This window comes from Coregonus lavaretus (assembly GCF_964263955.1).
Source record: "Coregonus lavaretus genome assembly, chromosome: 25".
Taxonomy (NCBI): domain Eukaryota; kingdom Metazoa; phylum Chordata; class Actinopteri; order Salmoniformes; family Salmonidae; genus Coregonus; species Coregonus lavaretus.
In genome coordinates, this window is record NC_140012.1 from 25,192,596 (window position 1) to 25,336,774 (window position 144,179).

A 144,179-nucleotide genomic window follows, 5' to 3' on the forward strand; every position below is an offset into this window, starting at 1 on the left:
CAGTGTAGATGAAGAGGAGGATTTTAAAGCTGTGGGACAATTGAGACATGGATTGTGTATGTGGGCCATTCATAGGGTGAATGGGCAAGACAAAATATTTAAGTGCCTTTGAACGGAGTATGGTAGTAGGTGCCAGGCGCACAGGTTTGAGTGTGTCAAGAACTGCCACTCTGCTGGGTTTTTCACACTCAACCATTTCCTGTGTGTATCACGAATAGTCCACCACCCAAAGGACATCCAGCCAACTTAACAGAACTGTGGAAAGTATTGGAGTCAACATGGGCCAGCATCCAAGTAGAGGCTGTTCTGAGGGCAAAAGGTTGTGCAACTCAATATTAGGAAGGTGTTCCTAATGTTTTGTACACTAAGTGTATGAGACTTTTGCAACGAACTGTCAAAATGAAGACCAGACTTGATGTGTTTCACTATAATTAAGCCTAAAACATCTGGTTTTCAATGAAAAAAAGTTACTCTTTAAGGAAGTATAAGAACATAAACATAAACTTATGGCTTGAAATGTTCGATTTAATTTGATGTCATAACAGCATGTCAGCAACTTTATGTCTTTTGTCTCTAGACAGGGCATAATGTATAACCATAGCTGATCACCATTTATTTATGCCATACATGTATCAATGAGCTCACTATTCATTATCCTGTACCACTTCCATCTTATTTGGAAGATATCCATAGGCTTACTGCTGTCACTCATCTCTCTCAGTGATGTTTGCATAAAGCAAACAGAGGGTCGTCATGAATAAACAAGTTTCCAGATTTCCAAACATATCCGTTCTTATTTTTGTCCATAATCCTCCTAGTATGATTTGTCTGACTTTACAGTGAAAGCCTGCATTATGGTTAATCTGGTTCTCTGGCACTGTCCCCCTGTCTGATCAGACTCAGAGAGATGTATTGACACTGCATGGCCTAAGAGGAGAGCAGCAGTAGGAACAGACCTGCCTGCTTGTCTGTCTGTTTGTCTGTCTGTCTCGGTCTGTGCAAGAATTCTCTCATGGCGATGGAGAATATTGACTTGCCGTAGGAGGAGTAGAATAACAGTCATCCTCCATAACTCCTATATCAAATCAAATCAAATGTTATTTGCCACATGCGCCGAATACAACAGGTGTAGACCTTACAGTGAAATGCTTACTTACAAGCCAGTTACCAACAATGCAGTTTTATATAGACAGAATGAAATCTCATATTATCAGGGCAAATACTTGCTGCTTCATATTAAGTTTTTATCTATAGCCTGTATTGTATAGTGCAGTACACATGAGATTTGGAATCCATTTTATGTAGAATGGTCAACCCCACAATAGAAAATCCACGTACCACTGCACCTGGTAAACTAGTTCATAATTATCTTGTTTGTTCTATACTACCAGTGTGCACCAGCATAACGTTGCTCTTTGCATGCACCACTGACTGGATGTAGTCCTTCTTGCTCTTTACATCACATGCTGAGTTGGCACATCAAATGTCCATCATTGTGTGTCATGCAGTTGACAGGATCAGAAGCATTATATTAGCCAAGCCATGGTTGAGCCTTTGTAGGTTAATGCTGCCTGATAGATAACGCATAGGCAATTCATAACCATGGACGCTTCCCAAATGGCACCCTATTCCCTATATATATGGCAGTCCTACAGTGCCTTCACAAAGTATTAACACCCCTTGACTTTTTCCATATTTTGTTGTGTTAGAGCCTGAATTTAAAATGGATTACGTAGAGATTTTTTTTGTCACTGGCCTGCACGCAATACCCCATAATGTCAAAGTGGAATTATATTTAGACATTTTTACAAATTAATTACAAATCAAAAGCTGAAATGTCTTGAGTCAATAAGTATTCAAAATCAAATCCATTTTATTTATCACATACAAATGTATCGAACACATACAACTGGTGTAGACTTTACAGTGAAATGCTTGCTTACAAACCTTTTCCAACAATGCATAGTTTATAAAATAATAATAAATACAAAAATAGTAACTAACACGAGAACTAAAATAAAATACTAAAGAATGGAGCTACAGTACATACAGGGAGTACCAGTACCAGATCACTGTGCAGAGGTATGAGGTACTTGAGTTAGATATGTACATGAAGGCAGGGTAAAGTGACTAGGCATCCGGATAGATAATAATAAGACTTAAATAAAGAACAGAGTAGCAGCAGCAAATGATGAGTGTAAAATTGTGTATGTATGAGTGTTTGTGTTGTGTCGGTATGCGTGTGTGTGTTTTGTGTGTGTGTGCGTATGTAGTATTTGTGAACGTGTGAGTGAGTGTGTATATGGTGTGTATATATAGTCTAGTGAGTGTGCATAGGGTTAGTGCAAGATAGAGTCAGTGCAGATCGTTTGGGTACCATTAATTAGTTAAATAGTCTTATGGCTTGGGGGTAGAAGCTGTCTCGGAGCCTGGTGGTCCGAGATCCGATGCGCCGGTACCGTTTGCAGGATGGTAGCAGAGTAAACAGTCTGTGGCTTGGATGGCTGGAGTCCTTGGAAATTTTTCAGGACCTTCCTCTGACACTGGCTGATATAGAGGTCCTGGATGGTAGGGAGCTCGGCCCCAGTGATGTACTGGGCTACCCGCACCATCCTTTGTAGCGCTTTGCAGTCAAGGGCGGTGCAATTGCCATACCAAGCGGTGATGCAGCCAGTCAAGATGCTCTTGATGGTGCAGCTGTAGAACTTGAGGGACCATGCCAAATCTTTTCAGCCTCCTGAGGGGGAAGAGGCGTTGCCATGCCCTCTTTACGACTGTGCGGGTATGTATGGACCATGTTAAGCTCCTCAACAGCTCTGTCGATGTGGATGGGTGCGTGCTCTCCCCTCTTTCTCCTATAGTACACGATCAGCTCCTCGGTCTTACTGACGTTGAGGGAGAGTTTGTTGTCCTGGCACCACACTGCTAAGTCTCTGACCTCCTCCCTGTAGGCTGACCCATCGCCGTCTGTGATCAGGCATACCACCGTCATGTCGTCAGCAAAGTTGACGATGGTGTTGGAGTCGTGCGTGGCCAAGCAGTTGTGGGTGAACAGGGAGTACAGGAGAGGACTAAGTACACACCCCTGAGGGGCCCCCATGTTGAGGGTCAGCGTGGCAGAGGTGTTGTTGCCTACCCTCATCACCTGGGGGCGGCCCGTCAGGAAGTCCAGGATCCAGTTGCAGAAGGAGGGGTTCAGTCCCAGGGTCCCTAGCGTGGTGATGACCATGAAGGGGACTATGGTGTTGAATGCTGAGCTGTGGTATATAAACAGCATTCTCACATAGTTATTTCCCCTCTTGTCTAGGTGGGAGAGGGCAGTGTGAAGTGCAATTGAGATTGCGTCATCTGTAGATCTGTTGGGGCGGTATACGAATTAGTGTGGGTCTAGGGTGTCTGGGATGATGGTGTTGATGTGTGTCATGACCAGCCTTTCGAAGCACTTCATAATCCCTTTGTTATGGCAAGCCTAAATAAGTTCAGGAGTAAAAATGTGCTTAACAAGTCACATAATAAGTTGCATGGACTCACTCTGTGTGCAATAATAGTGTTTAACATGATTTTTGAATGACTACCTCATCTCTGTACGCCACACATACAATTATCTGTAAGGTCCCTCAGTCGAGCAGTGAATTTCAAACACAAATTCAACCACAAAGACCAGGGAGGTTTTCCAATGCCTCACAAAGAAGGGCACCTATTGGTAGATGGGTAAACAATAAAATACATAGAATATCCCTTTGAGCATGGTGACGTTGTTAATTACACTTTGGAGGGTGTATCGATATACACCCAGTCACTACAAAGATACAGGCGTCCTTCCTAACTCAGTTGCCGGAGAGGAAGGAAACCGCTCAGGGATTTCACCATGAGGCCAATGGTGACTTTAAAACAGTTACAGATAGGAGAAAACTGAGGATGGATCAAGAACATTGTAGTTACTCCACACTACTAACCTAATTGACAGAGTGAAAAGAAGGAAGCCTGTACAGAATAAAAAATATTCCAAAACATGAATCCTGTTTGCAATAAGGCAATAAAACTGTAAAAGTAAAACTGCAAAACATGTGGCAAAGAAATGAACTTTTTGTCCTGAATATAAAACGTTATGTTTGGGGCAAATCCAACACAACACATCACTGAGTACCACTCTTCATATTTTGAAGCATAGTGGTGGCTGCATCATGTTATGGGTATGCTTGTCATCGGCAAGAGTTTTTTTGTATAAAAAGAAACGGAATAGAGCTAAGCACAAGAAAAATCCTAGAGGAAAAGCTGGTTCAGTCTGCTTTCCACCAGACACTGGGAGACAAATTCACCTTTCAGCAGGACAATAACTTAAAACATTCAGAAAGTATTCAGACCCCTCAACTTTTTCCAAATGTTGTTACTTTACAGCCTTATTCTAAAATGGATAAATAAATAAAATTCTCATCAATCTACATACAGTACCCCATAATGACAAAGCGAAAACAGGTTTGTAGAAAGTTTTACATAAGTATTGAGACCCTTTGCTATGAGATTCGAAATTGAGCTCAGGTGCATCCTGTTTCCATTGATCATCCTTGAGATGTTTCTGCAACTTGATTGGAAATTATTTGGAAAGGCACACACCTGTCTATATAAGGTTCCTCAAATGACAGTGCACGTCAAAAAAAAATATAATCATAATAATAATTTTTGCACTCACTAACTGTAAGTCGCTCTGGATAAGAGCATCTGCTAAATGACTAAAATGTAAAATGTAATGTCAGAGCAAAAACCAAGCCACGAGTTTGAAGGAATCGTCCGTAGAGCTCTGAGACAGGATTGTGTCGAGGCACAGATCTGGGGAAGGGTACCAACACATTTCTGTAGCATTGAAGGTCCCCAAGAACACAGTGGCCTCCATCATTCTTAAATGGAAGAAGTTTAGAACCACCAAGACTCTTCCTAGAGCTGGCCGCCCGACCAAACTGAGAAATCGGGGGAGAAGGGCCTTGGTCAGGGAGGTGACCAAGAACCCGATGGTCATGCTGACAGAGCTCCAGAGTTCCTCTGTGGAGTTGGGAGAACCTTTCAGAATGACAACCATCTCTGCAGCACTCCACCAATCAGGCCTTTATGGTAGAGTGGGAAGCCACTTCTCAGTAGAAGGCACATGACAGCCCGCTTGGAGTTTGCCAAAAGGCACCTAAAGTCTCTCAGACCATGAGAAACAAGATTCTCTGGTCTGATGAAACCAAGATTGAACTCTTTGGCATGAATGCCAAGTATCACGTCTGGAGGAAACCTGGCACCATCCCTACGGTGAAGCATGGTGGTGGCAGAATCATGCTGTGGGCATGTTTTTCTGTGGCAGAGAGTGGGAGACTAGTCAGGATCGAGGGAAAGATGAACGGAGCAAAGTACAGAGAGATCCTTGATGATAACCTGCTCCAGAGCCCTCAGGACCTCATTCTGGGGCAAAGGTTCACCTTCCAACAGGACAACGACCCTAAGCAGGAGTGGGACAAGTCTCTGAATGTCCTTGAGTGGCCCAGCCAGAGCCCGGACTTGAACCCGATCGAACATCTCTGGAGAGACCTGAAAATACTTGTGCAGCGACGCTCCCCATCCAACCTGACAGAGCTTGAGAGGATCTGCAGAGAACAATGGGAGAAACTCCCCAAATACAGGTGTGCCAAGCATGTAGCGTCATACCCAAGAAGACTCGAAGCAGTAATCGCTGCCAAAGGTGCTTTAACAAAGTACTAAGTGTCTGAATACTTATGTAAATGTGATATTTCGCTAAACTTTATAAAAACCTGTTTTTGCTTTGTCATTATGGGGTATTGTGTGGAGATTGATGATTTCATCAATTTTAGAATAAGGCTGTAACGTAACAAAATGTGGAAAAAGTCAAGGGGTCTGAATACTTTCCGAATGCACTGTATACTCTGGAATTACTTCCCAAGACGACAATTAATGTTCCTGAGTAGCCTAGTTACAGTTTTGTCTTAACATCGGCTTGAAAATCTATGGCAAGACTTGAAAATGGCTGTCTAGCAATGATCAACAACCAACGTGACAGAGCTTGAATTTTTTTTAAACGAATAATGTGCAAATATTGTTCAATCTAGGTGTGTGCAAATCTCTTAGAGACTTACCCAAAAAGACTCACAGCTGTAATCACTGCCAAAGGTGATTCTAACATGTATTGACTCATGTGGTTGAATAATTTTCTAATCAAGATATATTAGTGTTTTATTTTAATTTTATTACAAAAGTTTGAATTTTTCTTCCACTTTGACATTAGAGTATTTTGTGTAGATTGTTGACAAAAAATGACATTGATAATTTTTTATCCCACTTTGTAACACAACAAAATGTGGAAAAGGGGCGAAGGGGTGTGAATACTTTCTGAAGGCACTGTATGGGCCCTGGTCAAAACTAGTGCACTCTAAAGGAAATAGGATTCCATGTGACAGTACAGCGCTGCCACTGGTTTAGGCCATGGATTACTACAGATTGAGGAAAGGGCTTTATTCTCAGAATATGTGGTAACACTTTATTTGGATAGTCCATCTGTAGATGCTCTACAGACTATCAGTAACATTTCAACTAACTATCTACTAACCCTAGCCCTAGCCCTAACCCTAGCCCTAGCCCTAGCCCTAACCCTACACTTAACCCTTATCCTAACCCTAAACTTAACCCTTAACGTAATCCTAGCCATAACCCTAAACTTAACCCTTACCCTAACCCTTATTCTAAACCTAACCCTAACTGTAACCTTAGCAAGCAGTTGCTTATCAACAGATAGTTTGTTGATAGTATGACCGTCTGCAGAGCGCGTGTGTGTGTGTTTGTGTGTGTGCACTCATGCACCTGTGTATATTTCTACTATTCATGTAAATGCACTGGGCACCCATTTACCCTGCAGCATTTGCCTTCTATCCCCCTATCCCCAGGCTGGGAGGCATGTCTGATGCTGTCTATGACTCTGTGACTCTAATAGCTGATAGCTCTCCAGTCCATTTTGGCTGAAGGGATTACAGAGAATCTGCCGCAAGCTGCTGTAGAATTTGTGCCATAGCTACATAATGCAGTTACATAACCAACCACAGATGGTGGAGTTTAACTCACAGAGCAATTGACCCAGTCAGCATCTGGAATTGTATCCTATTCCCTATATATACACATTACATGACCAAAAGTATGTGGACACCTGCTCGTCGAACATCTCATTCCAAAATCATGGCCATTAATATGGAGTTGGTCCCCCCTTTGCTGCTATAACAGCCGCCACTCTTCTGGAAAGGCTTTCCACTAGATGTTGGAACATTGCCGCGGGGACTTGCTTCCATTCAGCCACAAGAGCATTAGTGAGGTCGGGCACTGATGTTTGGCGATTAGGCCTTGCTCCCAGTCGTCATTCCAATTCATCCCAAAAGTGTTCAATGGGGTTGAGGTTAGGGCTCTGTGCAGGCCAGTTAAGTTCTTCCACACCGATCTCGATAAACAATTTCTGTATGGACCTCGCTTTGTGCACGGGCCTTCCCCAAACTGTTGCCACAAAGTTGGAAGCACAGAATCCTCTAGAATGTCATTGTAGACTTTAGCGTTAAGATGTATCTTCACTGGAACTAAGGGGCCTAGCCCTAACCATGAAAAACAGCCCCAAACCATTATTCTTCCTCCACCAAACCTTACAGTTGACACTATGAATTCGGGCAGGTAGCGTTCTCCTGGCATCCGCAAACCCAGATTCGTCAAACCCTGTCCGCCAGCCTAAAGCCACTTCTCAGTAAAAGGCACATGACAACCCACTTGTATTTTGCCAAAAGGCACCTAAAGGACTCTCAGACCATGAGAAACAAGATTCTCTGGTCTGATGAAACCAAGATTGAACTATTTGGCCTGAATGCCAAGCGTCACGTCTGGAGGAAACCTGGCACCATCCCTACGGTGAAGCATGGTGGTAGCAGCATCATGCTGTGGGGATGTTTTTCAGTGGCAGGGACTAGGAGACTAGTCAGGATTGAGGGAATGATGAACGGAGCAAAGTACAGAGAGATCCTTGATGAAAACCTGCTCCAGAGCGCTCAGGACCTCAGACTGGGGCTAAAGTTCACCTTCCATCAGGACAACGACCCTAAGCACACAGCCAAGACAATGCAGGAGTGGCTTCGAGACAAGTCTCTGAATGTCCTTGAGTGGCCCAACCAGAGCACGTACTTGAACTCGATCGAACATCTCTAGAGAGATCTGAAAATAGCTGTGCAGCGACGCTCCCCATCCAACTTGACACATCTTGAGAAGATCTGCAGAGAAGAATGGGAGAAACTCCCCAAATACAGGTGTGCCAAGCTTGTAGCGTCATACCCAAAAAGAATCAAGGCTGTAATAGCTGCCAAAGGTGCTTCAACAAAGTATTGAGTAAAGGGTCTGAATACTTACTTAAATGTGATATTTCCGGGGGGGGGGGGGGGGGGGGGGTTATATAAATTTGCAAAGATTCTAAAATCCTGTTTTTGCTTTGTCATTATGGGGTATTGTGTGTAGATTGATGAGGGAAAAAAACTTTACAAAATGTGGAAAAAGTCAAGGGGTCTGAATACTTTCCGAATGCACTTTAGTGTATCTCATAAGGTCCTTATCATCATCTTCCTCCTGTCCACTGATCTACAAATGCTATTTTCTTGGACTGACTTGGACTACTAGCTGCCTTTAATGGCTATATATAATGTTATAGCCAGGCCTACTGCCAATCCTGCCATTCAGCTCTTTAGTACCATGGTGTAGAATAGATGTTAACATACAGGCTGTCAAAATGGCTGCCCGGAGGAGGTGATTGAAAGCATCGCTGACTACCGTTACCATTCATCTTAGTATTACGTAAGCTGCTCTTTAAGCTGCTGAAGCAGCCATCAGATCATGTTGGCGGGCTGCTCTGGGCTGCTCTGGGTTCTGACGGCAGGGCTAAGAGTAAGACCAACTGATGTCTCTTAGAAGGATAAGTATGAGAGACACATTCAGTACATATTTTTTTCTCTGAGGGTGAAATCTGAAGTGCCTTGATTGAGGTTTAGAGTGAGCTTCGGAGAATCTAAAATTCCCTTGGTTGCATGGCAACAATGCAGAAGAGTGTGTATAATATACCGCCAATCATACGCTTGGTCAGAGCTGAAGTGCATAGAAGCTTACTGTATGATGTGATAGGTCAATACCTCTACAAGCAGTGTTTACATAAAGCTTATATGAAAAACTAGTATTTTCCCTGTAAGTTCATATACATGAAATTATTATTATATTAGTATAGCCTTGTGAATGAGTGTAATCTAACATTTTAATCAGTACTTCTTCCACCCCAAATCTGCATGGTATTTGGAGCAACAGGCCCCCAAAGTACAGTATTGGATTTAAGCCCAGTGCTCTGCCCTACTTTAAAGTACATTTAGGGAGGAAACTCTCTTATCTATTTCTGTATAGGCCCTACTTTCCAAGCACACACACACACACAAATGTGAAGCGACAGCAGGGGGAGACGGAGAGGTTGTTATCGGGGGCCTAATTCAGATGCAGGCAGACGTCAACACAGACATTTTAAATTAAGTCATTTCCCCTTGCTTGTCAAGCTACATTCATACCTCTTTGCATAAATACTGAAAGGAATGCTAATGATGAAAATGAGGCATAAACATATGAAAGGAAGCTCTCTCTCTTTCTCTTCTCCCTTTCTCCTGGGACTTAATCATGAACAGTAGCTGACTGGGTTATTCTTTCTTTTGTTGACTCCTAGGTGCCTCGGGTCTACAATGTAAAGATAAGAAATGGCAGAGATAGGAGAAAATATGGCAAGAGGAAGAGAAGGAGGAGGTGGTGGAGTGGGAGGTCTAAGGCCACCCCATGACCCCCAGAGCCCGGCCCGCTTTCCCTCTCCTGCTCCCCCAGTCGGGGCCCACCATGGCGAGCTCAGGAGGGGCATCGTGATCCAGCTAACAGGCACAGAGGGTGAGTGGGACAGTCTGGATGACAACGAGCTCATCTTCCCCCTGGAACACAACTATGACGACCAGACCCCCTACATCTCCCTCTCCAAGGAGAGACAGAACTCCATGGAAGAGGAGAACCAACACTGCCTGCACTCCCCAGCCTTCCACGTACCCCTCTCCCCCTCCTCCCCTGGGTCCCTGGGGGACTGCTCCAACTCAGCCCCCAGCTTCCTCTCCCCCAGCCCAGCCACCCCCACCCACCGGCCCCTGGCTAGCCTGGTCAAGTCCCTGTCCACAGAGCTGGAGCTCCCTCATGGCTCATCCCTCAGACCCAGGCCCTTCCTCAGCCTAGTCAAGTCCATCTCTACTGAGATCTCCCGCACAGAGCCAGAGGTGTCCCAGTCCAAGTCTGATTCCCGCCTCAACCTGCACCTGCAGTGGAAGAACCTGACTCAGCCTAAGGGAAGGAGTGACGGAGACTCCCGTACCGCCCCACCCTCGCCCATCGCTCTATCCCCGTCCGAGGGCACCAAGGCGGGCTTCTTCAAGATGGAGCTGGAGGACACAAAGCGGAAGTTCTCAGAGGCCATGCAGGAGCCAATGTTCAGTAAACCTATCAGTATGTTCAGTAAGATCATGGGGGATGAGAAGGAGAATGCAGCAGCAGGCAGCCCCAAGCACCAGAGAGCTACAGGGACTCACTCAGCTGGCTCCCCCAGCTCCAGAGGGGTCTATGTGGGGAGGATGGACAGCATGGAGGTGGGCGTCACAGAGTCTCCGCTGCGGAGTGCCAAGAGAGCGGACGGTGACTCTCCGCCGGTGTTTGACTGGCCGTGCGTCAGACACCCAAAGAAGGGTCTGCCCACTAGAACATGTTCTGTCCACGATCACCACGGTAACAAACTCAACGACAATTCCGAGGAACTGGAGATCTGCACCTACGATGACGTCATGCAGGTCGTGGCCGTCGAGCGTCATCATCACAGGCATCCGCAGAGATTGCCTGGTTCTCTGATCTCCTCAGGACCCCATCGTGTGGTCAGTCAGCCCACCTCTCCACCACCTCCACCACGCATGGGGTTGTTCTGTGTGGCTGTGTTGTCCTATGTCTACTTCATCCTCCCCCTGAGCCCCTACATGTCAGGCCTGGCTCTGGGCATGGCCTTTGGCTTCCTGCTGGGGCTGCTGCTCATCAGGCTGGGCTCAACCAAACACAACGCTCAGCCACATCCACACAGAGATATTCAGGCCCTGACTGAGGTTGTTCAGCAGGCTGATGCCCTCGGCACCGAACCAGACGTCCTCAAGGTAAGTTCATGTTCAATAGTGAAAACTCTTTCCGAAAAAATGTAAGGTACAATACAGTTGCAAATGAAACACGTCACAACATAAGAACCTGAAGGTGAATTCCTTTTTGTACAGTTCATTTCTCTCAGCACAAAAGACCAGCTAGGTCTGAATGGGGACTTATAACACTGGAGTCAGAAAATGGCCTTGGTCTTTACAGATCTCGACACCCACACAACAATTGGCTGAATAGAAAACCATATTTGAAATTGCACACCTCCATACTGTGGCATGGACTTCCTAGAACTTTTCTTCCTAAAACAAGTCAGCACCTCCATTCCCCCTCTCGCCCTCTCTGAGCCTGAATACTTTCTAATGTGGTGCCTGTGCGATAGCTAAAAGTGCCTGGAATGCAATTAACGTTGCCCAATAAAAGGTTCCTACAAACTAAAAAAGATACAGAGCCTCATTAGTGTTGTCTCCCTTGGCTGAGAACAGCATAGCAGAGCACAGCAGAGCAGAACCTTGCCAGGTGCAGGGTATAGCTCCCGAGGCAATTAGCTGAGCAAGTGAGGCTGGGGCTGTGTAATTGGTCAGGTTCAGTGGCAGGCAAAACAGTCTTATCAGTGGTAAAGTGTAGTGCCACAGGGGGAAACAGAGGTTATGTTAGTGAGGAGGGATAATTCCCTTGTTGGTTAATTGTTGGGTTTGTTTTTAAGGTGGATGTCAGACTGAGCTTTGGGGTGAAGAGGTAGTCGTGGGCATCAGTGTGAGAGAGCTTTGGGGTGAAGAGGTAGTCGTGGGCATCAGTGTGAGAGAGCTTTGGGGTGAAGAGGTAGTCGTGGGCATCAGTGTGAGAGAGCTTTGGGGTGAAGAGGTAGTCGTGGGCATCAGTGTGAGAGAGCTTTGGGGTGAAGAGGTAGTCGTGGGCATCAGTGTGAGAGAGCTTTGGGGTGAAGAGGTAGTCGTGGGCATCAGTGTGAGAGAGCTTTGGGGTGAAGAGGTAGTCGTGGGCATCAGTGTGAGAGAGCTTTGGGGTGAAGAGGTAGTCGTGGGCATCAGTGTGAGAGAGCTTTGGGGTGAAGAGGTAGTCGTGGGCATCAGTGTGAGAGAGCTTTGGGGTGAAGAGGTAGTCGTGGGCATCAGTGTGAGAGAGCTTTGGGGTGAAGAGGTAGTCGTGGGCATCAGTGTGAGAGAGCTTTGGGGTGAAGAGTTAGTCGTGGGCATCAGTGTGAGAGAGCTTTGAGGCTTTCCCTCTCTAACACTAATACCATTTAAATGACCTATGCTCCCCAAAGTGTCAAGTCTAACATTGATATTTTGCTTTGTAGCTTTCTCTATGTGTCATGGTGAATGTTCATTATTTGACTAACTGCATTGACGTGTTTTGAAGGACAAGCTATTATCAACAGATGAAGTAGCTCGTTACACAACAGCTTGTCTTAGTCATTGAAGCATGCTCAGTGTATTCCCATGTGTCATTCAAGTATTCTCTTACGGTCTCACTATATAACTCAGTGTATTCCCATTTGTTTCAGGGCTGGCTGAACGAGATGTTTGAGTACGACCCAGAGACCTACCACCCGTCCCTGACCCACTCTGTGTTCGCCACCCTGGAGGGGCACTGCCTCCGCCTGGACTACCCCAGGAACAACATCAGCCGCAGGACCACCTACGATGAAAGGCCTCCCGAGGCTGTGGTTGTCAGCTCACGCTGCTTCCAGCTACAACACAGCAAGGTCTGCTTGGTCTGTCAACTTACACTCGCTGTTCAAAGCTTAAAGGTCATTTGGGGAAATATGATGCAAGGTTTTATATTGTATTCATTGACTTCATAAAACCTTGAGATGTTTTTTACATTTATTTTATATGTGTGCTGCATACAATAATCGCATCAGTAGTGGTCATCTGTAGCTCAGTTGGTATAGCATGGCGCTTGCAACGGTTTTTGAGATGGTCTGAAAGCATGAATAATGATAATAACCGGATGTATTAATGTTGTGTTATATAACGGGTTTCTAATAAGTCTTGTTGTAATACCAGGTGTTCCTGCTGCCCTCTGCGCTAGCCCGTAAGAGGCTGTGGAACCTGAAGTACCCTATCTGCATTGAACTGACAGAGGGAGAGGGAGTCATGGATGAGGAGAGGGGTACAGAGGAGACCCCAAGAGAGGAGCAGGGGGGAGACCCCCAACTCCAAACACGACCCACCTCCACCTCCAAACCAGCAGCCAACCTCACTACAACCCTATACCTCTTCGGACGGACAGGAAGAGAGAAGGAGGAGTGGTTTCATCACTTCCTGTCCGCGTCCATGGTAATGGAGAAGGAGAAGGAGAGGCAAAGGCCTGGCAGATGTGTGTCCAGATCAGGTAGGACAAGCTGTTTTTGTTTGTTTTTGTTGTTTTGTATGGTTGTCTTTTTTTCATCATTTAATTGACTTCGCGCTAGTCTTTTGTGTTTTTTGCATAATGACAAATCTTAACACAGTACATATATTGGCCATGAAATATAATGCATTAGCAATACATGTGGAAAGGGAAGGATAAATCAAGTAAATGTTACTCTGGTGGATTATATGCTCCAGTTCCATGTATTCCAGGATGGTTCATTTCAAGATTACAGATGCGTGAACATGCAGGAGAATATAGTACTGTCGTGATGCTCTGAAAGCACTTAACCACACATGTTTCTGCCCCTGCTCTGGTCTGTCCTGGTAGTAAACTGAACAGTGTTGCCCTCCATCATAGACAGTCCACTAAGGCCCCTGAAGCAAAATCTATCGCTGAGAATATTACACATTTCCTTACAGATGCACTCTCATGTAACTCTTAAAATAAATGATCACCACAACGTAAAATCTGTGAACCAACAACTGTCATCTCTGTATCTAGATGTGCCGGTGGTGCGAGGGGTGAGCCCCTCAAGACGGTCCCAGGACAGCAGAGGTTCCAGCAGGATGGGGAGCACTGAAGAGGACCTCCCATTACCCCCTTCTGTCCCCTCCATCCAACCATCCAGGGTGGGCTCTCCGCTGCTGGACTACCCCACCTACATGGCTCGTTTCCTGCCCTCAGAGCAGCCCAGCCCCCTGCCCAGCCCACCCCTCAACAGCACAGAGACAAGCCCCACCAACAAAGTGAGGGTGAGTTCCCCTGACCACCTTAATGAAACATCTAGAAACAGATAGATGATATAATTAAATAGTGTGTTAATCTGTAGTGGTGTATCTATTTCCCTATAGTGCACCTGTGATTTCCCAGAGTTCCCGGTGGAGGGCCAGACTGACTGGGTCAATGCACTGATTGGTCGAATCTTCTGGGACTTCCTGCGTGAGAAATACTGGGCGGACATTGTCTCCAGAAAGATCCAGAAAAAGCTGAGCAAAATCAGAGTGAGTATGTGAGCTCTCACAGTGTAAATTCCCCTCTTCAGGAGTAAGGGGAGCTTGTACAATGTTTCTATTTGGTCATTTGCTAGTAGTATATAGCCAACATAACCACAAAACCCACTGGAAACAAGCAAAACAGAGGAGCGAAATGCCATTTCTTTGTTTGTTTGTGTGTGTGTCTGTGCAGCTGCCTTACTTCATGAATGAGCTGACTCTGACTGAACTGGACATGGGCTCCTGTCTGCCCAAAATCACCAGTGCATCCAGACCTGTGGTCAACAGCAGAGGCGAGTGTCAACTACAAAGCTCACTCTTCCTTTTTACTCTCCCTGATGTTTCTGCGATGATGACTAGGGCCTGGTGTTTAGGAATAACTCCTGACCCTAATGATGACACAGTGAATCGGCCCACTCTGCATACAGTACATTAACCTCTACTCAGAGCATCAATTAGTGAAAGACAATGACAGCGTGTCATCCTCGGTCTAATCTAGATTCTGGAAGGGTACTTAGGAGCAAATTAAATGAAGGTCCGCAAATTACAGCAAATTACAACAGATTATAATTCCCAAAAAGAATGATGGTGACAAATGTGGACTGTGCGGGGGGAGCTCTGTATAAATCTGTAAATGGGATGATGTGTGATTAGAGAGGCATGGATGTGACGCGGGTCGTGGTGCCTGGCGCAAATTGTGGTGTGGGCAGAGAGACAGGAGGAAAGGGCACACAGACTAACCCTCTCTGGAGGTACTAAGCTAACACATGGAATTGTTTTAAGATGATCATTTAGCTATTTGATTTGGAATAAAAAATAAATATATGATAAAATATTTTATTTGGCCTTTACTACTATAGCCAATAGAAACACATTGAATTAATAAATGGCAAAAAATATAGTCAAAAACAATTAGCATAAGGAGTAAGGTTTTGAAGTATCTGTCCTATATCTAGCAGATATAAGAAAGCTCAGGAAATAATGTATTTTTTTGGGAAACATATTTAACACCTTATTTTTAGGGGCACAAAACTACCTCCATACTTCCATATGTTTGTATGGGTTACCTTCAGACGAGTCCCGTGACACTTGTGGGGTTCGTAGAGCAAAACAGAGAAATCCATCGTATTCGTGAGAGTCTGCCCTTTCCATAGAGTGGTCATAACGTTCGGACGCTACAGACATTTCCGTGAGAAGACCGATTTTCGGGATGTCTCATGGTCTGACAAACACCGCTGTAGCTCGGCCACCTTCCACCGCAGATGGGGCAGGCCGACATAGGCGGATGCGGTGGATTGAGACGTGATATCTCTAGCTTAATCTGACGGATTTTGATGGGGATTTTTTTATTATGTTACTTAGATTGACGCACGGGTGTGTCAATAGACTCTTAAGGACAAGCCAGCAAATCCTGCCCAAGCACTATAAGTGCACCCGTGTGTATGGGTTCACAGATACACACACAGACACACATAGACACACATAGACACACACAGACCACCACCAAACCAATATGCTGTATTGCGTGTCCCCAGCAGGAGGGAACAGCTCCCTGGCTCCCTGAGATTACAACAGATTACTGTAATAATATCGACTCATCTGATGCTCAGTACTCTTATCATAATCAGATGACATGAGCAATGGACCGTCTCCTCCCTCTCAATCACCTGATCATTCTCTTCATCTCTGTTCTGGTGTGTGTGTGTGTGTGTGTGTGTGTGTGTGTGCATGCGTGAGTGTGTGTGTATGTGTGAGTGTGTGTGTGTGCGTGCATGAGTGTGTGTGTGTGTGTGTGTGTGCATGAGTGTGTGTGTGTGCGTGCATGTGTACATGTGTATGTGGTGTGTTTGTGTTCTCCAGGCTTGTGGCTGGAGCTGGAGGTGGTGTACACCGGGGCCCTGCAGATGACCCTGGAGACTAAGATCAACCTGTCCAAACTGGGCAAGGAGGGCAAGGAGGGAAGCCTGGACACAGACAGCCTCACTGATACTGGCAGCCTAGGGTCAGTCACATTACAGTTACTACTGCACTATCATCTAAAATAAAATATATTATTTACTGTACAACATGCATTTTACGTTGTACAACTAACATTATTATTTGTAAATTGAACTGCAAAATTACTAGCCTGGGTACCAGTCTGTTTGTGCTATCATTCCACTCCTTGTCATGTTTGGAATATGACACAGAGTACAAGAAGTTGAATGTTAGCACAAAACAGGTCTGGATTTCAGGCTACAATATAACCACTGCCTTGCAGCATCTATGCTGACATCCTGGTAATGATGATCTGCTATGCTCTGTCTGCCCCCACTGTGAGCTAAATAATGAACTGATAATGAAGACACCAACCTACAATATCCCTCCTGATCTGTCAAACTCCACTAATAGTGAACCTCTGAACAAAGCCTGCACACGACAGAGCTCTCTGTACATGATGTTGATTAGTTGGTCTGTTTCCAGATTAAAATGGATTCTTACAGTAGATCCTTGTTCCATCATAAAAAGATAATCATATTTGAGCTTGTCTTTACAGTATGGTTGACTCTGCTGGATATGGTTTGATTTAGGTGTCACATAAACTGTCTATTAGGGTTGTGGACCAAGCTAGGGTTGTGGCTGAGAATAGGATTGAACTAAAATGTGGATTAAGGTTAGTCTCAGTGAGAGCTGAAATCATTTTTCACATTTCAGTAATTTAGCAGACACGCTTATCCAGAGCGACTTACAGTAGTGAGTGCATACATTTTCACACTAGTCCCACATGGGAATTGAACCCACAACCCTGACATTACAAATACCATGCTATACCAACTGAGCTACACGAGACACTCAGGAAACCTGTGTTGTTGTGTTTTGTGTCCAGGTCCAGACCCATCCTCAGTGTTTTGGCTGACAGTGATGAAGAGTCCTCCAGCGCCGGCTCTTCGGACGAGGAGGAAGTACTGCTCTCAGAGCACCAAGGCATTGTGGGAGAAAAGGGGACTCCACCCGGTGCTGAAGGGTAATTGATGTCCCTTTCTCTTACACAACAAATATAATCGGCCATGTAGAATGATACGGCCAGGAGTTTTTCCTGACTGTGACCTGACAGTGACCTTGTGCTGTATTTGACTCTAAGGGCTTGATTCAATCCGTAGCGCTCACTTTCCGTGTTGTAGCTCGATTTAGATTTAAAGGCAATGTTCCCACGTTAGTGGAGACTGCATTCACGGTAAATGCTGCATATGTCGGCTCAATCGGAAATTATCTTTACATTTCAAGCGTGCTATAACGGTGAACTTCGAGCCCTAATACCATTTTCTATAGTCACAACCAGAGTTGTGGACTCGAGTCACATGACTTGGACTCAAATCTGACTCCAGTCACAAATTTGATGAATTGAGTCTCGACTTGATAGAAAATAAAATAATTTGACTTGACCTCAATTTCCTGGGTTATGTCGGAGTTCCGCGTGTCTGCGTTCCACGCTTTGGAGTCAGAACGTTGAATAAGATAAATTGATTGTTCCGTGTATGCATGGTGTTGAAATATAATTAACAATCATTAATCTTGATTAAGAGGAATGTAATATTGTAACAATGTATGTGGAAATCGTCTTTTACATTGTAGAACCAGTTTATCGGTTGTATTGCCAATTGGGTAATTGTATGGTCCTGGGGGCCAAGTGCTTATATTATGTAGGCCTACCTGTTTGAGCTCCTGTTAGACAGATTTGGTTTCTCAAGTGGAGGCTGTGCAGTCTTACCCTCTACCTGTGCCCGTTCAGATAGGACAGGTTAAGCCTGATACAAAGGCTATTTCTTTTGGGCTACTGCCCGTGTATATTTGGTAAATGTACTTGTATATTTTGTATGTTATGGCGCTATCACCATTGGATCACCAAGACCTGTAAATAAATCTACACTCTGAGCACATAAACTTGCCTTGCCTTCTGCTGATTTCATGCCCTTATGACTGCTACAAATAATGAAAAGGCTGTCTGGTAGCCTCAATATTTTTTGGGGGAGCTGCTAAGGCTGGATTCAATCCGGATCGTCGAAGTATCGCAGAAGTATGTTAAGTGTTAATCACACTATAAAGTGGATCTTCAATGCTATGGATTGAATAGAGCCCTTAGTTTTAGATCATAGCAGTGCTGTTTTCATTTGTGACCAGTGTGACATTTACCTCTGAAAGCATAAGGCCTCTCTCCTCCTCTTCTCCCCTCTGCAGGATTGCTGCTGGTGGCGGTAGGACAGGCAGGCGGATTTTGAGATTTGTCGACAAAATTGCTAAGTCTAAGTACTTCCAGAAGGCAACAGAGAATGAGTACATCAAAAAGAAGATTGAGGAGATGTCCAACACGCCCTTGCTCCTGGCAGTGGAGGTTCAGGAGCTTTCTGGAACACTGGCTGTCAACATCCCTCCTCCCCCTACTGATAGAATATGGTACGGCCCACACTTATGATCCCTCCTCCCCTTACTGATAGAATATGGTACGGCCCACACTTATGATCCCTCCTCCCCTTACTGATATAATATGGTACGTCAACACTCAATATCCCTCCTCCCCCTACTGATAGAATATGGTACGGCCCACACTCAATATCCCTCCTCCCCCTACTGATAGAATATGGTATGGCCCACACTCAATATCCCTCCTCCCCCTACTGATAGAATATGGTACGGCCCACACTCAATATGCCTCCTCCCCCTACTGATAGAATATGGTATTGCCCACATTTATGATCCCTCCTCCACCTACTGATAGAATATGGTATGGACCACACTCAACATCCTCTCCTCCCCGTACTGATAGAATATGGTACGGACCACACTCAATATCCCTCCCCCCTACTGATAGAATATGGTATGGCCCACTCTCACTTAGAGTTACTCAATGACAGAGATCATGAACTCAATTTCTTTCTTGAGCAGAAGGTTGGGGGGCCGGAACATAATTACAGATAATTTATAGACTGCAAATTGACCGGAAGAAGCCCAAACAGATATAATATTTGACTATAACATAATAATTTCAAACCTTGCTTACCTTTGTATACGATCACGTGTCTCTTTATTATGCGTGTGAATACTTGGGAACAGATTTCCAAAATTGTAATCACTTGGAGCTGACTTGCTGCTGTTTTTACAGCTCCCCGCATGTGCCATCAAACTCCTGCAGCCCGTCTAGTTTTCAACCTTCCCATGTTCTCTCATGTCACTCCACTCCTCCGCACACTCCACTGGCTTCCATTCGAAGCTCTCATCCACTACAAGACCATGGTGCTTACCTAAAAAAATTAAATAATTGCTAGCTCTGACTCACAGCTCTGACTCTACTGATAGCTACGTTATTGAGGAAAAGTGTACTTTCTATGCCTGTGATATGTGGTTGTCCCATCTAGCTATCTTAAGACGAATGCACTGTAAGTCACTCTGGATAAGAGCGTCTGCTAAATTACTAAAATGTTTTTTTAAAATGTTTTATGTCCAACAATGATATATATATATATATATATATATATATTATTTATTATTATTTTTTATAATAATAATTTTGCTCAGAAAACTTAGGGGGGTTGGGGGGGGGGGGCAAATAAAACCAACCGTGGGGCCAAATTCGGCCCCCGACCCGCCAGTTGGGTTACCCTGCTCTATGGCCTTGTCATGAAACAACCCCTAGCCCCTAGTCCAAATTCACTCCGATTTACTTTATCTCTTCATTTATGTACTTGCGTCTTAAGCATGAAAGAGCATTACTTTTCTTTTTGTGCCAAGTTGAGCAAAGGGCCAGCCAAATGATAGCAACCGATGATAAGACCACAGGTTAGGTCAACATGGTAGTTGCCTTCAGTTACTGTCTCTCTGTATTTATTGATGATCCTGTATTTGTGCATGTTTGGGTGTATTCCAGGTACAGTTTCTGTGTGCCTCCCAAGCTGGACCTGCGTGTCAGACCCAAGCTGGGGGAGAGGGAGGTCACCTTCTGTCACGTGACCGAGTGGATCGAGAAGAAGCTGCAGGATGAGTTTGAGGTTAGACTTCTCTTTCCTCTCCTCCTCCTCCTCTTTTCCTCTCTCTCCCTCTCTTTCCTTGTCTACCCTTGTATCTCTCACCTCTCTCCTTCCCTTGTCTTTTCTCATCCATCTCTTCCTATTTTACTCTCCCTTGCCTCCCCTTCCCTCAAAATCCCAAGTAAGACAACCTATCCCCAATAAAACAATTAACCTAACTTCTCTCCATTCCAGAAAGTATTTGTGCTGCCCAACATGGACGATATCTACCTGCCTCTGATGCATTCTGGGATGGACAGTCCTCCAGCTGGGCTACTGGAGGAGGGTCCGGCCCAGTCATCACACTCACAACACTCCTCCATGGAGTCCATCGGGAGGATTTCCCAGGACAATACTGCTGCAGACTTGGACTAGTGCCTCCCTGTGGCCCAATGACACTAAGACACCCCTGAAATTCTCAAAGCACTACAAGTACATCGAACAAAAATATAAACGCAACATGTAAAGTGTTGGTCCCATGTTTCATGAGCCAATGGCTGTGCCCCTGCCCAGTCATGTGAAATCCATAGATTAGGGCCTAATGAATTTATTTAAATTTACTGATTTCCTTATATGAACTGTAACTCAGCAAAATCTTAGAAATTGTTGCATGTTGTGTTTATATTTTTGTTCAGTATAGATGTGCCACCAAATGTAGTGGGATACTGTATATTACAGAACTTCAACCGACTTTAAGTGATACCTTTGGTCAATGTTTACATGTGAGAAACAGTAACGAGCTTGTTGCTTTGATTTTTTACAGTTCAATGTCCTTTTGAGCAGACAGTCCATATTTAATACTTGAAAGATGAAAACGATCATTGAATAAAACCAAGACATGAAGAAGTGTTTTTATGTCATGTTTTTAATCATTCAAGATTTGGATTTGCCAAAATACAATAATCAACCTAATAGAAACATTATGAAAATAAAACAATCCATAAGAATACATCTGCAGTCTGTACAAAATACACCAAAATGAAATTAAAAGTTTCATTAAAATCCAAACCTCTTTACTTTTCACATTTCCGCATAAACAGTCTTTCATATTAAAACCATTATGTAATATAAAACGTAATTAATCATTTGTCAAATAAAAAATAAAACCCTGTTTCCATTTTAGGAGCTGCTGCTACTGATGCTTGTGTTACTCTCCCCTGTAGTCTCCCCCTCCCCCTCTCCTTCCCCCTCTCCCTGTCCCTCCTCCCCCTCTCCCATGACCTCTAGGCTTTCACAGATGAGTGCCACCTGCCTCCTGACTTGTGTCATTGTGGTCTGCATTCTCCTCATCTTCCTTCTGAGGGCGCTAGCGATGGCTCTGTGGTTCTGCCTCTGGGACTCCACCTGCTGCTTCAGCTGCCTGGGGTAACCATAATCATCATCAAACAGGATTCATCCATTTACACCAAGATAATTTGTATATTGTAAAGGGGACATTCTAGCCTGGAAACCAAACGGAATATCATTCCTTTCCTTTTCAGTGATATTCAGTTTGAATTGACAGGAAAACTCACCTCATCTACTACAAAAGAAGGAAAGTGAGGAAAGCTTCTAAATGTAAGATACAAACGCCATGTTCATTCTGTCTCACCTCATCCACCCACTCCCAGTGTTTTAACACCCACCCACCTGAAGCAGTTGTGTTGGGGCTGGGTGGCCTGTGTGAGCAGAGTACCACAGCCCATAGTGCAGAGCTGGCTCCAATGCTGGCAGTGCTGTGAGTGGACCTCCAGGGCTGACCGGTGCACCAAGGAACCACAGCCCTGGTGGGGGCATGGGACCCTCTGGAACTGACAGGAGGAACTATGGAGGAACTCCTCAGACAGAGGGAAGGTGGCCGAGCAGCCATCGTTGTTACACTACATGGGAGAGTGAGAAGGGGAAAGCAGAGAGGAGAGAGGAGAGGAAGTGGAAGACTGGGAAAGTGGAAGTCAAAGATTGTGGTCAGTTGTTTAAATTATTTAGGGAGAGTTCGAAATGTACTGGGGGGGCTGGTCTAGCTCAAGGTGTCATTATTTTTTTTATCCCCAACGTAAAACATATTTTCACATGACCCTCCCCTTGTACTATAAAAAAATGTGCACATGTTTACGACTGTAGTCACCCTGTGTTTATAAACGTAGATATCGACTTTACCATTTCAGCATGCTTTTGTGGCACAGTCGATGCCACGCAGGGCTACGGGCCAGAAGGTTGAGGGTTCGCTGACCAGAGCGGTCGAGCTCAGTCTCTCTGCCTGTTTCATTTTCTGTGCCAATGCACCATACAGACAAGAAACAAAGCATACCGACTTCGGGCGCTTCAATAACAATAACGCAATATTTGCGTTTTCAACACCACAGCAAATAGACTATGTCAATCTGGACAAACAGAAAAGACATCCCTCCCTACCTTGTAGGCCTACCCAATATCAGAGGCTTGGTTTAACAATCTCTGAATGTCATTAAACGTTTTGGTGTTTTGTATCAGATGTCTCTTTCCATTCATCAAATGGCATCGCAGTGCTAGCTGTGCCACTAGAGATCCTGGTTTGAGTCCAGGCTCTGTCGCAGCCGGCCGCAACCGGGAGACCCATGGGCGGCGCACAATTGGTCCAGCGTCATCCAAGGTAGGGGAGGGTTTGGCCGGCAGGGATGTTGGTTCGTTTCCCACGGGGGGCCAGTATGAAAAAAAAAAAAAAAAAAAAAAAACCTATGCTGGATAAGAGCGTCTGCTAAATGACTAAAATGTAAATGTAAAATGATTGATTGATTTTATTTGTCAGTAAAAAAAAAGCACATACAGTGCCCTCCGTAAATATTGGGACAGTAAAGTATATTTTGATCTTTTGGCTCTATACTTAATAAGTTTGGATTTGAAATCAAACAATGCCTGTGAGGTTAACGTGCAGACTGTCATCTTTAATTTGAGGGTATTTACATCCATATTGGGTGAACCATTTAGAAATTACAGCACTTTTTGTACACAGCCCCTCATTTTAGGGGACCAAAAGTATTGGGACAAATTCACTTCTATTTTTATTAAAGTAGTAAAAAGTTAAGTATTTGGCCCCATATTCATAGCACGCAATGACTACATCGAGCTTGTGACTACAAATGTATTGGATGTTTGTTTTTGTTGTGTTTCAGATTATTTTTAGAATGATTGGTAGATAATGTATTGTGTCATGTTGGAGTCACTTTTATTGTAAATAAGAATAGAATATCTTTCTGAACTCTTCTACATGAATGTGGATGCTACCACGATTACGGATAATCCTGAATGAATCATGAATAATGATGAGTGAGAAAGTTACAGATGCTAACCTCCCATGTTATTGTAATGGTGAGAGGGGTGTGGTATTTGTGCATTGGTAACTTTCTCACTCATGAGTATTCACGATTTGCTCCCCTAAAATGGGGGGAACATGTAAAAAAAAATAGAGCCTCAAATTAAAGCTGACAGTCTGCACTTTAACCTCATAGTCATTGTTTGATTTCAAATCCAAACTTTTGGAGTATAATAAAAAATGCTTCACTGTCTCAATAATTAAAGAGGGCACTGTATGTACACACAGTACAAAGATTTTTGCACAATAAAGTCGGGGACTTATTTCCATTCTGGTCCCTATTTATTACATACAGTACCAGTCAAAGGTTTGGACACACCTACTCATTCCAGGGTTCTTCTTTATTTTTTACTATTTTCTACATTGTAGAATAATAGTGAAGACATCAAAACTATTAAATAAAACATATGGAATCATGTAGTAACCAAAAAAGTGTTAAACAAATCAAAATATATTTTATATTTGAGATTCTTCAAATAGCCACCCTTTGCCTTGATGACAGCTTTGCACACTCTTGGCATTCTCTCAACCAGCTTCATGAGGTAGTCACCAGGAATGCATTTCAATTAACAGGTGTGCCTTCTTAAAAGTTAATTTGTGGAATTTCTTTCCTTCTTAATGCGTTTGAGCCAATCAGTTGTGTTGTGACAAGGTAGGGGGGGTATACAGAAGATAGCCCTATTTGGTAAAAGACCAAGTCCATATTATGGCAAGAACAGCTCAAATAAGCAAAGAGAAACGACAGTCCATCATTACTTTAAGACATGAAGGTCAGTCAATATGGAACATTTCAAGAACTTTGAAAGTTTCTTCAAGTGCAGTCGCAAAAACCATCAAGTGCTATGATGAAACTGGCTCTCATGAGGACCGCCACAGGAATGGAAGACCCAGAGTTACCTCTGCTGCAGAGGATAAGTTCATTAGAGTTACCAGCCTCAGAAATTGCAGCCCAAATAAATGCTTCATATAGTTCAAGTCACAGACACATCTCAACATCAACTGTTCAGAGGGGACTATGTGAATCAGGCCTTCCACTACTAAAGGACACCAATAAGAAGAAGAGACCTGCTTGGGCCAAGAAACACGAGCAATGGACATTAGACCGGTGGAAATCCAAATTGGAGATTTTTGGTTCCAACCGCCGTGTCTTTGTGAGACGCGGTGTGGGTGAACGGATGATCTCCGCATGTGTATTTCCCACTGTAAAGCATGGAGAAGAAGGTGTTATGATGTGGGGGTGCTTTGCTGGTGACATTGTCTGTGATTTATGTAGAATTCAAGGCACACTAAACCGGCATGGCTACCACAGCATTCTGCAGCGATACGCCATCCCATCTGGTTTGGGTTTAGTGGGACTATCATTTGTTTTTCAACAGGACAATGACCCGACACACCTCCAGGCTGTGTAATGGCTATTTGACCAAGAAGAAGAGTGATGGCGTGCTGCATCAGATGACCTGGCCTCCACAATCCCCCGACCTCAACCCAATTGAGATGGTTTGGGATGAGTCGGACCGCAGAGTGAAGGAAAAGCAGCCAACAAGTGCTCAGCATACGTGGGAACTACTTCAAGACCGTTGGAAAAGCATTCCAGGTGAAGCTGGTTGAGAGAATGCCAAGAGTGTGCAAAGCTGTCATCAAGGCAAAGGGTGGCTATTTGAAATATATTCTGATATGTTTAACACTTTTTTGGTTACTACATGATTCCATATGTGTTATTTCATAGTTTTGATGTCTTCACTATTATTCTACAATGTAGAAAATAGTACAAATAAAGAAAAACCCTTGAATGAGTAGATGTGTCCAAACTTTGACTGGTACTGTAAATACATATACAATTACATAGATACAGACTAAAAAGGTTCTACTGTTTTTGATATTCTTTTTAAATGTGATTATGGTTGGTATGGCTTTGAGTTGCTGTGGTAGTTTGTTCCACTCAACAGTGCCGGTATATAAAAATGTGTTATTACCAGATATATTTAAAACAGTGAGTATTAGAGTCTCTGGCTCTGGTATTATGCTGGTGGATAGGTACCTGGGAGCTGAGTCCGTAATCATTCTGTGGACCAGACCAAGTTGAATTAAAACGACTCTTTTTTTCCACAGATAGCCAGCCTAGCTGCTTTAAATGCTTCACCAAGTACAATTCTTACAAGCTTGTTTTGGCTGATCTGTAGCTTATTTTTTTTAGATGTTTGGGGCTGCTGGTGAACCATGATGTGCAGGCATAATCAAAGTGACACTGGACTAGCGCACTTGCCAGAGTCTTTAGGGTGTCAATGTCAAGCCATTTTCAGGATGCTGGAATTATATTTTGAACGAATGTGCACATGCCTACAGGAGATTTTTGAAGTTGCCTAATCAGATTAAAACATTGTACCTGTGTTTATGCCACATATAAAAGGTAATACATCTTGAAAGTTAAATGACACACATTTAGGCTATATTGAAGCGTTAGGTTCTATGTGCGCAAGGAATAGCTGCTCGGATTGGAGAGGAGGCAGAGCTTTCCTGGATGACTGGGCCTGCCGGGAGCATATGTGGCCACATTATTATAGGAAGACTTGGGAGAATGATGATCCTCAACAGACAGCACATCTCAGTATCAGAAGTAAAAATACAGCCAGACTGGCCTGCTAGTGCCTTTCTAGAACTTAGAAACTGTCGACAGTAGACCCACAACTGATCCAAATAGAATGAAATATTCAAATCACAAGGCTTTTGCACCGTTATTCAAATTACATTTTCACTGCATCCTTTAGTAGAAACTCACTTGAAAACAATAATGCAAGTATACATTGCATTGTGGTGTTGTAGGCTAGTCTAGGTAGGATCATTGTATTGTCCCTAAACAAGATCAATAGGGGAGCTTTCTGAGCTGCATGTCTCATGTCTCCCCTGCCTATCAGCTATTCCTGATTGTTCGTGATTGTTCGTGTGGATTACTATGGAAAATGTATGCAGCTTTGAATGCATTTATGTCACGACTTCCGCCGAGGCTGCCTCCCCTCCTTGTTCGGGCAGGTTTCGGCGTTCGTCGTCACCGGCTTACTAGCATTCCCCTAATTAGTATGTGTATAAGTGTTCCCTCTGTTCCCCTTGTCTTTGTGAGTGATTGTTTCATTGTGAGAACGAGTAGCTCGGTTGTTATTGCCAAGGTGGAATATTTCCCTTGTGATAGTTTTGTTTTGACGCTGGGTGCGTTTTATTTATGTAAACGGAATAAACTCTGGACTTCGGTGTTTTACCTCCTGCGCCTGACTCCTTCATTCACACCTCATCACAATGTATATGTGGTATGATTGCTAGTTAGCCTATTGCAGATCTGGACAAACGATCCACCTACCACTATTGTCACTATGAATGGTGGATAGAGGGCAGGATAGACAGTTAGACTGGTAGATTATATTGACCTGTGGTATAGTTAAGCAATAAGGCATGAGGGGTGTGGTATATGCCAATATACCAGGGCTAAGGGCTGTTCTTATGCACGATGTAAACCGGAGTGCCTGGATACAGCCCTTAGCCGTGATATATTGGCCATATACCACAAACCCCTGAGGTGCCTTATTGCTATTATAAACTGGTTACCAAAATAATTAGAACAGTAAAAAAATGTTTTGGGGAATACCTGTGGTATATGGTCTTTCAGCCAATCAGCATTCAGGGCTCGAACCAACGGTTTATAATAAAAGTTAGTGTGCGGAAAAGTGTAATGCATAAGGGAAGTACCAACACACCTTGATATAGAGGAGGCGCATGCAAGTAGATGAGGAAATGTGGCTACACTCAGAAAAAAGGGTTGCAAAAGGGTTCTTCGGCTGTCCCCATAGGAGAACCCTTTTTGGTTCCACGTAGAACCCTCTTTGGTTCCAGGTAGAACCCTTTTGGGATCCATGTAGAACCCTGTGTAGAAAGGGTTCTACATGGAACCCAAAATGGTTCTACCTGCAACCAAAAAGGGTTCTCCTATGGGGACAGCCGAAGAACCCTTTAAGGATCTAGTTAGCACCTTTTTTTCTAAGAGTGTAAGGAAGGAATAAATTATATAGTAAACCCTGGCCAAAAAACGAATATAAACAAGGGAAAAAATGCACTACCTTCCCCTGTACCCAATAAAAAATAACACAACCCCCCCCCCCCCCCCCCCCCTCCCCCAAAACAAAATAAAAAGTTTGACAACCCTTCCCTGAGTTCCTCTATGCTTGAAAAATCAAATGTACTTCCTACTATGTGACCCTCACACATTGCTTCTTGAGAAACATTAACCCCATTACATTAAAGAAACATTTAGCAACATCAGGCTGGGATGTCTCACCTTAATCCTGAGGCGGCTGATAGTTTTACTCAATTTGTACATGACAAACATAAAGCTGGGACTGATAGGTCTCCTACAGCAGGGACACGTCTCCTGTCTAGAGAAGAAAGCTGAATTGAATCAATAAAATAAATGTTACACTTTAAAATGTTCCTTTCTACAGTAGAAACCTGAAGAAATTAGATGGTAATCATCTTTAAGCACTGTGAAAATGTGCCCAAAATATGAATTTTGTGTCCTAGAAACACATGTTGCTTCAAACCTTTCATAATAATACAGCTACTGCATTTTCTTATGAATAACCAGTTAAGGTTACACTGAGGACATGATCCAGTGTACTGTACCTCCTGAGCCACTGTAGGATGCAGGTTTTGCAGAAGATATGGTTACAGGCCGCTCTGACAGGACACCTCAGGACAGATCTACAGATGGTGCAGAGCAGATCATAGTCTGGACCGTCCACAAACAGGTCCACGTTGTAACCCCCACTCTTAAGCACACACACACAAGATAAGTTAGTTAGGAAATATGATAGTTGTACTTTAGGTAACTCTAAATCAAAGGAATGTCAATAGCAGTAAGTTAGTCAAATCAAAGCCACTTTGTTATAATAAATCATAATCTATGAAAAGGAACACAGGAAGAATCAAATCCCCACCCCAACAATGTTACATGGTCGACGAATTACAAGGTCCAGGCACTCTAGTGCATGAAATATTCAACCATATACCTTCTTTTTGTATTTGATTTTCCAAGTGTTCCTTTCTACGACCCCATTCAATATCAACCAGCAGATGTTTTTTTGATACCTGTAGCTCTCTCGACACAAAGTTGTTGTCCAAAATCATAATCCATATTGATTTTGGACAACAACTTTGTGTCGAGAGAGCTACAGGTATCAAAAAACATCTGCTGCTTGATATTGAATGGGGTCGTAGAAAGGAACACATGGAAAATCAAATACAAAAAGAAGGTATATGGTTGAATATTTAATGCACTAGAGTGCCTGGACCTTGTAATTTGTCAACCATGTAACATCATTATTATTTATATTTTCTAACTCACCATATTTCACTGCTCTGTTTTCAATTGTCATGAGGTCACTGTTGCTACTTTTTTCATTCCTATAGCTCAGCTTTCATTCCCACAGCTCAGCCCCTCACACCCTTTAGTTAGGACTAGCCTACATGTCAACAGCACAAACACATACACAAACAAATAGCCATGCGTGCTGAGCCACAACAATACACTGCTAAAACACTGGAAATAAGACATCAATTGACCAATAATCATTCAGCTCCATGTCATTCCTCTTCTCTGAAGTTCTAGGGCCCACACAATAGTACTTACTGTTTGGCTCAAAACTCATGATAATGTCCAGAGCTACTGACTATACCACCTGGGTCCTTTTTGCTCTCCCTCTCTTTACTGCTATGACTGGGTGTTGCCATGGAAACAGAAACAGGGCTTTGAATGGCTGCTGGCTCTAGAGCTTCCAAACCAAACACATTCTCTAGCTATTGCTCTGACTGACTGCTATAGTGAATGGGTTACTATGAATTGTCTTCTTTCAGAACTCAGCTGAGGTTTCTATTCAATAAAAAGTACACTTTCAGGTTTAATGGCCTTTTAAAGGCAATAACAGCCAACTTTATTCTGTAGTTTACTTTATAACATGAATTTCAGTACTTTTGTCTATGACATTGGCTGAGGGTTTTTATGAGAGCCAAGGTTTTTTAAATTGTGCTATTATTTTGCAGCTTTGAGAACCTGTGGTGTTTACAGATATAGGAACTTAATTTGAGCCAGTTTGCAACTGCAGGAAAATAATCCTGCAGCAACAAGAAATGTGAATTATTATGTGGATTATAATTAATGAACAGCAAATTCTCCAGTGTTAAATTATAGACACTGAACAGTGTTTAATTAACACACTGCTTAGTGTAATGATTTATTTGCATATTTCCCCATTTTGAGTGAATTGTAGAGTTACCACCCATGACAGAATTTGTTAGTGACAGAGACATACTTGTTGCATCCATTCATTTTCAGTCCTATGGACTTCACCAAGTGAGATCCTAAGTGAATATGTTATCATTAAATGTAATTATTTAACACAATACAATATGTATTTCATAAGGCCTTATTTTGAGGGCTTGCACTCAAAAGAATACTGGGTTTTTCAGATGACCCAACTGCTAGGTTGCAGGCACATAGTTGGGTTGTTTTTTAAAAAGAGCAAGGTTGGTTTGTTGATGCTGGGTTATTGAGATATGACCTAGCGGGTCAGATTAGAAGACTGAACGCTTGGTTTAGTAAGGGCGTGGCTTTCAGGAAGTTATTTTTGGCCACCTGTGAGAGTAAATGTCATTACGGTTAATCTGTTCTGTTGAATTGTTATCGCGTTACGGTCGCACACTTACACTTTTGTAGCTTTAATTAAGCTTACAGGAGTGTATGAGTTCCTTAAAAGCCTTTGCAAATCCCAATGTGATATCCCCAATGGGATAGTAACCACTTTGTTATAATATGTAAATAATATTTTTGTATTAGAATATGTAATGTGCAATAATATTCAAGGAAAATTTAACATTGCAGTGTACAAACTTAACATGATCAACAGGATCTCATGGGTGGCCAAAAATAACTATATAAAAGCCACACCCCTAATAAGCCACTCCTCCTGAAAATAACCTATCAATTTAACACTTTCCAGTGTCTGTACGGGTCCACCCTTTCAGTGTTAATTTAACACTCTCAGTGTTGATTTAACACCGGAGAATTTGCTGTGTGTGAATCTTGAAAACATACCAACTTGCTATGTATGCTTGGGAAGACAATGCACAGATCTCACTTACTGGCTAAATGTTTACAAACATCTGGTAAGGATGGAGACAGGGCGAAGTTATTACTCAGCAATGTTGGTAGTGTGAGAGTTATTGGTGGTCCTCTGTAGCTCAGCTGGTAGAGCACGGCGCTTGTAACGCCAAGGTAGTGGGTTCGATCCCCGGGACCACCCATACACAAAAAAAAAATGTATGCACGCACGACTGTAAGTCGCTTTGGATAAAAGCGTCTGCTAAATGGCATATTATTATTATTATTATTATTATTATTGATACTGATTATTATTGATGCCTGTGTGACGAGTATCTACAGAAACCTGGCCTGTCGAGTGAGATGATTGAGATTATGCTTTGACTTGTCTTATAAAGACATGTTTCTGAAGCTCAATATGTATGCTGATCCCTCCTTTAGTCTTAATTGAATGGGTGCCAACTTGTGGCATGCTTTGAGTACATTGCACTGATCTCACTTACTGGCAAAATGTTACAGGCATCCAGTAAATTGGAGACATGGGAATGTTTTTTTTTTAATATCAGCAATGAGTTGAGTTAAAGATCAATTGAATAATCTCCTGATGCATACAAATCTTTCTTATCTTTCTTACAGTATTAACCTTCCCTTAAAAACCTTCCCACCAGTAAATCATTGATCCCTAAACAATTCCCGTCAGGAACGTTCCCTTGTCTTTGCCATCACCTCCCATTAAATACAGTGGGGAGAACAAGTATTTGATACACTGCCGATTTTGCAGGTTTTCCTACTTACAAAGCATGTAGAGGTCTGTAATTTTTATCCAAGGGTACACTTCAACTGTGAGAGACAGAATCTAAAACAAAAATCCAGAAAATCACATTGTATGATTTTAAAGTAAATAATTTGCATTTTATTGCATGACATAAGTATTTGATCACCTACCAACCAGTAAGAATTCCGGCTCTCACAGACCTGTTAGTTTTTCTTTAAGAAGCCCTCCTGTTCTCCACTCATTACCTGTATTAACTGCACCTGTTTGAACTCGTTACCTGTATAAAAGACACCTGTCCACACACTCAATCAGACTCCAACCTCTCCACAATGGCCAAGACCAGAGAACTGTGTAAGGACATCAGGGATAAAATTGTAGACCTGCACAGGGCTGGGATGGGCTACAGGACAATAGGCAAGCAGCTTGGTGAGAAGGCAACAACTGTTGGCGCAATTATTAGAAAATTGAAGAAGTTCAAGATGACGGTCAATCACCCTCGGTCTGGGGCTCCATGCAAGATCTCACCTTGTGGGGCATCAATGATCGTGAGGAAGGTGAGGGATCAGCCCAGAACTACACGGCAGGACCTGGTCAATGACCTGAAGAGAGCTGGGACCACAGTCTCAAAGAAAACCATTAGTAACACACTACGCCGTCATGGATTAAAATCCTGCAGCGCACGCAAGGTCCCCCTGCTCAAGCCAGCGCATGTCCAGGCCCGTCTGAAGTTTGCCAATGACCATCTGGATGATCCAGAGGAGGAATGGGAGAAGGTCATGTGATCTGATGAGACAAAAATATAGCTTTTTGGTCTAAACTCCACTCGCCGTGTTTGGAGGAAGAATAAGGATAAGTACAACCCCAAGAACACCATCCCAACTGTGAAGCATGTAGGTGGAAACATCATTCTTTGGGGATGCTTTTCTGCAAAGGTGACAGGACATCTGCACCGTATTGAGGGGAGGATGGATGGGGCCATGTATCGCGAGATCCTTTTCTCAGTAAGAGCATTGAAGATGGGTCGTGGCTGGGTCTTCCAGCATGACAACGACCCGAAACACACAGCCAGGGCAACTAAGGAGTGGCTCCGTAAGAAGCATCTCAAGGTCCTGGAGTGGCCTAGCCAGTCTCCAGACCTGAACCCAATAGAAAATCTTTGGAGGGAGCTGAAAGTCCGTATTGCCCAGCGACAGCCCCGAAACCTGAAGCATCTGGAGAAGGTCTGTATGGAGGAGTGGGCCAAAATCCCTGCTAAAAAAAACCTGGTCAAGATCTACAGGAAACGTATGATCTCTGTAATTGCAAACAAAGGTTTCTGTACCAAATATTAAGTTCTGCTTTTCTGATGTATCATATACTTATGTCATGCAATAAAATGCAAATTAATTACTTTAAAATCATACAATGTGTATGATAAAAAATTACAGACCTGCAAAATTGGCAGTGTATCAAATACTTGTTCTCCCCACTGTATGTTCACATTTGCCCAATAAGCTGTCACTCTTTTAACAACACCTGTGTGTAATAAGCAAGCGTGGCACTGTGCCATGTGACAAAATGTAGCTACTCTTCCCAGCATCTATGTGTTTTATCAGAGTTCTTCCTTGTGTTTGAACAAAAAAGTCATAATGTCAACACAATTAACCCTTTGTTACTGGCCGTAAATGCCACTCCTAAAGTACACAGTTGATTTGCTTTAGTAGCAATAGTGGGAATTATTGCTGCAATCAGAGATAACCTCAATTCATGTAATGAATTGGAAATTCCACATTTTTCTCTTTTATATACAGTGGGGGAAAAAAGTATTTAGTCAGCCACCAATTGTGCATGTTCTCCCACTTAAAAAGATGAGAGAGGCCTGTAATTTTCATCATAGGTACACGTCAACTATGACAGACAATTTGAGGAAAAAAAATCCAGAAAATCACATTGTAGGATTTTTTATGAATTTATTTGCAAATTATGGTGGAAAATAAGTATTTGGTCACCTACAAACAAGCAAGATTTCTGGCTCTCACAGACATGTAACTTCTTCTTTAAGAGGCTCCTCTGTCCTCCACTCGTTACCTGCATTAATGGCACCTGTTTGAACTTGTTATCAGTATAAAAGACACCTGTCCACAACCTCAAACAGTCACACTCCAAACTCCACTATGGCCAAGACCAAAGAGCTGTCAAAGGACACCAGAAACAAAATTGTAGACCTGCACCAGGCTGGTAAGACTGAATCTGCAATAGGTAAGCAGCTTGGTTTGAAGAAATCAACTATGGGAGCAATTATTAGGAAATGGAAGACATACAAGACCACTGATAATCTCCCTCGATCTGGGGCTCCACGCAAGATCTCAACCCGTGGGGTCAAAATGATCACAAGAACGGTGAGCAAAAATCCCAGAACCACACGGGGGGACCTAGTGAATGACCTGCAGAGAGCTGGGACCAAAGTAACAAAGCCTACCATCAGTAACACACTACGCCGCCAGGGACTCAAATCCTGCAGTGCCAGACATGTCCCACTGCTTAAGCCAGTACATGTCCAGGCCCGTCTGAAGTTTGCTAGAGTGCATTTGGATGATCCAGAAGAGGATTAGGAGAATGTCATATGGTCAGATGAAACCAAAATATAACTTTTTGGTAAAAACTCAACTCGTCGTGTTTGGAGGACACCAAAGAACACCATACCTACTGTGAAGCATGGGGGTGGAAACATCATGCTTTGGGGCTGTTTTTCTACAAAGGGACCAGGACGACTGATCTGTGTAAAGGAAAGAATGAATGGGGCCATGTATCGTGAGATTTTGAGTGAAAACCTCCTTCCATCAGCAAGGGCATTGAAGATGAAACGTGGCTGGGTCTTTCAGCATGACAATGATCCCAAACACACCGCCCGGGCAACGAAGGAGTGGCTTCGTAAGAAGCATTTCAAGGTCCTGGAGTGGCCTAGCCAGTCTCCAGATCTCAACCCCATAGATAATCTTTGGAGGAAGTTGAAAGTCTGTGTTGCCCAGCGACAGCCCCAAAACATCACTGCTCTAGAGGAGATCTGCATGGAGGAATGGGCCAAAATACCAGCAACAGTGTGTGAAAACCTTGTGAAGACTTACAGAAAACGTTTGACCTGTGTCATTGCCAACAAAGGGTATATAACAAAGTATTGAGAAACTTTTGTTATTGACCAAATACTTATTTTCCACCATAATTTGCAAATAAATTCATTAAAATTCCTACAATGTGATTTTCTGGATATTCTTTTTCTCATTTTGTCTGTCATAGTTGACGTGTACCTATGATGAAAATTACAGGCCTCTCTCATCTTTTTAAGTGGGAGAACTTGCACAATTGGTGGCTGACTAAATACTTTTTTTCCCCACTGTATTTCCTTTATTGTTTTATTGACAGATTTACCAGATCTGGATACAGTAGGCTACCTTGATCTGCTTGTGAAAAGGCATGGATTGCTACTGTGAGTCCACTTTTTCCCAGAGAGAAACTATCAGCATACCTTAATTATTTAACATACTAATAAATGGGCCATAAACTGCTTTTTTCTTTCTCTTGTTTTGAAAAGCAAAACATATATTGTCCATAAAGAGTGATATTGAGTATGATACGTTTAAGATACATTTCTGTCAAATAAAATATTTTTCAGATTTAGTCTAATAAGAAGTGAATCCATTTTACTGTACCATGAGTCATGTTAACAAAGGCCTTTTCTCGACATGCAGAGAGAGGTTATTGCCAACGACAACAACTTGAGAGAGAAACTAGTTTATCATCCAGCAGTATCCAGGCCAAGGAGACTTGATCATTATGACAGTGACTGACAAGAGCTTTATTTTGCTATGTCTTTCTAGCCAAACAAAAGCAACCAAGTTACTTAACATACTGTTATTCTCACCTCAATCAGAAGCAAATCTACAGTCTCACATTAAAATGCCTATAGTTCATGGCAATCCCTATGACTGCTTTTACGGAATACATTTTCTTCCTTTAATTAATTATTCAGTTTAAGTAAGCTAGCAGGTAGCTTAGCGGTTAAGAGCATTGGGCCAGTAACTGAAATGTCGATGGTTTGAACCCCCGAGCTGACTAGGTGAAAAATCTGTTGATGTGCCCTTGAGCAAGGCTCTTAACATTAATTGCTCCTGTAAGTCGCACTGGATAAGAGGGTCCATGAAAATCTAAGTAATCTTCCCTTTGAAATGAATAGAATTTAACTCATTTGGAAAGATAAAAGAGTACAAGAAAGACTGTGTAATGAACCATTTGAATCATAATCTCAGCTCCTCAATCACTTTTAGTGTTTCATCTTCTCCTATTCATTTGTGTGTTTGTCATCTGCCTCCCCCTGTGTTACAGTTTTTTTCCAAACTGGTAACACTTGTAATGCAGCATGTCTTACATTCAAAACCTTTCATTGTGCATTCATTTTGTTTGTAGACATTTCACCACATAACCAATGATCCAAAATATCAGTTTTAAATGACCAAAACACAACATAATGATATTTTCTCAATTTAATTATTTTAACAACCAGCTAATCCAATAGCAAAAAAACATAAGATACATGGTTCAAAATTGCCCTTTGAATGTAGTATGCTACAGTACTGTAAATGACAGTTTTCACAGACAACACACTTGCATTACCCATTAAAATGGACTGAACATAACATTTCCATAATTTGTATCCCATGTGTAATAGATCCCATCTCTAAGGTGTGATCATTTTACCAGTTTCCATGTAAAATCTAAAGGTTTACCGAACGTTTACAGTTTTTTTTATCGCTTTGGTGCAATTTTCACAAGTATGTGTTACATTTTCACAACTATAGTACAAACTCAAAACAGATCATCAAAAAGGCAGTTGTTTCAAAACTCTTAGTGCATTTCCAATTGACTAAGTACAACACACATAATCATAGTCACTTTTTCACCAAACTTAATCAGTGTTTTGTCTAGAAATACATATAAAGTAATTGCCTTTCACAATGCAATGCTCACATTACTTTTGATATGATTCTCTTCTCTTTTGTTAAAAGACATTTTACTATTACTTAATCTGACTGCTCTCAATTGATGATCACTTGAATGTTTGGTAAACCTATAGATTTGACATGTAAACTGGTTTGTCTACTACAGATTTTGAGAACTACATAATGAAAATTATGTCTGTAAAGTAGAAACATAAAAGGTATGATATATACTTGAATGTACTACTATGATAATGACTATTATGATTTTACTTTACAGTAAGTTGAAAAAAAGTACTGTAATACCGTAATATATGCCATTACGTAGCAGACACTTTTATCCAAAGTGACAACAGTTCACACATTCTGGTATGTGACCGCAGCGGGAATCAAACCCACAACTCTGGTGTTGCTACTGCCATGTGCTTATGAACTGAGCCATGTACAGGACCACTACAATACATAAGCACAATACAATACAATACACAATAACAATACAGGTGGAACATGTATGAAACATGACCACAGTAGAAAATAAGACTTGGAAAGAGAGAAGACAAATACGTTGAATTCAGCGTATAGGATAATGTTGATTGCATATAAGGCATACAGACAGTAATGGTAAACACTTCCAGTAAAATTCCAGTATGGAATGACAGTGATTTCAGACACCAATAGAAGAATGATATGTAGGCTACAACAAACAAACCAGTCATTGGTCAACTCTAAAGGGGTAGAACTAGAGCATATGGGCCTATACGCATTTAAAAAATACATTGAAACTGAACCCCTCGAAAATGTCCCTGAGGGAACAAATGCGCAATTTCAACGTCATAATGAAAATCATTCTACAATATTAAAGCAAAATAGATACAAATTATATCATACTATATTTAATTTCATGTCATCCCATATCTTTCAGAGACAACCGTGTCTCATTCCTTGATATTAAAATCATACAGACAGGAAAGGTGCATTGAAAATAACATCAGAATATAATATTTCATCTCAAACTAGAAAAGGTACATTTTTGTGAACATTTGTGTGCTTGTTTCAGCTGACTAAAAGGCTTTTTTTGTTTGGGGCCTACTCTTTAAGGGTATGCACAAATTAAGGAGTGTGGTGTAAAAGGTTTAAGAACAGTAGCCAATCCATTTCTACCTTTATAACCTATGAGCATTTCATGCTAATTTAAATAAGTATAATGAAATAGCAATAGTTTATCAATTATATAAATAGCTGGATAAGAGCGTCTGCTAAATGACTAAAATGTAAATGTAAAATGATTGATTGATTTTATTTGTCAGTTAAAAAAAAGCACATACAGTGCCCTCTGTAAATATTGGGACAGTAAAGTATATTTTGATATTTTGGCTCTATACTTAATAAGTTTGGATTTGAAATCAAACAATGCCTGTGAGGTTAACGTGCAGACTGTCATCTTTAATTTGAGGGTATTTACATCCATATTGGGTGAACCATTTAGAAATTACAGCACTTTTTGTACACAGCCCCTCATTTTAGGGGACCAAAAGTATTGGGACAAATTCACTTCTATTTTTATTAAAGTAGTAAAAAGTTAAGTATTTGGCCCCATATTCATAGCACGCAATGACTACATCGAGCTTGTGACTACAAATGTATTGGATGTTTGTTTTTGTTGTGTTTCAGATTATTTTTAGAATGATTGGTAGATAATGTATTGTGTCATGTTGGAGTCACTTTTATTGTAAATAAGAATAGAATATCTTTCTGAACTCTTCTACATGAATGTGGATGCTACCACGATTACGGATAATCCTGAATGAATCATGAATAATGATGAGTGAGAAAGTTACAGATGCTAACCTCCCATGTTATTGTAATGGTGAGAGGGGTGTGGTATTTGTGCATTGGTAACTTTCTCACTCATGAGTATTCACGATTTGCTCCCCTAAAATGGGGGGAACATGTAAAAAAAAATAGAGCCTCAAATTAAAGCTGACAGTCTGCACTTTAACCTCATAGTCATTGTTTGATTTCAAATCCAAACTTTTGGAGTATAATAAAAAATGCTTCACTGTCTCAATAATTAAAGAGGGCACTGTATGTACACACAGTACAAAGATTTTTGCACAATAAAGTCGGGGACTTATTTCCATTCTGGTCCCTATTTATTACATACAGTACCAGTCAAAAGTTTGGACACACCTACTCATTCCAGGGTTCTTCTTTATTTTTTACTATTTTCTACATTGTAGAATAATAGTGAAGACATCAAAACTATTAAATAAAACATATGGAATCATGTAGTAACCAAAAAAAGTGTTAAACAAATCAAAATATATTTTATATTTGAGATTCTTCAAATAGCCACCCTTTGCCTTGATGACAGCTTTGCACACTCTTGGCATTCTCTCAACCAGCTTCATGAGGTAGTCACCAGGAATGCATTTCAATTAACAGGTGTGCCTTCTTAAAAGTTAATTTGTGGAATTTCTTTCCTTCTTAATGCGTTTGAGCCAATCAGTTGTGTTGTGACAAGGTAGGGGGGGTATACAGAAGATAGCCCTATTTGGTAAAAGACCAAGTCCATATTATGGCAAGAACAGCTCAAATAAGCAAAGAGAAACGACAGTCCATCATTACTTTAAGACATGAAGGTCAGTCAATATGGAACATTTCAAGAACTTTGAAAGTTTCTTCAAGTGCAGTCGCAAAAACCATCAAGTGCTATGATGAAACTGGCTCTCATGAGGACCACCACAGGAATGGAAGACCCAGAGTTACCTCTGCTGCAGAGGATAAGTTCATTAGAGTTACCAGCCTCAGAAATTGCAGCCCAAATAAATGCTTCATATAGTTCAAGTCACAGACACATCTCAACATCAACTGTTCAGAGGGGACTATGTGAATCAGGCCTTCCACTACTAAAGGACACCAATAAGAAGAAGAGACCTGCTTGGGCCAAGAAACACGAGCAATGGACATTAGACCGGTGGAAATCCAAATTGGAGATTTTTGGTTCCAACCGCCGTATCTTTGTGAGACGCGGTGTGGGTGAACGGATGATCTCCGCATGTGTATTTCCCACTGTAAAGCATGGAGAAGAAGGTGTTATGATGTGGGGGTGCTTTGCTGGTGACATTGTCTGTGATTTATGTAGAATTCAAGGCACACTTAACCGGCATGGCTACCACAGCATTCTGCAGCGATACGCCATCCCATCTGGTTTGGGTTTAGTGGGACTATCATTTGTTTTTCAACAGGACAATGACCCGACACACCTCCAGGCTGTGTAATGGCTATTTGACCAAGAAGAAGAGTGATGGCGTGCTGCATCAGATGACCTGGCCTCCACAATCCCCCGACCTCAACCCAATTGAGATGGTTTGGGATGAATCGGACCGCAGTGTGAAGGAAAAGCAGCCAACAAGTGCTCAGCATACGTGGGAACTACTTCAAGACCGTTGGAAAAGCATTCCAGGTGAAGCTGGTTGAGAGAATGCCAAGAGTGTGCAAAGCTGTCATCAAGGCAAAGGGTGGCTATTTGAAATATATTCTGATATGTTTAACACTTTTTTGGTTACTACATGATTCCATTTGTGTTATTTCATAGTTTTGATGTCTTCACTATTATTCTACAATGTAGAAAATAGTACAAATAAAGAACAACCCTTGAATGAGTAGATGTGTCCAAACTTTGACTGGTACTGTAAATACATATACAATTACATAGATACAGACAAAAAAGGTTCTACTGTTTTTGACATTCTTTTTAAATGTGATTATGGTTGGTATGGCTTTGAATTGCTGTGGTAGTTTGTTCCACTCAACAGTGCCGGTATATAAAAATGTGTTATTACCAGATAGATTTGAAACAGTGAGTATTAGAGTCTCTGGCTCTGGTATTATGCTGGTGGATAGGTACCTGGGAGCTGAGTCCGTAATCATTCTGTGGACCAGACCAAGTTGAATTAAAACGACTATTTTTTCCCACAGATAGCCAGCCTAGCTGCTTTAAATGCTTCACCAAGTACAATTCTTACAAGCTTGTTTTGGCTGATCTGTAGCTTATTTTTTAGATGTTTGGGGCTGCTGGTGAACCATGATGTGCAGGCATAATCAAAGTGACACTGGACTAGCGCATTTGCCAGAGTCTTTAGGGTGTCAATGTCAAGCCATTTTCAGGATGCTGGAATTATATTTTGAACGAATGTGCACATGCCTACAGGAGATTTTTGAAGTTGCCTAATCAGATTAAAACATTGTACCTGTGTTTATGCCACATATAAAAGGTAATACATATTGAAAGTTAAATGACACACATTTAGGCTATATTGAAGCGTTAGGTTCTATGTGCGCAAGGAATAGCTGCTCGGATTGGAGAGGAGGCAGAGCTTTCCTGGATGACTGGGCCTGCCGGGAGCATATGTGGCCACATTATTATAGGAAGACTTGGGAGAATGATGATCCTCAACAGACAGCACATCTCAGTATCAGAAGTAAAAATACAGCCAGACTGGCCTGCTAGTGCCTTTCTAGAACTTAGAAACTGTCGACAGTAGACCCACAACTGATCCAAATAGAATGAAATATTCAAATCACAAGGCTTTTGCACCGTTATTCAAATTACATTTTCACTGCATCCTTTAGTAGAAACTCACTTGAAAACAATAATGCAAGTATACATTGCATTGTGGTGTTGTAGGCTAGTCTAGGTAGGATCATTGTATTGTCCCTAAACAAGATCAATAGGGGAGCTTTCTGAGCTGCATGTCTCATGTCTCCCCTGCCTATCAGCTATTCCTGATTGTTCGTGATTGTTCGTGTGGATTACTATGGAAAATGTATGCAGCTTTGAATGCATTTATGTCACGACTTCCGCCGAGGCTGCCTCCCCTCCTTGTTCGGGCAGGTTTCGGCGTTCGTCGTCACCGGCTTACTAGCATTCCCCTAATTAGTATGTGTATAAGTGTTCCCTCTGTTCCCCTTGTCTTTGTGAGTGATTGTTTCATTGTGAGAACGAGTAGCTCGGTTGTTATTGCCAAGGTGGAATATTTCCCTTGTGATAGTTTTGTTTTGACGCTGGGTGCGTTTTATTTATGTAAACGGAATAAACTCTGGACTTCGGTGTTTTACCTCCTGCGCCTGACTCCTTCATTCACACCTCATCACAATGTATATGTGGTATGATTGCTAGTTAGCCTATTGCAGATCTGGACAAACGATCCACCTACCACTATTGTCACTATGAATGGTGGATAGAGGGCAGGATAGACAGTTAGACTGGTAGATTATATTGACCTGTGGTATAGTTAAGCAATAAGGCATGAGGGGTGTGGTATATGGCCAATATACCAGGGCTAAGGGCTGTTCTTATGCATGATGTAACACGGAGTGCCTGGATACAGCCCTTAGCCGTGATATATTGGCCATATACCACAAACCCCTGAGGTGCCTTATTGCTATTATAAACTGGTTACCAAAATAATTAGAACAGTAAAAAAATGTTTTGGGGAATAACTGTGGTATATGGTCTTTCAGCCAATCAGCATTCAGGGCTCGAACCAACGGTTTATAATAAAAGTTAGTGTGCGGAAAAGTGTAATGCATAAGGGAAGTACCAACACCCCTTGATATAGAGGTGGCGCATGCAAGTAGATGAGGAAATTTGGCTACACTCTTAGAAAAAAGGGTTGCAAAAGGGTTCTTCGGCTGTCCCCATAGGAGAACCCTTTTTGGTTCCACGTAGAACCCTTTTTGGTTCCAGGTAGAACCCTTTTGGGATCCATGTAGAACCCTCTGTAGAAAGGGTTCTACATGGAACCCAAAATGGCTCTACCTGCAACCAAAAAGGGTTCTCCTATGGGGACAGCCGAAGAACCCTTTAAGGATCTAGTTAGCACCTTTTTTTCTAAGAGTGTAAGGAAGGAATAAATTATATAGTAAACCCTGGCCAAAAAACGAATATAAACAAGGGAAAAAATGCACTACCTTCCCCTGTGCCCAATAAAATATAACACAACCCTCCCCCCCCCCCCCCCCCCCTTTGAGAACCTGTGGTGTTTACAGATATAGGAACTTAATTTGAGCCAGTTTGCAACTGCAGGAAAATAATCCTGCAGCAACAAGAAATGTGAATTATTATGTGGATTATAATTTATGCACAGCAAATACTCCAGTGTTAAATTATAGAAACTGAACAGTGTTTAATTAACACACTGCTTAGTGTAATGATTTATTTGCATATTTCTCCATTTTGAGTGAATTGTAGAGTTACCACCCATGACAGAATTTGTTAGTGACAGAGACATACTTGTTGCATCCATTCATTTTCAGTCCTATGGACTTCACCAAGTGAGATCCTAAGTGAATATGTTATCATTAAATGTAATTATTTAACACAATACAATATGTATTTCATAAGGCCTTATTTTGAGGGCTTGCACTCAAAATAATACTGGGTTGTTCAGATGACCCAACTGCTAGGTTGCAGGCACATAGTTGGGTTGTTTTTTAAAAAGAGCAAGGTTGGTTTGTTGATGCTGGGTTATTGAGATATGACCTAGCGGGTCAGATTAGAAGACTGAACGCTTGGTTTAGTAAGGGCGTGGCTTTCAGGAGGTTATTTTTGGCCACCTGTGAGAGTAAATGTCATTACGGTTAATCTGTTCTGTTGAATTGTTATCGCGTTACGGTCGCACACTTACACTTTTGTAGCTTTAATTAAGCTTACAGGAGTGTATGAGTTCCTTAAAAGCCTTTGCAAATCCCAATGTGATATCCCCAATGGGATAGTAACCACTTTGTTATAATATGTAAATAATATTTTTGTATTAGAATATGTAATGTGCAATAATATTCAAGGAAAATTTAACATTGCAGTGTACAAACTTAACATGATCAACAGGATCTCATGGGTGGCCAAAAATAACTATATAAAAGCCACACCCCTAATAAGCCACTCCTCCTGAAAATAACCTATCAATTTAACACTTTCCAGTGTCTGTACGGGTCCACCCTTTCAGTGTTAATTTAACACTCTCAGTGTTGATTTAACACCGGAGAATTTGCTGTGTGTGAATCTTGAAAACATACCAACTTGCTATGTATGCTTGGGAAGACAATGCACAGATCTCAATTACTGGCTAAATGTTTACAAACATCTGGTAAGGATGGAGACAGGGCGAAGTTATTACTCAGCAATGTTGGTAGTGTGAGAGTTATTGATACTGATTAGTATTGATGCCTGTGTGATGAGTATCTACAGATACCTGGCCTGTCGAGTGAGATGATTGAGATTATGCTTTGACTTGTCTTATAAAGACATGTTTCTGAAGCTCAATATGTATGCTGATCCCTCCTTTAGTCTTAATTGAATGGGTGCCAACTTGTGGCATGCTTTGAGTACATTGCACTGATCTCACTTACTGGCAAAATGTTACAGGCATCCAGTAAATTGGAGACATGGGAATGTTTTTTTTTTAATATCAGCAATGAGTTGAGTTAAAGATCAATTGAATAATCTCCTGATGCATACAAATCTTTCTTATCTTTCTTACAGTATTAACCTTCCCTTAAAAACCTTCCCACCAGTAAATCATTGATCCCTAAACAATTCCCGTCAGGAACGTTCCCTTGTCTTTGCCATCACCTCCCATTAAATACAATGGGGAGAACAAGTATTTGATACACTGCCGATTTTGCAGGTTTTCCTACTTACAAAGCATGTAGAGTTCTGTAAAAATCCAGAAAATCACATTGTATGATTTTTAAGTAATTAATTTGCATTTTATTGCATGACATAAGTATTTGATCACCTACCAACCAGTAAGAATTCCGGCTCTCACAGACCTGTTCGTTTTTCTTTAAGAAGCCCTCCTGTTCTCCACTCATTACCTGTATTAACTGCACCTGTTTGAACTCGTTACCTGTATAAAAGACACCTGTCCACACACTCAATCAAACAGACTCCAACCTCTCCACAATGGCCAAGACCAGAGAACTGTGTAAGGACATCAGGGATACAATTGTAGACCTGCACAGGGCTATGATGGGCTACAGGACAATAGGCAAGCAGCTTGGTGAGAAGGCAACAACTGTTGGCGCAATTATTAGAAAATTGAAGAAGTTCAAGATGACGGTCAATCACCCTCGGTCTGGGGCTCCTTGCAAGATCTCACCTTGTGGGGCATCAATGATCATGAGGAAGGTGAGGGATCAGCCCAGAACTACACAGCAGGGCCTGGTCAATGACCTGAAGAGAGCTGGGACCACAGTCTCAAAGAAAACCATTAGTAACACACTACGCCGTCATGGATTAAAATCCTGCAGCGCACGCAAGGTCCCCCTGCTCAAGCCAGCGCATGTCCAGGCCCGTCTGAAGTTTGCCAATGACCATCTGGATGATCCAGAGGAGGAATGGGAGAAGGTCATGTGATCTGATGAGACAAAAATATAGCTTTTTGGTCTAAACTCCACTCGCCGTGTTTGGAGGAAGAATAAGGATAAGTACAACCCCAAGAACACCATCCCAACCGTGAAGCATGTAGGTGGAAACATCATTCTTTGGGGATGCTTTTCTGCAAAGGGGACAGGACATCTGCACCGTATTGAGGGGAGGATGGATGGGGCCATGTATCGCGAGATCCTTTTCTCAGTAAGAGCATTGAAGATGGGTCGTGGCTGGGTCTTCCAGCATGACAACGACCCGAAACACACAGCCAGGGCAACTAAGGAGTGGCTCCGTAAGAAGCATCTCAAGGTCCTGGAGTGGCCTAGCCAGTCTCCAGACCTGAACCCAATAGAAAATCTTTGGAGGGAGCTGAAAGTCCGTATTGCCCAGCGACAGCCCCGAAACCTGAAGCATCTGGAGAAGGTCTGTATGGAGGAGTGGGCCAAAATCCCTGCTAAAAAAAACCTGGTCAAGATCTACAGGAAACTTATGATCTCTGTAATTGCAAACAAAGGTTTCTGTACCAAATATTAAGTTCTGCTTTTCTGATGTATCATATACTTATGTCATGCAATAAAATGCAAATTAATTACTTTAAAATCATACAATGTGTATGATAAAAAATTACAGACCTGCAAAATTGGCAGTGTATCAAATACTTGTTCTCCCCACTGTATGTTCACATTTGCCCAATAAGCTGTCACTCTTTTAACAACACCTGTGTGTAATAAGCAAGCGTGGCACTGTGCCATGTGACAAAATGTAGCGCACTCTTCCCAGCATCTATGTGTTTTATCAGAGTTCTTCCTTGTGTTTGAACAAAAAAGTCATAATGTCAACACAATTAACCCTTTGTTACTGACCGTAAATGCCACTCCTAAAGTACACAGTTGATTTGCTTTAGTAGCAATAGTGGGAATTATTGCTGCAATCAGAGATAACCTCAATTCATGTAATGAATTGGAAATTCCACATTTTTCTCTTTTATATACAGTGGGGGGAAAAAGTATTTAGTCAGCCACCAATTGTGCAAGTTCTCCCACTTAAAAAGATGAGAGAGGCCTGTAATTTTCATCATAGGTACACGTCAACTATGACAGACAATTTGAGGAAAAAAAATCCAGAAAATCACATTGTAGGATTTTTTATGAATTTATTTGCAAATTATGGTGGAAAATAAGTATTTGGTCACCTACAAACAAGCAAGATTTCTGGCTCTCACAGACATGTAACTTCTTCTTTAAGAGGCTCCTCTGTCCTCCACTCGTTACCTGTATTAATGGCACCTGTTTGAACTTGTTATCAGTATAAAAGACACCTGTCCACAACCTCAAACAGTCACACTCCAAACTCCACTATGGCCACGACCAAAGAGCTGTCAAAGGACACCAGAAACAACATTGTAGACCTGCACCAGGCTGGGAAGACTGAATCTGCAATAGGTAAGCAGCTTGGTTTGAAGAAATCAACTGTGGGAGCAATTATTAGGAAATGGAAGACATACAAGACCACTGATAATCTCCCTCGATCTGGGGCTCCACGCAAGATCTCACCCCGTGGGGTCAAAATGATCACAAGAACGGTGAGCAAAAATCCCAGAACCACACGGGGGGACCTAGTGAATGACCTGCAGAGAGCTGGGACCAAAGTAACAAAGCCTACCATCAGTAACACACTACGCCGCCAGAGACTCAAATCCTGCAGTGCCAGACGTGTCCCCCTGCTTAAGCCAGTACATGTCCAGGCCCGTCTGAAGTTTGCTAGAGTGCATTTGGATGATCCAGAAGAGGATTAGGAGAATGTCATATGGTCAGATGAAACCAAAATATAACTTTTTGGTAAAAACTCAACTCGTCGTGTTTGGAGGACACCAAAGAACACCATACCTACTGTGAAGCATGGGGGTGGAAACATCATGCTTTGGGGCTGTTTTTCTACAAAGGGACCAGGACGACTGATCTGTGTAAAGGAAAGAATGAATGGGGCCATGTATCGTGAGATTTTGAGTGAAAACCTCCTTCCATCAGCAAGGGCATTGAAGATGAAACGTGGCTGGGTCTTTCAGCATGACAATGATCCCAAACACACCGCCCGGGCAACGAAGGAGTGGCTTCGTAAGAAGCATTTCAAGGTCCTGGAGTGGCCTAGCCAGTCTCCAGATCTCAACCCCATAGATAATCTTTGGAGGGAGTTGAAAGTCTGTGTTGCCCAGCGACAGCCCCAAAACATCACTGCTCTAGAGATCTGCATGGAGGAATGGGCCAGAATACCAGCAACAGTGTGTGAAAACCTTGTGAAGACTTACAGAAAACGTTTGACCTGTGTCATTGCCAACAAAGGGTATATAACAAAGTATTGAGAAACTTTTGTTATTGACCAAATACTTATTTTCCACCATAATTTGCAAATAAATTCATTACAATTCCTACAATGTGATTTTCTGGATATTTATTTTCTCATTTTGTCTGTCATAGTTGACGTGTACCTATGATGAAAATTACAGGCCTCTCTCATCTTTTTAAGTGGGAGAACTTGCACAATTGGTGGCTGACTAAATACTTTTTTTCCCCACTGTATTTCCTTTATTGTTTTATTGACAGATTTACCAGATCTGGATACAGTAGGCTACCTTGATCTGCTTGTGATAAGGCATGGATTGCTACTGTGAGTCCACACCTTTTCTCAACATGCAGAGAGAGGTTATTGCCAACGACAACAACTTAAGAGAGAAACTAGTTTATCATCCAGCAGTATCCAGGCCAAGGAGACTTGATCATTATGACAGTGACTGACAAGAGCTTTATTTTGCTATGTCTTTCTAGCCAAACAAAAGCAACCAAGTTACTTAACATACTGTTATTCTCACCTCAATCAGAAGCAAATCTACAGTCTCACATTAAAATGCCTATAGTTCATGGCAATCCCTATGACTGCTTTTACGGAATACATTTTCTTCCTTTAATTAATTATTCAGTTTAAGTAATCTAGCAGGTAGCTTAGCGGTTAAGAGCATTGGGCCAGTTACTGAAATGTCGATGGTTTGAACCCCCGAGCTGACTAGGTGAAAAATCTGTTGATGTGCCCTTGAGCAAGGCTCTTAACATTAATTTCTCCTGTAAGTCGCACTGGATAAGAGGGTCCATGAAAATCTAAGTAATCTTCCCTTTGAAATGAATAGAATTTAACTCATTTGGAAAGATAAAAGAGTACAAGCAAGACTGTGTAATGAACCATTTGAATCATAATCTCAGCTCCTCAATCACTTTTAGTGTTTAATCTTCTCCTATTCATTTGTGTGTTTGTCATCTGCCTCCCCCTGTGTTACAGTTTTTTTTCCAAACTGGTAACACTTGTAATGCAGCATGTCTTACATTCAAAACCTTTCATTGTGCATTAATTTTGTTTGTAGACATTTCACCACATAACCATTGATCCAAAATATCAGTTTTAAATGACCAAAACACAACATAATGATATTTTCTCAATTTAATTATTTTAACAACCAGTTAATCCAATAGCAAAAAAACATAAGATACATGGTTCAAAATTGCCCTTTGAATGTAGTATGCTACAGTACTGTAAATGACAGTACATTGCACTGTTTTCACAGACAACACACTTGCATTACCCATTAAAATGGACTGAACATAACATTTCCATAATTTGTATCCCATGTGTAATAGATCCCATCTCTAAGGTGTGATCATTTTACCAGTTTCCATGTAAAATCTAAAGGTTTACCGAACGTTTACAGTTTTTTTTATCGCTTTGGTGCAATTTTCACAAGTATGTGTTACATTTTCACAACTATAGTACAAACTCAAAACAGATCATCAAAAAGGCAGTTGTTTCAAAACTCTTAGTGCATTTCCAATTGACTATGTACAGCACACATAATCATAGTCACTTTTTCACCAAACTTAATCAGTGTTTTGTCTAGAAATACATATAAAGTAATTGCCTTTCACAATGCAATGCTCACATTACTTTTGATATGATTCTCTTCTCTTTTGTTAAAATACATTTTACTATTACTTAATCTGACTGCTCTCAATTGATGATAAATAAATATGCCATTTAGCAGACGCTTTTATCCAAAGCGACTTACAGTCATGCGTGCATACATTTTTGTGTATGGGTGGTCCTGGGGATCGAACCCACTACCTTGGCGTTACAAGCGCCGTGCTCTACCAGCTGAGCTACAGAGGACCACAACTGATCACTTGAATGTTTGGTAAACCTATAGATTTGACATGTAAACTGGTTTGTCTACTACAGATTTTGAGAACTACATAATGAAAATTATGTCTGTAAAGTAGAAACATAAAAGGTATGATATATACTTGAATGTACTACTATGATAATGACTATTATGATTTTACTTTACAGTAAGTTGAAAAAAAGTACTGTAATACCGTAATATATGCCATTACGTAGCAGACACTTTTATCCAAAGTGACAACAGTCCACACATTTTGGTATGTGACCGCAGCGGGAATCAAACCCACAACTCTGGTGTTGCTAGTGCCATGTGCTTATGAACTGAGCCATGTACAGGACCACTACAATACATAAGCACAATACAATACAATACACAATAACAATACAGGTGGAACATGTATGAAACATGACCACAGTAGAAAATAAGACTTGGAAAGAGAGAAGACAAATACGTTGAATTCAGCGTATAGGATAATGTTGATTGCATATAAGGCATACAGACAGTAATGGTAAACACTTCCAGTAAAATTCCAGTATGGAATGACAGTGATTTCAGACACCAATAGAAGAATGATATGTAGGCTACAACAAACAAACCAGTCATTGGTCAACTCTAAAGGGGTAGAACTAGAGCATATGGGCCTATACACATTTAAAAAATACATTGAAACTGAACCCCTCGAAAATGTCCCTCAGGGAACAAATGCACAATTTCAACGTCATAATGAAAATCATTCTACAATATTAAAGCAAAATAGATACAAATTATATCATACTATATTTAATTTCATGTCATCCCATATCTTTCAGAGACAACCGTGTCTCATTCCTTGATATGCACAAATTAAGGAGTGTGGTGTAAAAGGTTTAAGACCAGTAGCCAATCCATTTCTACCTTTATAACCTATGAGCATTTCATGCTAATTTAAATAAGTATAATGAAATAGCAATAGTTTATCAATTATATAAATAGCATCAGAAAGTTGTCAGCACATTTTAAAGTTCAACATTAGCTAGATTTCCATCAATTTGTCGAAAGATTTTCAAGCAAATATTCTAATATGCGCACCAAATAAATAAACACATTTTACCTTTTGTCTGTTTACATCAAACTGGCTTCATGCAAATTTAAAAGCTGTGCGTAATGATGTAGTGCACATAAAAAGCATTTTGTCGTTTAACTAATAAAATAAAAAAAGTACAATGTGTTTCCATCCCATCTTTAACTCTGATTATGGATAAGATCATATTTATTTGTCAATTGACAGCCAAGCCCCGATCATCATGTCACCAGCATAAAATTAGGACCTTCGATATTTATTTTAAGGAGCATCAAGCTCATCATCACCATGCACTTTCACCACCCTGTGAGGTTCATCATAACTAATTTAATCTGTAGACGAATAAACTGTGTGCATGCTTTTCCAAGTCATAGTGGGAGGGCTACACAACATAGCATCACATGACTGCAAGTTTACTGCCACAGGAGGATTATTTTATCAACAAATGTGCATTAAAAAATTTCCACTGCATTTGTTGCATGATCTACACTATATATACAAAAGTATGTGGACACCCCTTGAAATGAGTAGATTTGGCTATTTCAGCCACAACGGTTGCTGACAGGTGTATAAAATTGAGCACACAGCCATGCAATCTCCACAGACAATCATTGGCAGTAGAAAGGCCTTACTGCAGAGCTCAGTGACTTTCAACGTGGCAGTCATAGAATGCCACCTTTCCAACAAGTCAGTTAGTAAAATTTCTGCCCTGCTAGAGCTGCACCGGTCAACTGTAAGTGCTGTTATTGTGAAGTGGAAACGTCTAGGAGCAACAATGGCTCAGCCGCGAAGTGGTAGGCCACACAAGCTCACAGAACGGGACCGCCAAGTGCTGAAGCGCGTAAAAATCGTCTGTCCTCGGTTGCAACACCGAGTTACAAACTGCCTCTGGAAGCAACGTCAGCACAAGAACTGTTAGTCGGGAGCTTCATGAAATGTGTTTCCATGGCCGAGCAGCCGCACACAAGCCTAAGATCACCATGCTCAATGCCAAGTGTCTGCTGGAGTGGTTTAAAGCTCGCCGCCATTGGACTCTGGAGCAGTGGAAACGCGTTCTCTGGAGTAATGAGTCACGCTTCACCCTCTGGCAGTCGAATGGACAAATCTGGGTTTGGCGGATGCCAGGAGAACACTACCTGCCCCAATGCATGGTGCCAACTGTAAAGTTTGGTGGAGGAGGAATAATGGTCTGGGGCTCTTTTTCATGGTTCGGGCTAGGCCCTTTAGTTCCAGTGAAGGGAAAACTTAATGCTACAGCATACAATGACATTCTAGGCGATTCTGTGCTTCCAATTTTGTGTCAATAGTTTAGGGAAGGCCCTTTACTGTTTCAGCATGACAATACCCCCATGCACAAAGCGAGGTCCATACAGAAATGGTTTGTCGAGATCGGTGTGGAAGAAAATGACTGGCCTGCACAAGCCCTGACCTCAAACCCATCGAACACCTTTGGGATGAATTGGAACGCAGACTGGTCCTCTGTAGCTCAATTGGTAGAGCATGGTGCTTGTAACGCCAGGGTAGTGGGTTCGATCCCCGGGACCACCCATACGTAAAAATGTATGCGCACATGACTGTAAGTCGCTTTGGATAAAAGCGTCTGCTAAATGGCATATTTTATTATATTATAATCGCCCAACATCAGTGCCCAACCTCACTAATGCTCTTGTGGCTGAATGGAAGTACTGTTACAAAATCTAGTGGAAAGCCTTCCCATAAGAGTGGAGGTTGTAAGCAGCAAAGGAGGGACCAACGCCATATTAATGACCATGATTTTGGAAAGAGATGTTCGACGAGCAGGTGTCCACATGCTTTTGGTTTCCATCAGGCCTGTAGTGAGTTTTTTTATTCAACAGGTACTTTACTCGCATAAAAATGGTTGGATGGAATCATGGTTAATGTAATATACAGAATAGGCATTTTTATGCAAATGTACCCTAGTATCGCAAGCCATACTAAAAGTATTGCGCTTCATGTAAAGTCGGCCGGGAGAGAATAGTGTAACCCTAACCCAAAAAACCCCACTCCCCACCACCCACGGCTCCCCAGAACCCTAACCCCATCTCCCAGTTCCCCCACCACCGCTGCCAGCCTTTCTAGTGGGTCTGGACAGTGTCCTGCAGGGAGAACAGCCTCCCCCTGGAGGCCAGGGCAGCCTTGCGTGTCATGGTGGTACACCGGGTCAGGATCTCCTGGGCTCTGGGTCGCGGGGGCACCCTGGGGGCAGCGGTGGGCATCTTACAGGATCCAGTCTCAGACCTGGAGCTGGGGCTGGAGGAGAGGCTCTTATCTGGGATGCTGCTGCCACTTTCGCTCTCCCCTGGCTGGGGTGAGGACCTGGGGCTGTTTGGGGGGCTCTGGGGCTCCTCCTCACTGCAGCTGGAAGAAGACGCCCTAACATTCCGGCCTGACGAACTGAAGTCAGAGTCAGAGGACTCGGCACAGCTGATGCTGCTCTTACGGTTTGCTGGATCCGGATTTGACTCCAGGTCTTCTCTCTCTCTTTGGGATGGAGGGACGGCCATGTCGGGACGAGTCTCAGACAGGAGCTCCAGAGAGCAGGTCTTCTGGAGACGGGAGGTCCGGTACCGTTCATCCCTGGGCTGGGTTGACATGTGCTGCTGCAGCCCTGTCTCCTCATACAGGGTGGGTGGGTAACAGTTGCGAGATTGGCTGTCTCTGCTGAATGCCAGATTGAGAGTAGAGCTGTTCATGTGGGTTGCCAGATTGAGAGAGGAGCTGTGCAGCTTCCTCTGCAGGGTGTGGAGGCCAGCACGTGGGTTGTTGTAAGGCTGCAGGTACATGGAGGGAGCGTAGCCCACTCTGCCATTATACCTGGAGGGGAAAAGAGTTGCGTCACTCAGGGTTCAAAGAGTTTGTTTTTTATTATAGGACATCTTCTGGTCATGACCCTCATGTCTTTGCTTAACAGAACGCTGAAGTGGCGCTGTTTGTCACAATCAATCATCATTTGTCAAAGGGAACCACCAACAGGTGTTATGTCATCCCTCCGCTCCTTACTGTTATTAGTTACCAAATACCTCTGCAAGAAAACCACAGGATTCCACTACTTATGTCGTTTAATTTCAGGAATTCACTTTTGGTGGCCATAATCACGTTTGGAGCGACAATGCATTCAACAGTTCCTCCCAGATACCTGCTGTCACACTATCTCAACTAAGACAATGAGAGGTTGTACATTGGTTGCATTGTCTTGTATTACAGACAAGACAATGAAACACAGTGTTGGTTGCTTTGTCTGTGTAACATTCTGAGAGGCAGACAGGCAGACAGATAGTCAGGTTACATGTTGACATACCTGATGAGCCACCATCCGTCGTCTGATTTCCTCAGCACCTCAACCACAGAGCCAATAGGAACAGGCACCTCGTCATGCATCTTAGTGGAGTAACTCCTCACAGCGCAGTAGAGAGTTCCTGATGGACAAACCAGGAAGCAGGTTAAAACAACAGAGCTTCCTTTCTACAACATCATCTACAGCAAGCCTTCAGGGCATTTATTGATAGTGGATCTTGAGAAATCTCAAAACCATGACAGAAAATCTTATAATGCAATCTTGTAATCTGGAATGCAATCTCAGTCTGTCATTGTTGATGATTTATATACACTCCATGACTGATTGGGGACGCTGTGTTGAAGCCACCGTGCCTGCGTCATTGTAGAGAATATTTTGGAAGCTATAGAAATGCATTTATTAATGTCTACATTTATTATATTACAGTCACCTTAATGCATGCTTTTACATTATATTATGTGAGCTAAACATAAATATGTAAAATAAAAAAGATATAAATATAATTTTTTTAAAGTATAATGTTTTTTAGATTACTAATATTACTGTCCCCACTACAACAAAAAAGATATACTTAAATACATACAATTTTAATTGAAATACTGTAGAATTCCATTCATTCGTATAGAGCCTCATAGTGGAGGAGTCATAATACCCATAAAACCTAGTGGTCAAACAGGTAAATGGTTCCAATCGTTTTCCCACCATTCATTTTTCCCATAGGGGCTGTGTTCCGTGTAGGCTTACCCTGGCATGACATTTTGATAACCGTGTCAATCTCTCTCGGACAAGGTGACTTTAATCAATATATTCTACTATATTTACGCTCAGATTCGAAAATGCTAATTAGCATCAAAGTAGACATCATGCAAAACAACAAATCCCTGCAAGCTCCTGCACGTCATCTCTAGCTGACACCTTTGCTAACAGGTACGTTTTCCATACTGACTAAAATATTATTTCACTAAAATGTTGTGTTCAAATGTGTTTATAATATAATATATAATATGCCATTTATCAGACGCTTTTATCCAAAGCGACTTACAGTCATGCGTGCATACATTTTTACGTATGGGTGGTCCCGGGGATCGAACCCACTACCCTGGCGTTACAAGCACCATGCTCTACCAATTGAGCTACAGAGGACCACAGTGTTTACATCCCTGTTAGTGAGTATTTATCCTTTGCCAAGATAATTCATCCACCTGACAGGTGTTGCATATCAAGAAGCTGACTAAACAGCATGATCATTACACAGGTGCACCTTGTGATGGGGACAATAACAAGCCAATCTAATATGTGCTGTTTTGTTACACAAAACAATGCCACAGATGTCTCAAATTGAGGGAGCATGCAATTGGCATGCTGATCCACCAGAGCTGTTTGAAAATGTATGCACTCATTACTGTAAGTCGCTCTGGATGAGGGCGTCTGCTAAATGACTAAAATGTAAATGTCAAATGTTGCCAGAGAATGTAATGGTAATTTCTCTACCATAGTCATTTTAGAGAATTTGGCAGTACGTCCAACCAGCCTCACAACCGCAGACCATTTGTGATGCATTGTGTGGGCGAGCGGTTTGCTGATGTCGATGTTGTGAACAGAGTGCCCCATGGTGGCGGTGGGGTTATGGTATAGGCAGGCATAAACTACGGACAACAAACACAATTGCATTTTAGCGATTGGCAATTTGAATGCACAAAAATACCATTGATGAGATCCTGAGGCCCATTGTGCGGCCAATTTTTTTCTTAAGGTCCTGTATCTGTGACCAATAGATGCATATCTGTATTCCCAGTCATGTGAAATCTATAGATTTGTGCATAATGAATTTATTTCAATTGACTGATTTCCTCATATGAACTGTAACTTAGTAAAAACATATTTGAAATTATTGCATGTTGCGTTTACATTTTTGTTCAGTATACAGTACATTTAGTTAACTTTCGATAGTTAATCCAGAGATTCTTACCTTTGCCTCGATTCGGCAGTCTCATCCAGATCATAATGGCATTTGTAGTTCTGTATGATAGCCACATTAGCAGCTAATTAGCATTTCATTTTTGGGGGGTAAATACAGGCGAATATATTGATAAAAGGCACCTCGTCCTAGAGATATTTACACGGTTATCAAAATGTCATGCCGGGGTAAGCCTACACGAAACACAGCCCTTATTTTAAGTGTTTCTAAAATCCCCTATGGGAAGAATTAATGGTGGAAAAACGATTGGAACCATTTCCCTATTTGAACACTAGGTTTTATGGGTATTATGACTCATACTGTTGTATTCTGTGGAGGACTGCTCTTACTGGGGAGTGCCAATATGGCCGTCCGGTGGCTTCAAAACCTCTCAATGGCCAATACATAGCATCTGCAATCCAGTGTTTATATACATCATTGGTCATTCTCTACTATGTTGGGATGAGGGTTATTTATCTAGTTTAGGACTTCCCCCTAGTGTTTGGCTGGCTGTGGAATTTTCTAACCACAAAACTGAATGTTTGGAATGGTTTATCCATGCACTAACTGCAATCCATAGTAGGCTTAGTATATTAAACAAACTTTCACAACATTTACTATGATTAAGTTTGTACTGTGGACAGGATATGCATAAATATACAGTAAAAAGTATCTTACCACCATCCAATCCATCTTCATCCTCCTCTGCCTCACACATCTCCAGGTAGGGAGCAGGGAACCAGGCCAACTGTTTATCCTCGTTCTCCACCAGCCACCAGCCTGAATGAACACACACAGACCGAGACAGAGGAAGTGTAAGACGAGGATGCATGTATCTATTATCCTATAAATGTATCTTAATTAGACTAGTCTTGATTTCCATGCTTCTCCACACAACGCTTGAAAGTGGAGCCTATCCCAGGTTAACAGTGGAGGGAGAAATTAAATGTGGGCTAACCTATGTTAAAATTGTAATCTAGATCAAAGAGGACTATAACCTGCTGGGTCTTTGATGAGCACATCCAGCCTCTCATCCAAAGCCACTTTAAAGGGCCTGTTCTTAGTATCCTTGGTGTTGTAGGGCCCCACACAGCGGTAAGACTGGCTCACAAAGGGGTGTGTCACATTGCCCAGGCTCAGACGCTGCCCGCTCATGTCCCCCACCCCATCCTCCGATGGCAGGATCATGATGCTGTGGAGAGGAGAGGAGACAAACAGACATCGTTAACGTTTTACCTGCTGGCAGAGATGGGCAGTATTTCTGTTACATGTATTTGAAATATGTATTTCAATTACTTCTGAGTATTTTCTAATTTGTATTACACTGGGCTGAACTACACTCCAATGTATTTTGTAACAAGATACTTTAGAGAGCTGTAATTTGTATTTTCAAAATGTAACCATTACTGAGAATGTTGTTGCTGTTCAGCAGGCAACTTGCAAATGTATTTCTGTATTTTAAAATACATGTATTTTGATTAAATACATTTCAAAATAAAATTTATTTTTATACATTGATCTTTATGGTATTTTGTAGTTGTATTTTGTAATTTTTGCCCATCCCTGTCTGCTGGGCGTTTCTTTAGGCAGAGGAACAGAGGCAACCTTGCAAGTTCCAAGTTGCAAGTTTGAAAGTATTTTCATGAGAAGGCCTGAGTGCTAGGCGCATAAAATATTGTTGTCATTTAGTAAATAGAGTAGACGCTCTCATTCAGTACGATTTAATAATAAGTGTAGTGAAATAAGAAGGCTGAAACAATCAAAAATGACTTTAAAAAAAAAAAAGGCTGAAATGCCCACATAAAAGGAGGGATGTTTGTAAGTGTTTACCTGTTTTTGGTGAAGTCTGCCTGCAGGTCGTGGTCTTTGGGCATGAAGAACTGGGTGACCTCTGAACTGCGGCTCACCGCGGGGTCACACCTGAGGAGCTCGCTGCAGTAGTTTTCCAGTAAATTCATCCGACGCATCGACCAACTAGGACCCTTCTCCTGGATCTTTCTCCTCATAGTTATGGCTGAGGTAGACAGAAGAGGAAAATGAAAAAGGTCCGCTCCGCACTCAGTATTTGCAGTGAAAGAAAGGAAAATGTATTCCATATTTAGTGAAGAGAAAGAATGGAAAATGTTTTCACTTTTTCATTAAGGTAGGAAGAAGAACAACATGAACCTGATGAGGAGGTGAGATAGGACAGTGATGAAGGAAAGTTGAAATAGCTTGGGGGTTGATTGTGAGGCAAATATCAGACTTTTCTGAGGTTGTTGACTTACCTCTGAATTTGGGAATCACTCTGTCTCTCTTGCGGAAAGGATTCTCTAGGGGAAACCTCTTCTTCAATTGCCTCTGTTGAAATAAGAGGAGGGATAGTAGTTTTGAATTACAAATTGTCAACACATCCTCTGATAAAGATGTATCAATAACTTTCTTTTTCTTCATTATTGATGTACAGCTTAAGTTTTAAACTTACGTGAAACTCCTTAAAATCCAGGAATGATCTGTAGACAATGACTTCACTCTCATCAGACCACACTATGGAGGTCATAAACATCTGTAGAATTTTTTAAAATTACATTAATTTATAAGAATGTAAAAAGGAAACATTTATATCTTTATATTCACAAAAATGGAATAACACACACAAACACACACACATTACACAATTCATTTCTATAGTGGTTTACCTTGATTTTTGATGCCTCTTTATGCATCACCCCAATAATCCGGGCACTGATGGCAAAGCGCATCTGGTCTCCCATTTCTGAGATTATTCACCTAATTTTTTGCGTTGGTAATGTCCTCCTCTCCAGCCTCTTGTTTTGCGCTCTATCGGCTCGGTGGGTACAATTATAGTTTGGGAGAAGAGGCGGAGTCGGTAAGCACGCCAACTGCCCGCCCGAGCGATATGGGTTGCGCTTAGTTCTTTGATTGTGCACGTGAATAAATATTTCAAACACGTGGCATATGCATCAACATCATCGTCACGGTGGCGCTTTGTACCGGGCTGTGGGCTGTTGTGGGCTGTGGGCTGTGGGCTGTGGGCTGTGGGCTGTGTGTGGGCTGTGGGCTGTGGGCTGTGGGCTAAAGGAATACATTTTTACATGTCCCGTCTAGAAGTGAAGTGGACGCTTTCGATTGATATTTTTTTTATATTGGTCAATTTTATCCACCCAGTCCACCACCCACAGCAATCAATTACACAAGAAACGGTGTATAGTACAGTATTCAGCATGAACCAAAAAATCAATTGTGGCATTGAATAACTTTTGCTGTGACTAGGATGGGATGATGAAACCCCAGATTTTTGCTGCTATTACTTGATGGGGCTCCCACACACATATACACACATGAATGTGAATGTACACATACACAAACACACACACACACACACAGTTGTTATTGTCCAATGCAAATTTGTTTTAAATGACTAAACTGGCTTATCAGAGGTAAATTATTTACTAGTACCAACATTCTCCATTTGCACCTTTCTAACTGGGTCAACATGTTTTGTTTCCCCTGGCCCTGGCTCTGTTTCTCTGATGAAAATCCCCCTGCTGCATGTGCAATCACTCCACACTTGTCATCCGGTTCTAATTTCCCCTGTCATGACTAGATGGGGGAGACAGTCCCAGGTGTCTCTTCAAAGTGAGGGTGGTGATAGGGGGTTGGATCTGAGGGGTGCAGGCTTTGGGAGCGCGTCTGAAGGGGTGCCAGGACCCCCCTCCCAGACTCTGTCAGTAAAGGTCAGCTCTGTCAGGACCTGAGTGGACGTCAACAAACACCTGGAGAAGAACCACATGTGCCTCGCTGGGCTGGACACGGGACACAGGACACGAGGGGGATGACTGGCTGTTTCTGGGAGGATTTGCTCACTGTCTTATAGGACAACGTAACGTGTGTGCACATGCATGCACATACACTGTAAAACCAAGTGTTTAGGATCTGAACACATAACAAAAAAAAAATTGGGGGCGACCCGACCAAATTCACATAGAAATGTGAGTTATAGATCTATCATTCTACTTGAACGCAAGTCTAAGAAGCGGTATATCTGTTCTATGTGCGTTATTTCTATACTTCCCGTTCTTAAATGTTGTTTTTGCATGTTTTACTTTCAGTTTTTTACACCAGCTTCAAGCAGCTGAAACAACAATATTTTTGGTTATGGAAAATAGATTTCGCAGAGGTTTAAATGGTATAATGATTATCTACACTCTACTAGCTTATTTTGTTGCGTAAACTGAAATTAGGCAAATTATTAGAGTTTCAGCAACTAGGAAAAGGGCGGAGCAATTTCTGCATAGTGCAACTTTAAATGTGTCAAGGCATTTAGAATTTCAATGGAAACATGTGTTTTAATTAAAAGTAAACCGTCTATGACCACATATTATACATGTAGTTATCCTCGACATTGTGGTCTGAAAATCCTGGCTCATGGGCCAAATCAGACCTGCAAATCGCAATACACTGGTTTGTGAAATGATTAGTAATTCCTATTGGAATCCAGGCAGAGGGAGAATATCCAAGAATTTGAAAATTGTATCACTCACAACTAAGGCTGTGGCAGTCATGAAATTTTGTCAGCCGGTGATTGTCAAGCAAATAACTGGTGATTGTCAAGCAAATAACTGCCTGTCTCACGGTAATTGACCGTTAATTAACATAAACACATTTGGCATCCCCTGGCTTCCACACATAGCCTACAAGCCACTGATGCAGACCTTTGGAACATCTACATTAAAAAAGTATAGTAAATCAATGTAATATAGCCTACACCATCACAATTACATTTACATTTACATTTACGTCATTTAGCAGACGCTCTTATCCAGAGCGACTTACAAATAGGTGCATTCACCTTATAGCCAGTGGGATCACCACTTTACAATGTTTTGTTTTTTGTTTTTTTTGGGGGGGTTGGGGTTTGGGTTGGGGTAAGGGGGGGGTAGAAGGATTACTTTATCCTATCCCAGGTATTCCTTAAAGAGGTGGGGTTTCAAATGTCTCCGGAAGGTGGTGAGTGACTCCGCTGTCCTGGCGTCGTGAGGGAGCTTGTTCCACCATTGGGGTGCCAGAGCAGCGAACAGTTTTGACTGGGCTGAGCGGGAACTATGCTTCCGCAGAGGTAGGGGAGCCAGCAGGCCAGAGATGGATGAACGCAATGCCCTCGTTTGGGTGTAGGGACTGATCAGAGCCTGAAGGTACGGAGGTGCCGTTCCCCTCACAGCTCCGTAGGCAAGCACCATGGTCTTGTAGCAGATGCAAGCTTCAACTGGAAGCCAGTGGAGTGTGCGGAGGAGCGGGGTGACGTGAGAGAACTTGGGAAGGTTGAACACCAGACGGGCTGCGGCATTCTGGATGAGTTGTAGGGGTTTAATGGCACAGGCAGGGAGCCCAGCCAACAGCGAGTTGCAGTAATCCAGACGGGAGATGACAAGTGCCTGGATTAGGACCTGTGCCGCTTCCTGTGTAAGGCAGGGTCGTACTCTCCGAATGTTGTAGAGCATGAACCTACAGGATCGGGTCACCGCCTTGATGTTAGCGGAGAACGACAGGGTGTTGTCCAGGGTCACGCCAAGGCTCTTCGCACTCTGGGAGGAGGACACAACGGAGTTGTCAACCGTGATGGCGAGATCATGGAACAGGCAGTCCTTCCCCGGGAGGAAGAGCAGCTCCGTCTTGCCAAGGTTCAGCTTGAGGTGGTGATCCGTCATCCATACTGATATGTCTGCCAGACATGCAGAGATGCGATTCGCCACCTGGTTATCAGAAGGGGGAAAGGAGAAGATTAGTTGTGTGTCGTCAGCGTAGCAATGATAGGAGAGGCCATGTGAGGATATGACAGAGCCAAGTGACTTGGTGTATAGCGAGAATAGGAGAGGGCCTAGAACTGAGCCCTGGGGGACACCAGTGGTGAGAGCACGTGGTGCGGAGACAGCTTCTCGCCACGCCACTTGGTAGGAGCGACCGGTCAGGTAGGACGCAATCCAAGAGTGAGCCGCGCCGGAGATGCCCAGCTCGGAGAGGGTGGAGAGGAGGATCTGATGGTTCACAGTATCAAAGGCAGCAGACAGGTCTAGAAGGACAAGAGCAGAGGAGAGAGAGTTAGCTTTAGCAGTGCGGAGAGCCTCCGTGACACAGAGAAGAGCAGTCTCAGTTGAATGACCAGTCTTGAAACCTGACTGGTTTGGATCAAGAAGGTCATTCTGAGAGAGATAGCAAGAGAGTTGGATAAAGACGGCACGCTCAATAGTTTTGGAGAGAAAATAAAGAAGGGATACTGGTCTGTAGTTGTTGACATCAGAGGGATCGAGTGTTGGTTTTTTGAGAAGGGGTGCAACTCTCGCTCTCTTGAAGACGGAAGGGACATAGCCAGCGGTCAAGGATGAGTTGATCAGCGAGGTGAGGTAAGGGAGAAGGTCACCGGAGATGGTCTGGAGAAGGGAGGAGGGGATAGGGTCAAGCGGGCAGGTTGTTGGGCGGCCTGCCGTCACAAGTCGCAAGATTTTATCTGGAGAGAGAGGGGAGAAAGAAGTCAAAGCATAGGGTAGGGCAGTGTGAGCAGGACCAGCAGTGTCATTTGACTTAACAAACGAGGATCGGATGTCGTCAACCTTCTTTTCAAAATGGTTGACGAAGTCATCCACAGAGAGGGAGGGGGGGGGGGGGGGGGGGGGATTCAGCAGGGAGGAGAATGTGGCAAAGAGCTTCCTAGGGTTAGAGGCAGATGCTTGGAATTTAGAGTGGTAGAAAGTGGCCTTAGCATCAGAAACAGATGAAGAAAATGTAGAGAGGAGGGAGTGAAAAGATGCCAGGTCCGCAGGGAGTCTAGTTTTCTTCCATTTCCGCTCACAATAAATCGATTATTTATTTTAAACAGGTTTAAAGAAACATGATATGAAGAAAATGTAGTCTATTTCAGAAGAACAGAATAGCATACTTTGAGTTGTCCATATGTTAGGCCCTGATCAGGCTATGCCATATGGCTGTGCGCTACACTAGTTAATTTAGCAGACAAGATTTGCTTAGAATTCCGTGGCATTATTTTATAGTATTTTATAGTATGAAGAATACAATTGAACATAGCTGAATAAAATAGAAAGGATATTTTCTCCAAAAGATTTGAAGGAGTGCGCACATGTGTGTTGAGCGGTTAACAAAATCAAATAAAATCAAATGTTATTTGTCACATGCGCCAAATACCACAGATGTAGACCTTACTGTGAAATGCTTACTTACAAGCCCTTAACCAACAATGCAGTTTTAAGAAAAATATTTACTAAATAAACTAAAGTAAAAAAATAAAAGAGCAACAGTAAAATAACAATAACGAGGCTATATACAGGGGGTACCGGTACCGAGTCAATGTGCGTGGGTACAGGTTAGTCGAGGTAATTGAGGTGATTTGTACATGTAGAGGTAAAGTGACTATGCATAGATAATAAACAGCGAGTAGCAGCAGCGTAAGATAAAAGGGGGGGGGGGGCAATGCAAATAGAAGCATTGCAATACTGGACTATTTTGTATCAAGTCTGCCCAAATGTGCCGAATTGGTCAATTGATACATTTTCAAGTACATAACTATAGAGAACATACAAAAATGATATGGTAATACAAAATGCAAGTTTACACACTCCCAGGAATGTCATACATGATGGATCATTAGCTTTTACACTAACTTTCACAAATCTAGATGGCAGGGCGGGGTGGGTGTGGAGCCAGAGACAGCAGGGGTTCAAACTCAGTTCCTACATTTGAATATAAAAATTGATTTTATCAAACAAAACTATGCTACATTTTATCTCTGGGACCCTTAGGATGACAAACCAGAGCAAGATTACTGAATATAAGTACATTATTTACCTTCAGAGATGAATGTGTCAAAGTGTTTTAAGGCTGCATGATGCGACTAATGGTGATTTGAAAAAAATCACATGAATGGCATGAGCTCTGCTTTGTTTTTTGCGCAGGCTGTACACACTTAATCAGTCTCTCATTCACAATTTGACAAGCACTTGATAATGCCTCAAATTCCCCGGCTGCATCCCCTTTGTGTGGCCGTAATGCCCCACAAAAAAATCCATCCCTTTCGCGGCCAGTGGCCGTTGTACACTTGGGCTGAATATAATAATTATAATTCCCTTCTCCCGCATGCTGAAGCACCTCTCACTCACATGGCTGTCCGTCACGTGATCGGGTCTTTCTCACAGGCTACAATTCCAAGGCGTATATTGAAGATATTGGAAGAACTGTCCACCACAGGAGGTTGGTGGCACCTTAATTGGGGAGGACGGTCACGTGGTAATGGCTGGAGTAGAATAAGTGGAAAGGTATCAACAACATCAAACACATGGGTTTGATGCCATTCCATTTGCCCCGTTCCAGCCATTATTACAAGCCTTCCTCCCCTCAGCAGCCTCCACTGCTGTCAACATTTAGCTTTCGTCAGCCAACAAAATGAGTAGGCCTAACAAACAGCAAAAGCATTAGCCTATGTCAATCTACTATCCCCCATAGTACACAAGTTGACCTATTCTATTCTGTGCCAGAAATAAATATTCCAAACATTGTCTGGGACAGTTGTGGGATGCGATAGATCCCAAATTAATACAACCACTAGCATCAAAAAACCTGTTTTAAGCAATGAGCCTGACGCAACTGACGAGAACGTTTAGCTTAAAATGTTGATAAACTATTAGGCTATTTCTTCACATTATAAGCACAGCAATGCACACACGGCAGTAGGCTATAAGTGCGATTATAAACTTGGTGGTTCAAGCCCTGAATGCTGATTGGCTGACAGCCGTGGTATATCAGACTGTATATTTTTGCTGTTCTAATTACATTGGTAACCGGTTCATAATAGCAAAAAGGCACCTCTGGGGTTTGCGGTATATGGCCAATATACCACGGCTAAGGGCTGTATCCAGGCACTCCGCATTGCGTCGTGCATAAGAACAGCCCTTAGCCATGGTATATTGGCCATATACCACACCCCCTCGGCCTATTGCTTAAATGTTCCATTAGCAGGGAAACACCATTCTCAAAAGGTACCACAAATGCGATTATACATGTAATGCTTTTATTATAAAGGTGCATTTTTATGGTGAAAATATCTTCCCCAAATTTGAAACTCACGTGCTGTTTATGTATGCCAGTTAGGCTCTACACCCATTGTAAAGCATATTAATGTGCTTCATTTAAAAAAGTTATTTGGCCACTTTAGTTGTGATACAAACCTATCAAAACATATAGGCCTATGGGCTAGGCTACATGAGGTGTGCGACTATGATTTGAAAAAGTGCAAAAAAAAGCATTAGCTGTTTCTTGCCGTAAGCTAGGCATCATTCACAAGTGATAATATATCATTCACAAGTGATAGGCTAATATTGTCACCCATTACACTATTCTTGATTTCATTTTGTCTTTAAATATACTAAATAATATATGTGTGAAATTTGTTTTGATTTAGAATAGACCATTATCATGCACCTGTCTCAAAACGGGCAGCAGAAAAAAATACATGTAATCTATGCACTTAAATAGCAAAAGGAGGACATTTTCATTTTCATGCCAGCCAGGTAGGCTATACTCCTGTTGTAAATAGAAGCAATGTGCTTAATATTAGGAAAGTTGAGAAATAAATATAGTAGGCCTAGCCAATAGACAGCTGATGGCATCCTCCTCTTTTTAATAGAGGCCATCTCTCTGTTTTCTCAAGCAATTGCATAGCCTATAGTAATGTTGCGCAACATGAGCTCATGGGCTCTCATGAAGTGTTTGATTAGATTTTCCATTACATTTGCATTGACCAGCTGGCTGGTGTGTTTACGGACATATTCAATCTCTCCCTTTCCCAGTCTGCTGTTCCCACATGCTTCAAGATGGCCACCATTGTTCCTGTACCAAAGAAAGCAAAGGTAACTGAACTAAATGACTGTCGCCCCCTAGCACTCACCTCTGTCATCATGAAGTGCTTTGAGAGACTAGTCAAGGATCATATAAACTCTACCTTACCTGTCACCCTAGACCCACTTCAATTTGCTTACTGCCCCAATAGATCCATAGATGATGTAATCACCATCACACTGCACACTGCCCTGTCCCATATGGACAAGAGGAATACCTATGTAAGAATGCTGTTCATTGACTATAGCTCAGCATTCAACACCATAGTACCCTCCAAGCTCATCATTAAGCTTGAGGCCCTGGGTCTGAACCCCGTCCTGTGCAACTGGGTCCTGGACTTCCTGACGGGCCGCCCACAGGTGGTGAAGTTAGGAAACAACATCTCCACTTCACTGATCCTCAACACTGGGTCCCCACAATGGTGCGTGCTCAGCCCCCTCCTGTACTCCCTGTTCACCCATGACTGCGTGGCCAAGCACGCCTCCAACTCAATCATCAAGTTTGCAGACAACACAACAGTAGTAGGCTTGATTACCAACAATGATCAGACCGCCTACAGGGAGGAGGTGAGGGCTCTGGGAGTGTGGTGCCAGGAAAATAACCTCTCACTCAACGTCAACAAAACAAAGGAGAAGATCGTGGACTTCATGAAACAGCAGAGGGTGCACCCCCCTATCCACATCGACAGGACCGCAGTGGAGAAGATGGAAAGCTTCAAGTTCCTTGGCGTACACATCACGACAAACTGAAATGGTCCACCCACGCAGACAGTGTGGTGAAGAAGGAGCAACAGAGCCTCTTCAACCTCAGGAGGCTGAAGAAATTCAGCTTGACACCTAAAACCCTCACAAACTTTTACAGATGCACAATTGAGAGCATCCTGTCGGGCTGTATCACCGCCTGGTACGGCAACTGCACCGCCCGCAACTGCAGGGCTCTCCAGAGGGTGGTGCGGTCTGCCGAACGCATTACCGGGGGCAAACTACCCACCCTCCAAGACACCTACAGCACCCGATGTCACAGAAAGGCCAAAAAGACCATCAAGGACATCAACCACCCGAGCCACTGCCTGTTCACCCCACTATCATTCAGAAGGCGAGGTCAGTACAGATGCATCAAAGCTGGGACCGAGAGAATGAAAAACAGCTTCTATCTCAAGGCCACCAGACTGTTAAATAGCCATCACTAGCACATTAGAGGCTGCTGCTGCCTATTGAAATCACTGGCCACTTTAAGAAATGGAACACTAGTCACTTTAATAATGTTTACATATCTTGCACTACTCATCTCATATGTATGTATTGTATTGTATTCTATAATATTCTACTGTATCTTAGTCCATGCCGCTCTGTCATTGGTTGTCCATATATGTATATATTCTTAAATTACATTCCTTACTAGTTTTGTGTGTATTGGTTATATGTTGTGAAATTGTTAGATATTACTTGTTAGATATTACTGCACTGTCGGAGCTAGAAGCACAAGCATTTCGCTACACCCGCTATAACATCTGCTAAACACGTGTATGTGACAAATAACATTTGATTTGATTTGATTTCAGAGTGATTAGAGGGACAATAGAGTGCTGAGTACCAGGCTACTAATGACCATCAGCAGCATCAAAGCTTGGAGAAGCCTAATTAGTCACGTGGAATTTGACTGCTGTCATGACTCATTATATGGTCACCGTAACAGCCCTACTCACAACCTGCACTCAGGAGGACTGCTGTGGTGAAAACAACCTAAATCATCTAAACTGGAGCAACCGTCTCAGTAATGGGTGCAAAAAGTCCAACCCCTCACAGATTGGATTATTTTAGAAAAATGTAAGTTATTTATCTTTCTATAGTAAAAAATCAATTCATCAATCAATGTGCATGAGGAAACATAAATATTAAAACTAACTATTCAAAAAATTCACCTGCAACATAGCATTCTGGGAACTATAATAATGAGGCCCCTCCCACATATGTTTTACTCAGAGAGAGTTAACGGAAATTAACTCAACAAAGTCGAGTAGCAACAACACCATGCGATTGAAAACATTTCTTGAATCAAATGTCCTGTTCAGTTGTGATGAAATATAGTTAAGGTGAAAGGCATTCCTAACAGTGATCTGAATAAAAGGCATGGAAAGTCACATGAATGTCTAATGACTAAATGCACTCTAAACAGGACGATGGGAAAGTAAACACAAGTGTTTAAAATCTGAACACTTAGGAAAAGTATTCACACCCCTTGACTTTTTCCACACTTTGATGTGTTACAGCCTGAATTTAAAATGGATAAAATTTAGATTTTATGTCACTGGCCTACACACAATACCCTATAATGTCAAAATGAAATTATGTTTTTCCAAATTTGTACAGATTAATTAAAAATGAAAAGCTGAAATGTCTTGAAGCAATAAGTATTCAACCCCTTGGTTATGGACTCACTCAGTGTGCAATAATAGTGTTTAACATTATTTTTGAATGACTACCTAATTTCTGTACCCCACACATACAAGTATCTGTAAGGTCCCTCAGTCGAGCAGTGAATTTCAAACAGGTGAAGCTTGTGGGGGACATAGAGCAAAACTGAAAATAGTTTCTTGGCCAATGACTGATTTTCAGGATGTCTCATGGTCTGACAAACACCGCTCTAGCTCTGCCACCTTTCACCAAAGATGCGGAAGGGCAACATCGGCAAATGCAGTGGACTGAGAAAACCCCCCAGAAATCTCTAGCTTAAACTGACAGATTTTTTTGTTTTTTATTGTTATTATTTTACATTTTATTCATTTAGCAGACGCTCTTATCCAGAGCGACTTACAGTTAGTGAATACATCTTTTTTTATACTATCTATCAACTGAGCTACATCCCTGCCGGCCATTCCCTCCCCTACCCTGGTCGAATTGTGCGCCGCCCATGAGTCTCCCGGTCGCGGCCGGCTGCGACAGAGCCTGGATTCGAACCAGGATCTCTAGTGGCACAGTTAGCACTGCGATGCAGTGCCTTAGACCACTGCGCCACTCAGGAGTCCCCTGAGTGGCGCAGTGCTAATTAAAGTTCCATGGGGCCGCGTACATCGAGTCTAGGGGGTTAAGCATCCTAATTATTTTATATTTTTTGTAATCCACTTAAAGGATTGCTGTAAATCTTTTTATTTTTCCTTTTGCCATTATTTCGTTATATCCTGAGATTTTAGAGTTCTGAAAATATTTTTAGCGGGGGGGTATATCAGGAGATCATCTGCAAATAAGTTTAGTTTATATTCATGTTTACCAATACTTATACCTGTTACGTTTGGGTCCTGTCTAAATCTTTCTGCAAGCGGTTCAATTGCCAGTGCAAACTGGAGGGGGGAGAGAGGACATCCCTGTCTTGTGCCCCTTTCTAAAGCAATTCAATCTGATAATGTTTTATTTGTGTATATTTTTGCTTTAGGACATTTATATAATATGTTTACAGTGGGGGAAAAAAAGTATTTAGTCAGCCACCAATTGTGCAAGTTCTCCCACTTAAAAAGATGAGAGAGGCCTGTAATTTTCATCATAGGTACACGTCAACTATGACAGACAAATTGAGAATTTTTTTTCCTGAAAATCACATTGTAGGATTTTTAATGAATTTATTTGCAAATTATGGTGGAAAATAAGTATTTGGTCACCTACAAACAAGCAAGATTACTGGCTTTCACAGACCTGTAACTTCTTCTTTAAGAGGCTCCTCTGTCCTCCACTCGTTACCTGTATTAATGGCACCTGTTTGAACTTGTTATCAGTATAAAAGACACCTGTCCACAACCTCAAACAGTCACACTCCAAACTCCACTATGGCCAAGACCAAAGAGCTGTCAAAGGACACCAGAAACAAAATTGTAGACCTGCACCAGGCTGGGAAGACTGAATCTGCAATAGGTAAGCAGCTTGGTTTGAAGAAATCAACTGTGGGAGCAATTATTAGGAAATGGAAGACATACAAGACCACTGATAATCTCCCTCGATCTGGGGCTCCACGCAAGATCTCACCCCGTGGGGTCAAAATGATCACAAGAACGGTGAGCAAAAATCCCAGAACCACTCGGGGGGACCTAGTGAATGACCTGCAGAGAGCTGGGACCAAAGTAACAAAGCCTACCATCAGTAACACACTACGCCGCCAGGGACTCAAATCCTGCTGTGCCAGACGTGTCCCCCTGCTTAAGCCAGTACATGTCCAGGCCCGTCTGACGTTTGCTAGAGTGCATTTGGATGATCCAGAAGAGGATTGGGAGAATGTCATATGGTCAGATGAAACCAAAATAGAACTTTTTGGTAAAAACTCAACTCGTCGTGTTTGGAGGACAAAGAATGCTGAGTTGCATCCAAAGAACACCATACCTACTGTGAAGCATGGGGGTGGAAATATCATGCTTTGGGGCTGTTTTTCTGCAAAGGGACCAGGACGACTGATCCGTGTAATGGAAAGAATGAATGGGGCCATGTATCGTGAGATTTTGAGTGAAAACCTCCTTCCATCAGCAAGGGCATTGAAGATGAAACGTGGCTGGGTCTTTCAGCATGACAATGATCCCAAACACACCGCCCGGGCAACGAAGGAGTGGCTTCGTAAGAAGCATTTCAAGGTCCTGGAGTGGCCTAGCCAGTCTCCAGATCTCAACCCCATAGAAAATCTTTGGAGGGAGTTGAAAGTCCGTGTTGCCCAGCGACAGCCCCAAAACATCACTGCTCTAGAGGAGATCTGCATGGAGGAATGGGCCAAAATACCAGCAACAGTGTGTGAAAACCTTGTGAAGACTTACAGAAAACATTTGACCTGTGTCATTGCCAACAAAGGGTATATAACAAACTTTTGTTATTGACCAAATACTTATTTTCCACCATAATTTGCAAATAAATTCATTTAAAAAATTTTTTTCTCATTTTGTCTGTCATAGTTAACGTGTACCTATGATGAAAATTACAGGCCTCTATCATCTTTTTAAGTGGGAGAACTTGCACAATTGGTGGCTGACTAAATACTTTTTTTCCCCACTGTATTTCATTTATTATTTCAGCTGGAAAGTTGAAAGCTGCGAAAATGTTGAATAGAAAAGGCCATTCAAGACAGTCAATATACTTTTCCAATAGCCATTACTGATTAATCTATACAGTACATTCGTAAAGTATTCAGACCCCTTGACTTTTTCCAAATGTTGTTATGTTACAGCCTTATTCTAAAATTGATTAAATTGTTTATTCCCTCATCAATCTACACACAATACCCCATAATGACCAAGCAAAAACAGGTTTTTAGACATTTTTGCAAATGTATATATATATTTTTATGGAAATATCAAATTTACATAAGTATTCAGACCCTTTACTCAGTACTTTGTTGAAACATTACAGCCTCAATTACGCTACAGCTGGGCACACCTGTATTTCGGGACTTTCTCCCATTTTTCAGCGGCAGTGTGTGGGAGACTAGTCAGGATCGAGGGAAAGATGAACAGAGCGAAGTACAAAGAGATCCTTGATGAAAACCTGCTCCAGAGCGCTCATGTTCACCTTCCAACAGGACAACAACCCTAAGCACACGGCCAAGACAATGCAGGAGTGGCTTTGGGACAAGTCTCTGAATGTCCTTGAGTGGCCCAGCCAGAGCCCAGACTTGAACCCGATCAAACATCTCTTCAGAGACCTGACAATAGCTGTGCAGCGACGCTACCCATCCAACCTGACAGAGCTTGAGAGGATCTGCAGAGAAGAATGGGAGAAACTCCCCAAATACAGGTGTGCCAAGCTTGTAGCGTCATACCCAAGAAGACTCAAGGCTGTAATCGCTGCCAACGGTGCTTTAACAAAGTACTGAGTAAAGTGTCTGAATACTTATGTGAATGTGTTTATTTTGAATACATTTGCAAAAAAAATTCTAAAAACCTGTTTTTGCTTTGTCATTATGGGGTATTGTGTGTATATTGATGAGGGGAAAAAACAATTGAATCCATTTTAGAATAAGGCTGTAACGTAATAAAGTGTGGAAAAAGTCAAGGGGTCTGAATAGTTTCCGAATGCACTGTAAATGTGTGTTTGGCAATTATAGCTACTGTATGTGCCCTGTTCCAACCAGAGCAGGGCATGGCACTGGGACTAACATGTCTTTACCAGTGGCTTGTCATTCTACTTTCAAATACCAGGAACACTTTGGTGAAACACCTTGAGCAGAGCCACATGTGCCTTGCTGGGCTGGACACGGGACACAAGGGGGATGACTGGCTGTTTCTGGGAGGATTTTCTCACTGTCTTGTAGGACAAACACGTGCATGAGCACATCATATGCATGCACATACTTACAAGCATGCATGCACATACACACCAGGAAGAATGCACATCATATGCATGCACATACTTACAAGCACGCACGCATGCACACACACACAACAGTACCAGTGACCAAAAGCCCACTCATCCGACTGCGACAATATGGCCATACAGAATATTATAGTATTCTGAGGGCATTTACTTGACTATAAAAAAGTGTTGGAAATCTTCAGAAGTAGAACAAATAGGCTATACCAGCTTTGTTGCCATCTTAGTTTTTTGGTACTGGTAGAGATCATGATAATGAGGCCGGTAGAATAGTATTGAGGAGGTAGGTAATGGGGGATCTTTTAAATATAGAAACAGTGTGTGCAGGCCTTTGGTTTTGTCTGTATCAAGCATGTGTCTGGCTCTTGCAATGCTACGATGGTGGGTTCGATTCCCGGGACCACCCATTACGTAAAATGTATGCACACATGACTGGAAGTTGCTTAAAAGTATCAGCTAAATAGCATTTATTGTATTATTTATTATTCTATATGATATTATGTGCATTTTGACTCTTGATTTAAAAAATTGGCATTGGATACTTCGTCACCCACTTTTGCTGTAAACTGTATAGTGTATTAACATAAATATTTTACTGTAAGTGAATCTACTTAATCTTATTGTATTTGGAACCTGATATGAAATACCAGTACATGTTTATAGCCCCTTTGTGACTCCTTAGTCTCCAGTAAATGTGTCTATATGCAATATGTTAACTAAGACATAATAACAATAGAAGGGTATTGCCCATGAAATGTGTGTGTGTGTGCATATGTGGCAAACACTAATATAGGTGTAGTCAAACCAGGAAACAAACAGGGTAAATAATGCCTTTTACCGTAATGCTTTTAATCTCTCAATGATCCTCATAAATGCTTCTTGTTGAGGCTGAGGAAACAGGAATCTTTTTATTTTCATTCACATCCTGCAGAATGGTCACATGCAGAATGATCTTTGCCTCATGCAGGCAGCCACACCTGAGAGAGGGTAACAGTAACAGACAGCCCTGTGCAAAGTTAGCAGATTTCTAATCCTCAAATGTCACTGAACCAAAATAAATACAGATCCCAGTAAGATTAATGACCAGGACATGTCAGAATGTTTGTTGATTAGAATAAGAATCAGCAAGACAAATGTGCTGGGAAAATGGAAAATACAATGTGCATTCATAAAGTTACCCAAAGGATTGACATATTGTACCAAGCGGTGGAACTTCCTGTGCACATTGAATAAGATTAGAGTGCTTATGAGTCAACTGATTCACCACTTCACTTAAGCGTTGTAACCTTTGATAATATTTTTTCTGTTATTTTTGTGTATCTGTGAAGGCTATATAATATTTTCCTCTGTATCGGACCATGACCAAACCAATGAAGCTGAGGAGAAGGGAGTGGCGTGGATGATGGTTTCTGAGAAGAGTGTAAAGCTGTATGTACTGTAACAGCGAGGTCAAGTAGGAAGTTTATCTATCCTGTATTAGTCAGTCATTGAAGATATGGAGTCCCTGTGCAGGGAAAGTTTTACTTTTGGCAATACGTGGTGTAAACTACACACACTACGTTCCTTGTCAATTACAAATTATGCAGCCTTAAAAGGCAAGATCATTTTGTTACTTGCAAGACCAGGTAAAATGCATGAGCACCAGGGTTGGGATCAATTCCATTGAAATTCCAGTCAATTCAGGAAGTAGACTGAAATTCCAATTCCTATTCTCTATAATGCTTTTCAATTAGGAACATTTGGAATTAGAATTTTGTTTACTTTCTAAAGGTATTTTTTAAGGAGTGGTGCAGACCCACTCCTTTCGTAATGTATTTCTTTATTAAAGAGATAGTAAAGTGTTGGAAAGACGGGGAGAGGGTGATTCAAAGGGTAGTGGGATGGATTCAAACTCATGCCAAGTCTGGCATACATGTGTGCGGCGTGCCAGGGTCAGTCGCTGTAACCACTGGAGCACACAGGCCATGGATTTGATTAACTTGACTGGAATTTTAATGGAATTGACCCCAACCCTGATGAACACTTGCTAGAATAACCTCTTCACATAAGGCTGCTCCCTATTATTTTCTGTTGTATTAAAATGTAGATCTCATGCCCTGCCTTCTCTGCCTCATCCCTATCTCTGTAGAACATTCATACACTCATCATCTATCTCTGAGCCTTACATAACTAGAATTAGAAACTGGGGGGTTTGAGCCCTGAGTGCTGATTGGCTGGCAGCCGTGGTATATCAGACTGTATACCACGGGTATGACAAAACATTTATTTTTACTGCTCTAATTATGTTGGTAACCAGTTTATAATAGCAACAAGGCACCTCGGGAGTTTGTGGTATATGGCCAATATACCACAGCTAAGGGCTGTATCCAGGCACTCCACGTTGCGTCGTGCGTAAGAACAGCCCTTAGCCGTGGTATATTGGTCATATACCACACCTCCTCTGGCCTTATTTCTTAATTAACTCACAAGTCATATTATTGAATTAAAACACTACGCTGGGACCAGTGGAGGCTTCTGAGGCGAGGACGGCTCATAGTAATGGCTGGAATTGAGTCAATGGAATGGTATCAACCACATGTTTGACACCATTCCATTGACATTCCAGCCATTATTATGAGCCATCCTTCCCTTAGCAGCCTCCACTGGCTGGAACACAGGAACATAAAACTTTATATCCTTCCAGTGATAAAACATTTTATTGTCAGGAAATACAAGCCAGGCCCTTGTGTCACCACAGAGCAACACTGACCTGCCTACTGTCTCTGGAAAATAAATAACACACAGATCCATTGTGTTGGTGTGAACATGACTAGACAATGGGTTTTTCCACCACTGCATACCAGGGGAAAGAGAGGGATGGGTTTTTCAGACCTGCCACTGTTTACGTTACCAAACCAAATGTGCCAACTAACCTACATTACCACATTAGCTCTACAGGACAGTAGATTTACCTGGAACAGTACCAGTAAAAAGTTTGGACACACCTACTCATTCAACAGTTGTAGAATAATAGTGAAGACATCAAAACTATGAAATAACACATATGGAATCATTTAGTAACCAAAAAAAGTGTTAAACAAATGAAAATATATTTTATATTTGAGATTCTTCAAAGTAGCCACCCTTTGCCTTGATGACAGCTTTGCACGCGCTTGGCATTCTCTCAACCAGCTTCATGAGGTACTCACCTGGACTGCATTTCAATTAACAGGTGTGCCTTCTTAAAAGTTAATTTGTGGAATTTCTTTCCTTCTTAATGTGTTTGAGCCAATCAATTGTGTTGTGACAAGGTAGGGGTGGTATACAGAAGATAGCCATATTTGATAAAAGACCAAGTCCATATTATGGCAAGAACAGCTCAAATAAGCAAAGAGAAACATCAGTCCATCATTACTTTAAGACATGAAGGTCAGTGAATCCAGAACATTTCAAGAACTTTTAAAGTTTCTTCAAGTGCAGTCGCATAAACCATCAAGCACTATGATGAAACTGGCTCTCATGAGGACCGCCACAGGAATGGAAGACCCAGTTACCTCTGTTGCAGTGGATAAGTTCATTAGAGTTAACTGCACCTCAGATTGCAGCCCAAATCAATGCTTCACAGAGTTCAAGTAACAGACACATCTCAACATCAATTGTTCAGAGGAGACTGCGTGAATCAGGCCTTCATGGTCGAATTGCTGAAAATAAACCACTACTAAAGGACACCAATAAGAAGAAGAGACTTGCTTGGGCCAAGAAAGACGAGCAATGGACATTACACCGGTGGAAATCTGTCCTTTGGTCTGATGAGTCCAAATTTGAGATTTTTGGTTCCAACCGCCGTTTCTTTGTGAGACGCAGAGTAGGTGAACGGATGATCTCCGCATGTGTGGTTCTCACCGTGAAGCATGGAGGAGGAAGTGTGATGGTGTGGCCGTGCTTTGCTGGTGACACGGTCTGTGATTTATTTAGAATTCAAGGCAACCTTAACCAGCATGGCTACCACAGCATTCTGCAGCGATACGCCATCCCATTTGGTTGGCGCTTAGTGGGACTATCATTTGTTTTTCAACAGGACAATGACCCAAAACACACCTCCAGGCTGTGTAAGGACTTTTTGACCAAGGAGAGTGATGGAGTGCTGCATCAGATGACCTGGCCTCCACAATCACCCAACCTCAACCCAATTGAGATGGTTTGGGATGAGTCAGACCGCAGAGTGAAGGAAAAGCAGCCAACAAGTGCTCAGCATATGTGGGAACTCCTTCAAGACTGTTGGAAAAGCATTCCTCATGAAGCTGGTTGAGAGAATGCCAAGAGTGTGCAAAGCTGTCATCAAGACAAAGGGTGGCTACTTTGAAGAATCTCAAATAGAAAATGTATTCTGATTTGTTTAACACTTTTGGTTACTACATGATAACATGTGTTGTTTTGATGTCTTCACTATTATTCTACAATGTACAAAATAGTAAAAATAAAGACAAACCCTTGAATGAGTAGGTGTGTCCAAACCTTTGACTGGTACTGTATACTGCAACATAAATATTATGTCTGTGACAAGGACACAGGACAAAGGATGTGGTATGAGGATTCATGGACTGATTGACAGGGGTTTGTTACCTGGACAGGGAAGTTATTTCTTTATAGGTCATAACAAAACTCTGGGGGATATACATAAAATGTGGTTATGTGAGTTCCATAAATATGACATTAAAAACATTTCTATGCAGTGATTTTGAATGGCCTTGTGGAAAGTACATGTTACCTACACAAATAAGCAGTTCATTCATCAATCCTGTAAACTCTTTTCGTTTAATGTTTCATGTTATATTATCAAAGAATAGATAGCAGGTTTGTATCAACGGGGTTTGCCCTACAAGTGTTCTGCTGTTCTCTTGTGGTCATTTGAAAAATAGCAACAGCTTTGCTCCTGACTTGGAGCACTGACCTGGGGTTAATCCAGTGGAGTGCACCATACTGTATATAGAACACATCACTGAATATAGAAATATACTGAATAGAGCTGACATTATTCTTTATTTTACATGACAGACAAGTACCTGTTATAAAGTGCCTTCAGAAAGTATTCACACCTTCACCTTTTCCAAATGTTGTTGTGTTACAGCCTGAATAAGAAATTGATTAAATTGATTTTTTTTTGTCACTGGCCTACACACAATACCCCATAATGTCAAAGTTACAAATTAATACCAAATTAAAAAGCTGAAATGTGTTGAGTCAATAGTTATTCAACCTCTATGTTATGGCAAGCCTAAATACATTCAGGAGTAAAAATGTGCTTAACAGGTCACATAATAAGTGTCATGGACTCACTCTGTGTGCAATATTAGTGTTTAACATGATTTTTGAATGACTACCTCAGCTCTGTACTCCACACATTCAATTATCTGTAAGGTCCCTCAGTCGAGCAGTGAATTTCAAACACAGATTCAACCACAAAGACCAGGGAGGTTACCAATGCCTCGCAAAGAAAGGCACCTATTGGTAGATGGGTAAAAATAAAAAAGCAAACATTGAATATCCCTTTGAGCATGGTGAAGTTATTAATTACACTTTGGATGGTGTATTCATACACCCAGTCACTACAAAGGTACAGGCGTTCTTCCTAACTCAGCTGCCGTAGAGGAAGGAAACCGCTCAGGGATTTCACCATGAGGCCAATGGTGACTTTAAAACAGTTACAGAGTTTAATGGCTGTGATAGGAGAAAACTAAAACAACATTTTAGTTACTCCACAATACTAACCTAATTGACAGAGTGAAAAGAAGGAAGCCTGTACAGAATAAAAATATTCCAAAACATGAATCCTGTTTGCAACAAGGTAAGCAATTAACTTTTTGTCCTGAATACAAACTGTTATGTTTGGGGCAAATCCAATACAACACATTACTGAGTACCACTCTACACTGGAGTTGCTTACCAGGAAGACAGTGAACGTTCTTGAGTGACAGAGATACAGTTTTGACTTAAATCTGCATAAAAATCTATGGAATGACCTGAAAATGGTTGTCTAGCAATGATCAACAACCATTTTGACAAAGCTTAAAGAATGTTGAAAAGAATAATGGGCAAATATTGCACAATCCAGGTGTGGAAAGGTCTTAGAAACTTACCCAGAATGACTCACAGCTGTAATCGCTGCCAAAGGTGCTTCTACAAGGTATTGACTCAGTGGTGTGAATCCTTATGTAAATGTATACTTATGTATTTAATTTTCAATACATTTGCAAAATTTCTAAAAACATGTTTTCACTGTCATTATGGGGTATTGTGTGTTGATGGGTGAGATTATTTTAAAAATCCATTTTGAATTCAGTCTGTAACACAACAAAATGTGGAATACGTCAAGGGGTATGAATACTTTCTGAAGGCTACACATATCTATATGAGTTGTCTGTAATATTCTGCTATGGTATTATAGAAGGATAAGTACTGAATAATTGTATTGAAGGGGACATTGGCAAACTGCTCAACACAGCAAAGATGACACATCATCCTTGGTGATTTCTTGGCTGGCATAAAAATAAATAAGCCATTTGTAAATGTATTTTATTTAACCTTTATTTAACTAGGCAAGTCAGTTAAGAAATTCTTATTTACAATGACGGACTACCCCAGCCGAACCCGGACGACTCTTGGCCAATTGTGCACCGCCCTATGGGACTCCCAATCATGGCCGGATTGTGATACAGCCTGGAAGCAAACCAGGGTCTGTGGTGAGATGCAGTGCCTTAGACCACTGCGCCACTCGGGAGAAGTCAGTATGTCGCCCCACTCATAGGTAAACATGCTTCTTGACATAAAAACGAATTAAGACGGCTTATATACGGCACCAGACGGTGTCAATGCTCCAATGTGAACTGTAACATTAACAGCGAAAGGGGGGTCAACAAGAGACAAACACCTTAGAAATATAAAGTGAAGAAAGCTTATTTCATGCAATTCTATACATTTTGCGATGTCTTATGTGTATTTATGTGATATTTGAGTGACTCAAACATTACAACAAAATCTATGGGCTAAAAAACCTAGCTAAAAAACATTAGCTTAAATGGGCTGGTTGATCTGGATATGTCTGACAAATATTTCTATAAATACAGTATTTCTATAAATAGCTATCTAAGGTACTGACATGACAAGAGGAAAGTTGATGATGCACTAGCCAATTAAAAAATTGCACCTTGTGCATTCTACTATTACAACTTTCAAGAGTAAGTTGAAAGCCAGACTGAGTTCCTTATAAAACTATATATTTTATTTTCTGGGATTTCCTTTCCATCTGTGTGGTACAATGACAATGACCACAGAAATAACCCAAGAAGCCAACCTTACTAAAGCACAAACTGTTTGGGTCACTCTATACTGGCCTACTACTCAGGGATCCTCTCAGGCTCCCTCACCCTTTGCCGACCATCCTATACTTTCCTCACTGCCTCCACATATGACACTTTCTGCACTGCTCTCACCCTGGAATCTTCAATCTGTCTCACTTGCACAGGACATTTCTGATCCCCAGCAACATGGCCACCCCCAAAAATTGAAACGCTCCACTTTTTCCACCAAAACAACACACTTTTGTCCCATGCCCTCCTGCACACTTCTCAAACCTCTGAATCTCCCTCCTACATACTGCTGCAACATGACCTGAAACTTGGGACCTGAAACACCGTAGTGGGTTTGGAACGAAAGCTCTCACGGGATAAGTTATATACCCTAACATGACTTTAGCCGTGGAACACTCTGCATCAAAACTCAGAAGGACAGACAGGGTCTCATCAGTCTCGTGCTCACCACCGGGTCTGCGTCGCACCAAACGGTGTGCATCACAGACACGAGGGATTCCCAACTTCAGTTGATCCACCTTAACCAACTGTAGCTCAGTTGGTAGAGCATGGCGCTTGCAACGCCAGGGTTGTGGGTTCGATTCCCACAGGGGGCCAGTATGAAAAAGAATTATGCACTCACTAACTGTAAGTCACTCTGGATAAGAGCGTCTGCTAAATGACAAAAATGTAAATGTAAATTGTTAACACGCGACCCCACCCCAGTTATCACTGCTTTAAGCGGCACTCTGCTCCGGAGAGCAAAGCTGGACACCACTTTCATCCCGAGTCTTGAAACACGCAGCGCCGTCTCCCTCTGAGCAGCAGACACACACAAAATAAATCCACCTCTGGATACTTTGACCGAATTGACAGAACCCAACTTCTTCTTCACCCAGCCTGATTCCACAAATGGATCGGCCAAAAGGCATTTGTATTTGTATTTATTAGGGACCCCCATTAGCTACTTTTCCTGGGGTCCAAACATGTTAAAGCACTTACATTACATATAAAACAAAATATAAAACAGTACATCATATGACATTATTACACCACTACCTATCTACAATACAAAATGTTTAATACCACCATACAACAATATCACAATGTGTGCATATGCATGTGTCTATACCCTTGTGTGTCTCTTCACAGTCCCTGTTGTTCCATAAGGTGTATTTTTACCTGTTTTTTTTTAATCTGATTCTACTGCTTGCATCAGTTACCTGATGTGGAATAGAGTTCCATGTAGTCATGGCTCTATGTAGTACTGTGCGCCTCCCATAGTCTGTTCTGGACTTGGGGACTGTGAAGAGACCTCTGGTGGCATGTCTTGTGGGGTATGCATGGGTTTCCGAGCTGTGTGATAGTAGTTTAAACAGACAGCTTGGTACATTCAGCTTGTCAACACCTCTTACAAAAACAAGCAGAGATTAAGTCAATCTCTCTTCCACTCTGAGCCAGGAGAGACTGACATGCATGTCATTAATTTTAGCTCTCCGTGTACCTTTAAGGGCCAGCCGTGCTGCCCTGTTCTGAGCCAACTGCAATTTTCCCAAGTCCCTCTTTGTGGCACCTGACCACACTACTGAACAGTAGTCTAGGTGCGACAAAACTAGGGCCTGTAGGACCTGCCTTGTTGATAGTGTTGTTAAGAAGGCAGAGCAGCGCTTAATTATGGACATACTTCTCCCCATCTTAGCTACTGTTGTATCAATATGCTTTGACCATGACAGTCTACAATCCAGGGTTACTCCAAGCAGTTTAGTTTCCTCAACTTGCTCAATTTCCACATTATTCATTACGAGATGTAGTTGAGGTTTATGGTTTAGTGAATGATTTGACCCAAATACAATGCTTTTAGTTTAATATTCAGGACTAACTTATTCCTTGCCACCCATTCCGAAACTAACAGTCTTTTTATCATCAATTTCTCTCAGCCAATCATCAGTCATTTGTGTAAGTGCTGTGCTTGTTGAATGTCCTTCTCTATAAGCATGCTGAAAGTTTGTTGTCAATTTGTTTACAGTAAAATAGCATTGTATCTGGTCAAACACCATTTTTCCCAATAGTTTACTAACGGTTGGTAACAGGCTAATTGGTTGGCTATTTGAGCCAGTAAAGGGGGCTTTACTATTCTTAGGTAGCGGAATGACTTTTGCTTCCCTCCATGCCTGGGGGCATTCTAGTAGGCTTAAATTGAAAATATGGCAAATAGGAGTGGCAATATCGTCCGTTATTATCCTCAGCAATTTTCCATCCAAGTTGTCAGACCCCGGTGGCTTGTCATTGTTAATAGACAACAATCATTTTGTTCACCTCTTCCACACTCACTTTATGAATTCCAAATTACAATGCTTGTCTTTCATAATGTGGTCAGATATACTTGGATGTGTAGTGTCAGCAATTGTTGCTGGCATCTCATGCCTAAATTTGCTAATCTTGCCAATGATAAAAATTATTAAAGTTAGTTGGCAATATCAGTTGGTTTTGTGATGAATGAGCCATCGGATCAATGATTGATGGAGCTGAGTTTGCCTTTTTTCCCAAAATGTCATTTAAGGTGCTCCAAAGCTTTTTACCATCATTCTTTATGTCATTTATCCTTGTTTCATAGTGTTGTTTCTTCTTCTTTTTATTCAGTTTAGTCACATGATTTCTCAATTTGCAATACGTTTGCCAATGGGTTGTGCAGCCAGACTTATTTGCCATTCCTTTTGCCTCATCCCTCTCAACCATACAATTTTTCAATTCCTCATCAATCAACAGGGATTTTAACAGTTTTTAGAGTCATTTTCTTAATGGGTGCATGCTTATTAGTAACTGGAATAAGCAATTTCATAAATGTGTCAAGTGCAGTGTCTGTTTGCTCCTCATTACACACCACAGTCCAACATATATTCTTTACATCAACAACATAGGAATCACTACAAAACGTATTGTATGGATCCACTTTCTCCATGAATCGTACTCCCACTGGGCCAGAGTCATCTTGGGTATTTTCCTGATCATTAGGGAGAGGCTTGGAAGCAGTGGCAGACTTACCATTAGGCAGAAGAGGCAACTGCCTCAGGCCTCACATCATCAAGGGGCATAAAACACGTTTCTAAACTCTTCTTGAGGCCCCCATGCTCTGCTTGAGTCATGGGTAGAAGGGATCCAGCTTTTGTCAAATTAAAGTCAGATTTGTCTTTTTATAGTAGCAGGTTAGGACAACTTACGCAGCAGGATAGGATAATTAACGTAGCCGGTTAATAGAATTAGGTTAAGGTTAGGAAAAGGATTAGGGTAAGCTAAAATGCACCAAAACAAATCCCCTTTAGACTTTAATTTGACAAAAGCTGGATCCCTTCTAGCCATGACTGTGCTGCCTGTGTGCATTGTTTCACGCGATATGATTGCAAACGTGACTTTCATTGAAAGTGAGCTGCAGCAAAGACTACGTGATGAGAGCTTTCAGAAGAGTGGGTCAGAGAAAAAATTAAATAAGGAAATTAAATTTTAACAGAAAAATTACCGAAGTTAACAGTAAAAAGACATTATAATATTACCTTCGTCGTCAAGGTAGAGGACACAATGATGAGCCCAGAGACAGGCCCAGGCCTAGCTAGCACTTCAACAACCACTAGCATTAGCCTAGCTAGCACTTTAACCTGTAGCATTACTGCCTCTGCTGCTGTCGGTGACTAATCATCATCAGAACTATGATGATTAGCAAATTCGGATTCAGAGCCTGATTCACCCCTAGCCCTTGATCTTCCAGAGTCACAAAGAGATCAGCACGTGGACCTACTGTGTGTTGACGTGATGATGCAGCAGAGGTGTGATCTTGTCAAAAAAGGGGCCAAAACAGATCAGAGATATTGTATTCCCTCAAAGTGGGGACGCAGTCCCTTTAAGATTTAGTAGTGACAACTATGAAAAAGTTATGATAAACCGATTAAAAAATATACACTGACATGGCTGGTGTATTCAAGTAATGCTGATGCAGCTTTTAGTTTTTATTGACGCATTTTGGGGGAAAATATACTAATTTGAGCAGTGAGGGTTTTCGTTGCTGGAAGAATATCGGGACCAATTTACATTTGACATTTGACATTTTAGTCATTTAGCAGACGCTCTTATCCAGAGCGACTTACAGTTAGTGAGTGCATACATGTTCATACTTGAAAGCGCATGAGCGTTGTACTGAGCATTTACAAAACTTGGAGAGTTGGCACCACCTTGCGGAAAAATGTAAAACCGGAACAACCATTGACGCGATCAACCAGGAGTTAATGGCACTTCAGGTAAATCACTGGAAGATGGTTTTGAGGAGATTGCTTGCCATTGTCTGTCATTTGGGTGAATGAAGGTCTTTCGTTGCCACTTAGAGAATCTTCATGAGCCTAGAAATGGAAACTTCATTGGGCAGGTGGAGCTAATGGCACAATTTGACCCTGTAATGAGTGAACGTTTGAGAAAGTTTGAAAATCCTGAAATAAGTTATCATTATCTTAGCAAGAGTATCCAAAAATAAACGGACAGCTCTGGTTGCACAAAAAGAGGCAAATGTTGAGAAGATTAAGAAGGCAAAACACTTTGCTGTCATCATGGACTGCATGCCAGATATAAGCCATACTGAACAGCTGCCAGTGGTATTAATGCTTGTACAATATTTGCACATTCTTATTTTTAAAATTCTTCAAGCTCTGTCAAGTTGGTTGTTGATCATTGTTAGACAGCCATTTTCAAGTCTTGCCATAGATTTTCAAGCCAATTTAAGTTGAAACTTTAACTAGGCCACTCAGGAACATCCAATGTCGTCTTGGTAAGCAACTCCAGTGTATATTTGGCCTTGTGCTTTAGGTTATTGTCCTGCTGAAAGGTGAATTTGTCTCCCAGTGTCTGTTGGAAAGCAGACTGAACCAGGTTTTCCTCTAGGATTTTGCCTGTGCTAAGCTCTATTCTGTTTTTTTTTTAAATCCTAAAAACCTCCCTTGCCAATGACAAGAATACCCATAACATGAGGCATGCTTGAAAATATGAAGAGTGGTACTCAGTGATGTGTTGTGTTGGATTTGCCCCAAACATAACACTTTGTATTCAGGACAGTTAATTTGACTTTAGTGTCTTATTGCAAACATAATGCATGTTTAGGAATATTTTTTATTCTGTACAGTCTTCCTTCTTTTCACTCTGCATTTAGTTTAGTATTGTGGACTAACTACAATGTTGAGCCATCCTCAGTTTTCTCCTATCACAGCCATTAAACTCTGTTTTAAAGTCACCACCATGGTGAAATCCCTGAGCAGTTTCCTTCCTCTATGGCAACTGAGTTAGGAAGGATGCCTGTATCTTTGTAGTGACTAGGTTTATTGATACACCATCCAAAGTGTAATTAACTTCACCATGCTCAAAGGGCTATTCAATGTCTGCTTTTTATTTTAACCCATCTACCAGTAGGTTCCCTTCTTTGCAAGGCATTGGAAAACCTTCCTGGTCTTTGTGGTTGAATCTTTGTTTGAAATTCTCTGCTCGACTGAGGGACCTTACAGATAATTGTATGTGTGGGGTACAGAGATGAGGTAGTCATTCAAAATCATGTTAAACACTATTGCACACAGTGAGTTCTTGCAACATATGTGACTTGTTTAGGTTTGCCATAACAAAGGGGTTGAATACTTATTGATTTATTCCAGTTTTCATTTAATTAATAAACATTTCTACAAACATAATTCCACTTTGACATTTTGGGGTATTTTGTGTAGGTCAGTGACACGAAATCTCATTTTAAATTCAGGCTGTAACAACAAAATGTGGAAAAAGTCAAGGGGTGTGAGTGATTGTGTGAATACTTTGAAGGCACTGTATGTGTAGCCAGTGGATCTGATGCTATCTGGTCAAAAAGAGTATGATATGTCATACTCTTTTTTTCGCCAGACAGCATCAGATACATGGGCTACACATAGTAAGACAGAGGGGTGCTGTTTCATTCAGATTCTTTCTCTGGTGACAGTTTCAGCCACTTGCGAATTGAAGGAAAGTTGGCAGGTGCACAGTGCACAGACTGGCTTCTGTCTGGGGCCTCCAACTCACTAAGTCAGACCCTGCTCGGAAACCTTCACCTCACGACACAGGTTCTTTCTCCTCACTTGTCAGGATCAATTTCAAGTTCACTATCCGTCAATTGCTCAGGATCTTCAGGCACGTAACATGCATTTCTCTCCTGTATTTGACTCAAAGGAGAAAGTACTCGGCTTGTATTACAGGTTTGCACCTTGCGGCCTTCTTTCTAAATATACTGAACAAAAATATAGATGCAACATGCAACAATTTCAACTATTTTACTGAGTTACAGTTCATATAAGGAAATCAGTCATTTTAAATAAATAAATTTGGCCCTAATCCATGGATTTCACATGACTAGGCAGGGGCGCAGCCATGGAGCCAGGCCCAGCCAATCAGAATGAGTTTTTCCGCACAAAAGGGCTTTATTACAGACAGAAATACTCCTCAGTTTCATCAGCTGTCCGGGTGGCTGGTCTCATACAATCCCGCAGGTGAAGAAGCCGGATGTGGATGTCCTGGGCTGGCGTGGTTACATGTGGTTTGCGGTTGTGAGGCCGATTGGATGTAGTGTCAAATTCTCTTAAACGACATTGGAGGCAAATGGCAACATTCAATTCTCTGGCAACAGCTCTGGTGGACATTCCTGCATTCAGCATGCCAATTGCACGCTCCCTCAAAACTTGAGACATATGTGGCATTGTGTTGTGTGACAAAAATCCAAATTTTAGAGGGGCTTTTTTATTGTCCCTAGCACAAAGTTCAGCTGTGTAATGATCATGCTGTTTAATCAGCTTCTTGATATGCCACACTTGTCAGGTGGATGGATTATCTTGCCAAAGGAGAAACGCTCACTAACAGGAATGTAAACAGATTTGTGCACAGAATTTGAGAGAAATATGCTTTTTGTGCGTATGGAATATTTCTGGGATATTTTATTTCAGCTCATGAAACATGGGACCAAAATGTTACATGTTGCGTTTATAATTTTGTTCACTATATACAGTATCTATGCCTCGCTTCCTCTCGCCATCCGCCCTCTTCCTCGCCCGGTCCTTCCATCTCCGTGTGGGACTTCAGGAAACTCAGTACACTGCAGCGCTCCTTCTCCTCACAGCACAGCACAGGAGGGGATATCTATGAAGCAGTGTACTTTATGGTTAATTAATCTAAGAAAGACAGAATCTGAATCAGGCATTGGAAATGGTTACATATTAGTTTCACTGACCCCCAAGGCGATGATGATGAAGACGATGATGCCAAAACCTACGCCTGCTTGTTTGTCCCGTCAATAAATGAACAGATCTGTGCAGAAACAGAGTGCTCCTTTTTCTTTATTGTACGGTATAGTCACCCATTGACGTTTCCTGGGGTAAGGAATGTTTTTTAGCCTTGGAATCCTTTCTTTCGTTATGACCCAGAAGACTGTTGTAAACTATTGACAGCAACATTGGCCAGTGCTATCCAGTAACCCTGGGACATCCCTACCCGAAACCTTACATTTCTACTTCAAACCGGTGTCACCACTAGAGGGTAGTATTAGGTAGGTAGGACAGCTAGGGAGCCAAAAGCGGTTATCCAGCTGTGCATTCTTGACCTTGATGTGGCTAAGAATACACAGAGTATACCAAACATTAGGAACACCTTCCTAATATTGAGTTGCCTCAGAAAAGCTTCAATTCGTCCGGGCATGGACTCTACAAGGTGTCGAAAGCGTTCCATAGGGATGCTGGCCCATGTTGACTCCAATGCTTCCCACAGTTGTGTCAAGTTGTCTGGATGTCTTTTGGGTGGTGGACCATTCTTGATACACACGGGAAACTGTTGAGCGTGAAGAACCCAGCAGCATTGCAGTTCTTGATACACTCAAACCGGTGCACCTGGCACCTACTACAATACCCCGTTCAAAGGCACTTAAATCTTTTGTCTTGCCCATTCACCCTCTGAATGGCCCACATACACAAACCATGTCTCAAGGCTTACAAATCATTATTTAACCTGTCTCCTCCCCTTCATCTACACTGATTGAAGTGGATTTAACAAGTGACAACAAGGGATCATAGCTTTCACCTGGTCACTCTGTCATGGAAAGAGCATACTCTGTGTACTTGTCCAGAATAACATTTAGTTCGTTGTATGTTTTTATGGAGGAATATAAAGAACAGGACCCATTACTAGTATGTCAGTGCAGTACAGTTCATACAACAGTCTTGAAAGAAATATACAAAATAAGGGGTTTTGATATGATTTACTCCATCCCTCACAACCAGTCAGGCCACACCAATCTGCTTTCTGTCCATAATCACACATACTGGTATAATACATTTTGATAAGCTTTAAAAAGATGGCACCATTGCATGGACAGGGCAAATGTGGAAGGGTAGTGCTTGAAAGGGCAATTAGACAAAATATTTCCTTTAATAAGACATTTTTAATACTATTATATAGAATACATCTGGTTTTTTAAACCTAGAGGTGTATGGTTGAAGTCAAGAATGCTGCTGTTGCATAACGATGTTGAATAATGTTGCATAGTTAACGATAAAGGGGCATGGACACCTGAGGAAAACAGAAGTTTGAGACCAAATTATTTTTCTTTTAATGAATGCGAGTGAAAAGTAAAATGCTGCTGACTGCATGGGCCTAGTAACATATGATTCCATCTTAAATCCAACCATGACCTATGCGTTACCTTACGTATGTATACTGGATTAGAAGTGTTGCACTGGAGTTAAAACACATGTGCAAATGAAACCCACAATACAAGAACCACAAGCACTCATGAATGTCACCTCAGTCTTTTCCACAGAGCACAGACCTCCATACAGTCATTACTCTGTCGTCTGAAGCTTTACAACGGGTAGCTGAAGAGGTAACTTGCAAAATCTCTTTGCAGGCAATCAGAAGTTAGCCTAGATTTAAAATAAAACAATAACACTGTCATTCAATGAGCTATGAAGTCTTTAAAGCTCCAATCCAAAAGATGCAGTGTAGTTCAAACATCAGAGAACATTATTCCACACGCTGACATTTAGCTTCAAAAGAGATCCAGCGTTTGATAGAGTAGAGCAGACTGCTAGAAGAATCCTTGTCCAATATCTGTTAAGCTCAGATGAGAATTGGATAAAAGCAGACAAATCCCCCGTTGCAAGAGGGAAACCCCAGATTTATTTATAGTGTCCAAAGATAAGTGTTGTAGTACTCGAGTCCAGGACTCTGACTGAAGTCACAATTTTCATAACTCATGACTGGACCTTGACGCAGCAGAGTGAAAGAAAACAAGCTTTTAAAATCAGACGTTAAAACAAATGAAGAAATTATGAAGCATCACACTGCTACGGGTGTCTGCCCCAATCCCACATGACTGAAGCTCCTGCCTGCCCTGACTGGGGCAGAGCAGTCCTTTCCCTCTGTCCATCCCTTCATGCGTGAAAGCTCCAGTCCAACAGACCTGCTTCCATCTGTCCATCAATAAATCCATCATTCCATTTCCTTTTATTTCAGACAGAAAAGCATGTCCTCTTGGTAGTAGTAACAACACAGTTTTCATGTCCCCCCCTCTACCCATCCTTCCCCAGTCCTTCTCAGTCTTCATGTAGCTTCTGCAGGCCTTAAAGTCCTGAGCCAACAGAGCCACAATGCCTGGGTCACCGGAACTCATAGATGGCTGCACTGTGTTCTGGAACATGGGTGAGGTTCAGAGACTGGTACCTTTGAGTGAGACAGAGTCAGACGGTGCTAGTTAGTGTGGAAAGTCAGGAGAGGAGAGATGCATTGGCCAGTCCCAAATCAAATAAATCAACCCTTCATTCTTTTGAACTTGACTGAAAAAAATAAATGAAATCACACAAGTTCATGCCCCACAGAATTAGGGCATGAACTGCATTCTGACCCTGATAACCTGAGCAAATTAAATCTTAATTTAGAGAAAAAAATAAACGCATCAGAACTGATGATGCACAAGAATATGTTCTAAGTTAGCAAGTCCTGGCTACATCTGAACCAGTTTTATCACATTTTTATGAATGACCCAGTTAGTATTTAGTCTCCTGTTACCATTCTGAGCTCCTATGATAGTAGTACCCCTCTATGGTGGCTGTGGACTTTTGGAAGCAGATGTAGTAGAAACCAGCAAAGGAAGCACCGCTGATGTCTTTAATGGTGTGATCAGGGACCAGGAACTGCTCCTGTAGAGGAGGAAAACACAACAGTTAGCACATCATTCAAACAACTGTACATAGAGGAAATGTTGCCAAACCTCATATCCATGTTTCAGGTTTTCCTTGGTAATGGAGGAATAGGTAACATGCAGTCTGGTTTGAGCTTACCTTCCACCTCATGAAGATGTAGTCAGAGTTCTTCATCTCTTCATAGTCAAACTCATCCGAGTTGAACGTCTTTGCATACTGGTAGAAGGCCTGGAATTTGCCCTGGAGCCCAAATAGAAAATAGTTAAAACACCACACTACACAGGGTCCTTTTGCTGGAACAGTACAATATGTTTTACAATCATAACTATTGTTCTTGCTTGACAAATCTACTGATATCAGACCCCCCCTCCCCGTCGGCCAGAACGGGGCTCACGCACGGGAGGCAGCCTGGTTCCAAACAAATGCAATCACTTTTCACCCGGTGCAAAGTCCACCCACCTGGGCCAGCTTAATCGAATCCCCTCATTGCTTGAAATCTCCACCCCCACTTTAAGCACCACGTTCACCCAATCCTGATACAACCAAATAACTAGTGGCGGAAAACCAAAACACTAGAACTAGCCTACTGTTGCTCGTTAGTCGTCGCATCCCAGGGACTTTTGACAGATGTCAAAATACAATTTCTTTATGTATTCTGTCCACGAGAGATTAACAGCAAACAAACAACATTGATGAGGGGGATGACGCCCCCACATTCTTACCAGGCAAGATTAGCTCCTACTTCATTTGGCACTGAGGTCTAAAGCAGAGCAACGTGGGTGGAATCAGATTATTAAATTAAATTATTGAATTAGGCTAAATTAAATTAATGATAACATATTCGATTTACCCAGTGTTTGCGATCCACATCCTCATCCGCATCCCACTTCCTGGTTAGAAACGGACGCTTCCTACTGATGATCTCCCCTGCAAAGAATGTAGTCAGAGTGGGGTATTCCTATAGAAGAAAAAAACAGAGAAAGAGAAACAAGTTATGCTGGGACTCAGAACCATGATGAAAATAAAGGGGTAAGATTCAACCTTTATTCAACCTCTTTTCAGTATCAGGTAAATCATTCTCACCTCTGTCAACCCTTTGATCTTCAAGTACCCACACAAGCATGAGTCTTCCATGGTCACATGCTGAAAGAAACACAAGACTTGAAAACAGTATATAAATGTTCACTAGCTAGATAATGGAATTAATGTGTAACTTCTTTCCATTTATGTCATGATGTAAGCCAACGATGCATCAAAACACAGTTTAATCAAATTCTGGTAATAACATTTTCACTAATGCCAGCTCACCTACCGCACAGCAGACATGTTCGTCACTAGAATGTCACTTCAATTAATGATAGGGTCATCTAACATATAGGTTTCATGGCCGGTGATTATGAACACCCCTGACAAAGTGTAAGATGACGCTGGCGGTAACGTTGTTTACTAACCAGCTGCCAACACTGTGCTCTAAGGCTGATTTTCTGGAAGCTGTCAATCATTTTTATGTTTTTTACATGTTTGTCAGCAAATTGAGTCGTCAGCTGACTGGCAAATGAAAGTTTCATAAATCCAACGGACCTGCAAAACAACCTCGACATCGTAGGAGTTGCCTTTGCTCTTCTGATGTCCTCGGAACTTGGAGCCGCTGTAGAGAAGCGAGGCGACAACCCCGGGCTGGTGGGTGTTGATCAGGGGAGGTGGGATAAGCGAGGCCGAGGATGTGAAGGCCATGGGGGTATTACTGAGGTATCCAGCGGGGACAGGCATGGTTCTGGTACCGCGGGGAGGACACCGACCGCAGTCAGTGGCCGTCCGGGCGATAGATGTGGGAAGATGGTACAGAGAGCACGAATGAGGCGGCTCACCTACATCCAAATCCCTTCTAATCTAGTACTTCAGTCACCTCACCACCAAGCTCCAGAAAAGTAAATGGACTTCGTCGCGGGCGTCATAAGGCAGCAGCATCTTCCTCTCTCATTAGCCAAGGGATTTCACTAGTCTAAAAGCGCGCTGCTCATTGGCTTATTTAGCGCAACGCTGTCAAGGACTTTTGAGGATGTAGTTCTTTTCGCTCTGGCACTCGTGCATCCTGGGTGATTATATAACCAGAATGGAACTACATTTCCCATGTATCTGGGAATTTTGTCGAATCTGCCAAACACGAAATGCCACACGCATGAAGATGCGATGTAGTGAGAGGTGTGTGCAAATATGTGTCCTGCATTTTGAGTAGCAACACGATCCGGCATTCTGTTAGCTAACGTTAGATCAGCTAGCCAAGTCAACTGTAGGTTTGAACCCCACTTCAATTGGGGAAACTTGTTTGTTAAAACCTCTCTGTCACTGACACGATGCTGAGGAATCTTGTGAGATTGCACAGTCGTCTGGGGCATGCCCTATCTCCCCCCACTGTCTGCCCAAGAGGTCAAGTTCTTAAGCTGCTCCCTCTGATCTCTGTAAACTCAAAATCCTACTCCATTGTCACAGGTAAGCGGTGTACCAATGACTTGTTAATCAAATATCAAGAAGGCTTTCAAGAGCTTGCTGGATTACAATGTTCCTGGCTATATGCAACATGGAGGTTGCACAGTTCTTGTCATGTTGACTTTGTTTTGCTCTCATCAACAGAAAGAAAGAAATTCTACGAGGATGTCAGCATATCCCACGGAGAGGGTGAGTACTGTATCGGGACTTGGAGAGTAAGGGACTTTCTCTCTTCAAATTATTTAAATATGAAGTCTGAGTGCTAAGAACTCACTTTTTTTTCTCACCTTGATATTTGGTCTGCAGGTGGCATGTTTGAGATAAACCTGGACCGGCGGAAACTGAAGACACCAGGAGGAAAGCTTTTCACAGCCCCCAATGAAGCCTTAGCCATAGCCGTGGCGAATGAGTGGGATACTCAGAAAGACACGCTCAAGTTCTACAGCATGCATATGGTATGACCTTTTACCTTAGTACTTTTGTTCAATGCTTAATGTTGTCTGTATCTGAAATGGTCACTGTACCCCATACAGGGCACTACTTTCACTAGAGCTTTTGACTTGGGCCCGGATTCAAACTAATGCTCTATATGGGGGAAAAGGGTGCCATTTGAGATTTGTTCTCTCTCCTCCTCCAGACCACTCTTTGCAACACAGCCCTAGATAACCCTACGTTCCGCAGCAAGGACCAAATGATCACCGCTGCCCTCAAGTATCTGGAGACTGACACTATCTGGTACGCAGAGATCTTAGTAGTAGCATGGGGGTTTAGGTTCCCTCCATCAGTAATTATTTATACAGATCATTAATGTGTATGATTGCATAGGGATTGAAACTGTGTGTATGTTGTCTCCTTGCAGTTACAGAGTTGAGGAGCCTCCATCTCTAGTGGAGCTTCAGAATAATGAATGGGACCCTGTGTTGAACTGGATTGAAGACCGGTTGGTTTCACTTTAAGATGATCATTGACTCATTTTCTGTGAGTTACTTTACTAAAAGTTCACTGGACATGTCTACGTATTTGCCTGTCATCTTCAGCAAAGGAGGGAAACAGAAATTTGTAGCATTGTCTTGAGAATACTTGAATTAATGTTTTTCTCTTTCAGGTACAACGTAGTCATTGGCTCCTCCACCAGTATACTAGGGCCAGAGATCCCACAGGCGACGATGGATACTTTCCGCCAGCACCTGGGTTCCTATAACCTCTGGTCCCTGACAGGTAAAAGCATCTAAGAGTCATTAGAGATATTCCCATCCTGTGCACTTGTGCAGATTCTGTACTGTATGTGGGTGCTAAAGGAATCAGCCTCTTGCATAGACCAATGGACTAAAAATGGAGAGAGAATCCATTTGTTTGTTGGGCCACTTCAGGTAGAGGCTCTTGCTTTGCACTCAGAAGTTGCACCAGTGTTTATGATCACATAATATTGTGGAGTCTCAGTTAAATAGACTGTACACTACTGTACTAGTATTCTTTGTGTGACCTCCTCTGTGTGTAGGACTGGAGTATGTGATCACCCAGCTGAAGTCAGTGGTGCTTGCCTTTGCGTTAATTGACAAACACATTACAGTGGAGCAGGCCGTGCTGCTGTCACGACTAGAGGCGGAGTTCCAGGTATGAGCTCGCAAACAGAAACAATGCATATACAGCGATTTAGAAAAGCATCTTGGATATGTACTCAATCTCCCTGTCTGTGGTCTTCTGTAGCTCAGCTGGTAGAGCACGGCGCTTGTAACGGCAAGGTAGTGGGTTCGATCCCCGGGACCACCCATACACAAAAAAATAAAATAAATGTATGCACGCATGACTGTAAGTCGCTTTGGATAAAAGCGTCTGCTAAATGGCATATTATATTATATTATGTTTCTGTCTCTTTTTCTCTCTTACTAATTATTTATTTTCCTCTTTCTCTTTTCCCTCTCCATAGATCGGACATTGGGGAAACGTAGAGTGGGCTCATGATGTTGACCTGTATGAGCTGAGGTCACGTACAGCAGCAGGGGCTCTGTTTGTACATTTCTCTTCCGAATGTTCAACGGTCAAACGCAATCTCATGCAAGACTAAGGAGGACATTCAGTGCTTCCCTGAGTCAAACACATACAAACTCAGACAGGACTCTTAAGAGCAAAGACAACAAAGGCAGTGTACTGGCCTCTGACTGAGAAGAAATCCCAACTCCTTAGGACTTGAGTTTATCTCTGGTGTTGTCCTTTGCGGAACAAAAACACATAATATTTTATCTGTCCGTCAATCAATCAAATGTGTATATATAAAGCCCTTTTTACATCAGCAGTTGTCACAATGTGCTTATACAGAAACCCAGCCTAAAACCCCAAAGAACAAGAAATTCAGTTGCCTGGAAACCCGAGATAAAAATACCTGCATACTTGCCAAGCTCGTGCACATGTTTACATGGATCTGCGCATGCTTCAGGTGATAGAAATCTGAACGCACTACCAGCACTTTGAAAAGTTTATGTAATTATACTTTCCTGTGGATATATTGTCTCATTCCTACCGCCAAAATGACCAGCCGCACAAACAACTGGTGAAGTATGTTAAAATATCATTTTATTCAACATTCTGGCTTGTAGAGGTGGTGAGAGGAAACTTTCCTGATTGTCCGACGTTTCTGCCCGACGTAGAATTCCAATGTCGGGTTTCCAGGCAAGCAATGCAGATGTAGACGCACGGTGGCTAGGAAAAACTCCCAGGAAAGACAGGAACCTAGGAAGAAACCTAGAGAGGAACCAGGCTCTGAGGGGTGGCCAGTCCTCTTCTGGCTGTGCCGGGTGGAGATTATGAGTATTTGTATTTATTATGGATCCCATTAGCTGCTGCCAAGGTAGCATCTACTCTTCCTGGGGTCCAGCAAAATTAAAGCAGTTATATACAATTTAAAAAAAATACATTACATTTCACGACAGATTTCGCAACACATTAAGTGTGTGCCCTCAGGCCACTACTCTACTACCATATATCTACAACACAAAAAATCCATGTGTATCTCTTCACAGTCCCCGCTGTTTCATAAGATACATTTTGATCAGTTATTTAAATCTGATTTTTACTGCTGATTTTTACGTGAGTTAATTGATGTGGAATAGAGTACCGTGGCTTTATGTAGTACTGTGTGCCTCCCATAGTCTGTTCTGGACTTGGGGACTGTGAAGAGACCTCTGGTGGCATGTCTTGTGTGGTATGCATGGGTGTCTGAGCTGTGTGCTAGTAGTTTAAACAGAGCTCATGCATTCATTAAGTTAAATAAAGCTTAAATAAAAAATAAACATGTCAATACTTCTCACAAATACAAGTAGGGATGAAGTCAATCTCTCCTCTACTTTGAGCCAGGAGAGATTGACATGCATATTATTAATGTTAGCTCTCAGTGTACATTTAAGGGCCAGCCTTTCTGCCCTGTTATGGACCAATTGTAATTTTCCTAAGTCCGTCTTTGTGGCACCTGACCACACGACTGGACAGTAGTCCAGGTGCGACATAACTAGGGCCTGTAGGACCTGCCTTGTTGATATTGTTGTTAAGAAGGCAGAGCAGTACTTTATTATGGACAGACCTCTCCCTTTCTTAGCTACTGTTGCGTCAATACGTTTGTACAATGAGAGTTTACAATCCAGGGTTACTCCAAGCAGTTTAGTCTCCTCAACTTGCTCAATTTCCACATTATTCATTGCACATGAATAATGAGTACATGGTCTTTAAGGCCAAATTGTTCTTCAAGATGTTCAAACGTTTATAGATGACCAGCAGGGTCAAATAATAATATGTGGTTATAGAGGGTGCAACAGGTCAGCACCTCAGGAGTAAATGTCATTTGGCTTTGAGAGAAAGAGAGAGAGACCTGTGTTGTTTAATTTCAGTAAAGAGGAACAGTCTTCTCTGACACTCTCCTTCCCTATAAAGTACATCTTGGAAACAGCCAAGTATGATGATAGTCATCTCTTCTACAGTTTGTGTTTTGAATCAGTTTCTCAGTCATCAGTGACTTTTGGGAACATTGCATGTTTCTATGGAAACAGTGAGTGTTGTCCCTTCAGGGGAGGAATGTTAATTCCCTGTGCACTCTGTCTCAGCCCAGATGTCTCTCTCACTCCCACTGTATTATGCTTACTAGCTTGTACAAAGTTGACTTAGTTTTTCTGTTGCTTCAGTATACATTTTATAAATCTATCAATGGGTCAAACTGACTAAAACATGTTTATTGTTACATGCACAGCTGTTACATACATCACCAGCTTTTTTGTCAAACCACTTTGAATCAAACCCTAAATGCATTAGAATAAAAATGACACATGGAAACACTGTTCTGTTATTTTTTGAAAAGCAAACATTTTGAAATCCTAGCACTGCATTTTTGTCCCATGACATGTCTTCTGGATAAGAGCGTCTGCTAAATGACATAAATGTAAATGTGGATATGAGAAATGTTCTATGTAAACATACTTTGGATTATGTACACTGCCAGATTGTAAAATGTCATACTCTTTACATAACCTTATTGGAAATAAGACTCACAAACATTTTGTCACCGTAATATTTTTTAAATCTAGTTTTTCTTAATTTTTCTTTATGTAGTCCTTTCAGATTCATGAATGCAGTGATGGTTGTCATTTATTTACAAAGGTCTGCACTGCAATGATGGACGTTAATGCTGCCCAATCAGATTGACATACTGGATGCCTCTGCCAATGAAATTGGTCGATGGGCGGGGCTTACTTTGTATTTTCCATGAACCGTGACTTCGTACAAATTGTTTGAAGTCGATCGAGATGGAGTTCCTTTTGGGAAATCCATACAGCACTCCTGTTGGACATTGTATTGGTACGTTTTTAGTTTTTAGTTTTTTTAAATAACTGATTGAAAGGAATCTGCAGATAATCGTGTTTCACATTCTTGAATCGCCATGACATTTGATTCTTACTTGGCTAGTTAACGTAATCGTCTTTAATGCTAGCTAGCTAAGTTCTTTGACTTTGGCTATCGAACCCCATAGTAGCGAAGCTAACCAGCTGACTAGCTATCATTTAGGTTATTTCCAAGCTGGTTAGCTTCAGATAATTTGCAATAAATATGTAGTTAACTAGTTATGTAGCTATATATTCATCAATGTAAGCATAAGCAATAGTTCGTGGTAATCTTGCTAGTTCGTGGTGGGCATCTGCCGTTTGTTTGTTGCAACCTATTCATTTACACTCGCTACTAAAGTTAAACTTGCTAGCAACCAAGCTAGTTACGGTCTGTATCTGGTCTCGATAACTGGTTGGCTAGCAAATGTTTGTAAGTGGCTAGCTAGCTATTCGAATGAACCATGTGGTATGTCATGCATTTGACAGCTGGACCACTGATCACCTGGACACAGCTGTCCTAAGTTGCTAGCTAGCTCTCAAGAACCCAAGGCACGGGGGCATAACAAGCCTCCCCAGTACATGACTGGGTAACTAACTTAGTTAGCTAGCTAGCTACATTAGTATAGCGTTGTTGTGACTGAGCTAAATAGCTAGCTACAAACCTTGCTAGTTTACAAGTTAGCCTGTGTGATCATTGCAATCATGAAAAGGATCTTGTTTTCAAATTACAATCATTTTCTACTGCTCTGACAAGGGGGAATTTAATGTTCTGTCTTCTTTAGAGAGAGCCACTGATGGCTCGCTTCAGAGTGAGGACTGGGCCCTCAATATGGAAATATGTGACATCATCAATGAAACCGAGGATGGGTGAGTAGAAAAGTGCATTTTAACTAGGCTAATGAATGATGTGAATTAAACACACTTTACACCTATTCTGGAGCTGTGTGAAGTTGGACTTGTGAATATGGCTATGCTTTCTTGGTGAAGGTCTCTCGCTCTGTTTGCCTTGCCTCTTATCAAAGGCAGGAATGGATTTGATCCAAGTACTGGCCTACTATCTAGGGCTTGGATAGCTATCTGGCCCATTAAACTTGTTTGTAAAAGTGTTAAAGTCCATTGCCTGTTTCTGTTTGATAAGTGTGTGGTAAATTAGGGCAGGTGGATTTGCCCCTACTCACAGTTTATCTCAAAATATGACATCAGTTTGATAAAGCCCTCTGTATCAGGAATTCAAGGGAAGGCCACACCTACCACTGTTATGATGTATCTGCATTATAGTGTAGCCTAGACCATTGTTAGTAATACTTTACATAAATAAAGATTTATGTAAAGTATTACTAACATTATTTCAGTCAACATGGCGAAATTCTGCTTGGTGGTGCAGTTACTACATCGTTACTACGCTGTTGTAGTTATCATGTGTGTCTGTCTCCTCCCTATCTGACCCTGCGCTCTGTTCTGCGCTGTGCGTTGTTGCTGCAGGCCCAAGGATGCCATCAGGGCCATGAAGAAAAGGCTGAACGGGAACAAGAACTACAGGGAGGTGATGCTGGCACTGACCGTCCTGGAGACATGTGTGAAGAACTGCGGGCATCGTTTTCATGCCCTTGTCACCAGCAGAGACTTCATAGACGGCGTGCTTGTAAAAATCATCTCCCCCAAAAACAACCCTCCCGCCATCGTACAAGACAAAGTGCTCGCCTTGATCCAGGTAAAGGATCACACACTTATGTGTGAGAGAGTGTGTATGCATTACATGTTTTTATTTATTTGTGACAACTTTGGTGATAAAGCTAATAGAACGAGCTTTCATTGATAAACTACATTTTAAAGTATTCTGACAGAATTGTGTTAGGAGATGATGATGATAGTTTGTCCTTGAGCAAATAGAAGTCATTTGAGAAAGTATACTATATGGAAGTGCTTTGAGAGAGTATACTGTACTGCACAGTATGAGGTAGTTGGGGAGAGAAAGGTGTTGGTTGCCTGTGGCTGCAGCCCTGGGGGATCCAGTGTTCTTCAGGCAGGGCCTCAGGTGTTTGCTACCTGCAGCCAGGTGTTCTCTGGTTACCATGGGGATCTTGGGTAACCCTGGCCGATTGCCTCAGGTGGCCTCTAGTTTCCCTCTGAGATGGTGGCTGTTGATGGAACTTTAATGGTTTTCACCAGACCACATGCAAGTGTTATTACAAACGCGGCACTGTTTTCTTACAAGGATGAATGTGTAATGATGATACACCCAAGATGCTCACATGCTTCATTGCTCAGCCAACAAGAGCTTTTGTGGTAGCTTAAATGTAATTTGTGACACCCTTGACCTAAATACTTTGACCATTTAACCCTCTACACATGTGGGAATTGGCCTATATGAATAGGGCTAAATTAAAATGTTTCTTATAGAAGAAAAATGAAAAGCATATGCATAACCATGGGAGCAATTGAAAAGGAACAGTTAGGAGATTATTGCAAAATTATAAGGAACAGTTAGGAGATTATTGCAAAATTATCAGACCAAAGGTGAGGACAAAACAGTTCACCTGACACAAGACTGAATCCAAACATTACACTGCATTTTACATTTACTATACTTTTCGCTGCATTTGTTGATAACGAAATCTGAAAATACTCTGGATACATTCAGTAACATGATAAGAATATTCCTGGAAAATGTTGGATAGGTGCAACATAAGACACCTCAATTACAAGGGTTTGAGTGAGCGGACTAACTGGTGTCTCCAAGTGGCCACACACCTCACCACAGTGTGCACAGTTCCTAAGTCATTTCAATGCACTTGTGACTCAAAGAAAAGTATTCAACTATAAGGTGCTTTTTTTTTTCTTCTTCCTAGCTGTGCCGTTGAGGAAATAGAGCAAGCACACTTGTAGTTGTTTTGTTTGGAACACAACCCTGCATCCCCACATCACAAAATTACTGTTTATGCAATCCAAAAACGGTCCATTGTAAATCGCAATCTGGGTCAGGTGGGCATAATTTGAAAGCCTGTTCAATTGCCAACATGAATAGCTAAGTTATAAAATACAATATTACGGTGTTAGGCTTTCACAATGCAATTCAGGAAATTGATCATTATTTTGCTGCGCGCAGAAACGAGTCATGAGTGCATTGAGGTGTGTGTACCGTGGCAAATTTTCTTCACAATAGACAAACACAGGCTCATTCTGTTCAGAACAATCCAGGGTGACGCCATGTCATCTTGTAACTCTACATCAAACATAGTGATCATAAACGTTGACACTGTATATGACATGAGTTTTATGATATGGAAATGTGGAGTGCACATTTGGACTCATGGGTTTGCTTGCTTTTATGACATCAAAGCAGTAGTTATTATAATCCTCAACGTCTCTTTCAAAATACATAGTCTTCTTTAATTGACAGCCTTTCCCTGTGAAGCACAGAGCCAGAGCTCTGATGTCATGTATAGCATTTTACTGTACAGCCACTGTGTTCCAATTTAGATGTTTATCAGTGCCCAAATCTGCCATTTTCAACCCGTATACAGTGGGGAGAACAAGTATTTGATACACTGCCGATTTTGCAGGTTTTCCTACTTACAAAGCATGTAGAGGTCTGTAATTTTTATCATAGGTACACTTCAACTGTGAGAGACGGAATCTAAAACAAAAAATCCAGAAAATCACATTGTATGATTTTTAAGTAATTAATTTGCATTTTATTGCATGACATAAGTATTTGATACATCAGAAAAGCAGAACTTAATATTTGGTACAGAAACCTTTGTTTGCAATTACAGAGATCATACGTTTCCTGTAGGTCTTGACCAGGTTTGCACACACTGCAGCAGGGATTTTGGCCCACTCCTCCATACAGACCTTCTCCAGATCCTTCAGGTTTCGGGGCTGTCGCTGGGCAATACGGACTTTCAGCTCCCTCCAAAGATTTTCTATTGGGTTCAGGTCTGGAGACTGGCTAGGCCACGGAACCACTCCTTAGTTGCCCTGGCTGTGTGTTTCGGGTCGTTGTCATGCTGGAAGACCCAGCCACGACCCATCTTCAATGCTCTTACTGAGGGAAGGAGGTTGTTGGCCAAGATCTCGCGATACATGGCCCCATCCATCCTCCCCTCAATACGGTACAGTCGTCCTGTCCCCTTTGCAGAAAAGCATCCCCAAAGAATGATGTTTCCACCTCCATGCTTCACGGTTGGGATGGTGTTCTTGGGGTTGTACTCATCCTTCTTCTTCCTCCAAACATGGCGAATGGAGTTTAGACCAAAAAGCTCTATTTTTGTCTCATCAGACCACATTACCTTCTCCCATTCCTTCTCTGGATCATCCAGATGGACATTGGCAAACTTCAGATGGGCCTGGACATGCGCTGGCTTGAGCAGGGGGACCTTGCGTGCGCTGCAGGATTTTAATCCATGACGGCGTAGTGTGTTACTAATGGTTTTCTTTGAGACTGTGGTCCCAGCTCTCTTCAGGTCATTGACCAGGTCCTGCCGTGTAGTTCTGGGCTCATCCCTCACCTTCCTCATGATCATTGATGCCCCACGAGGTGAGATCTTGCATGGAGCCCCAGACCGAGGGTGATTGACCGTCATCTTGAACTTCTTCCATTTTCTAATAATTGCGCCAACAGTTGTTGCCTTCTCACCAAGCTGCTTGCCTATTGTCCTGTAGCCCATCCCAGCCTTGTGCAGGTCTACAATTTTATCCCTGATGTCCTTACACAGCTCTCTGGTCTTGGCCATTGTGGAGAGGTTGGAGTCTGTTTAATTGAGTGTGTGGACAGGTGTCTTTTATACAGGTAACGAGTTCAAACAGGTGCAGTTAATACAGGTAATGAGTGGAGAACAGGAGGGCTTCTTAAAGAAAAACTAACAGGTCTGTGAGAGCCGGAATTCTTACTGGTTGGTAGGTGATCAAATACTTATGACATGCAATAAAATGCAAATTAATTACTAAAAAATCATACAATGTGATTTTCTGGATTTTTGTTTTAGATTCCGTCTCTCACAGTTGAAGTGTACCTATGATAAAAATGACAGACCTCTACATGCTTTGTAAGTAGGAAAACCTGCAAAATCGTCAGTGTATCAAATACTTGTTCTCCCCACTGTATGGGTACGAGTCTAAAGGGCTACCTGAATAAAGCACTGACAGACTTTCTCTTTCTCCCTCCCTTCTCCCAGGCGTGGGCTGACGCGTTCAGGAGTAGTCCAGACCTGACGGGTGTGGTCCATATCTATGAGGAGCTGAAGAGGAAAGGCATTGAGTTCCCCATGTCGGACCTGGAGACCCTGTCTCCAATCCACACTCCTCAACGGGTATGACTGCCACTGTCACATCCATTTGCATGCGTTTCCCTACTCTATGTTGAGTATGAGAATCCATCTGTTATTCTGCTATTTTGTAGTAAAAAAACATTTTTTCTCATTTTAAAGCTGTCGACTGGCCCTGAGGTGAACCAAGCCACACAGAAGGCCACAGCCCCTCCCCCAGCCCAGCCTATCCCCCACCCCCATCAGCAGCCTCCTCCCCATGCTGTCTCCGCCCCACCCTTTGCAGCGTCTGTCCCGCCCACCTACACCGCCCCGCAGGTCCCCAACCTCGGCGCCTCTGGGTCTATCAACCCCTCACCTGAACAGGTATGGAGTCAGTGAATGGCCATTACAGTTGCAAGATCCCCTGTAGGTCAGTTGGTAGAGCATGGCGCTTACAACGCCAGGGTTGTGGGTTCATTTCCCACGGGGGGCCAGTATGAAAAATGTATGCACTCACTAACTGTAAGTCGCTCTGGATAAGAGCGTCTGCTAAATGACTAAAATGTAAAATCTGTTCCCTTCCCAGATTTGTGAAAAGGAATTAAAAATCTTCTGGAAAGCTTGCATTCTAAGGTGCAAGGAGATGGATCTGAGAGGAGTTAACATGTTATTCCTTCTGCTGTCCAGATCTGTCGGCTGCGCAGTGAGCTGGACATCGTGCGTGGCAACACCAAGGTGATGTCAGAGATGCTGACAGAGATGGTTCCTGGACAGGAGGACCCCTCGGACCACGAGCTCCTGCAGGTCATACTCATCCCCCCCCCTTCTCTGACTCTATGATGTCAGCTTCAACCCTGGTATTGTTACAGTTCATTTTATAGGGTCCGGTTCCTTGACCAATAGAAAATATGATTGAATTGTGTTTCCATAGAGCAAAAGGGTGTTCCCACAGGGAGTGCTTTCAATGTTGGTACAGGTAGTTTCCTTTTTCTGCAGTTGGTACACAATGAAAGCACTAACGCCATCGGATCCTTTCAGATCTCTGATAACTGTATAAAGGGCTAGACTGGGGTTAATGTCAGACTGGGTAACGCACACACTGGGTAGTACCAAAGTGTAAACCTGTGTGTGTGCTGTTTGTAGGAGCTGAACCGGACGTGCCGGGCCATGCAGCAGCGGATAGTGGAGCTCATCTCCTGTGTGTCTAACGAGGAGGTCACAGAGGAACTTCTGCACGTCAATGACGACCTCAACAACATCTTCCTACGCTATGACAGGTAGGCTAGCTCACACACCTCAACAACATTTCTCACCACTATGAGACATTTCTGTCTCAAATAACACCTTTCTACTCAATGCGAGGCATGCATGACTTCATGTAATAGTTGTTATGAACAGGTGTGGACCAGTTTTTACTTGGATATTTTCATTATTTAGATTTTTCTCTCAGGTACGAGAGGTTCCGGTCAGGCAGAGCATCTCAGGGTATCAGCAATGGGGTGAGTTTGCAGTGACAGCCATAGGAAGTAACCCCTCCCACACGCACGCACACACACTATAACATCACTTCCTTATTTGTACATGGTTGACACATGCGAATGCATCATGTTATTCCTATCTCTACTTGATACTTTGTCTTCCATAGCATGCCTGTTTCTCACAAATGTTTTCTCATACTGTAACGTCGTCGAGTCTGTTCTGTCTAGAGATGTAGGCTAAGGCATGTTACTTGTTAGATCATCTTTCTGCGCCGTACCGTTAATATCATGCCCACACTGACTGTGGCGTGTTGCCCAGGCATGTTAATGGTATTTATGGTCTTTTCCTTTCTGTTTTGTGTCTTTATGGCTAGCTGAGGCAGGCAAGTATGAAAGTCACCCCAATAATTAGTATGTCACATGTATTTGGACCCCAAGTGGCACTGTTAAAACATCGATGAATGACCCTGTATATGGGTGGTCCTCTGTAGCTCAATTAGTAGAGCATGGCGCTTGTAACGCCAGGGTAGTGGGTTCGATCCCCGGGACCACCCATACGTAAAAATGTATGCATGCATGACTGTAAGTCGCTTTGGATAAAAGCGTCTGCTAAATGGCTTATTATTATATTATAATCCCATCTGCTCCATATGGCATGTTTTAGCCACACATACTCCTCAGTAACTGACCCAGAGACAGTCTAAAGCTGGGAGAAGGATGAAGTTGCCACTAGACACTGATCTAAGATCAGTTTAGATTTGTCCTCCCTGTATGGTTAAAGTTGGGATTCAGGGAGGGTAAGCTGATCCTAGATCTGTGCCTAAGGGGCAACATCTACCAGGTGTCTAAAGATGCCCTGACCCCTCCCATCCCACACAACCACCCATCTTTCTCAAGGGGAAAGATTGATCTCTTAATCAGCCAAAATAAAAAACAACACCCAGTGCAAAGTTCATTGCCGTGGTAACTGTAGGCTCTGCTCACAATTTAATGACCAATCAGAGAGGCACACAAAACAGATCAATCTTCACCACAATCAAATTTTATTGCATTTCTCTTCTTAGCCGTTTCTGTCCGAGTCCCTACACCCTTAACAAAAAGTCCCACAAACAACAACTGTTCCTCATTCATGGGCATATTCATGCTTTTCTCCAGCTAACCTATGATTTTCCCTGATCTCTCACATTCCTATGTGCTTTATTTGCCTGAAACCTTCTGTTCTAGCTAATCATTTTGATGTTGGTCAAATCGATGAACAAACTAAAGCGAGGTGCCGTAGCCCTTTTTGTGTAATCCCCTTAGCAACTAGTTTGTCACTTTGTGTTTGTTGTAGTGACTAATGGGAAATGGAATTGGCATTCTGTTTGGAATGGGCTCCTAAAAGAGTGGTCTTTCATACTCTTCTGCGGGACTCTCTCTCCCTCTCGCTTTCCGTCGCGCTCTCTCTCTCTCGCTCACTCATTCTCATATCCCTGGTTCCCAGGTCCTCAGTGAGGCTACAGAGGACAACCTGATAGACCTGGGTCCTGGCTCTCCTGCTGTCGTCAGCAACATGGTCACCGCCCCCGCTGCACGCCCTTCCTCACCCGCCTCCCTGGCCTCTCAGCTGGCCGGCCTTGGTACGTCCCCCAGACTCTGTATTACTGTACACACCATCCAAGTCTATTTAGTAAAAGACAAATCTACTGTAACAGTGCTGATTCATTTTGTTCTCTTTGAACTGTTTACCAGGTCATTCAGCAATATGACATATTCTTAAAAACACAAATGTAATTAACATTTATTTTATTATGTCTGAACAATATGGCTGATGTCCTTTTGTTGTTCCTCAGATGTGGGTGACAGTGTGAGCAGCACTCTGAGCTCTCTGCCCAGCTGTAAGCCTCAGGACGACTTTGACATGTTCGCCCAGACCAGGACTGGATCTCTGCCTCTGACCACCGAGACACTCATCACGTAAGAACGCATCATACATGGTATCCTGTTCAGAGACTACGCCTAGCCCTTACCTCCTAGGCTTGTAATGAATAGAGCATACACAATTCACTATTCTACATGACTGAGAATGATACATGTTCTACACAATACATTTCTATCTGAATGTTGTGTTCTTCTGGTCATTAAACACTACCTCTCTCCTGGCAGAGCTCCTCTAGAGGACCTTAATGCTATAGGTGGGATTGGGCTGCCTCCTCTGGAAGTCAGGCAGCAGCCTGCAGGAGGGGTGAGTACTCTGGCTGGCCAACCTTTAGAAGTGCACTAACATCACTAAGGATGACCTTTAACTTTTACGTGCAGTGTGCTGTTACACTGTCAGGGTAAGGCTGTCCCGCACCAAAACAAAAATTTGTCGACCGAGAGTCCTCTGTTCTTTCGACCAATCGATTGGTGGTAATTTTAAAACGTGCATTTTTCCATATATAGACACACCCTATGTGTGTTAAGAAAATTAACTATATGCACTGAGCTTGTCTGATGCTTTAAGCGCACTGTTGAAATAATTAAGACACAAATGACGAAAGAGGGAGCCAGAGATCAAGATAACCAGAAGAAAATAACCTGTTCCTGACCCCCCTCAAGCTGCTGCTGGCCTTTGCAGATTCTCCAATTACGCTCCTGAAGTTGCTGGTAATAGGCTACACAATAAGCCTTGTATCTATATTTGTCCAAGTAAAAATGAAGAATTAATTTGTTTAACCTGCAAACCAGCAGAGTGGGCCAATTCAACAGCACACTGAAGATTATCTTTCAGATCCGTGGACAGCGACCGCTATCCAACGCCGGAGAAAGCGCTCACTGAAGATTCAGTTCAGCTTCTTGGAGAGTCACTGCATCGGCCACAGCAGCACTCCTAATGAGTCAGTTCCACACACCTGTGGCAGAGGAGTGGGGAACTGTGTGCTACAGAGGTATGGCAGGAGAAGGCTGCTGGACGAGAGAATACCATTTGATGTTGATTTGATTATTGTTCCCTTCCCAGTCCCCTTTCCTCAAAACCTTAGAAGGGGACATGGAGGGACTTGCCCCCCTAATGTTAGAAGCAAGTCAAATAAATAAACATTTTAAGAACTCAATCAGGGTCTCAACTTACTGTAGAGAGTTAGAATAGTAGAAGACACAAGGTGCAATTTTGAAATTTGGTTGTGCATCAGCAGTTTTTCTCTTATGTCGGTCACTGACAGTCACTCAATTAGCCCATGTCAGCTACATTTTTTTTGATTGGTAAAATTGTCTAGCCAGCTATCTAAACATGTACTAATCATGGTTGAATTACCGACCGCGGGGCCCCCATTGATTTTGTTAGTCATTCTCACTCGGATATCATATTCAAAACTGCAAACATTTCTCTCCGCCCCATGGCAAAATGTGTAGAATTGCAGCAAACTCGATTTAAAACTACAACATTTTCAAGAGGGGGGGCCGTTAAAATGTTTTGCAAGTGGGGAGGGCTGCTCCCCAACAAAATGTTACTTAGGGCCCCCAAAAGGCTAGGGCCGGCTCTGACTCCATGTGTGGGTATGGATGTGGGTACACAGACCCGAGAGCAAGTTCAGCTCCTCATGATGAGTTCCGATTTCTGTGACCCCCCCCCCTCCATCAAAGTTGCCCATCCCTGGTCTAGAGGGTGTATTGCATGTGATAATTTCATGCAGGAGAGAGGCATCCATTATATTTTATTTTTGATAATTTTGTAGAGTGGCGATTGATTAACTTTTGCTTGACCATTTCATGCCTACTTTTTTTTCCTCCTAGAAAACAGTTTAACTGTGCATGTTGCTGGTTATTACAGTATAAATAACTATAAGTTGAAAATATGATGTTAAGTTTCAAACTATACAGTATGTAGAGCATCAGTAGTAACAACCTGACATGGGGGAAGCGAGGGAAAATACTAGGACATGAATCATACAGTAGCAGAGGGAGTACAAAATGGTTGTTTAATTGAATGTATATATCCACATTAACAGTCACATTGGTGTTCAGTACAGTATGAATGGCCATGGCCCTAAAACTGATCGGACTACCATACATAGTGCCCCTCTGCAAGGCCCCTCTTAAGCCTTTAAAAAAAGTTAATATTTGCCCATGTCCTTTTCTCAAGTCACTAGAAATGAACTAGAAATATTTTTTTTATCTGTCCGGACCGCCATAGCTAAACATATATCTATATACAGTGGGGAGAACAAGTATTTGATACACTGCCGATTTTGCAGGTTTTCCTACTTACAAAGCATGTAGAGGTCTGTCATTTTTATCATAGGTACACTTCAACTGTGAGAGACGGAATCTAAAACAAAAAATCCAGAAAATCACATTGTATGATTTTTAAGTAATTAATTTGCATTTTATTGCATGACATAAGTATTTGATACATCAGAAAAGCAGAACTTAATATTTGGTACAGAAACCTTTGTTTGCAATTACAGAGATCATACGTTTCCTGTAGGTCTTGACCAGGTTTGCACACACTGCAGCAGGGATTTTGGCCCACTCCTCCATACAGACCTTCTCCAGATCCTTCAGGTTTCGGGGCTGTCGCTGGGCAATACGGACTTTCAGCTCCCTCCAAAGATTTTCTATTGGGTTCAGGTCTGGAGACTGGCTAGGCCACTCCAGGACCTTGAGATGCTTCTTACGGAGCCACTCCTTAGTTGCCCTGGCTGTGTGTTTCGGGTCGTTGTCATGCTGGAAGACCCAGCCACGACCCATCTTCAATGCTCTTACTGAGGGAAGGAGGTTGTTGGCCAAGATCTCGCGATACATGGCCCCATCCATCCTCCCCTCAATACGGTGCAGTTGTCCTGTCCCCTTTGCAGAAAAGCATCCCCAAAGAATGATGTTTCCACCTCCATGCTTCACGGTTGGGATGGTGTTCTTGGGGTTGTACTCATCCTTCTTCTTCCTCCAAACACGGCGAGTGGAGTTTAGACCAAAAAGCTCTATTTTTGTCTCATCAGACCACATGACCTTCTCCCATTCCTCCTCTGGATCATCCAGATGGTCATTGCCAAACTTCAGATGGGACATGCGCTGGCTTGAGCAGGGGGACCTTGCGTGCGCTGCAGGATTTTAATCCATGACGGCGTAGTGTGTTACTAATGGTTTTCTTTGAGACTGTGGTCCCAGCTCTCTTCAGGTCATTGACCAGGTCCTGCCGTGTAGTTCTGGGCTCATCCCTCACCTTCCTCATGATCATTGATGCCCCACGAGGTGAGATCTTGCATGGAGCCCCAGACCGAGGGTGATTGACTGTCATCTTGTACTTCTTCAATTTTCTAATAGTTGCGCCAACAGTTGTTGCCTTCTCACCAAGCTGCTTGCCTATTGTCCTGTAGCCCATCCCAGCCTTGTGCAGGTCTACAATTTCATCCCTGATGTCCTTACACAGCTCTCTGGTCTTGGCCATTGTGGAGAGGTTGGAGTCTGTTTGATTGAGTGTGTGGACAGGTGTCTTTTATACAGGTAATGAGTGGAGAACAGGAGGGCTTCTTAAAGAAAAACGAACAGGTCTATGAGAGCCGGAATTCTTACTGGTTGGTAGGTGATCAAATACTTATGTCATGCAATAAAATGCAAATTAATTACTTTAAAATCATACAATGTGATTTTCTGGATTTTTGTTTTAGATTCCGTCTCTCACAGTTGAAGTGTACCTATGATAAAATTTACAGACCTCTACATGCTTTGTAAGTAGGAAAACTTGCAAAATCGGCAGTGTATGAAATACTTGTTCTCCCCACTGTATGTGTATGTATGTGTGTGTGTGTGTATATATATATATATATATATATATCTCTCAGCAAAAAAAGAAAAGTCCTCTCACTGTCAACTGTGTTTATTTTCCGCAAACTTAGCATGTGTAAATATTTGTATGAACATAAGATTCAACAACTGAGACATAAACTGAACAAGTTCCACAGACATGTGACTAACAGAAATGGAATAATGTGTCCCTGAACAAAGGGGGGGTTAAAATCAAAAGTAACAGTCAGTATCTGGTGTGGCCACCAGCTGCATTAAGTACTGCAGTGCATCACCTCATGGACTGCACCAGATTTGCCAGTTCTTGCTGTGAGATGTTACCCAGTCTTCCACCAAGGAACCTGCAAGTTCCCTGATTTTTCTGGGGTGAATGGCCCTCACCCTCACCCTCCGATCCAACAGGTCCCAGACGTGCTCAATGGGATTGAGATCCGGGCTCTTCGCTGGCCATGGCAGAACACTGACATTCCTGTCTTGCAGGAAATCACGCACAGAACAAGCAGTATGGCTGGTGGCATTGTCATGCTGGAGGGTCATGTCAGGATGAGCCTGCAGGAAGGGTACCACATGAGGGAGGAGGATGTCTTCCCTGTAACGCACAGCGTTGAGATTGCCTGCAATGACAACAAGCTCAGTCCGATGATGCTGTGACACACCGCCCCAGACCATGATGGACCCTCCACCTCCATATCGATCCCGCTCCAGAGTACAGGCCTCGGTGTAACGCTCATTCCTTGGACGATAAACGCGAATCCGACCATCACCCCTGTCTGGTCCAGGGACAGTGGGTTTGTGCCCATAAGCGACGTTGTTGCCGGTGACGCCTGGTGAGGACCTGCCTTACAACAGGCCTACAAGCCCTCAGTCCAGCCTCTCTCAGCCTATTGAAGACAGTCTGAGCACTGATGGAGGGATTGTGCGTTCCTGGTGTAACTCGGGCAATTGTTGTTGCTATCCTGTACCTGTCCCGCAGGTGTGATGTTCGGATGTACCGATCTTGTGCAGGTGTTGTTACACGTGGTCTGCCACTGCGAGGACGATCAGCCGTCCGTCCTGTCTCCCTGTAGCGCTGTCTTAGGCGTCTCTGGGGCGGCAGGTAGCTTAGTGGTTAAGAGCGTTGTGCCAGTAACCGAAAGGTCGCTGGTTCTAATCCCTGAGCCGACTAGGTGAAAAATCTGTCTGTGCCCTTGAGCAAGGCACTTAACCCTAATTGCTCCTGTAAGTCGCTCTGGATAAGAGCATCTGCTAAATGACTTAAATGTAAAATGTCTCACATTGCAATTTATTGCCCTGGCCACATCTGCAGTCCTCATGCCTAAGGCACGTTCACGCAGATGAGCAGGGATCCTGGGCATCTTTCTTTTTGTGTTTTTCTTTAGTGTCCTAAGTTTTCATAACTGTGACCTTAATTGCCTACCGTCTGAAAGCTGTTCGTGTCTTAACGACTGTTCCACAGGTGCATGTTCATTAATTGTTCATGGTTCATTGAACAAGCATGGGAAACAGTGTTTAAACCCTTTACAATGAAGTTCTGTGAAGTTATTTGGATTTTTACAAATTATCTTTGAAAGACAGGATCCTGAAAAGGGGACGTTTCTTTTTTTGCTAAGTTTATATATATATATATTGCCACAACCAGGTAACAACTTTCAAATGTCTTTATCGTGGTACTTAACAATCTGAATTAGACCTACAGTAGCCTAGGTTAAAACAGCCTAAGCCAGGGTTCTTCAATTCCGGTCCTGGAGGGCCGAAACACCTCTGTTTTTCATCCTCTCCTTCTAATCAGGGGCTAATTCATACCTGGGACACCAGGTGAGTGCAATTAACTACCAGGTAGAAATAAAAAACAGAAGTGTTTCGGCCCTCCAGGACCAGAATTGAAGAACCCTGGCCTAAGCTAAGCTTATCACTGACTCCAAGCACAAATAGCCTATGTCTCTAAAATATGATACACACTACCAGTCAAAAGTTTGGACACACCTACTCATTCCAGTTTATTTTTTTTACTATTTTTTACATTGTAGAATAATAGTGAAGACATCAAAACTATGAAATAACATATGGAATCATGTAGTAAACAAAGTGTTAAACAATTCAAAACATATTTTATATTTGAGATTCTTCAAATAGCCACCCTTTGCCTTGATGACAGCTTTGCACACTCTTGGCATTCTCTCAACCAGCTTCACCTGGAATGCTTTTCCAACAGTCTTGAAGGAGTTCCCACATATGCTGAGCACTTGTTGGCTGCTTTTCCTTCACTCTACGGTCCGACTCATCCCAAACCATCTCAATTGGGTTGAGGTCAGGGGATTGTGGAGGCCAGGTCATCTGATGCAGCACTCCATCACTCTCCTCCTTGGTCAAATAGCCCTTACACAGCCTGGAGGTGTGTTGGGTCATTGTCCTGTTGAAAAACAAATGATATTCCCACAAAGCCCAAACCAGATGGGATGGCGTATCGCTGTAGTAGCCATGCTGGTTAAGTGTGCCTTGAATTCTAAATAAATCACAGACGGTGTCACCAGCAAAACACCCCCACACCATAACACCACCTCCTCCAGACCAAAGGACACATTTCCACCGGTCTAATGTCCATTGCTCGCGATTCTAGGCCCAAGCAGGTTTCTTCTTATTATTGATTTAGTAGTGGTTTCTTTACAGCAATTCGACCATGAAGGCCTGATTCACACAGTCTCCTCTGAACAGTTGATGTTGATGTGTCTGTTACTTGAACTCTGTGAAGCATTTATTTGGGCTGCAATTTCTGAGGCTGGTAACTCTAATGAACTTATCCTCTGCAGCAGAGGTAACTCTGGGTCTTCCATTCCTGTGGCGGTCCTTATGAGAGCTAGTTTCATCATAGCGCTTGATGGTTTTTGCGACTGCACTTGAAGAAAGTTATTGAAATGTTCCGTATGAAAAATTTATGCACTCACTAACTGTAAGTCGCTCTGGATAAGAGAGTCTGCTAAATTACTAAAATGTATTGACTGACCTTCATGTCTTAAAGTAATGATGGACTGTTGTTTGCTTATTTGAGCTGTTCTTGCCATAATATGGACTTGGTCTTTTACCAAATAGGGCTGTCTTCTGTATACCCCCCTCCCCCCGTTAATTGAAATGTATTCCAGGTGACTACCTCATGAAGCTGGTTGAGAGAACGCCAAGAGTGTGCAAAGCTGTCATCAAGGCAAAAGGGTGGCTATTTGAAGAATCTCAAATATAACATTTTGATTTGTTTAAAACTTTTTTGGTTACTACATGATTCCATATGTGTTATTTCATAGTTTTGATGTCATCACTATTACTCTACAATGTAGAAAATAGTAAAATTAAAGAAAAACCTTTGAATGAGTAGGTGTGTCCAAACTTTTGACTGGTACTGTATTGCAAAATGGAAATATCAAATTATTAAGAACATAAGAAAGTGAACTATTTAAATTGTGCATAATTAAAATAATGAACAGCAGCAGTTACAGCCAGTAGGCATAGTATTCAATCAACATAGTTGAACAGTATTAGTGACTATTAACTTAGTTGAACATTAAACAGTAAATATGTTTAATAATGAATAAAATACATGAATAACAAAATAAAGATCAAGTTGTAGCCTATTTTTAAATCGCATTCAACAGCAGCTTAAACTAATGCTGAACATATAAAATGGCTTGTATAGGCCTAGGCTACAAAAACAAATAAGCATAGGCTATTCTACAATTCCAAATATTTAGCATAATAGCTTCATCTTCTCCATCTGTCAACTGTATCGGACTAGCCTACTTACTCACATAGACCTGGGCTGCCGCTTAATAGCCTACTTCCTCAATCTTTTCAAGTTATGAGACAGGAACACCAGCTTGTCAACATTTTCGGGCAGAAGGCTGCTCCTCGTTTTATTGAATATAAACCCTGCCTTGGAAAAGATCCGCTCTGATGGAGTGGAGGTGGCCGGAATGGAGAGGAGATATTTCGCTGCTCTGGCCAGCTTCGGATACCTGTCCTCATTTTTCCCCCACCAAGCTAGTGGTCCAGCGTCGACTTTCGTTCTATCTTGGAGATAATACTTAACTTCTTTTTTGCTATCTCCCTGATCCTCTTTCTCTCCATCTCCACACATGAGCATATCAATCTCCCGCTCCTTGTCCGTTTTTTTTCTTTTTGGTGCGGGTACCTCCTCTTCATCCGTGGATGTAGAGCTGTCTCTGTCTCCCTCGGCGCTCAAACGGTCGGCCAGCTGGGACACGTTGATGTAGGCTACGTCCCGTTTTGCATCGTCAAGGAACGAAAGCAGCTTGAAGCGGGGGTCTACGACTGCTGCTTGGACGTATAAACTACTCTCAAAAAGTTGGTCTTTGAGCTGCCATCTTTTGTCGGATTCCTCCACCAGCCTTGTTTTAAGACTCTTAGTGGTAGGGCTGTCGTCCTCCACTGCTGCCAAGTGGCGGCGTTTGAGGTTGGTCAGCATGGGTATGGTTGCAGATAATGATGCGTTTTCCTCCTCGGACTGCAACTCCGTCAGAGTGACAATCGGCTTCAGCACATTCGAAATGTCCTCTGCTATGTTCCATTGCGCTGTGGTGAGATCAAGGTTGCGTTCATTTTTCCCGGTGTAGTTGGGGTCGGAGAGCACTGCTGTTACGGGCCATCTCTGTTCTATCAGACGCGCTAGCATGGTCTGAGAAGAATTCCACAGCATGGAAACGTCTTGGATCAGGACGTGTTCAACCACCTTTTGTTGTTTCTGTTTCTCCTTTAGTCCCTTTCTGGCTTGTGCTCGCTTCTTAAAATGAGCCACAAGGTGTCTGGCTGCAGCCACAGTGCGACAGATGGGGTCTTGATTGAGAGTGGCGTTGATGCACAGCTGTAAGGTGTGTCCAGCGCATCTGATTCCTTTAACGCCTGCCCATTTCTCCTCCCGACCCAGTATATCTGCACACAAAATCATATTTGCGGCGTTGTCGTGTACCACAGCGACCCTTTTACATCCTGGAATTTCGTATTTGTCAGCCACTTCTCCAAGTCTCTGCGCAATGGTGGCGGCGGTGTGATTCTCCTCCATTTGCTTTGTCTCCAGCACAAGACACTGCAGTCCCCAGGCCTCCGTAATGAAATTGGCAGTTACGGTCATGTAAGACTCCATTCTCAGTGAGGTCCACATGTCGGTTGTAAAACTTACTGCCTGGCTGTTTTTGATAGACTCCAAAACCTTCTCTTTTGTGTTCTCATATTTCGCTGTCAGAGCATGCATAACAGTCTCTCTCTTGGGAACGGTGTAACCAGGCTCCAGGATTTTCATCATATCCTTAAATCCCACGCCCTCTATCAGGTTAACGGGCCTCATGTCCAAGGCAATGAAGTCCACGATACCATCGGTTATCTCTCTCTTTCTTTTTTCTGAGATTGGGGACTTCTGGTCCAAGGTGGTTTGGGTTAAACCTGAGCTAGCAGTGGAGGTGCTCGTGCTGTACTGGGGATGCGCCTATAAATACACGAAGTTTAAAATTAAGTAGGCCTACATTTTGAATTAATTATGTATGCTATTACTATGTAATTACATTATTTGGAAATGTTCACATATCAAGCCTATAAAGCCTGTCAATGTTTTAGCATGCAACTAGAAAAACAAAGTAGGCTAACTTACTGCTTTCAAGTGGTATGTCATATTCGTTGTCGAACTATGGTAAGCAAACCGCTGTTTGCAGAGTTTGCATTCCACTTTTTTGGCGTCATCCTTTACTACAATGAAATGCTGCCATACTGCAGACCTTTTCGACATGCTGTCTTAATTTGGCCTAATAAGAGTATGAAGTAGCTACGGTATGTACGGGTAGGTAACGTAGGGTTTCCACCACTTCCGAATTCGCCAGACGAAGTCCCGCCCCCATTCATTTTCAACGGGAGCACGCGGAGCAATGCACAGGGGATTGTGGGAAGGTGAGGGCCACGAACCCTGCTAGCGGAGCGATAGAAACTTAAGCTCTGCTCTACTTTATGCAAATTCCACGCGGCCACCGCTGCTGTTAACCAATCAGGTGAGGAGCAGATCTTCGTGAAACATAGTTCCGCCTGTCATTAGTTCCAGGCAAGCACAACCAAAAAAGATGGAGGAAAGCAAATCATTACTGTGTCTGGTTTTCCCAATTCTATATGATTTTTCTTTGCTATAATATGGAGACAAAATCACAAGGTCAATGGCATAGAGGAGGATTGCAGAGATTTTTGGTGTTGATGGTGGGTGAAGAGAGATTGGCACAACAATATTTGCTTGTGCTGCTAGCTAGCTATGAACATTAATCAACCTAAACATCAAAGCCACCGTTTTGTGAATGTGTTGTAAATTAAATTGTGAAATTTATACTTGTGTCATGACATTGATAATTATAGCTCACTTCCTGTAAAATAAATTGGCCTATATTCACATGAATGGGTAATTTGGGGAAAGGAAATTGTAGCTTTGCAAATCTATCTTTACCCACCATCAACACCATCTCTGCAGTACTCCATGCCATTGACCTTCTGATTTTGTGTTCTAAAATCATTCTGGGCAAGTAAACGAGGTAGAATTACAACGCTCCCCACGCCACATTATTTTCTTTTTTTACATTTTTAATTGGCTTACAAATAGCCAGCTTATTTTTCCCCATGTACAATACTGTACCTAGAATACAAGGGTTGGATTTGCACTAAACAATTGCAGGTCAGAAAAATCATGCAGGAAATCTGGCTTATGGTTAGCCTCATGCATTATTTATGTATATCATTTTAAATTGAGAACATATAGCTTGCTCATCAATATGCAAATTATGTGAGTTTAGCCATTCTCTGCTTTAGATGTACAATGACAAGGGGCACATTGATTGCACATACCCATTAGGCCAGTAATGCCATCATACTGTAGGCCTGTGGCTGCATTGGTGATGCATGCCATTATGATAAGCTGCAAAATGGGTTCACATGGCTGATATCCTGAGACATTGACAATCAAATAAAACTGATTTGGAGAGCTCACAACTGGACAAAAAGGTCATGTTCATTTGAGAAAGCAACACAGACAAATTCGAGACAGATCCCCTTCACACCTTTTTTTATTGCAGAATTGTGATCTGTGATGAATGAAGATTGACACTAGTTCATCTTGAATAATGTTTTAAGTTAACAATTAAAACAAGTTTAAACGCTTCACTTCAATGAATCAACATTGAATGAATCAACATATCATTTCAAAATGTACAAGTAATCTAACTTGTTTGTAAATGTTAGACATCTTAGTAAGTAGGCTATTATTACTAAAGCATAATTTCAGGTGAACAAGAAGAGTCCATACCAGAGGTGGACAACCTTGCTCCACTCCCTGATCTACTGGGTGAGCAGATTTCTGTTCCAGCTCAGTAATAATACACATTATTATCAATGATTTGATAAGTTAGTGGGGCCTCCCGAGTGGCGCAGTGGTCTAAGGCCCTGCATCACATGTCTAGCTGTGCCACTAGAGATCATGGTTAGAGTCCAGGTTCTGCCGCGACCGTGAGACCCATGGGGCGGCGCAGAATTGGCCCAGCATCGTCCAGGGTTTGGCTGGCAGGGATGTTCTTGTCCCATCGAGCACTAGCGACTCCTGGCACAGTGCACACTGACACGGTCGCCAGGTGTACGGTGTTTCCCCCCCTTTCCGGGTTAAGCCGGCATTGTGTCAAGAAGCAGTGCGGCTCGGTTGGGTTGTGTTTCGGAGGATGCGCGGCTCTCGACCTTCGCCTCTCCCGTGTCCGTACGGGAGTTGCAGCGATGGGACAAGACTGTAACTACCAATTGGATACCATGAAATTGGGGAGAAAAAAGGGTAAAAAAAGATGTGATAAGTTAAATCAGGTGTGTTAGTGCTGGGCTGGAACAGAAGCCTGCACACCCAGCATACCTCCAGGAGAACGATTGGCCTGCTAAAGCTGTAATACGTTTGTATTGTTGTATACAACATTTGCTAACATAAGTACACATACAACCCATGGCATACAAGGAAGTGCAAGCAGTCTCTTGGGACATTCATTGTAGATATGCGATAGTAGAGTAGTGGCCTGAGGGAACACAATGTGTTGTGAGAAGTGTAATGCCATGTAATATTTGAAATTGTATATAACTGCCTTAATGTTGCTGGACCCCAGGAAGAGGGGATCCTTTATAATTACAAAAATACCTTTGTCTGCAGACAGGCTTTCACAGCTCTCCAAATCTGAGGACAGACATCACAAAGAAACAGGCTTCATTTTATTACAATTAGACAGCCCTGGCTATTATCTCTCTGTCTTCATAGTTTTCCTCTGTAGTGACTAAAACTGGAAAATATTTTCATAATGTCATCCCACAACCTGCCCTATCTAAGTAGTACACCTACTCTCTTTTAAGAGCGTCTGCTAAATGACTAAAATGTAAATGTTTTCTGACAGCTGGAGAAAAAAATCCATTCACCCTCTTCCATTGCTGTTATCTACAAATGCATTTGGAACATGAGTTTTTCATTTACAATGGTCAATAGGCCTACATCAAGATAACAAGCTACACTGAACAAAAATATAAACTCAACATGCAACAATTTCAAAGATTTTACTGAGGTACAGTTCATATAAGGAAATCAGTCATTTGAAATAAATTCATTAGGCCTTTATCTATGGATTTCATATGACTGGGAATAGAGCTGTGCATCTGTTATAAAAAAGGTATGGGCATTGATCAGAAAACCAATCAGTATCTGGTGTGACCACCATTTGCCTCATGCAGTGTGACATCTCCTTCGTGTAGAGTTGATCAGGCTGTTAATTGTGACCTGTGGAATGTAGTCCCACTCCTCTTCAATGGCTGTGTGAAGTTGCTGGATATTGGCGGGAACTGGAACACGCTGTTGATCCAGAGCATCCCAAACATGCTCAATGGGTGACATGTCTGAGTATGCAGGCCATGGAAGAACTGGGACATTTTCAGCTTCCAGGAATTGTGTACAGATCCTTGTGACATGGTACTGTGCATTATCACGCTGAAACATGAGGTGATGGCGGTGGATGAATGGCACGACAATGGGCCTCAGGATCTCGTCACAGTATCTCTGTGCATTCAAATTGCCATCGGAAAAATGTAATTGTGTTCGTTGTTTGTAGCTTATGCCTACAAATACCATAACCCCACCTCCACCATGGGGCAATCTGTTCACAACATTGACATCAGCAAATTCCACACGACGCCATCTGCCCGGTATAGTTTAAACCGGAATTAATCAGTGAAGAGCACACTTCTCCAGCATGCCAGTGGCCATCAAAGGTGAGCATTTGCCCACTGATGTCGGTTACGACGCCGAACTGCAGTCAGGTCAAGACCCTGGTGACAACGACAAGCATGCAGATGAGCTTCCCTGAGACCGTTTCTGACAGTTTGTGCAGAAATTCTTCAGGTTTGCAAGCCCACAGTTTCATCAGCTGTCCAGGTTGCCGGTCGCTGGTCTCAGACGATCCCGCAGGTGAAGAAGCCAAATGTGGAGGTCCTGGACTAGTGTGGTTACACGTGGTCTGCGTTTTGTGAGGCCTATTGGATGCACTGCCAAATTCTCTAAAACAATTTAGAAGGTGGCTTATGGTAAAGAAATTAACATTTTAAATTCTCTGGCAACAGCTCTGGTGGACAATCCTGCAGTCAGCATGCCGATTACACGCTCCCTCAACTTGAGATATCTGTGGCATTGTATTGTGACAAAACAAAAGTGGCCTTTTTTTATTGTCCCCAGCGCAAGGTGCACCTGTGTCATGATCATGCTGTATAATCAGCTTCTTGAGCTGTTGTGTTTTAATATTTTTGTTCAGTGTAATATGAAGCTAACTAGCTGATGATGTTTCACTTAGCTATAGTATGTAAAGTTGGCTAGCTAGCTAATAACACAGTGGCCTGCTGTAGCTAGCTAGATAGCTAGCTAGCTAATAATACATCAGGGTTTTTTACATTTTCAAAATGTATTTACTTACTTACTTGAATAGGTTCACGCCCATGCCCAAAAAGCAGCCAGTCTTTTGGAGCGAAGAGTTGTCAAGCGGAGGCACCGCTTCTGGTCGAAACGTACCGTAGGCTACAATTAGGGTCATTTGTGTGTGCCGTCTGGGGGAAAAAAATCAGGCAGGTACACAGTTAAATGAAAGGGAATGTATGGCATATGTTAATAGTAATAAGCCAAACAATTTGGAAAATACATCTTATTTTTATTAGTGTTGCACCATTTCAGTAGCACATACAGTATGTCTTAGTGATGTACTGTGCCATCCCCACGGCCTGCGCAATGGATTAGTCCACTCACTGAAACGAGCGTAAATCACAGGTTTCTCGTGTGCCCTAAAAAAGAAAAAAATCAATTTGCGACCGCTCAACAACAACAAAATCTCTGTCAACCAACAACCAGCCTATCGACCGAACAATCGACCAGTCGACTAAATGGGGTCAGCCCTATGGGCAATACATTATTTTCCACCATGCTTGGCCGTGTTGTGTGTGTGTGTGTGTGCTGTTGGCCTCCTCTATAACCAATTCTCCCAAGCTTACACTAACTCAGACTAGTCTCATCTAGTGCATGGCCATCCCATCCCAGCCCACAGAGTTTCATACAGCCTTCAAGATGTTGCCTCTTCATATTCACTGTCACTGCATGGCATTGCAAAGCCTTCACATGGCTCTGTTTGTTGGTGTGTTTCATGGCGTGTGCCATTGGTACTTCTTCATGTCATCGATCAATGGCAGAGGTCTTTGTACCATTTTATCAAATGCAATGGTTTGTTAGCATTTTTATTCGTTGTTTGGTTTGAGTTTCTAGTATTGCTTTTTGCATTATATTTCAATTATATTTAAGTTGATTTTCTTTTTGCTTTGTTTCTCTGTCTTCTATTTTGTTTCGTTTGTTTTCTGTGCGATTGTTTGTCCATGATGTTGCCCTGTAGATTCCCGTTGGCCAATCCTCTGTCATGGATGACATAGAGGAGTGGCTGTGTACCGACTTGGTGAGACCATCATGATTTTATTCTGCCTGTTCTTTTCTTTTCTCTTCTCCTTTATTCCTGTTGCATCCCTCCATTTCTGGACTGCTTGTTCTTCAGAAATCTAATTGTAACACATTCCACTTCCTTTGTCTTTCAACACATTTCCTCATCCTTGACCAATCACGTGTCTAATCCGTTGTAGCTTCCTGTGTAGTCTTCAATACTAACGGTGTGTCCTGGCTTGAACAAATGACTTCAGTATTGAAGGGTTTCTGTCCTTTTTGGTGCATGGTGGTTTTGTCTTAATTCATTTAATGTAAGAATGTGGTAATACATTGTATTTATTGAAGTTCTCTAACCTAAATGGATTTGCGGTGAGGGTGGTTGATGGGATAGAAATTGAGGCCCCGTTGTGTGTGTGTGCGTGCATCCTGTTCTGTCCTGTCTGTGGTTAAAAGCACGCCAACACTGTCAAGGTATAGTTACTGAGTTTGGTTGTGTTTTAATCAGCACTATTGGGTAAATGCAAGGTCAAAATAAACTTTTTACATTTCTCGGAGTGTAAATTAGGATTGTCCTTAAAATAGTTTCCACACTTTGGTCAGTGAGGGACAAATGTTTAACTTTGTTTCACTTCCTCAACAGCAAGGAGATGAGGGAGAAGAGGGGGTGACCAGTGAAGGTAGAACATATTATTCACCTCTGGCTAGCATGTATAATATGCTTACCTCTTCTCCTCCTCCTGATCCCTCTCCTCCTCTTCTAGAGTTTGACAAGTTTCTGGAGGAGCGGGCGAAGGCAGCAGAGACGGTGCCCAGCCTCCCTTCACCCCCTAGTGGTGACCCTGGTGCAACTACAGGCACACGCAAGAAGAAGGCTGAAAGACCAGAGGACGCCCTGTTCGCTTAGTACAGTGGTTTTCAAACCTCTCCTCGGGGACTCCCAGACGTTTCACAATTTAGTTGTAGCCCTGAACTAGCTCACTTGATTCACCTAATCAAGGGCTTGATAATTAGTTCACAAGTTGAATCAGGTGTGCTAGCTCTTGAATAGTTCAAATGCATGGAACGACTGGGGGTCCCCGAGAGGTTTGAAAACTCCTGGTTTAGTAGACCTTTTAACCTTTTAAACTTCTGACCTGGCCAGCAACCTGAGTCCTCAGACTGTTGTCTGTGACAAGCACACACACTTTCTCATCCTCCCCCTCTGGATCTCTCTACCATCAAAACTAACCCAGCAACACATCAATTTACTACACTACAAAGGGAACCCTCACGCACTGTCGATTTTGATATCTCCCTCTTTCAGAAAGAAACCAGCTTTATTCGGGACAAGACCGCAATGTTATTCCCATAATCAACAGTCCTTATCTAACGGTTGATGGTTTGGAGCAGTCGCCAGCTGTGGACTATCAACAACAACGGCCATCTTTATAAACCAGCAGCTCACTCAGTCCCGGGGCTGGTCTTCTTCTGAAGGGTAATATGAGACGTACCCTACCTACAGTACTACCCATATTCTGCTCCGTTATGGCAGCAAGAAGCCATCCCCATCCAGTCGTCCCCTACTCGACTGCATGCAGTAACAGATCCATCCACCCTTCAATCCCTCCTCGGACTTGAAGGGTCGTCAAAGGGAATTAAATGAAAACTAGGGACAATTAATGTTAACCTTATTATAGCTCAGATGAGGGCAGGTAGCATTACAATATCATGATGAGATGAATGGGGAATATGCTGGATCATTGTATGTTTTTACTACGCGTTTATCTCCTAGTCTATTATATTTTCTATTATAGCTCATGACTGTGGTTGTCTCATTTCATCAATTTAACTTTATGGTTTTGAGTGTTGCTTTGTTAGTATAACTGTAACATAATGACATGTTGAATCGCTGTGTGTATGTTCAATCAAGCAGAATAAGGGAAAGGGATGGTGGGAAAAGGGAGATCTGTTATGGGGGCATTGGAGCCTGCTACAGTATGTCTATCTGGATATAACATTACTCAGCCTTTATCCAAAAAGGGTATCAACAGAAAAGGGAAGTGGAAAAATGGAAATGTGAATTTTCCACTACAGAATTCCACTACAGGGCATTTTGCTTTCAAGGGATGAAGTCTTTCTAGGGATTGACGCTCTGATGTTATCTACGCCTTTTAGAGTTTGATTTATTTTACCAGCTTAGAATTCTAGAATATTATCTAGAATATTATTTTGAAGGGATGTATACGATTTCTGATTTTATTTTCAGATTATTCATTTTCATTTTAAGTTTTTTAGAGACAACTAAATAATTAACATCACTTAAGAAAATGCACTGTTATGTTTATTGAGGTGTTATAATGTTTATTTTAACAAACAAATAAGTAGTACCATCTACCTGACAATTATTTTCTGTTTATCCATATGCTGAAGGACCGGTACAGGTACAATGCTGTTGGGAAAGCATAGACTAGATGTAGTCATGTGGCCCAAGCATGATTGCATCACATCCATGGTGAATGCAGTAGTGTATCATACTGTAAGATTCAGTCAGAAGTAATACTGTATCAGTCAGTCTGAGAAAGATAACCGTTTCTTGTTAAAGCCCTGTTTAGTAGTCTTCACTACAAATATTGAGGCAGACTGAGCATTGTATGTCTGGTGTTGAATAATAACTTAATTTATGGACCAAGGTTTTGCAAAGTGGATGTGAAAAAATGTACCAATAGAAGGGATGGTTATGAAGGAAATATAGGAAAGGGGTTCCGTTTGGTCTCTGATTGGAGCGTCAAAGGTTGTTATTTTATTTCTTAATCACATTAATCACCTGGACTATTATGTACCATGTCCTGTTCTTGTCTCTCGTTGACTTGTTAGCTGTGCTGGCACATCACTCAGATGCTAGCCAGTTAGCTCAGTGGGCTAATCAGCTGATCAGAAACGGTGACTGTGCTGAGAAGAGGGATAGGCTGAGTGAGAGACAGGCTCTCACCATTTAGAAAAAGTGACCTTCATGTTTTCAGAAACGATAACACTACTTACAGTGGGGAAAAAAAGTATTTAGTCAGCCACCAATTGTGCAAGTTCTCCCACTTAAAAAGATGAGAGAGGCCTGTAATGTTCATCATAGGTACACGTCAACTATGACAGACAAAATGAGAGAAAAAAATATCCAGAAAATCACATTGTAGGAATTTTAATGAATTTATTTGCAAATTATGGTGGAAAATAAGTATTTGGTCAATAACAAAAGTTTCTCAATACTTTGTTATATACCCTTTGTTGGCAATGACACAGGTCAAACGTTTTCTGTAAGTATTCACAAGGTTTTCACACACTGTTGCTGGTATTTTGGCCCATTCCTCCATGCAGATCTCTAGAGCAGTGATGTTTTGGGGCTGTCGCTGGGCAACACAGACTTTCAACTCCCTCCAAAGATTATCTATGGGGTTGAGATCTGGAGACTGGCTAGGCCACTCCAGGACCTTGAAATGCTTCTTACGAAGCCACTCCTTCGTTGCCCGGGCGGTGTGTTTGGGATCATTGTCATGCTGAAAGACCCAGCCACGTTTCATCTTCAATGCCCTTGCTGATGGAAGGAGGTTTTCACTCAAAATCTCACGATACATGGCCCCATTCATTCTTTCCTTTACACAGATCAGTCGTCCTGGTCCCTTTGTAGAAAAACAGCCCCAAAGCATGATGTTTCCACCCCCATGCTTCACAGTAGGTATGGTGTTCTTTGGTGTCCTCCAAACACGACGAGTTGAGTTTTTACCAAAAAGTTCTATTTTGGTTTCATCTGACCATATGACATTCTCCTAATCCTCTTCTGGACCAGACGGGCCTGGACATGTACTGGCTTAAGCAGGGGGACACGTCTGGCACTGCAGGATTTGAGTCCCTGGCGGCGTAGTGTGTTACTGATGGTAGGCTTTGTTACTTTGGTCCCAGCTCTCTGCAGGTCATTCACTAGGTCCCCCCGTGTGGTTCTGGGGTTTTGCTCACCGTTCTTGTGATCATTTTGACCCCGCGGGGTGAGATCTTGCGTGGCGCCCCAGATCGAGGGAGATTATCAGTGGTCTTGTATGTCTTCCATTTCCTAATAATTGCTCCCACAGTTGATTTCTTCAAACCAAGCTGCTTACCTATTGCAGATTCAGTCTTCCCAGCCTGGTGCAGGTCTACAATGTTGTTTCTGGTGTCCTTTGACAGCTCTTTGGTCTTGGCCATAGTGGAGTTTGGAGTGTGACTGTTTGAGGTTGTGGACAGGTGTATTTTATACTGATAACAAGTTCAAACAGGTGCCATTAATACAGGTAACGAGTGGAGGACAGAGGAGCCTCTTAAAGAAGAAGTTACATGTCTGTGAGAGCCAGAAATCTTGCTTGTTTGTAGGTGACCAAATACTTATTTTCCACCATAATTTGCAAATAAATTCATAAAAAATCCTACAATGTGATTTTCTGGATTTTTTTTCCTCAAATTGTCTGTCATAGTTGACGTGTACCTATGATGAAAATTACAGGCCTCTCTCATCTTTTTAAGTGGGAGAACTTGCACAATTGGTGGCTGACTAAATACTTTTTTTCCCCACTGTACTAGTACGAGCAAGAACATTGAGTATTGCAAACCGAGAACTTTATTCTCTTTTTGGATGATAATAATACATGTTGTGTTTCATACAATGAGTTTAAAACAATGTAACACTTGACAGTCACTCACTACCTTATTCTACCCTTATTTTATTATTAAAATATCGAGTTGACCGGGTTGGTATATTTAACATATCTGTAATCAATGGAAAATGTTGCAAAATATTGACGGAAGTGTAGGAATAATTTATTTAGGATTTTCTTCTGATCTATCTCAGTATTTGAAATTGTTTTATTGTACAAAAACAGAATGAAATGATTACCTTCTTTATGGGACAGATCAAGGTTTTTCATGTTAATTGTGTGTTAAACATGTTTTGTTGCTGTTTTACGTAGTTTGATTATTTTCTATACATACTGACTTATGCTGATTCAATGTTAAACATTATATAAATGTATCCAGATTAATTTCACACTACAGTAACTTATAATGTCACTATTTATGGCAGATGCCCACTCTCAGTGATTGGTTTGTAACTGTAAGCAAAGAACTCTAAGGAGTTAGTTTTGTTTTTCCATGGTTTGTTGAACAAGCAGTACATTCATAGAAACAACATTGGCATCAGAAAAATGACCTCGCTTCTGAAAGACGCTTTGATAGAAGTGTTGACATTGCACATAATGAAAAGGTTTTCCCATCTCTCCTCTGAATGGAAATACTTTAAGTGTGCGTGTACAAGTGTTGCCCTACTCTGAGACAGTAGCCCTGTACATTTGATGTATTGGAGGAGTTAAAATATATTGCTATGTGTGCAATCAATATGCATATTATAATACATATAGCTTGATATTGGTCTGGCTTGCTCAGTGGAACTATACATTATCTTGTATAATCAAGGCAAGTATGAATATTAGCTTGCCAGGTGGTCACCTCAAAGCATGTATGGTAAAACATAAAGGGACTTTAAGGGAAGCTGTATGTTTGTGTGTGCCGACTGCTGCTGCTGTTTCCTTAGTTCTGTCTAGCTCTATATGGTTTGACTCATGCATGTGTTGAACTCTAATAAAACACTATAGCAGTAAGTGATCTGCTCTCCAACTTTCGTTTTTTTTTAATATACTGTATATAGTTATGTTGATTCTAGTCAGTATCTCCTCTTGTCTGATACATTTGTGTGCAGTTTTGCCGGTGCATGATTAAAACAAAGTACATTACTGTGGAACAGAAGGAATCCTTGCCAACGCTTCTGCCTCACACATACATTACACTAGTCTAGGTTGGCCTGTAGTAACCCCTGGCCATTCATCTTGCTGTGGAACCACTGTATCCCCTCCAATCCTCACCCCTCGGCCCTTTTCTCTCTCAGCCCCATTCTGTCCGGGGGGGGGGGGGGTGCGCGGTGCGGGGGGGGCAGTCCCTAACTGACAGTCTAGGGGCTCTCCCATTGGTTCTTTAGGATCGCCTCATTCTAGAACATGGCTGGCTCCTCACATTCTGCTCCACTCTGCCTGCTTTATTTTCCCGGTCAAAAAGAGGAGTGTGCTATATTGTACAACTCATGCTTTACACAGGATTGCTGTCTTCATGTGTGGACACGTGTCCACAAGTTCTATTCTATTCCATAACCGTGGATTTCACTTTGGAAGGTAAATCTTAATATTGTTTGCATTGTATGAATCTATATCATGTTGCGATGGATGGATGATGTTCTTGTGGCAATGTGCATGTCTTTTGCAGAGTGTGTTATTTCATATTTGGTTGGCTATTCACTGAATTATCTCAATCTTGTAAAATAATCCTTATTTTAAGGCTACATTATGCACTGTCATTTTGGAAAACGTGTATGATTTGAATGACCCCGCCAAAACACTCAGTATAACTAGAGGATTCAAAACCTTTATGAATTCTTAACCTAAGAACAACATGTGATCATGCCATTTGAGATTGAGTGCTGCATTGAGTACTTCAGTATTGTCCAGTAATGTGATAGTGATATAATAATATAATAAGCCATTTAGCAGACGCTTTTATCCAAAGCGATTTACAGTCATGCGTGCATACATTATTTTGTGTATGGGTGGTCCCGGGGATCGAACCCACTACCATGGCGTTACAAGCGCCGTGCTCTACCAGCTGAGCTACAGAGGACTACTCTATATCAGGACATCTGAGAGAGGAATGCCTCTGGACTCTCACTGATTGAAATAGATACAGAGATTTCCTAATTAATCAATTAAATTAGTTGAGCAGTCTGAGCATAGCATAGGCCTACTTACACCAAGACATGAATGAAAAACAAGTGGGCCTACAGTCAGCCAGCCTCTATTAACCTCAATGGCCCCTCATCCGCTTTTCGATTTGCTGTTTGCATAGAACAATGGATATTTGTAGTAGTACCGAAGATACTGATAACCTTTCATCTGTGGTAGAACCCACTGAAAGCAGTGGCAGTGTAAAAAAAAAGAAATAGGATGAATTTCATAAAGTATGCTTCTCTGCTCTCTCTCCCTTCAGTTTCAATGGAAGTATGACAATCACAGTTCTAGGCTGTGAGCAGCACCTGCTGGCCAAACTAGGTTTGAGGCCAATGGCTATGTGCAAGTAGTGCTGGAAAGGACTGGGACTTGGACCAACTACCAACAATCAGCCCATTCACTCATAGCAAAGCAACAAAATCAACTGACTGGCGTGTGCGTGTGCGTGTGTGTTGACCAGAGCTGCTGTGCATTGTAGTTGCATTGCATGTGTATGTACAAGGTGTGCAATGCTCCTTCCATGCAACACAGAGCTGTGTCGTGATGACACGGTGTGGATGCTGTGCAATTCAGTCTTTACAATTGCAAGCAAGAATTAAATAAAGTTAAGGTCTGACATTCTGAAACTGTTGAATATCATGCTCTCTATCATGGAATCTATGGACATGATGCCGGTCTTCTCATCTATCCTTTCATGGAAAATGCATATTAATCCTTTTATTTTCACCCAAAGTACAACTGCTGTGAAGTTTGAACTCTGAAATATGGGACAATATGTGAATATGCTAGTTAGCGTGTTTGTGATATCCAGATGCTTTTTGAAGCAGACAGCTGTTTACCCCTAGATGTTGTCACAGATAACGTTCTTGAAGTTGGTTTACATAACTTTGACTCAGCAACAACAAGTGGATGTCTCAGATTGGTCCATCAAACGTTGAATTGGACACCATGTTCTGTTCTGTCTATGGTCTTACTAAGGGTGTGTCTCAAATGGCACCCTATTCCCTATTAGTGCACTACTTTTTTACCAGAGCCCTATGGGTCCTGGTAAATAATAGTGCACTATATAGGGAATAGGGTGCCATTTGGGACGTACCCTAAAGCTGCAAGTCTTCCTGACTGGGACAAGCAGGCATGTAACTGGAGGAGAAATGAAATGAGGCAGGTTCAAATGGAAATTATGGCTGTTACGCTTTATTTTACAGTCCGATTTTTAGAAATCACAAGCTACATTAATTACATAGTAACAAACTACTCACTAGTTTCTTTGAGATTCACTAAAGCCAAGTGACACTAAAAAGGTTATCATTTGGTTATTGGTAAGAACCAGCTGTTACCATAGAAATTATCAATGAATAGTTGTAGTGATGTAAAATAAGGCAAATGTTCCATATTTCCCATATATCCTGTTTCATTTCTAGTCATTTTTTAAACCCCAGTTTAGTTTTTTCCTAGCAGGGACATCCTAACACAGGTCTCCAGTAGCAGGGGCTAAACAGGGGCCTGGGAGATCTACAGTAAATAGAATCTAGCTGTAAACACGTCTAAACTGACATTGATTTGACATCCAGTGTTGATGTTCTCATTCAAAACACATTTCAAAACCCATTTCAAAACTGTGGCATATTCCACCATGCCGAATCTACCTCTGGCCCTTTTGACTTGTACATGGGGCTTCAAATTGCAAAGGCCATGGGTGTGTACTGTATGGGTTAGCCCTTTCTGGCTCCTCAGGCTATTTCAACAATCTTCATTAGCTAGAAGCCTGATATTATTACCCAGCAATCTGCTTTCCATTGTAGGCCTCTGGTACATAAGCATGTCCCATATAACAAACTGTACATCCCTTTGCCCCCTCCAATCCCCTCCTACCACAGCTCAAGGAAATCATGGTTGTTAGTCAAGTACGGTGAAATTACACAGCCTCCCTCGTATATAAACATATACTGTGTTGTTGTTGTTTTTAAAACACCAACAACAACACACAAATATTTATAATTAAATTCATAATCATAGTCGGGTTGAAAATTACTCCCAAGAATGAAAATCCAATTATAAAACAAATGCCGTAGATTAAATTACCTATTTGTGTTTATGATTGAGATGTTATTAACGTTGCAGATCATTGCTTTCCCAATTTCCTCCTCCCCATTCCACTCACTCTGCCCTGAGCTACACATTTCAACATTACCTACCTACACTCTTAGAAAAAAGGGTTCCAAAAGGGTTTTGAGGCTGTCCCCATAGGAGAACCCTTCTACCTGGAACCAAAAGGGTTCTACCTAGAACCAAAAGGAGTTCTTCAAAGGGTTATCCTATGGGGACAGCCCTTTTTGATTCTCGATAGCACTTTTTTTTTCTAAGAGTGTACGCAACAGCCCACAACTAGAAGTGAGCTCATACAGAAAATTATATTTCCCAGACCAAATGTCCCTCTCATAGAGGCTTTTAGCTCAATAAGACATAAATAACTGTAAAATGAAAATATTGATAGCCTCAAAATGCATAAAACATATTTTGTGTAAACTATTTCCCAATAAAAATACATCAAACAACATGACACAAATACTTGGAATTTGGAATGGTCATTTAATAGAGGCCATTCTCGGACACTGAGCCAGCAGCTACAACAATAATAGTACTTTTCTTCTGCATTTGAATTTTCTCTTTGGTGTCTCAATACAAACCGATGCAGACCCAGACCTAGCCTTGCAGCACTTTATGCTAAGTTAATTTACCCAAATACATCCACAGCGCCACCTTACATCAACAGTTTAGTTAATGGAAACCTACTGATCCATAACAGTGGTGGTGCTAGACGTTGGCTGGAGGGCCAAGCAGGTATGAATGTTAATATCATTGATCGATCACAGGATTTGAAAGGAAGCATACGCCAGTGTGTTTAATTATAATTGCGTCAGGCCGGGCGGGCGGGAGTTGCGGCAGTGTTGTTATGCAGCACGGCCCCCTTCTTGTATTTGACTAGGGTCACATCTAGGTCTCACCTTGCAAGTGTAACGCTATATTAAATGCCACTCATGTTAAGTGTGTTGTTGTGTTCTGTTGAAACCCTTCCTGTACTGAATGATGCAGTCACGGCATAATATAAAGGTTAAATTGAAAATTGTCCCTTCAAACAAGCAAGAGAACCCCTGCTATGATTGATATCCCTTCTAACAGGGAAATAAATGTTAGCAGAGTAGACCCCATGTTTTAATCTCCTTCATACAGTATTTGTATATAATGTATTCTAATGTGTCTGGATTAAATGTGGAGTATGTCAGTCTCAAGGGAATTGAAAAGGTCATAGGGAGAGATTAGGAGGTTTGGAGAGGGCCTGGGTTGATTAACCCCATGATAATTGCCTTCAATCACAACAACAAGGATTGAAGGGACTGAGCACCAGCTGTGACATGTACACTTCAACCTGTTCATTGCTTAGACACTTTCACCAACCAAAACCATTGTTGAGATTGTTACTTTTTAATATTGATACTGGTTAATACACACACACACAAAAAAATGTATGCACGCATGACTGTAAGTCGCTTTGGATAAAAGCGTCTGCTAAATGGCATATTATATTATATTATTATTATGATGATGATATCACAGTTTTATCAGCTTTCTCATACAGTCAGCATACTCAGTGTATTTCTTTCTGTCCTTAAAATAGTTAAGATATAATATAGGTGAATAATTATTTTCACAGACTCTCATAACAGAACATCCTACTTTATTAAGAAAGCTTTATGTAAACCTGTATGCCTTGGGACAAGACTATGAACACTGTACAAGCTTATTTTGAGGGTAGAGTCATGTACATTTAGTATAATCAGCTAGGATCCACTGCACAATACTGGACCTCTCTATATTATTTATTTACAGGACAAGTCAATAAAATCTCCCCTTGCACAAGGAGGCAGTCTTTGGATCTTTTAATTTCCTAATTCAGATATGGAGGAAAAACCATCCAGTCTTTCAAATGAAGTCTCTCTCTTTGTCGGCAAGGCTATGACACTCACAGGGTCCAGAAGTGCAGGTTCAGGTGTTGGGGCTCCAGAGCATATATGGGGGCCCTTGTTGTACCACTACGTGGGGGTCTGAAGCCCGGCAGAGGGGGGTTGGGGGTGGAGAGGATGTAGTCAATACTGAATTTAATCTCCGGTTCTGGTTTCTCCTGCTGGTTTGGGTTGAGGGGGGTGTGGTGACCTGGTCTGTGGGCAGGGCTGATGGGGCAGAGGGAGTCCGGTTTGGGGTTAGGGTTAGGATCGGACTGCCTGGCGGAGCCGCCGTGTTGGTTGTTGATGTTGTTGTTGTTATTGTCTCCTGGGAGGAAAGGCTCCCCAGGCTCTCTGAAACCCATCTTCATGTTGCGTCGGCGCCGGCGACGCCGAAAGTTGCCGTTCTCGAAGAGGTCGAGCATGGACTCACAGCCCGTGGCGAACGTCCAGTAGTTGCCTTTCCCCTTCTCGTTTCCCTCCGTACGGGGAACCTACAAAAAAATTACAAATAAAATAACCCCACTTATAAGAAAGTAGAAATAAACCCATAATAGTCTATTTGTGATCACGCTCAAATGTGAAAGCAACATAACAGTACTGTATTGAAACACTCTGTTACCCTTTTTGCTTCTAGGCTACTGTGTGCAAAATACGTAACGTTATTTGCTTATAATTCATACAGTAAATGTGTAAATGTGCATGTAAACTGTATGACTGTTCACTGTCTCATTTGTAACCTTATTATTGTAATATATTTTAAAAGTTTCATACAATATTTAATCAACGAGGATAAAATATTATAGTCTTATGTATTTTCTTCTGACTGATATCAAGTGAAACTTATATCGAAGAATGTAATAAAATGTGTAGCTTACTCTGTTTGATAATGATTATTGATCAAATGATAAGCTATCATCACACAACATATGATAACAGGTCATTTACCTTAATGAAGCAGCTGTTGAGAGAGAGGTTGTGTCGTATGGAGTTTTGCCATGCTCTCTGGTTGGACCTGTAGTGAATAAAGGAAACAGTACACTACAATACCTTCACTAATTTGTGAAAGGTATCCAGACACTTTTGGAGGGAAATGGCTGTTGAATAGACATGTGAAGTTAAATAGACATGTGAAGGTCCTTACCTGTAGTATGGAAAGCGTTTCATGATGAACTCATAGATCCCTGACAAGGTGACCCGGTGCTCTGGACTCTGCTGGATGGCCATGGCTATCAATGCTATGTAACTGAAGAGAAAGGGCAGACAGAGTTACAAAAAGTACAAATATTTATTTTAATTAATATTTATTGGTGTTCACATTTATATTCCCAAGAACAGGATGGGGATGTAATCATGTAATCTGATGACAACAAACTGTAATTATTTACATTACTAGCAAAAATATTGTAATCAGATTACAGATACTTTTGAAAAACTAGATGATTACTTCTTGGATTACTTTTAAATTCAGAAAGGATGTTTGCAAACAAAAATACATTATGAAACATTTCTGTTTTCGCAATGACATTCAATTCAGCATTGAAAGAAGGCATATGTTTAAGTTTGTTCCACCTGAGCGAGTCTGACCACAAGTCAGACCACTATGATGACACACCAAATGTGTTTGATGGATCATTTTTGTCTTCTTCTAATGATTCTTAAAGGGAAAGTAATCCAAAATAACTGAAAGTAATCAGATTACATTACTGAGTTTTGGTAATCCAAAAGTTACCTTACTGATTACAATTTTGGACAGATTACATTAAAAAAGTAACCTAACCCTGCCCGATAATATATTGATAAGACTGAAGTTATATTCAGGGAAAGTGGTCTAATATTCTTAGTTATGATACTGATTTAATTTGGATATTGTTGAGATTCCACAATCATCTGATTAAAATAATACAACAACATTTGGTTTTCAGGTTTTAGATTTTAAATGGGTTGCATTGCATTAATTTGTGATTTATATTATGGTCTATAAAATACTAAAATAATTTGCATTTTTTTTGTATTTTTTCAGCTGAACTATAATGTAATATCTTAAAGACATAATTTATCATATCTTAGATCATGAATAATGCTAATAACAATACTCTTCATAATTCCATTATTAGTTCATTATATTAACCATAAGCATTCTACCTGTAAGCAGGTCGACACATCTTCTTGTCTTCATCCGTGCTGCAGGAGGGGTATCCATCTCCATCATAGTTGAAGCAGTTATATGGATACTGAGAGCTATCAAACATGTCTACACTTCCACCCTGGCTAATATAGGACTGCTTCATCTAATTAACAAATCAATTTCAGTTTTTAGCACCCTCTAAATTTAGACCAATAATACCAAGCACTTGTTTCCTTTACAGAGAATGTCTTCTACTCTACTCTAACATACCCTACTCATAGTGGTGGCTCTACTGAATGAAGTATACCTTCCCCCTTGGTGATGAATAGGTCCCTTGGAACCCCCACTCTCCTCCTCATCGACTGCCTCACTGTTGGGTTGGTCCCCAGGTAGGCTAGGCTAGCGCCGATAAGACATGCCATGCACCAAATGACTTGGCCAGCCCAACGCATGCAGCTTGTCCACTTGAACGTCTGAACCCGGGGCGTGATCAACTGGTAGCTAGATTAATCTCTGTCTCGCTTTGAATCTGGGTGGTCTATAGCCTATTTAGAGTGTTGACTTTATGTTTTGTTTTGTTTCTTTTTATAGTCTAATCTACCTAACAGGACTTAAACAACTAATCCAATACTAACAAACAACCTCCTTACATCTCCATCTCTCTCTTCCAATTGTTTTTTCTTTAGCCTCTCTTTAAATAGTGTGTGTTGTGTTGGGGTATGTTGTGTCTAGTCTGACTTTTTTTGTCGCAACCAGTTTCCTTTTTTTTGGGGGGGGGGGGGGGGGGGGTTCCTTGTGTCACAGACGTTTTAGTTAACAAGGAGAGTTTTGTAGATGCAATCTATAATGCTGTATAATGGCCATAAATTGTGTTTCCGTGACTAAAAGAGGGGATGTGTGTTCTGAAGGGCTCCTGACGGGGCATGTGGGTCTCTCCCGGCAGCCGACGGAGACCGGAGAAAACAGCCCGCGGGCGAGAGGCCGCCCTGTGTGGCCTGCTGTGATCCAGTAGATTAATTGTTGTAGAGACCCTTTGTGTTCTTCTATCGATGCGACCACAACAGTTTAAAAACGCAATTTTGTGTTTACGCCTTCTATACTAATGGGGCAAAGAAAGGGTCAACACTCTGGTCAATTTTAAACATTTTAGATGTCCATGTCCAAATAAAAGAAAATACAACTATTCTTAGATCATGGAATTGGGCACATTTTGGAAAAACATTTGGGAGCTATTTTGTTTTATTTGGGAAATGCACAGCTATAGCCTAATTGCTGGCTGCCTAGGTAGGCCTATACCAGCAAATGTGGTGTGTTTAATCAGGTGTCAGGCCGTTTGCAAGTGTCCACATCTCTATCAACAATATTCACTTTACATTTGGAGCCATGGTGTATCCTCTCTGTATGTAAGTGACCTTTGTGACCTTTGGCTGGTCTCCCTCAACATTATTTAGCAAATAAAGTGATTAGCCAGTTACTCTAATTGCCAAAACCCATTATCTTTTCTAAACATGCTAGTACGCTAATTCCCTTTCATTAGTGATGCAGTGAATTCAATTGCACCACCGTTTTCAGGAGCAAATCCAGGGCATGGGTTGACTACCCAGATGGTCAAACATGGAGAGTCACTCTATCATAGAATTAGAACCAGATTCCAGAACTATGCCCAGTCTATTGGCTTTAGCCATTCTATTCTATGGTCCCTCCATTGGAGCAGTGCAGAGGAAAATGAGTGGGATCAGATAAGGTGTCCTGTTGGTTGGATCCCTGGCTCATTCCCATGACGATGTTTCCTCTGCCGCCTGTCTGCGGCCAGGCTGATTACCCTAGTTAGGCCTGTGGTCCCTGTCCCTTAGATGTTTGTCTCAGACTGCATCCCAATAGCACCCTATTCCCTTTATAGTGCACTACTTTTAACCTGGGCCAATAGGGTTCTGGTCAAAATAAGTGCACTATAAAGGGAATAGGGTGCCATTTGGGGCGTAAGCTCAGACTGGGCTTCCTCCATTCATGAGCAGTCCTTTGGATGCATTTATAAACCATATCGGAGGCTTTTCCGGGGGCTGTGAGGGGCTAGGGAAAGGTTATCAAAACAAAAATACGAAACTGTAAACAAGTTTATGTTGGGGCGCTGAGGGCCATTTGCATTAGTACTCTAATAGACCTATAGACATCATTACTGTACATATATGTATTCATTTCACTTGATTGCTTCTATTAGGCCTATTGATCAGGCACTGTAGTCTGAACATACAAACAAATATAGCTGAGATATTTGTTTTCTGTGAGAGCCAATGACTTCTGTGTCCGTGCTGCCTACAAGGATCAGAATCAAGTCCGAGTTTATTGCCCCATCTCGTCATTATTTTTCAATGTATCTATTTTTCTATGTTTGAGATATAACTAATAAAGTTAAATGACACGTTTAAATGCACATTTTGTTTTATTGCACCTTTACGATGTTGCAAACAAAACTCCACAGAAACAATGAACTGATGAAAAATAAGCATTTTAGCTGCAGTCAGCCTCTAATGTCGTCCATACCTCCGTCTATACATAAAGTATCAACACAGACACATGTATACAGTATATAGCTTCTGATCAGGAAATAATATTTTCCTTAAATACTCTTTCAGTCATTCAAGTATTTCTATCATTGCACAGGCACTAGGTTTATCTACTGTATATATATTAACTTTCAGTAACAGTAACTGAAATGTTTTCTCCAGCAAAGCAGATCTGCCGTTGGAAAGTTAAGAAATGTACATCCTGCATATCTGTAGACAACATTGACATCTGGACATCATACATACATCACACCCTAAAGGAATATTCATCCTACAAAAATCTTGGTGTCACATTTGGCTTCTTAGTACCAAAATTGAGGACTGACTAAACTTTAATCTTAAATTCCTCCTCAAATTAATAAAATAATCTATGGGCTGAAGAGAAATAAGAGAAAAGTACAATGGAGGATATGCTGTAGTGTGAATCACTTTGAATCCGATTAATTGTTGTAATTTAAACAGGAAAGGGCCTTCCCCAAACTGTTGCCACTAAATTGGAAGCACAGAATCGTCTAGAATGTCATTGTATGCTGTAGCGTTAAGATTTCCCTTCACTGGAACTAAGGGGCCTCGCCCGAACCATGAAAAACAGCACTTACAGTTGACCGGGGCAGCTCTAGCAGGGCAGAAATTTGACTAACTGACTTGTTGGCAAGGCGGCATCCTTTGACCTTGCTACCTTGAAAGTCACTGAGCTCTTCAGCAAGGCCATTCTACTGCCCATGTTTGTCTATGGAGATTGCATGGCTGTGTGCTCGATTTTACACACCTGTCAGCAACAGGTGTGGCTGAAATAGATGAATCCACTAATTTGAAGGGGAGTCCACATACTTTTGGATATATAGTGTATCTGCGGAGCGGGAGGGTTTAGGGCAGGGTTCTTCAATTCCGGTCCTGGAGGGCCGAAACACCTCTGTTTTTCATCCTCTCCTTCTAATCAGGGGCTAATTCAGACCTGGGACACCAGGTGAGTGCAATTAACTACCAGGTAGAAATAAAAAACAGAAGTGTTTCGGCCCTCCAGGACCGGAATTGAAGAACCCTGGTTTAGGGTTATCCTATTGTGTGGATGAAGGGCGGGTGGATGGCGAGCGCGTTGAATAATGAGGAAACAACACATACAAAAATATATACATGTATAATTACTGTGTAATTTATATCTAAAGGCTACATTGAGGTTTTCCTTTCATTATTTTTTAGGCTATCTGGCATTAGTGCGTAAGCTTTAGAGCCTAACTGTATACGCACCAAATAGCCTACAAGCCAATAGCCAAATGCTTTTGGGAACAGGCAGAAAAAGTTAAAGTCAATCCACTGAGGCAAAAAGGACAATGTCGGAGTTTAATTCAATAAAAGAAAAGCTGCGAAATGGAGAGTTGTTGAAGTGGTAAAAGACGATGACTGCTGTGCCGGCTATGTTATGTGTGATGATTGTGAGGCGTGCTATACAAATTCAACAGTCACAAGACCGGGACTTCAAATAGGTTTATGGCAAGTCAAGGGAACTGTAGCCTACTGTTCAGATGGGTTATTATATGTAAACTGAGATCTGGACACTGACTGCAGGTCTATAACCTCTCACATAACCTTAATATTAACTCCTGCAGAATTAAGCATTTCTTGCAGTAAGATTATACACCAAATGTAGCCTACATTTTGACTCGGAAACAGGAGTGGAGAAATATGATTGATTACTTAGAGCATCTTGAGAGAATCGGAATGTGCAGTTAGGGACCTTCTGTAGAGGTGCTGTCTTTATCAGCATCACAACAGCTGATAGGTGTAGTATTTCAACCACAGGAGCTTGGTGGCACCTTATTTGCCATTCCATTCGCTTCGTTCCGGGTATTATTATGCACCTTTCTCCCCTCAGCAGCCTCGTGTGAAACCACATCAAATATGCATCCAAGCCGACCTGAAATCTTATCAGAAACATTTTGGGTCATTTTCACAGCTTTCTGTTTCCTTACAACCGGTCAAACTGTTATCATTTGGACATTTTACACAGAACATCTTTCCTGTTTATTTTTTGTTATTGCATTTTCACCCCAGTCCCTAAACATCTTTGCTTCGCGAAAGAAATAGAACTACAGAGAAAAGTTAACCGATGTCAACTATATAGATAGAAGCATTCATTCGATCAATTGATGACATTATTCTGGTGAGCAAGGGTTTATTTTAGTCTTCTAGGGCAACATATAATGACAAAAGAGAAGCTGCATGTATATGGCCTAATTATAGACATGTTGACTAACAAATAGCCTACCGAAATGTCATAAATTATAAGCAGAAACATATCTGCTAAAAAAAATCCTGCCCCGCTGTCAAAAAATCGTTCCGCCATCTCTGACTGTAGCCTACAGCATAGTTGGGCGGTTGCGGATGGGTTATTAGCAATTGTGTGTGGGTGCAGCTGACCTGCGGACCACTATTGTACATGCACTAGAGCTGCCCTCTACTTGATCAACTAGGAACTGCACATATGTAGAGTCTCTCTCGCTCCCTCTCTTGGTCTCCTGACCACTCAGGGCTGTTTTCAATATGTATAGCGGAAATTCAGCGTTACAGCGTGATTGAAATGTAAAGGCGTGTTCCCGCATTAGCGGAAACTGCATTCATGGTAAACGCTGCATATGTCGGCTCAATAGGACATTAACTTTACATTTCTAGAGCGCTTCAGCTATTCATATTGACTAGAGCCCCCAGTCCTATTGATAGAAAAATGATGTGGGTATCATTTATTTCAAACAATTAATATGAAATACAACAAATACTCTCGGGACAGGAAGCATTTGAAAGATGAAAAGCAGATGAAGACCCTTCAATCAAATATCTCTTAATGTTTTGTTTTTTTTAAACACATAGACAACAACATAAAAGAGCAACAGAAGTTATAAAACATTTTGCAATAAATTGTTCATTAAGACACAGAGTCGATCTCCAATAGGCATATTGTTTGCATGCCTGTGACAGGTCCCAACAATGTGTAGAAACACACAATATTCAGTTGACAGCAGAAGGAATAATACCAGTCTTGGAATTCACTGAATTCAAAAATGTCTCCTGAACAAGACAAGCGGCTCTCGCAAGACTTTCATGATCTGTGGTGGGAGATGATCGATCGGTTGGAAGGTGTACACTGTTATTTAAGGAACCTATGGGGATGGTGGTCAAAAACGGTTCAGTCCAGTTCAATCTGGTCTAGTCCAATCCAGTTCAATCTAGTCCAGTCTGATCGACTCTAGTTCTGTACGGTTCGATCAGGTCCAATCCAGTCTGGTCCATTCCAGAACGGTCCATGCCTCCCAGCTACCTCCCCCTGGGTGATGTGTGTGTCTGCCCCCCCTCCCTCTCCCCCGCCAGGTCATCCTCCACCACATTACTATAGCCCTCCTTCTCGATGCAGTCTGCCAGGACGTTGAGTGTGTGGCGTAGGCGTCTGTCCATAGCCTCCAGGTGGGGCTGGATGAGGATGGGGGTCAGTTTGTCCCTCAGCAGAGACTCAGACATCAGACCACTCAGCTGGTACTCCTCCTTGGCCAGCAGCTGCAAACGCAGGTGGGTCGACTTCTTCACTCTGCAGAGACAGGAGGGGTCAGGAGGGAATGGAATAAGTTCATTAATGCTGTATGATTGCAACTTCATATAAAGTAATCAACTCCCACAGAGAATGATAGAGATATCATCTTTATATACACTGAGTGAACTAAACATGAAGGACACCTGCTCTTTCCATGACATATGCTGACCAGGTGAATTCAGGCGAAAGCTATGATCCCTTATTGATGCCACCTGTTAAATCCACTTCAATCAGTGTAGATGAAGGGGAGTAGACAGGTTAAAGAAGGATTTTTAAGACTTGAGACAATTGAAACATGGATTGTGTATGTGGGCCATTCAGAGGGTGAATGGGAAAGACAACAGATTTAAGTGCCTTTGAACAGGGTATGGTAGTAGGTGCCAGGCGCACCGGTTTGTGTCAAGAACAAGGGTTATAACTCAATATTAGGAAGGTGTTCTTAATGTTTTGTACACTCAGTGTATGTCCCATTATGGTGTCTGTGAGTGCACAGGCATTTTGAAGTAGTCCATTTTCTTCTTCTACTACTTCTATGAGTTGGTAAACAAACTGAAAGGCTGCATACTGCCACGTAAAGTGTGTTGTTTGAACAGGTATAAAGCCAAGGTTGGCGATTGGCGACTGCCGCCTACAGTTATGGAATGTTTGCTCACAAGTATAATTAATTGGCTGAGCCCTCCTGATGACCTGGATGGAATCATGTGATCCTTCCTTAACCCATAGGAAGTCCCACCCAGTTGACTACTTTAAAATGGTGGAAGCCCTCAATGGCAATGTCCATGCCAAAACGGGTTTTGTCCATCTAGAATCCTATATGTCAACTCCTGATAAGTGAAATGTCAGCTTAAGTGCGTTGCGGTTCACCAGTCACAATTCAAGTAAATGCTCTTGATGTATACATGCGAATGATACACCAAAAATGTCAGTTGATGGAAAAGATTCAAAAAGTTACTAACCTGCAACATTGGCTTAAAGGCACCAAAATAGACACCTCATCATGGGAATGCTTTCCAAACCCTCTCCCGTTGTCCAGATGGATTATGAAGCTCTCGTTGCCAAACTTCTCAAACGTCTCATAGTGATGACGATCCATGTTGCCTAAGGAGAGAGCCATTTTATAATGGAGCCATCCCACTGGGCAAAAACTGGTTGAATCAACGTTGTTTCCATGTAATTTCAACCCCAAAATTAAATATGATGATGTTAAATCAACGTGGAAAACTGATCGGATTTGAAAAAAGTCATCAACGTATTGGAATTTCTTCTTTCACCCAACTTTTAACCTAAATCCAATGACATTATGATATTTTTTGTTGATTTCACGTTGAATTCACGTCAGTTGACAACTCAACCTAATGTAAATCAAAACTAGGTCGCTGGTTCTAATCCCCGAGCCGACTAGGTGAAAAATCTGTCGATGTGCCCTTGAGCAAGGCACTTAACCCTAATTGCTCCTGTAAATCGCTCTGGATAAGAGCGTCTGCTAAATGACTAAAATGTAAAATGTAACTAGACGTTGAGCTGACGTCTGTGCCCAGTGGGATGTCGCTGTGCTCTGAGTGTGTGTGTTTTAGGAGGTGTCATCTCACCCATGAGGAAGTCAAAGATGGTCATGTCCATGATGTCCAGCAGACGGGTGCCGCTGTCATAGGGCGGAGTCTGTTTCACCTCTTCACAGTAGTCAGGGTCCACCTCCCACCTACAGTAACACAGAGAGGTCCTCATTAGCTACTTGTTGGGTTCTCACTTCCCCTGCACACGTCTTTCTACTTATATTTTATTGGAACTACAGTAACTTGTCTTTTCACCTATACTTCTCAGTGCTTTTCAAACTCTTAAAGTATATGCATTTATTTTACATGAATGTAATTTGTATTTTATTATGTTATGCTTTCTACATATGCATTGGTTTCTTACTCTGCTTTCTTGCGTTTGTGGTAGGATCGTCTCCAGGGGTTTCTCCAGGTCTTACGTTTGGCCAGGGCCAGGTCTGGGAGGAAGGCAGCCAGGGAACCCTCAATCTGGTCTGGTTTACCGCACAGAGCATGCTCCGTAGAGCAGTAGTATGAACACTCCCCGTAGAAACAGATGTTGTTGGCTGGGAAATGAGAGTTTATATTCATGGATTTGTTGATGACATTGATTTGTTAATTTGGTGGTCAATAGCACCATCTACTGTTCATAAACTGAAATGCAGTTGACATGATCTTAATGCACAGACGGCTGTGTTTGAATCTCAGTCTACTGTTCTATAGGACACTGACACAGAGAACAGAGGAGTGTAGCGTGTCTGGTTTAGTACCTGGTGATATGAAGAAGGTTTTCCACAGCTTCTTGTCTCTGGTCACGTCTTTGATCTCTTTAGTCATATTCAGCAGTCTGCCAGCTACAGGAGGGACACGACGGAAGTCAAGGATTCTGCCAGAGGACAAAGAGAGGAAGCTATTTAGATTTGGCTTTTTAGATCCTGAAATTATCAATTCCTCTCTCACTAATTCAACCAAAGAGGAATTCTGCCTCTGGAACTGCCGTTCTGCCGCCAACAAGGCTGACTTCATCCCAGCCTATGCCACCCTCCAGTCCCTCGACTTCCTGGCACTGACGGAAACATGGATTACCACTGAAAACACTGCTACTCCTACTGCTCTCTCCTCGTCTGACCATGTGTTCTCGCATACCCCGAGAGCATCTGGTCAGAGGGGTGGTGGCACAGGAATCCTCATCTCTCCCAAGTGGTCATTCTCAATTTTTCCCCTAACCCATCTGTCTATCTCCTCATTTGAATTCCACGCTGTCACAGTCACTAGCCCATTTAAGCTTAATATCCTTGTCATCTATCGCCCTCCAGGTTCCCTTGGAGAGTTCATCAATGAGCTTGACGCCTTGATAAGTTCCTTTCCTGAGGATGGCTCACCCTTCACAGTCTTGGGGGATTTCAACCTCCCCACGTCTACATTTGACTCATTTCTCTCTGCCTCCTTCTTTCCACTCCTCTCCTCTTTTGACCTCACCCTCTCACCATCCCCCCCCCACTCACAAGGCAGGCAATACGCTTGACTTCATCTTTACTAGATGTTGCTCTTCTACTAATCTCACTGCAACTCCCCTCCATGTCTCCGACCACTACTTTGTATCCTTTTCTCTCTCGCTCTCCTCCAACACTACTCACTCTGCCCCTACACAGATGGTAACGCGCCGCCGCAACCTTCGCTCTCTCTCTCCCACTACTCTCTCCTCTTCCATCCTATCATCTCTTCCCTCTGCTCAATCCTTCTCCCTCCAATCTCCTGATTCTGCCTCCTCAACCCTCCTCTCCTCCCTTTCTGCATCCTTTGACTCCCTGTGTCCCCTATCCTCCCGGCCGGCTCGGTCCTCCCCTCCAGCTCTGTGGCTTGATGACTCATTGCGAGCTCACAGAACAGAGCTCCGGGCAGCTGAGCGGAAATGGAAGAAAACTAAACTCCCTGCCGACCTGGCATCTTTTCACTCCCTCCTCTCTACATTTTCTTCATCTGTTTCTGCTGCTAAGGCCACTTTCTACCACTCTAAATTCCAAGCATCTGCCTCTAACCCTAGGAAGCTCTTTGCCACATTCTCCTCACTGCTGAATCCTCCCCCCCCCCCCCCCCTCCTCCCTCTCTGTGGATGACTTTGTCAACCACTTTGAAAAGAAGGTTGACGACATCCGATCCTCGTTTGTTAAGTCTAATGACACTGCTGGTCCTGCTCACACTGCCCTACCCTATGCTTTGACTTCTTTCTCCCCTCTCTCTCCAGATAAAATCTTGCGACTAGTGACTGCAGGCCGCCCAACAACCTGCCCGCTTGACCCCATCCCCTCCTCTCTTCTCCAGACCATCTCCGGTGACCTTCTCCCCTACCTCACCTCGCTGATCAACTCATCCTTGACCGCTGGCCATGTCCCTTCCGTCTTCAAGAGAGCGAGAGTTGCACCCCTTCTCAAAAAACCAACACTCGATCCCACTGATGTCAACAACTACAGACCAGTATCTGTAATAAATGCTATTTTTATAAACAGCTTATTGCTATTAAATTGCTATAACTAATTCCTTTTTCCAAGACAAGTTTTGACCACACACACAATCTTGCCACAAAATGCACTCACACACACAGACACACTCAAGACAAGATAATTAAACGCACACATCAAATCTTTACTCTGCTGAAACATTCGGAACAAAGGACCTGAGCTGCAGTGTGTAGACCTCCTAGACCCAATCACAGAGGACGACGCCCGAGCAGGGACCAACCAGAAGACCAGATCTGCCAGACTCAACCCACTTTACAAATAGTATAAAACATGTGTGTACTGTTTTTTGGGGCTTTTTCTGGAAGTTCCCTATGAGCTGAAAGAACGAGACCGTGCACGTTTTGTACCAGACATTTTTACTCTGAATAAACTGCCGCTTGTCATACAATTTACCACCTAGTCTGAATCGATCATTCGCCGACTCTCCCTTCTCATATCCCGTTATTAACAGAAACTTGGTAGCAGTCGATGGTTGTCTAGATACACGGTCCAGAGTGGTTAATGTGGATGTG

At 42.2% G+C, this 144,179-nt stretch overlaps 9 protein-coding genes across 9 annotated transcripts in view; 3 read left to right on the forward strand and 6 right to left on the reverse strand.

The window, feature by feature from the left end:
* Window positions 1–9,794: 9,794 nt before the first annotated feature.
* Window positions 9,795–21,040, forward strand: tex2l (testis expressed 2, like; the record flags this gene model as incomplete). Its single annotated transcript, XM_084141742.1, has 11 exons — window positions 9,795–11,264; window positions 12,782–12,982; window positions 13,287–13,614; window positions 14,137–14,387; window positions 14,487–14,636; window positions 14,821–14,920; window positions 16,488–16,629; window positions 17,494–17,631; window positions 18,843–19,058; window positions 20,527–20,647; window positions 20,861–21,040. The coding sequence occupies 11 exons, from the start codon at window positions 9,795–9,797 to the stop codon at window positions 21,038–21,040; spliced, it is 3,297 nt and encodes a 1,098-aa protein (XP_083997868.1).
* A 744-nt stretch (window positions 21,041–21,784) lies between these two features.
* Window positions 21,785–29,162, reverse strand: rnf151 (ring finger protein 151; the record flags this gene model as incomplete). Its single annotated transcript, XM_084141874.1, has 5 exons — window positions 21,785–22,025; window positions 22,295–22,524; window positions 28,315–28,411; window positions 28,659–28,804; window positions 29,124–29,162. The coding sequence occupies 5 exons, from the start codon at window positions 29,160–29,162 to the stop codon at window positions 21,785–21,787; spliced, it is 753 nt and encodes a 250-aa protein (XP_083998000.1).
* Window positions 29,163–48,784: 19,622 nt separating this feature from the next.
* On the reverse strand, window positions 48,785–58,655 carry noxo1b (NADPH oxidase organizer 1b). Its single transcript, XM_084141487.1, has 8 exons — window positions 58,547–58,655; window positions 58,333–58,413; window positions 58,136–58,208; window positions 57,699–57,882; window positions 56,867–57,060; window positions 56,547–56,648; window positions 53,915–54,032; window positions 48,785–53,430 (listed from the first exon to the last, which is right to left on the reverse strand). The coding sequence occupies exons 1-8, from the start codon at window positions 58,619–58,621 to the stop codon at window positions 52,692–52,694; spliced, it is 1,566 nt and encodes a 521-aa protein (XP_083997613.1). The 5' UTR covers window positions 58,622–58,655; the 3' UTR covers window positions 48,785–52,691.
* Window positions 58,656–87,709: 29,054 nt separating this feature from the next.
* LOC311100717 (glucose-induced degradation protein 4 homolog) lies at window positions 87,710–91,669 on the reverse strand. The gene is made up of 6 exons (XM_084141677.1): window positions 91,248–91,669; window positions 90,750–90,809; window positions 90,517–90,624; window positions 89,805–89,906; window positions 89,533–89,663; window positions 87,710–89,187 (listed from the first exon to the last, which is right to left on the reverse strand). Exons 1-6 carry the CDS (start codon window positions 91,434–91,436, stop codon window positions 89,124–89,126), a joined length of 654 nt encoding a protein of 217 aa, XP_083997803.1. The 5' UTR covers window positions 91,437–91,669; the 3' UTR covers window positions 87,710–89,123.
* Window positions 91,670–91,839: 170 nt separating this feature from the next.
* Window positions 91,840–96,467, forward strand: atpaf2 (ATP synthase mitochondrial F1 complex assembly factor 2). Its single transcript, XM_084141718.1, has 8 exons — window positions 91,840–92,156; window positions 92,298–92,342; window positions 92,460–92,608; window positions 92,791–92,888; window positions 93,013–93,093; window positions 93,259–93,371; window positions 93,652–93,767; window positions 94,081–96,467. Exons 1-8 carry the CDS (start codon window positions 92,021–92,023, stop codon window positions 94,216–94,218), a joined length of 876 nt encoding a protein of 291 aa, XP_083997844.1. The 5' UTR covers window positions 91,840–92,020; the 3' UTR covers window positions 94,219–96,467.
* A 459-nt stretch (window positions 96,468–96,926) lies between these two features.
* On the forward strand, window positions 96,927–121,518 carry tom1l2b (target of myb1 like 2 membrane trafficking protein b). Its single transcript, XM_084141627.1, has 14 exons — window positions 96,927–96,992; window positions 97,801–97,885; window positions 98,501–98,729; window positions 102,196–102,330; window positions 102,448–102,651; window positions 102,955–103,071; window positions 103,411–103,544; window positions 103,718–103,766; window positions 105,229–105,364; window positions 105,578–105,701; window positions 105,891–105,969; window positions 120,473–120,532; window positions 121,157–121,193; window positions 121,278–121,518. The coding sequence occupies exons 1-14, from the start codon at window positions 96,941–96,943 to the stop codon at window positions 121,418–121,420; spliced, it is 1,584 nt and encodes a 527-aa protein (XP_083997753.1). The 5' UTR covers window positions 96,927–96,940; the 3' UTR covers window positions 121,421–121,518.
* LOC311100678 (E3 SUMO-protein ligase ZBED1-like) lies at window positions 113,055–115,372 on the reverse strand. Its single transcript, XM_084141626.1, has 2 exons — window positions 115,156–115,372; window positions 113,055–114,993 (listed from the first exon to the last, which is right to left on the reverse strand). Exons 1-2 carry the CDS (start codon window positions 115,288–115,290, stop codon window positions 113,329–113,331), a joined length of 1,800 nt encoding a protein of 599 aa, XP_083997752.1. The 5' UTR covers window positions 115,291–115,372; the 3' UTR covers window positions 113,055–113,328.
* Window positions 121,519–131,364: 9,846 nt separating the features above from the next.
* foxl3 (forkhead box L3) lies at window positions 131,365–133,635 on the reverse strand (the record flags this gene model as incomplete). The annotated part of the gene is made up of 4 exons (XM_084141309.1): window positions 131,365–131,838; window positions 132,293–132,359; window positions 132,489–132,590; window positions 133,490–133,635. 4 exons carry the CDS (start codon window positions 133,633–133,635, stop codon window positions 131,365–131,367), a joined length of 789 nt encoding a protein of 262 aa, XP_083997435.1.
* A 4,404-nt stretch (window positions 133,636–138,039) lies between these two features.
* LOC311101026 (extracellular serine/threonine protein kinase FAM20C-like) overlaps window positions 138,040–144,179 on the reverse strand; it is an 88,341-nt gene continuing 82,201 nt past the window's right edge. Inside the window, exons 5-9 of the mRNA XM_084142037.1 lie at window positions 141,919–142,034; window positions 141,534–141,714; window positions 141,206–141,315; window positions 140,573–140,714; window positions 138,040–139,613 (exon numbers count right to left, since the gene is read on the reverse strand). Coding sequence (XP_083998163.1) covers window positions 139,346–139,613; window positions 140,573–140,714; window positions 141,206–141,315; window positions 141,534–141,714; window positions 141,919–142,034 — 817 coding nt within the window. The 3' untranslated portion in view covers window positions 138,040–139,345. The remainder of the gene's footprint in view (window positions 139,614–140,572; window positions 140,715–141,205; window positions 141,316–141,533; window positions 141,715–141,918; window positions 142,035–144,179) is intronic.

Coding starts and splice junctions, on each gene's coding strand:
- noxo1b (XM_084141487.1), bottom strand. CDS start 58,621: ATGGGAGACCAGATGCGCTTTGCCATCAGTGCCCGGATTATTGGGGTG. Junction 56,649..56,866: donor GCTCATCAAAGACCCAGCAG/GTTATAGTCCTC, acceptor GTGTTCATTCAG/GCTGGTGGCTGGTGGAGAAC. Junction 53,431..53,914: donor GACGGATGGTGGCTCATCAG/GTATGTCAACAT, acceptor TTTCCCCTCCAG/GTATAATGGCAGAGTGGGCT.
- LOC311100717 (XM_084141677.1), bottom strand. CDS start 91,436: ATGCCTGTCCCCGCTGGATACCTCAGTAATACCCCCATGGCCTTCACA. Junction 90,810..91,247: donor ATGTCGAGGTTGTTTTGCAG/GTCCGTTGGATT, acceptor TGTTTCTTTCAG/CATGTGACCATGGAAGACTC. Junction 89,188..89,532: donor TATCATAGGAGCTCAGAATG/GTAACAGGAGAC, acceptor TCTCACTCAAAG/GTACCAGTCTCTGAACCTCA.
- atpaf2 (XM_084141718.1), top strand. CDS start 92,021: ATGCTGAGGAATCTTGTGAGATTGCACAGTCGTCTGGGGCATGCCCTA. Junction 92,343..92,459: donor CAGCATATCCCACGGAGAGG/GTGAGTACTGTA, acceptor TTTGGTCTGCAG/GTGGCATGTTTGAGATAAAC. Junction 93,094..93,258: donor TTGAACTGGATTGAAGACCG/GTTGGTTTCACT, acceptor TTTCTCTTTCAG/GTACAACGTAGTCATTGGCT.
- tom1l2b (XM_084141627.1), top strand. CDS start 96,941: ATGGAGTTCCTTTTGGGAAATCCATACAGCACTCCTGTTGGACATTGT. Junction 105,970..120,472: donor GGCAGCAGCCTGCAGGAGGG/GTGAGTACTCTG, acceptor GTTGCCCTGTAG/ATTCCCGTTGGCCAATCCTC. Junction 121,194..121,277: donor AGAGGGGGTGACCAGTGAAG/GTAGAACATATT, acceptor CTCCTCTTCTAG/AGTTTGACAAGTTTCTGGAG.
- LOC311100678 (XM_084141626.1), bottom strand. CDS start 115,290: ATGTCGAAAAGGTCTGCAGTATGGCAGCATTTCATTGTAGTAAAGGAT. Junction 114,994..115,155: donor TGACATACCACTTGAAAGCA/GTAAGTTAGCCT, acceptor GTGTATTTATAG/GCGCATCCCCAGTACAGCAC.